The 121896-nt window shown below is 41.4% G+C and overlaps 1 protein-coding gene and 1 long non-coding RNA gene across 3 annotated transcripts; one reads left to right on the top strand and one right to left on the bottom strand.

The window, feature by feature from the left end:
- Nucleotides 1-232: 232 nt before the first annotated feature.
- On the bottom strand, nucleotides 233-53665 carry BACE2 (beta-secretase 2). Its single transcript, XM_083847764.1, is given in 11 exon segments — nucleotides 233-7344; nucleotides 13355-13523; nucleotides 14717-14866; nucleotides 18475-18576; nucleotides 22469-22603; nucleotides 23798-23926; nucleotides 25499-25715; nucleotides 32219-32307; nucleotides 52953-53300; nucleotides 53302-53349; nucleotides 53351-53665. Coding segments are annotated over 11 exon segments (1941 nt in total). The 5' UTR covers nucleotides 53651-53665; the 3' UTR covers nucleotides 233-7090.
- A 16-nt stretch (nucleotides 53666-53681) lies between these two features.
- Nucleotides 53682-63026, top strand: LOC310903824. 2 transcript variants are annotated; one of them, XR_014587844.1, is made up of 3 exons: nucleotides 53682-53814; nucleotides 60107-60201; nucleotides 60849-63026. It is a non-coding gene; the product is annotated as an uncharacterized lncRNA (long non-coding RNA). The 2 variants fall into 2 exon arrangements; XR_014587845.1 differs by having other exon boundaries at nucleotides 53790-55114.
- The last annotated feature ends 58870 nt before the right edge of the window (nucleotides 63027-121896 follow it).

The following is a 121896-nucleotide window of genomic DNA, read 5'->3' as shown; positions in this document are numbered from 1 at the left end:
TAAACATCCATTTACATGAATTGTTGAATTACATATTAGAATTACATGTCCTGAAAAATTAGACTGAGTACTTGAATTGTAAACAATTCAGCACGTACTTGTCTATATTGCACTGTGGTGATCAAAAAACCCTGTTCTTGCAATAAATTCTTACTGTCTTCTTGAAAACAAACTTAAAAGGTCTAGATGGGCCACCTTTAATGGAGAAAAAAAGCAAGAGACATGTGAATGATTGATAGTTATTAATATGTGTCAGAATAGACAGTTTTACAGTTTTGGATTCAAAAAGCCTGAAGCACAAAGGGTTCTTGTAATTTCAGACACACAGGAGAAGTTTAAGCATAAGAAAGAATTGAAAACATCTAGTGATCCTGTGAACAGAGCTGTGTAATGGTAGGTGGGCTTCACTGATGGTTACGACAGTAATAAGCAAAACCAGCTTTCCAATCTGTGAAATAAAAACACCACATTAAACAATTTGTACTAACCTGTTGTGCTTGACCAGTCCCCTTGATATATCAACATGTATATAACTTACTACCATTAAAGAAAAAAACTCAGGGCGTAAAAATAATAGGTTTCTAAAATAAGTCTTTTAGGGCGAGGGAAGACGGTTAATTCTAAATGATCAGGATGTTAAGGACCTTTTTTAGGTCGGATATTTAGGAAAAAAAAAAAAAAAGTACGTTTAATAGAATTCAACCAAAGCCAACAGAATTGCTACTCAAGGACTCGAAACTTGCATTTGAAAAACAACACTCGTGCGCCACCTCCCGGGGTACAAAACGCAGCGCACATAACTACCCTACTTGCTCTCCAAAGGTATGAAATCGACGTAGTCTAAGGCTGTCCCGTGACAGGGACATTCAGTTTGGATGCCTTCTTGTTCTGGAGCTTAGGCAGCAGTCCAAAATACTTCAATCAATTCCAGATGATCAGAAGCTTTATCTTCTCGAGTTAATTGTTGCCTATGCATGATATTTTTGTCCAAAATGGAAATGCACTGACAAACGGTTGAAGAAAGAATATATCGAGTTATCTGAGTGTAAGCAGGAAAAAATCACTTTGGAGCTAAACATGCTTGCCTCCTCCCCTCCCTTCAATGTTCAGCAGTTCTGCTTTCTTCTCAGAGCTAAAGCCAGAAGTTAGCATTGAAAGTCTCAAAGTACTAGGAAGAATTTGGATGGATATGATTTATAGGCCTTGAAGTTCATCTTAACAGGATTTAAAAGACACGCTGAATGGTTTGAAAGAATTAATCATTTATTTTAAGCAGCAGAAAATTTGATTTTTACATAGTATTTATCTGAAAATGGCAAGACCTGAAAGTACAAAATACCAACTTCTGGAAAATTCAGTAATGAGGCTTGGCAGTAATTGGGATAGACAACCTAACATCACCTGAACACTGAATTAAAAAAAAAGACTGTAGCACTTTTTTCAAAGTACTGACCCTATTTTTCTTTCATTCCATGTTACATAGCATCTATTACAAAAAACAAAACAAACAAACAAACAAAAAAAACAGATGAGGAAATGCCCCTACTGGATGGAATCATTCCTTAAAGGCGAAAACCTTTCCACACTTCCTGAAGAACCATCAAATAACAGTTGACCATAGTGTTAGTCTTAAAAGATTTCTGTATCTCCATATAAAATTTTCAATAAAAAATGTGAACTGCCTGTTTCAGATAAATCTTATTTAAACATTCCACCCTATGTAGTTTTATACACACACAGAGTATTGGCTAGTGAAGCAATTTTTTCAGGACATATTGCAGTAATCCATGCCTTGGTGCTGTCAAGAAATTGTTATTTGTCTTTTCAGTACCACTTCAACTTGACTTGCTTGAATCTGGTTTTTTTTTTTTTTTTTTTCCAGAATTTTCCAGAGGACAGCTATATTGCAAATACAGCGATTTAAACATTTAGTTACATGACTTGCCTCTAACAAAACAGGAATAAACATACCGTTTACAGGTTTGACGTATTTCTGTGAGGGAAGGTATCCTTCAAAGAAGAATGTAATGGTTACAAACTATGTAGTTTATTCAAGTATTTTGCTTAACTACAGATCACCGTAAAATAGGAGTAAGGCTGAATTGTTCAACTTGAAAAAGCAGAAGTTTCTCATTCAGAAAGAAGAACCAAAAGTCATTATAGTTGGCGGGGAGACAAAACCAGACAGGCCTTCAATGAGGGGGCCATCACCTGCTGAAAGAATGGTGCTGACTCACTGCTCCTTGTGGTTCTCCCTCCACCCCTGTATTTCGTACGGGCAGAGAACAAGGAAGAAACACAGGTACACACCAGTGGTTTCCAGGGCATATTCCCTGGAGGTCTGCCCCGTGTTATGCAGCTACAGATCTCAGTTCTGTATGCTGGAAAATAAGTCCAGGAGGGAAAGAGTGTGCCACACCAAGTGCTTTCCAGTACTGAGAAAGGGATAGCAATCTGGGGCCAAAAAGTACAGGACCAGCAAGGAAGACCAGCAGCTAAATATGTCCAAGTGAGAAGTGAAAGAGGTCTAGAAGTTGGAGTCAACAGAACTCTACCAACCATCCTCAGCCTTGATCTGGAAGTCTGGGAGAAGACTCAATAATTTAGCATCTCCTCATTTCACACAATCAGCCAGCCTCAGCTCACCTTGGTCTCTCTGTCAGTTAGTGCAAGTCTTAATGATGGCTTTTGCAGTACAGATTGACCCCATCCAGGGGTTTGGCTGCAGCCAACAACTAGATTTCAGGAAATGTTCCTGAGGAGCCATTAATAAGACTCTAGATTATTCACAAGCCTGGTCTAAAGTCTAATTAGGCTCCAAAAGACAGAAGATCTGACTGGCTTGGAAGATTGCTCTTATCCCATTACCATCTGTCTTCCCTTTTCTGAACAGCAGAAGGGATTTCAGCAGCCAGAAATGAACAATTTTTCAATCAGAGTCAAGTTTGACAGCAACTAATATCTTGCTAAATTGTACAGATGTTTCTTAAAAGGATCAATCAATTATGCTCTTAATTTTTATTAAGTGAAGCTATGAGTAACTTACTTATTCCTCTTTCTTTAATTTCCTTTACTTTTACGTCAATAGGTCATTGTACTGTCAATAGTTCACTCTATATGATGAGGCACTACTACTCGTGTATGTGAGGCTCATGTCAGAGGTCAGAATATGACAACCAACCAACCTTGCTGTTCAGAACTTCTATAGAAATCAAAGAACATTTCAACAGCACAATTGTTCGGGATTATTGGACAATTTAAGAACAACTCTCCTTGAAAAAGCACCATGTTAAGAGGCTATCAAAAAGGTTAGTATACAAATGAGTCATCCTTCCTAATTCATAGAGACAACAAGTCAGGGGGTAGAATACCCATCGTTTGATTTCAGCTGATGAAGAGTTAAGTGTTAAACAATTGATAGGTTAACAAGAGATACAAAAACAATAGGTCTGTGGTTACAACTGATTAACATGCATAACATCAAAGCTGAGAACTGGAATGGCACCCTGCCTTAATACATTGTATTTAAGTTGGTCCAACATACAAATCCTAAGTGCAAGCTCTTTCACCTTAACCAGAACAATCCCCTCCAACTCCTTTTACTGAAACTGAAAAAAAAAAAAGCTTATAAAAATTCTTCATATGTTTTCTTCAGCTCTTAAACTAAGCCAAAAAGGCTATGATAAGATTTCTAAAACCTGTGAAGGCATTGGGATATAACTAACATATTCCCATGCCTGAACTCAGGTTTAACTATTTTAACTCAAATCACGCATCTTCAAATCCCTAATGACTGAACTGATCGTACCAATTATCTAAAAGGCTGCATCCAATGAAACATGGCTTTCTGACATTTTCATGTTACATGATACTCCATTCACATTAGGAGAATGCTGGTTCTGCAACAAATATTGATATGTATACAAGGAATGATTTGGAGTGCTGTGATTTGGAGTATCCTGTCTTCCATAATAAACAGAGAATTTTTTATAGCACTATCCTTACCCAAAGTGTTGCTTTTTGGCTTTGGTGGTTTTTTGTTTTTTGTTTGCCTCTAGGTATGGTTTAATCTGATCTCTGAAGTTAGTTAGCAAGAGTATAAAACACCTCATGGAAGTCTACTTTAAAAAATATATTGGGGAAAAATATCACTGGTGAGACACACTTGGTAACACCGTAGTCTATCATTGCATTTATTCTTTCGTAGAAAAATGCTCAAGAACATTATTTTTCTTAATGTGCCGCAGGCTAAAAATGAACCCTCAAGGGCTTCTATTGCTCTTCTTGTTGCCAGAGCAACAAAGCAATACTCACCTGAATATCTGCCAGTGTAAGTATCAATTTACAAGCCGAGATGAATTTTGTGCTGAGAGCAGATGTCACTAACAGCATTTTTACTATAATCCAAATTTTAGGGGCGAGGTATGCCATAAAAACTCAAATATATATTACTGTTTCATTTATGCTACTTGATTATTGCTCATATAATTCAAGTATTTCGATTAAAATGTCTTGACCAATGATATTCGAAACAGAAGGGTAAAACTGAAAGGCCTTTATGTGAAATCCTCTACACTAAGAAGACTTTGTTAAACAACTCAGAAGATATCTAGCTTATCATCAGAAAGCACACCTGGAACCTTTCCCAATAAATTCCTTTGTAAAACTCCTTGTGTAATGAAGTAAGAGAGGGTAGGGAAAGAGAAGAACCTAATACATACAACTGGTACTACTTTATGAACTGAAAGGGCTCATTGTTTACCACTCTATCAATCCAAACATGCATGATGTGTTTCTGTTTGGAACAGGTTACAAACGCATTATTTGTATTACTGTCCTGTAAAAGAAGGAATATAACTTTGAAATGGTTTGCTATGTATTGAACCCAACGCAGGAGGATGACGTGGAACCAAATCAGAACTGGAAACATCACTCTTTTCAGAGCAAAGTCTATTGCTTTAAGAAAAACCCAAAGGAATGACTTATTTTTATAAAATGTACTACAAATCCTAATTGTAAGACATTACGAAAGAGACATATGGAAGATATGCTAGGGAGAAAACACCTAAACTCTGTTGTTTCTTACATTCCTTTTAATTAATTGCTTTTCTCCCCTTACAAACTAAGAGGAGGGGGAAGAAGGAGGCAAACTCAAAATTTCCTCCTACTTCCAACTCCTAATTCCGAAAAAAAACATTTTCAGGTGTTAGATCAAAACATGAATCATTACACTTTATGCAGCCAAGCAGTCTGAATGTGCAGGAATTAAAAAGAAAAGGAAAACACAGGCACTTCCAGTTATGAACTTCCATTAGTTTAAAAAACAGCAGTGCTTTATTTTCACACACAGTACTTGTACTTCTGTAAAAGCATCATTCCTGAAAAAAAGAAATCTTTGCTTATTCCCTGCAGAGTCAGAAACAGAGGCAGTGTGAATCAGAAAGCTGCATGAAGGGATTACAGGCAGAAAAATTTCTAGGCAAGGGATTGGGAGATTCTGAGCTAAGCTTCCTTTTTTTTTTTTTTTTCTTTTCTTTTCTTTTTTTTCTTGTTACCCACACAGATTTGTAAACTGCTGTGCAATTGAAATGCAAAGGATTTTTTTTAAGTTATTTTTCAAAGAGATAACTAGTAGTTGTCACTGGACTCCTCAACCTTGCATTGTTTATCTTTTGAACCCACTATGCAAGTGCGCTAGAAAAATGATGGAGGTGCAGTGCTCACTGACTAGATACACAAAAAGTTGTTCTGTCTGCAAAGAAAATGCCATGTTCTGACTTCTGCATTAAAATCTATGCTTGCACAATGGAGGTCTGGCAAATACGTTCGTTCCTTCTCTTTCCCTTCATATTTTCCAGTCTCACCACATGTGTTTTCAGTCAGTCAGTCAGTACATAGACTTTTCATTTGACTGACACACCACTGGAGCTAGACAAAAAGCCTCCCACCGTTGCTCATGTTTAAAGACAAGCCAGCATTAAGACTTTCACTTCACAGTCTGTCTATGAAGACACTTGAACTTGTATGTTGCTGAGCTCAGCAAAAAAATTGGTTGTCTTTCTCATTTTGTTGTTTCCTTTTCGTTACACATTCACTAGAAATAGGAAAAGAGATGACAGAACGTGGACCTTAGGATTATAATGTCTATACATTTGCAATCCAGCCTTTACTAAATATCACTCATCCTGAATTCAAACAAACAAACAAACAAACAAACAACCACCCAAACCCCCACATTAGGGGGAAAACTGAAAGGTTTTTTTGTGCAGCAAAGTGGAAAGTGATGAAGAATTAATTTCTAAAAAATCAACTACTTACAAGCACAGGAGTTATATTTGGACACCCTGTGTTTAAAGACCAGTTCTAAGTCACATGCTTACCAGTGGTAGCATCCTTGTAAAATTAAGAGAGGTAGTCTTGTTTTACACTAAGGCTGAACAAGTTTGTTTCCCAGTTTTTACCTCCTCAAGCTATTTTGCAATGACACTCAGGAATGGTGACCCTCTCAAGTGGCAGCAGTAATTCTGAGGAATGAAAACCCAAACTGCCATTTCTTCTTGACCTCATTTGCTTTACTGCTGCATATGTCTGACCTTTCTCTTTTGCCCGCACCGTAAGCACAGCTTCAAAATGAATTGATGTAAACACAAAGCAGTATTCATTTAATATGATTAGTAAGAAAAGTTATTTTTTTTTTCTCTTTTTTTTACAGTCAGGGCTTGATTAGTTAGCAAATACTAACAGCTCCTTTTTTGTGAAAGAAGGATGGACAATTTTGTTCAGATAGTGGAAGAACATTATCGTGTTTTTTTCTTTCTCTTTTTTTTAGAAAAAGAAGGTACTATTGAGAGTATAAAGGCTCTTTGTACTGCAGTAGCAAGTCCAGTACCGTAGCACTTATGAGGTGGTTAACAGTGCTTTGGTTCAGAATCAGTGTTAGAAAATAAAGCTTTAAAAGTTATGATATTTGGAGGGATTTCCACAGCAATTTGTAATGGATGTAAAAAGGACTGAGGCGTTGGCTTCTTCCTGTTGGTGAAGTACTTTATTCTTCATTCTGCTGAAGTCCCAGGTTTCACAATCGAGGTTCTCATTTCCATCGGTGGCGCACTAAGGAGGACTCATCATTGACCACGTCGTTGTCAGTGTAGCGATGCTGACAACGTGGTGGAATAAGCAGCAGGATGATCAGTGCAAGGAGGATAATCCCACACAGGCTCATGAGAGCATAGGAGGCAATCCACAACACTGGTTCATGGAAAGAAATGACAGAAACACAGTTGCTTGCAACATCTGCTGTTGTGAAGGGACCTTCAATCTCAGACACTGGAGAGCCATCGACTTCTGAGAAATTACAAAATGAGAAACATTAAGTCTGTGGGACACCATTTAAAAGCAAACAACAGCAGATCTAGCCTAAATAACTATATACCTCTCTCCTTCCATCATCATGCATCTCAGCATACTTATTTTTAATCTATTTCTTATTGCAAAAAAATGCTAGTACTCCATGTTTATAAAATGGAAATCTGAGGCATATGGAGACCATAATACTTCCACATCTACATAGGCTGTCAATGAGAGAGCAGAAATTTAACTCAGGTGTCCCACGGCCCAACTTAAAAGACCCAGCCACTGGATCACCTTTTCTTTCTGAACTAACCTTTCAGAAGCATCAACTTAATGAAGCTTAAAAATCCAACAGTATCAGTACACCGGGGTAGTTCAGGGTATGGAGAGCTTTTGTTGTTTCTGGCATTTGCAACAAGTGGAAGAGCACCTCAGAGGATTCTTAGATCTTCTGTGTTAGCTACTTCCCAAGGTCTTAGGGAGCAGCATGCAGGTTCATTAGCTTCACAGATACCTTAGAGGGCCATATCCTAAGCACAAGGCACTGGGCAGAAACCAGCAACATTAGCCTTATGAGTGGTACTGCTGAGATGAAAATTTAGAAGGAAGGGGAGGTAAAGCAGGGATGGCTCAGTGACAGATGCAGAGGAAAGGGGAATGTTGGAGGGGATGCTCAATATCAGTAGTGAGGAGCTGAGACATGAAGGAGCAGTGCTGTAAACAGGCAGGGAGAAGCTAACCAAGCAACTCAAAAATGGATGAGACAAAGTTAAATCAAGAAGCATGAAGGGGTGCCTTGGAAGCTGTTTTTGAACAGCCATCCATCTTGGTAACATCACAGGCTGTGTGACTTGTTTCATTACCATCACAAGCCAGTACTTGTTAAATCAGTATTTGCTGAAAAAGGTTATGCTGCCCATGGTTGTCACAGTAACCATGGCAAGCACAGCAAAGTTCCCCTGAGTTGTGGACAGGGCTACATGTATTGTAAAGGCAGAGCAAGGGAGTTGCCTACGGCAACAAAATATTCGGAGCATTTCATACTTGCAGGTCTGTGGCTGGGGAAGGACGCGTGTCTTTTAGCTTGCTTAGGGGGACCAGGAGCACACAGTTAGTCTGTGCATTTTAGAAAATTTTCCAAATGGTTCTATTCACTTTTCTAGTCAGATACTCCAAGACACATTTGTGTATTTCTTATAAAGTCCTCAGTTTTAAGCTTCCTGCTTCGTTTCTTGTTCATTTTACACACACGCATGCTCATGCGAAATCATAAGTGACCCTGCCTACTGTAAACAGCATCTGATATTTACACAGAGCTTCAACAAGTTTCCTGGAAGCACATTTAAAGAGATTGGCATAAAATACCCTTTGGAAGGAAATGGAGAGATTTGGTATTCAGTCCCTGCCCTCCCATGACCTCATATTATATAAAGGTTTAAGTCTCATTAGACTTAATTCAACTTAATGGTAGGGTGTTGCTGAAGGGGGCAGTCCTGCTTGCCGTCACTGCCTCTTTTGTGTTGATGTTAGTGATGGGTGGGTTGCAAGGACAGTCAGAGCAGCTCACTGATTTGATGGAAAACACACCTGTCATAACAAAGTAACGCCAAAGCCAGGAATTGTCTGTGGGATCACTCACTGAACCAACCCTTTCTCCAGCAGCAGGTGTGGAAAGTCTTCTTTAGTGGCATGGCGCTGTTAGAGTGTGCTGGGTGAAACCTAAGGTTGCACCCAGAAGCATCCTGACATTGGTGAGTACCAAACATGTATATCTCAACTCATCAGATTGAAATAAAGTGGCCTGTGTACCCTGTATCATCAACATGTCTTTGCCAAGGCACTGCTGTTGCACAGATATGGTGAGGGAACTGCACAGGAATGGATAGAGTTGCAAAAGACTGCCTAGAAGGCCTGTGGCAGAAACAAAACTGAAATCTGTTCCGTTCGTACTCCCAGTATTACATTTTGTCTGCCATGCAATTAGTTTGTCGGGACATTTCACTCCCTGTCGGCCCCCCACCGTTTCCTCTGTCTCTATTAAGTCCTTCAGGAAAACCAAACTAAGCCACATATAATACTGATATGAAATGCAAGGCATAATTATTACTATTTAGGAATTCAGTATTTTGAAGAAGAAGAAAAAAAAAAAAGGCAGCACAATTTTCCACCTTGTAGATAGCTTTCAAAATAAACAGTCCCTAATTACTCGTTATTTAGCTTGAGTACAATAACTACTGCTGTTAAAAAAGGCAATACAAACTTGTTGCTGTAGTGGCTGACATTGTAAATTACATTTTGAGAATGCTTGATAGCAGCATAGCCTTCGCTTTCTTCCCTCCAAAAAGAAAACTTTTCCTTCACCCTCTTCTACCCCCAGGGAACTTGAAAGGAAATAAAAAGGGGGAAATTTGCCTAAATTGTTCAAACAAACCCTTAATATAAACCTAGTCCCATACTTAACCTATTATACATTAGATGATAGGATATTTTGGCATTTTCTTTTTTAGAATACTTGGTTCTAGCTACTTACAGTAATTTCTTGACCTTGAAAACAATGGGATTTTCTACATTATTGATGATTACAGGACAAAAATGGAACCTCTGGAAAAATGCTATTTTATAACATCTGTGTAGAACTCAAAGTTGAAAAGGTCAAACACTCTTTCTCACTCCCTTGGATGTTTTGGAAAGGAAGCAAACCTAAAGTTAGATTGAGTATAGCATGGAACAGTAGAATGCTGCCTGGAAGGGACCTTTGGAGGTCACATCGTCCAGCCTCCTGTACAGAGCAAGACTGTTACTATCACTTGATCAAGTCAGCTGCAGCTATGACCAGCCGATTGTATAACCCCGAGGACAGAGAACCCATGATCTCTCTGGGCAATCTGTTTCCTGTTTTAGTGCTGTACTTCTGTCCTTGTGAAGAAGGATTTCCTAACGTTGAGCTCAAACCTCTGAATGTAACTGGTGGATGTTGCCCTTTGTTACATGGTTTCACTTGCATTCACCCTTGGCTTGCATTCAACTTGGTGCCCACCATAACTCCCAGGTCTCTTTCTGCAGGGCTGCTCTTCAGCTGGCCCCTTCCCACACGGTTCTCATGCAAGATGGTTCTCTTGTCACGATGCAAAACTCCACCGTTCTTTTCACTGAACCTGGTTTCAGCTGCTCAGTCCTCCATGTTACTATGACCTTTATGGCTTGAAGCTCTGTTATTCACCGTGACAGCTGTTCTTCCAAGTTTAGGGCTCAAAAAATTGCCGAGGGTGCATTCTGCCTTGTCACAGTTTAGTGTAGAAGTCACTTATGATTGCAGTGCTTGGTGCATTTCTTCCCTTCAAACACTCAAGCCTTGCTTCTGTGATTTTCTCATTTACTACAAAAATAACAAGGGGTGTAGTCCTACTCGATGCTGAAGTACCATTAGGTTGCATCACGTAACTAGGTGATCTGAACATCTGGTCTCAAGAACGGGCCTGACCTCAAACCTTTCCTAGTCACCCTCTAAATACTAGAGTATCTCTGAAATTAACAACAGACAACTTGAAATGATTCAAAATAATTAACAGGTGGAATAAATCTTACAGGGCTTCACCTAATTGAGGAAAAAGCAAATTTTCCTGCCAAAATGGATTAGTCTCCCACTGCTTTCTAACTAACTCTCTTCAACTTTTTTTTTTTTTTTTTTTGGGTGGGGGGGTACATTCTGGAGAATGAAAACAAAGGAAGGAGAACTGAAGAGTAAATAATTTCTCATCTCAAACCAAGTCTCAACAGAAACTTCGAGTTCAATGAAGTTAAGGGCTTTAGCCTTATTTTCTGTTTTTGCCATTTTAAAATTCAGCCTATACCTGTTTAATACCTTACAAAAAGATAGGCTTAACTTTATTGTTAACATACTATTGTAAACAAGAAAGTACAAGTGAATACAAAGAAGCACAGCCCCACCAAAAAAGTCCTTTATATTTCTCTAGTTTTGATGATTTATGCCGCCAGTAATTCAATTTAATTTATGCCCACTAACAGACTAAAAAGATCCAAACAAATTACATTAATATAGTTGCTATGGAGGACACGGCTGGCCTCCGCAGGAAGCCAGTTAGGCAGCTTAATCCCTCACACTGCACTGACTGCTCGCCAGTCAGCGCACAACCACTCACAGTTGTGGTTTTCTGATGAAAGTAATGTTAAATATGGAAACCACAAGCTGTGAAGAAGTGAATTCAGAATAACTGGCACATCCAGCAAAATGTCATCTGCCCCATGTGAATAAAGTCTGACAAATCGGTTTATCTTGTCTCAGTCAGTGGTTTGTATCACCTGATTCCTCAAGAAGCTAAGTTCCCATGATGTTAGGTTAGACATATGCATGAAACATGGACAAAGAAACAATAATTAAATGCAATCTAACACCAGCCAGGGAACATCATGTGTCCAAGCTCATGTGGATTCAGATTTCTAGTCAGCAAGCTCAGTTCTTCTACTCTAGAAGAGGTTGGCAGATATACATGCAGTGGCCAAACTCCATGTTTCTGTGTAGCAATATTAACATTAAGGTACTATTACGGTTTCCTGACTCTTTTTCTCAACACAGACATGCTCTCAAAGCATTTCTTATGAGCACCAGCAGGCTAAAGTGCCCTGCTGACCTGATGTCAGTCAGTATGCTGTGTCAAAATGCCCCTTCTCCTCTCCATTAATGGCTGCAGCATGACAGGAACAGGAGGCAGCTGTAGGCTTGCTAAAAATGCAGTCAGGAAGCAAACAGAAGAGTGACAGGCAGGAAAACCTGGTCTGTAGTATTTGTCTAGTTACACCCTCCTTCCAGATGCATTCAAAATGTCTTTCATCACTGCAGGATCTCTCATAGAGGTCTTCATTAAGCAACCTGCATCTATGTCTGGATTTTTTTTTTTTTTTGCTTAGCAAGCTCAAAGACAACAATTTTGAACCCATTAACAATGGATAGATTAAAAAGAAAAAAAAAAAAAGGCTTTTAGAATGCCCTAGAGCTACAACCCAAACTAGCTAGTGTCTGTCTTTTTCACCCCTCAATTACCTAGTTGCATTAAGCACTCAGGTACTTACTGCCCTTACCTTCCCTATCATAACTACTGGGGAGTAAAGTAGCACGATCAGTCACGCTCCTTTTCTCAAGCAGGTAATAGATGCTACAATGTTTTTCTGGGCATAGACCACTTCTGTTTGGGATAGGGACTTCCACATGGGTATGCAGCCTTTCCCTCCTCTGCAGTTTGTATGTTCTTGTGGTGCCAATGCAATGTCTCATCAGAAAAGGGAGGATACATCAAAACTTGTATTTGTCTTTAGCTACCCTTAGTGAGATACGATGAATCATGAAAAAGCAAGAAAGTTAACCAGCACTGTGAAATCATCTTAAAATTATCAGTGCTTTTCTTCACATTTCCTCAGCAGCTAATGAAAACATTAATGATTTTCTATTTACACCAAGAAAACTATTTGTTTAGAACTAAGACAAACATCACAAGTCTTAATTTGAGTCCCATTTTCATCTTTGCCGTGAGTATTTCTGAAGGGCTGAAAAGGCACAATTTAGAGAAAAATGTGAGTAAAGTACTTCACTGCACAATGCAAAAATTAGTTAAGAATCCATTTATCTGCAAATTAGAACAGGACTACATAAATAAAGCTGAATTAAAAATAAGGGCTCTCTTTCCCCAACTGTATTGGGGAAACTGTACACACAGACAGACTGAGAAAGAATATCCTCTCTCACTGGGAAGAATGCAGCTAAGATATCCAAAGTTGATGATAATTTACTTCACACCAAAAGAATGTTGTGTGCAATACAATCTTTTTTTTTTCTCCCCGTGAAATCTGAACACCATGGGATTGCTCAAAAATATAACCCTCACACTTCATTGGTAACCACACTGTCTCCCATCATGTAAGGGACAAAGATGTTTTTTTGAGAGTAGCAGGTGTTTCCTCACTCACCAGTCCTGAACAGTATTTCTCTTACCTGCACATGGACTCACTGCAAAGCCCACTCTCCTCTGAGCTCTGTCAAATATTACATAGAAGCCTTCCATGACTGTAGCACCAATAACCAGGGCATTCGCAGATGAAGAGATCCCAAATCGGTAGCACTGCAAGTTCTCTCCTATTCCAAGGATGGGTTGAATATAAAGCTATTAAAAAAAAAAAAGTGTAAGAAGCAACACCACACAGTACTTAGAAGATGACAGACCTTTTGATTTTTACAATCAAGCACTCAAACTCCACTGGTAATCAAGAATTAATAGGATCAAACAGACTTCTGTATATAATTTAAATTTAGTCAATGCAGGTAAGAGGTAATGCTCTTGGGAGTCTAAGCTTAAATTTGAACATAATCATTCAACACATGAAGAGCACCAGCAAATTCACAGAAACCATTTTTTATTGTATGTTCCATAAGGGGAGGATAGGTAAGAAAGAACTTGGAATGTAAACTTGAATTAGAGAAAAAAAACTATTATTAAAAAAAATTATCAGGATACAATTGACTCAGAGAGCATTCTCTTCAGTGTCATCTTGATGTCTCCAGATTCATAAATTCAAGTCACATTTTACCCCTTGTATCCTCAGGAAAGATGAAAGATTGACACGCTACATGATCAATACAGAAAAAGCTTATTGTGAAGATTTACTATATTTCAAGTTAAAATGTACTTAAAAGGCTCATTCTCCCCTTTGCTCCTGACCATCCCCTGAGGTAATAGATTGTATTAGTAATGTTAGAGGATACGAGGCTGTACTGCAATCTATATAGGGGAAAAAAAAAAGCCAGAGAACAAAATGAAAGTGGCACAACATTACATTCTAAAAGCTGGTGTGGAATATTAATAAAAGATAAACCAACCAAGTAATATGAACTGGTGAAGAGATCACACAGGCTCCTTGCCAAGAGTGTCATTTTCGGGAGAAGTGCTCCAACTCAGAATGCCACGAAAAACAAATCAATTTGCTTCCCCCAAAATGAGAAGATCAAAATGAGTAGCGACACTCTGTATCGATACCTAATGCGGCTAATGCTCAAGGAAACAAAACAAAACTTGCATATTTTTCCTGACAATTTGAAAAATTCATTTCCAGCTACATGGACTGCACTCAAGGAAACTCTGTTTTTCTTTTTTGGCTTTAGGTATTGAGTCTCTTCTAATACACAAGTTTCTTTGTAATTTTTCCTATTTAAATATTGATTTTAAAAAATCATTAAATTCCCTCACATGCAATAAATTAATTTTCTATTACTGCTAAAAATAGCTTCTACTTCTTAAGAGCATATGCGTTACAATAGTAAGAATAAACGTATAACTGAATAAACGAAGAAAGCTGAGACCTGTGGCAGGATAGAGATGCGAAATGACCTGCTGGAGTTTTCATCCCTCATGTAAATGGAGAGTTTTGGAAATAAGGACCAGGGTCTTTCCGTTTTATCCCAGCATGCAAGCTGCGTACCAGTCCAGAAACCAGAAGAGAATTCTTGTACCTATGAAAAAATGATGCATACAGATTACATACATTTTAATAGATTTTTATAGCTCTGCCCCAACACCAACAATTTAAAGAAGCAGATAGTTTTTAAAAACACAAAGCAAAATACAAACTACATGAATGTTTAATTAGTTGCTTCCATTCCTCCCACACATTGTTTTGTAGTCAACTTAACTTAAAGATATAAAGCTGTCAAAGGAGGGCTACAAAGATGGTGAAGGGTCTGGAGGGCAAGATGCATGAGGAGCGGCTGAGGCCCCTTGGTTTGTTCAGCCCAGAGCAGAGCAGGCCGAGGGGAGGCCTCATGGCGGCCTGCAGCTCCCTCCCGAGGGGAGCGGAGGGGCAGGCGCTGAGCTCTGCTCTCTGGGGACAGCGACAGGACCCGAGGGAACGGCATGGAGCTGGGACAGGGGAGGGTCAGGCTGGGGGTTAGGGACAGGTTCTGCACCCAGAGGGTGGTCGGGCACTGGGACAGGCTCCCCAGGGCAGTGGTCACAGCACCGAGCTGCTGGAGCTCAAGAAGCATTTGGACAAGGCTCTCAGACATATGGTCTGATTTTTGGGTGGTCTTTGGGGATCCAGGAGCTGGACTTAATGATCCTTGTGGGACACTTCCAACTCAGATATTCTGTGATTCTATAAACTTCAGGGTTTTGAAACCAAGGGATAAGCCAAAATCCCCTAGCATCCAAAGGAATCAAGGTCTGTTGGTCAACAAAAAGAAACACATCCCTCTGTTTCTCTTGCTGCCCTTCCACTGACTACCAGTATAACTTGACATGCTTTTGAAATAAGGTTGATTAACAGTGTTTCTTAATGTATCCATGACACTAACAAAGTGAACACATTAAACCCCTACAGAGCTTCTTCCCCTAAGACAGAAATCTTGCCTGAAGTGCACGCTCCCTAAAACACACAAAGTTGATGTGCTGCCAGATCAGAGGAAAACACTTCATTATTTGCATGCAATGCTTCGTGCTGGCTTGGCTCTGACTCCCCTGTGAAGCAACATACAAGACAGTATCTTGTTCCGACATTGTAGAGGCAAAGCAGTTCAGGTGCAGAAGAAAGACGGAATCCAGTCTTTCTAACCTCCTCATTTGTAATTACCTGTGATATTGATTGTTTTGCAAACAGCGGCTCATACATTAGTTATATGGCATTTTACAAGTGACAAGTGCTCACACACCCCCACATACTTGCCAATGAAATAAATATTTGTCAAGGCTGTATTAGAGACCTTATACTTCCAGGTGCTTCTTGGGCCAACATGTATACACTCATATAAACACAGAATGAGACTTACAGCCACAAACAGCCTGTTTTTACACTTAACTCTCAGTGCACGCTTCAGTAAGTCTCTTGGCATGGGACAGAAATGCTCTACCCATCATGGCTGAGTCCAAGGTCAGACCTGCTAAAAATGTAGTTATCCTCTCTTTCCATTTCCTATTGGAAAACAAAGCTTGTGATGCGAGAAGAGCTCCCAGGTAGCACCCAGACCAGACAGACAAAATCTATCAAGTGCTCTATTTTAAGCACCTACTTTGATTTCCCAGTAAGACTGCTTATTACAAGGCGTTTCTTTGCCTTACTTATGTATGCTGAACAAATGCATTGAGAGGGATTTGGCTTTATGATACCCAAAAGGTTATTAAAATAAAGATTTTAAGTGTACTTGAGCCTTCCCTTCTCCAGCTTAACAACTTAGCATTACTTCGACGCTGTGAGAAGACATGCTGTTCTAACTTCAGCTCAGTGAGGTGTAGTAGCTGCCACTCCTCAGTGGCTCACCTCTACCCTTCATACCTGCCATCATCAAACTGTATCTATAGCTGCCCCCTAAAAGACTTCAGTCCAATCAAGTGGGGTTTAAAAAAGCAATCTACACCATCAAAGAGCATAAAGCCCACAGACTTTTTTTTTTTTTTAATGGAGCTGAATAAAGGAACACTACATGTGCAGTTATGCCAGTATACCTGAGGGGGCAATAATGTCTTGCTGGGAAGCTTGTAAGAAGCAGCTAGCAGCAGGAACTTGTTAACCTGGTTCACCTATGGTCAGAGCAGTATGTCTGACTACAGCAGATGATTTTACGTTTCAGTGATACATAGCCTGCCAGAAGCACAGGGCACTAAGAGTGCATTTGTGATGCCATGGTATAGCTGCTGAAAGTACCCATTTTGCTACCATTGCTCTTACAATGCCAGAAACTAATCCTTACATCTTGTAATTATTTTCTTATTTAATAGACTATCTCCTTTGTTTAGAGCTGTGAAAATAACTTCTGGTGTGTGTAGAGGGAAAGGAGTACAACAAGGTCCTTGAGACTAACAAGAAACCCTAGAAGAGAATGAATTTTTAATAAGATGAATAAAAATCATGAGGTGAAGCGAGTGAGTCGTTCCCTTCTAATATTTTATTGATCAGTTGACTATTTAGTTGGCATGTGGAAGGCTCTTGGTCAAATGCCCTCCTGACCAACATTGGGGAGGAATCTAGACCACTGTGATCACTTCACAGGAGGATGCTGTACCCATATTACAAGAGCTCTGGGGTAGTCTTTCCATTCTCCACCCCTTGGCTGCAATTGTTTCAGTCAATACTGAAGTGCTTTGAAAAGAGTAGAACTTTTCAATCAGGGACATTAAGTTACATAAGATAATTCATATATTTATTTCAGATATTGGACATGTATTGGCAGTGAAGAACTCCTCAGGCCAAATCTCTGCTCTCAGTCAGGCAAAAGATCTCAGTCTTGAACTATCAGCATACAGGCAAATACGCTGCCTTTTGGTCAACTGGCCAACAGCCTGCTTACTGCATTTCCCGTGATTTGCCCATCCTACCACTGTCCATTCCTGAAGCCAGGATAAAAATATGAAACTTGCTGACATTGAAATATCTGGGATTTATTCTTCAGCTTTAACCTTCTCAATGCTGCTAATCGTATTCAAACAAAATTTATGAATAGCTTGCTTTTGTTAACCAGAAAACACTGTTCCAGTTATTCTATGCTGAAAGAAATCCACCATGCCCCTGCCCTACTTCTAAAGCTCACTCTATTTCCAAAGAAAGATACTTTTAAACATAAATAATGAAGTTCAAAAGCAGCTTTTTTGATATGAACAATCCTTATGAATGGCATCCATTCTATACAACTATAAGCTTTATATTTGGAAAATAACTGCTTGCAGTAGCAGGTTCTTTTACTTTATAAACACTGTGTTTTGAATGAAAGGACTGATTTTTGTACTCTTAATACTCTGAATTGGAAAGACAAGAATTACATCCATATTTCTGAAACGCTTAGAGCAAAATACTCAGTCTCCACACTATTTCTGATGCATTTTTGTACATGCATGCACCTCTTGCCTATATTTGGACTTCTTCTCACCTCCCTTTCCCTCTTCTGCCTCCATCAAAGACCACCCATCATTTTTTATTTAATAATAGGAGTACACCAGGAAAGGTTCTGCTCCTCTCAAGTCAGAGACCTCCTGACTTACCTGGCAGATAGCAAAGATGACACTCCTTTCAAAGATCATGTGATCACTTAATAGGAAATTAACATTTCAAGCAGTGTTAATGACACTAGCTTACCAGGGATGTGCGAGCTATTGCTTGCACAACAGCGCTGAAGACTTTCTGGGGCAGACGGAGGAGGGTGGTCCCACTGTCTACTATTGCTTTATCAGCATTATACTAGGAAAGGGGAAAAAGGAGATAAATTACACACTGTAGTTAATGTAATGCAGATTAAACTGTTTCATAGCAATTACAAAGCTGTTCCTTTTTGGTAGCTGTCTTCACAAAACTGTACGTCATACTTTTCAGCAGCTCTCTTGAGTTGATAGCTTGGATTTAAATGAAGTTTGAGAGCAAAAACAACATAAGGACAGCCTAGACACAAGACTGAGTTTATCTGCATTGCTCAAGAAATTACTGCATGTCACCACAGCTGTTGCAAGTGGCCAAAGTGTTCTAGAAAGAAGTATAGCACAGCCTCTCTCAGAGGTGTACACTAATCCACTTTACCTCTCATATGCCTTGGGCACAAAGCACTCTCATGGTTAGTTCAGGCACAGGGTAAGCACACTGATGTGGCTTACATACATGTCTATGCCCTGAATCGTGGTTTCAGCTATAATGAAAACAACTCACTCTAATTTAAACATAATACATCAGCTTGTTTTTAATAACTAGTGTTTCTACCTTGAGAATAGTCAGGGAACATAAGTCCTCATTACATGTCAGGTTTGGTTCTAGCTCAAGAGTACATCTTGTCTCTTTGGAAAACCATGAAAACACAGGCAAAAGCAACTACAAAGAAACTGGAAAATTTCAATCCTGCTGCTCCAAAGTCTGCACAAAAAACACGCCTCAGTATAAAAGTCTCTTCATTATTAAAACCCGAATCCTCAGACTGAGATACTTCATCAAACCTCAGATACACTAAAAACAAAGAATAAATATTTTAAGAGGTACATATTGTTTTATGGACCCTTAAAAAACTTAATTAATTAATTGTAAAAAGAAAAGGAAAGGAGCAGTGGCAGCTATTTGTATTAACTACTTTTGTTACCAGGTTAGGCTGCAGGATCAATATAACCAAACAATTACATGTTTATGGCATAATCAAAATACAAAAGCAAACAGACAGCATAAACTTTTTAGGAAGAGGTCAAAGAGAAAGTGAATTCAAAATACATTGGTTTAGATATTATCAAGTCACATGCACTATCTTCAGTGCAGTGATAAAAAAAAAACACAAAAACTGGCTGACTTTCTTTTTGAAAGAAGAGGTGTTATAGGCTGCCAAGCAGCACTGAAAGAAAAGCAAACAGGAAAAGCACTGATATGCACCACCTGCCGTTTATCCCACACTCAGAAACATTTCTGACGAGGGGAGAGAAATATTATGGCATTGTGGAATCCATTTTAACATATTTACAATACAAATATGCAATCACCAAGATCACCACCTCAGGAAAAAAGCACAGCCAAAAAGAGCCAACCACTAACATAAAAAAAACAAAAAACCATGCAGAACTCCTGCCTTATAGATTTCCATGCTGTGTACAGTGTACTTTCAGTGTGCAGTAACTTCTCGCCTTCTCAGTTTTGCTGGTTAATATTTAACAGAGCACCCTAGGCAGTGTGCACCAGTGGCAGCTTTGTGCTTCCTCGGCCCTGCTCTGCCAGGGTCCTGGCCAAAGCTGCAGTGTTATTCTGGCCCTATCCCCAGATCTGAAGTGCAGGGGACTGTTTTTTCCTTGCCAGGAAAGGAGTAGTCTCTGGTGACTGTTACAAAAATGTTCCATTTCCTAGAAAACAATTAGGAGAAGACAGGGCACATAGTTCATCACCCCACAAAAAGAATTATGCATCCATGGCAAGCCCTTAACTAGCTAACTTTTCATCATACTAGCCTTAATTTACTACTCTTCCCCTAAACTTCTGCTGGGAAATATCCTTAAATCAAGAAAGGAATGATGCTTTTTGTACCAGTGATGTGCATACTATGTTAATACATCCAAGGTGAAAGCAAACCATAGCTTAGAAAGAGTGACAATAACAGGAAATTTTCATAACCCTGATACATTTTTAAGTGAGTTGTTTTTTGGAAACAGCATGTATTAAACCATCAGCACAAGGACTCCTCTTCAAAATATGTTGATTGTTTTTTAAAGTAGGAAAGAAAAGCAAACATATTTATGTTAGAAACCCAGCAGTTCTGCATTCCTAACAATATAATAGAGAGGCATTTAAATAGACCTTGGTCTGCTTATTAAGTTGGAGGTGATATGATCAATTTAAAATATTTTATATGGAAATATGAATTCCATATTTTGTATGTAATTATATTTATGCATGTGTAAGTTTTTTATCATTAATTTCACTTAATTTGTAAGAACTATTAAAACTTTAGAATGATCATATTCCACTTATTTCCAACTAAGAGAACCAGCACAAGATAAAATTAAGATGTCTAATGAAAACAGGGCATGAAAATTATAGAACACAAATAGCAACAAGCAACAGCAAGAAACAAATGAAACACACGCATATACATATCCAGAAAAACAAAACAACTTTGGAGCAAAAATTCCACCAACACAGTCTTATTAAAATGATTCAGTGACAGCAAAACATTATTCCTAATATGAACAGGAAACATATACATGAGGAAAAATAACTGGTAAGGCTGAAGTGAGCAAAATATGGGTTTGGGGTTCTATGACCATGGGACCTTGTTTGAGGATCAGTGTCTGCTTGGGAGGGACAGGATACACTCTAGTGGAGAAAAGACATTTTTGCTAGTAGGATGGCTAGCCTTGTTAGGACGGCTTTAAGCTAAGAAGGTGGGAGAGGGTAACCAGTAGCCCCATGAAGGAGTAAGTGATGCACAGGGCTGCTGAACAACGGGCATGGAGTGATATAATCGGGAGGGATCACAAAATCGATGATAGGGGGCTTGAGAGGGGTCACCTCCAGCACTTGCAGGCTAACAAGTAAATGCCTACAAGGCAGCATTATGGAGAAACCCCAAAATACTTTCTAGGAACTAAACATGCTGCAGTGCCCCTTGTAAGTGCCTATACATCAATGCACGCAGTATGGGCAATAAACAAAACGAGTAAGGGAGGTGCATGTGTCTGCAGGGCAATGAATATATGGCATCACTGAGACATGGTGGGATGGCTCCCATGACTGGAGCGTAATGGAAGGATACAGGCTCTTTAGGAAGGACAGGCAGGGGAGATGAGGAGGGGGCATCAGTCGCCCTCCATGCCAATGAGCAGCTGGAGTGCATGGAGCTCTGCCTGGGGATGGGCGAGGAGCTGACAGAGGGCTTGGGGGTCAGGATTAAAGGGAGGGCAGGGACAGGGGACATTATAGTGGGGGTCTACTACAGGGCACCTGACCAGGAAGAACAAGTGGATGAGGCCCTCTACAGACAGATAGGAGCAGTCTCACATTCATAAGCCCTGGTTTTCATGGGGGACTTCAACCATCCCGATATCTGTTGGGGGGTACAAAGATAAAAAGGAAGCATGGGACGAGATGTTTTGGGAAGCTTCCATGGGAAGCCAACCACCATAATGAATTATGTGCTTAGATACCTCCACAGGGCTCATTCCAAAATCTTCCCTTTTCTTTGTTTGACCAGAACTGTTTTTAAATGCTTTGATTTGATTTTACTGCATAACAGGAAGCCTGTAGTTGTTTAAAGACTGTTGTCTCCTTGAATCAATGCACAACCTTCAGTGTTTAGATACAACTGAAACTAGTCAAGGGGCTGAGCAAACTGCAGCAGCTATATTTTCAGTGGATTGTTCACTTAATGATCATAGATTGGTCCCTAGTTTACTGAAAATACTATTCACAGCTCTGAAGTCCTCTGAAGCAATTTTAGCATGTATACATTATATTTCACATGGCTTGTTCATTTCTTTTCAAAGTTACTACACAGACTTTATTCTAAGAGGAGACTGAAATATACATCTGCCTGCAAGGACAAAAATGATCAATTAGGTGCTTTTCTTAAATAAACCTGTGTTTTATATGGACAGAAACAATCTATTGCAAATACCTCTCTGCAGTCCAGTTCCAGATTCTGTCCTCCAACCTCCAGCTTGAGAATTTCAACCTGATAATACCACTCCTCTTTGATAGGTGTGTACCATATATCACCCCTGTAGAGACTTGGTTCAATGCCACCTAGAACCTGAGGGAAAAGAGAAAAGAATTCACATGTTTTAAAATCTTGGATGTTTAGTTCTGGGGCAAGTACAGGTAAAAATGGGAACATTTCATTGTGATAGCACATCAAAATCTTAATTTAGCACAATTTCTGTGGATTTTGCTAACAAATTCTTTACCAATCATAGAACAGTTTGAAACAACTAGAAATTAAGAAGATGTTGCTTCAGTAAACCACTGTTCCAATGCTGGGCCAAATTTCCAGCATCTTCTACAAACTCACACAGATTTTCTCATGAAAGCTCTAGTGTTTCAAATCAAAACCATATCTTTGGTGGTTTGAGTTAGGCAATGTATGAAACCAGGACAGAATTGAAAACTTGCACATCATAAATTCACTTTATCAGGTCAAAACAGCCTTAATGCTGCTTATCAACATTCCATTTTTCATATGCACAGGCAAAATGAAATGTGACCATCATGTTGTGGCTATCACAATTAGCTTCTATCAGGACTTTCATTGAAGCTCTCTGGGAGCATACCAGACCATCAAACTTTGAACTGAACTAACATAAGAAAGTTCTCTCTTGGGCTTCATCTATCTCAAATGTATTAACATTTACAACAGTATGTGAATTTACAGCAAAATAACTATTAGTGATTAATTCCTTTGCTGATATGTTTATTTCAGCATAAGTCATGAAGAGTTATTCCAAATAATGATCTCACATAAATAATAGCCAATTCCTGGAACCACTAAAATGGGTGGAAAGACTTCCCTGATTAATAACAAGAGAAAGATCTTGTCCTCAGTTTTTTCCTTTCCTGTGTTGTCTACAAAAAAAGACAAAGAGCCTTGATTCCTCTCCCCCTTTTCACATCACATGAAAAAGTACTATGCATTTTGATAAATTTGAACAAGCTTAGTAGCTGGGTAAGGGAAACACAATAGGTAAGGAGGTGCACCATGAAATTTATTTTTTCTTTATTGAAACAAAACTCCAAATGCCGAAGTTTACTCAAACTTGAGAGAGAAAAAAAGAATGGGGAATGAAAACAGACACTTTAAATTTTGCCTAAATGCTTAACTTTGCCTTAAAAAAATGTAAGACATTTCATATATTTAACTACTAAATTTGGAAGAAATAAGATAGTCATAGAAAAGAGGGAGAGAGTTTAACAAAGATACATCTTCCCTCTCAGATTGACAGATACCCACAAGACTACCTCCGTTGGTACCACTTCCAGAAACAGGCAGTCCAGCACCACACATCTGCAAGGAGAAAATGTTGGGGATTTTTGCCTGCCTCACAAGGGAATCAAAGAACGTCTCCACAGAACTTGAAGGCTTGAAGGTGAAGAGAAAAACAAAAAAATTAAAAAAATTGCAGAAGTATTCATTATAAAGTTTCCTTGCAGAAATGAGCAAGTCATTCAAATAAGACTACTTTTAGCAAGTAAATTGAATTTCTGACAACCAAATGATGAAAATCCTATATAATAAGTCATTAGAAAAACAACACCTGTCATTTCTCTTCTGTTATTCTTTAAGGCATTTTTACTCTTGACCATTGTCATAGAAATCCCTAAAGCATGAGAGTATTTTTGAACTGCAGTTTTCAAATTCAAATACTAGTTTTAGTTTTCAGGCAGAAACTCTCAACGATACTTTCTGCTTGGAAGACGCTTTGGATTATCAGAAGAGTCAAATATGACATGCCCTTCCCACCTCCCATGCTTGGTTTTTAAACACAGTTTAATTCTAATGAACCTTGAATCCAATGCTCTTATTTCCTCTTCTTTTTTTTAAAGAACTTTCTGTCTAAGTTCAACTGGTTACTGGCTAACAGGTTATTTCCTACACTGTATACCATGCCTACCTTTGCATTTATTGGAGTATTGCAATTTCACTGTAATTCAGATTTCTGTGTGGGTACATCTGATGAGAGGCCGGGCCACTGGTTAGTTTGCAAGGTGCCAAGTGCTCTTACTACACAGAGAATAGAGCAGCCTCAGAAGCTAACATTTAAGTATTTGGAAGAAGGGAAAAATAAATACCCTGAATGCACTATTTGCCCAAAGCAGAGTCTGAGAAGCAGTTCCTCCCTGTCTGTCTGTTGACAGCGCATGACAGCAACTAAGGCAGAAGTCAATACAATGATCACACAGCTCTTGAATAAAGCTTTTTAATTCCAGAGTTGGCAGACAGTATTGAATCATTTGTTCTAAATGGATACATCTCGTTTTGTGAATTTCTCAGACAGTTCTGTGTAGGTTGGAAGCTATGACTATGTAGCATTACAATCACGTTTTCAGTTTTAGATTATAAGCTTACAAATTTTAGTCTATAATTTTTAGGTTCTAATTTAAATTTCTACCTGAATTTCTTACGTCCATAAGAACAGAATGTGTTTGGTTTTATGTTCATAAAAACAAGGTAGCTAATATTTGTTCTGAAATTACTCACATATGCCCTCCGTCTCAAACTTTACTTGATGAATGGAGAATGTCTTAGAACAAGCTGCCAAGAGCTTTGCCAAGAAAGTTCATCAGTCCATTGACAAGTCTTGAAGGACATAATTAGAGCCCTAATAAATGCTTTCCACACACATACCAGAAGCCTTATAACCTTTACTCCCATCCTTTGGTACTACAAGCTCTGTAAAAGCTTATTCATTCCAGATGAGCTAAAATTGAAGCCTTTATCACCAGAAAAGACTAAATCCTCATATGGGACTGTGGTACCATCACAACCCAATTTGTTCTCTCTGGAATTTAACAAATGCAAAAGATCCTTAAGAATGAGTGGTTGGAAGGGAGGAACTTTGTGCTGACAGATCACCTACCCTCTTTACTTTAATATTTAGATTTCTATTCATCATCATTGCGAAAGATAAAAGCAGGAGAAAGGATAATTTACCTTGGCTAAGGTGTCATAGGCAAGACCAAGAATCCCATGCCATTGAACCCCTGGTAAGAAGAAATTCTCCGATTCAAGAATGGTTGCAATATTGATGGTGTAGCTGCCATCAATTCCTTTAGGGATAGTAATGACATCTGTACCCAGCACTCCAGTCCAGCTTCCTTGACTGTACTTAACTGTGACATCGATCCCTTGAGATTTGTATGTACTTGACCTTTAAAAGGATAAGATATACTTATGCATGAGCTGTTTATTTACAATGCAAGACAACAAAATACCATCCAATATTATTTTTTCCCAGAGAGGAAAAATAGTGAAGTCTGCAAAGTTGATCGCATATCCTTACAGAACAGGGTCATATTGTAAAAGCAGTACCATGTGATAATAATAATAATAAAAAACCTTGAGCTCCTGTTTTTATCCTGAAGCCATCAATGACTCAGTTTTTCACAATGTGTTTTTTTGTTTTTGTTTTTAATCTAAGATATTATGCCATCCAGTGCAATGTGTCCCTGACTCAGACTGGTCCATCAGAATAGGAGCAATACTCTTTAACTAGGGATGGAACGTATTAAGTGGTGCTAGGAAATAAAAGGCTTCTGAATTCAAACCCAATATTGAAATGCCAAGCTAACTGAATAGCTGTAGACTACTACCTCATTAATAGTATTAAAATTCCATTTTGGGTAAAATAGAATATTACGGTGAGCAACAGCAGCAAGACACAGGTTGTCTAAATCTGCAGTCTGACCTGCCTATAAGGAAGTAAGTGGATTTGGATATAACTACCAAATGATTCACTAACTTATAGGAGGAAAGGAAGGAGTTCCTTCTAGACAAAGATAGCAAAAGCAAAGGAGCAAAGAAAAAGAATCCTGTTTAGAAGGCTTAACAAAAGCATTATAGAAAACACCATGAGATTTTTCATTTTAAAATTCTATAGTATAAACACAGCCGTCACCTTCCATCTGCATCACTACCACAGAGTTACAGAAGTCCTAGATCCCTTACAATCTATTTTGGTCCCATTCTTTGGCATGCAGTTTCTCCTTCTAGAGAGACAAATGACCATGCTTGCTTCATCTGAACAGACTTTTAGCTTGACAGACTTTTTAAAAGTAAATTTTAAAAAAGTACATGTGTGTAACACAATAGAAAGTGCAGGTGATTTATCAAGTGCAGACAGCTTTATCCACCCAGCTTTAATCTAGCAGTTGCTCTGACAGAAGCAGCCGTGAAGCTGTGAAGTCTGTGGCTGGAGCGCAGGAGACGGGAGCTTGCTGACAAGAGCCGGCTCGGAGCCAGCTCATCCACAGATAGCTTCACAGCCACCCCTACCTGAGCTAGCCAGAAGAAAGCTGGTTTGATTTTGCCTGCTATGGGGAACACTCTTCAGATGGCTACATGGACGACTCCTAACCTGTTTGAGCACACATCTCATCTTGCGGAGCGATTTGACCATATGGACCATGCAAGTGATTCTCTTCCTATCTAAGGGAGAGGGGAGAAGGAATAAGAGGCCAGGCTCTAAACCCAACTAGTTCTTGATACTCCCAATGCCTAGCCCTTCAAGGATCTTCAGGACCCAGTGGCTTGTAACATCCAAGTTAGCAGAAATAAATCAGGCAATAGGCCATGCTGATTGCACATCAAAATGCACAAATGTGCCTGAGATTCCGGTACTTACTGCCTGTATCCGGTCACTGTTACTGCTGTTTTAACTTTATATGTAATTTTGCATTTCTGCAACATTTAGACAAAGGGACATCTCTGCTCAGTCATGGTCTTCAGAGCACCACTGTGATACCAGAAGTACATTTTATAAATCAAAAAAAGAGTCCAAACAACTAGTGACATAAAAGAAACCAAAGGAATAGAAAAAGGAAGGGAAAATACAGGGCTGTTCATGTAGAAAAGTGTATGGCTGTGCAACTGAAGAGGAATCATCTAAAACTGGAGAGAAAGGTGAGTACCAGGAGAACATCTGCAAATACAGACTGTACATATGACCAGCAACAGTAGGAGCACATAAGTATTCTTCCCTCAGGTAGGAGGCAAGAAGAATCCCTCATGATTGCACTCTGGAACAGGATACAGAAAGACTGGGATCATGTATTGCTGGTGAACGTTTCTGTGGAAAGGCAGGACAAGTCACTTCCTCTGTGCCTCCCTACCTGTAGAAATGGGTATGAGGATGCTCATCTCACTTGTAAAGCACACAAATGTCATATTGGAGAGGAGGCCTTATTATGTACTTCAAGGAGCAAAATCCCTACTGTCCTAGGGAGGGATCTCATGCAGTCCTTGTGGCAGTAATTATATTCTGTTCTGCAAAAACATTTCCTGCTCCATCTTATTGACTGTAATCAGCCCATGTTTTTCCATCTCACTGCTCCAAAAGAAGGGAACATCTTCAGAGGTCAAAACGAGAGAGTTGTTTTAATTTACAGGCAGAGTGTTTTGAGACAAACACACGACATAAGAAATTCCAAACAAACCATTTTGGCTATGATACAAATATAAAAAATTCAGCTCTTCCAGTAGGACAGAGTGTACCTTTGCCAGAGGAAAGGAAAAAGGTCTATTAGATGATAGTGCTGTGGTACCACCACTTCCTTCTCCCTCTCCTTAGCAGTTATCGTCTTCTTTCCAAAGCAGCAAACAGAAAAATGGTTCTCAGACCTTGAATAGCTCTCCAGCCTTATCTGAGAAAACTAGCAAGGAGTTGATTTCCTCGTGCAGAGTTGCTCGTCATTTCCAGCTTATATCACTGGATGAAACATAGCCAAAATATTATTTCTCATGTCATTCTATATTTGAAGGATGCTCAACAAGGCAACAGCAAAACCACTAGGCAGAAAGCCCTGCTTAACACTGACCTCACCAGACATGCAACTCCTTCTTCATTCCATGCTCTCCCATTGCCAGTCTGCAATAAACCAGGACTTCAGGTTTTCTTGTTTACCCATTCACTTTTTCCTAAGCACCCATCAACATCTCTACAGACAGCAATGGAAAAGAATGGATGGAAAGAAGCAAAGGACCGAAAAATCTGAACAGAAATTTTGATCCCCTCTCTAGCGATACATGGCACAAAACAAGTGATTTAGGGCCAATGACTTTAAGGCAAAGCAAGTGAAAACCCAACAACCAACCTAGTTGTCTAAAGAATATTTAACAACCTAAATTACTGTTTTTTAACCAACAAGTCCCATCTAATTTGTAGGGGTTCTGGAACAAGTTTATAATTTACCCCAAACCATAAAACTTACAGCGTACACAACCAAACGTACAGGATCATGCTACAAAGCAGAAGCTTTGTTTTGTTAAATGGTATGTACTTTATTGTATTATCTCAATTTATTGCTCATGATTTTCTTACCCCCCCTACCTCATCAAATGATCATCTCTCGAGTAGTTTGCTCTTGAAACTTCATACCGTGAGGCAGCAATACTCACACTGAAATAAGACTGGATACTATTACTAGATACTACTGCTGAATACTGACAGCCTGAGTATGTCACTCTTTCACATACCACGCCAACACTGATTTAGTTTCAAGTGTGAAAATCCCTTTATAAATTTAAGTAGCTCTTCTATCATAAGTAGCATATTCAACAAAACCTACTTATTATTTTGAACAGCATGAGAAATAAATACTGTGACTGCTTTTTCCAGTTTAGGAGGACAAATCAGGCTGTTGCCCAAAAACTTACATAACTTGGTGACTTATAAAACATGATCATCACAGCAGACTCAGAACTTTTCACAGCAGAATTTTGTAAGAGCCACTCAAAAACCAGTCATGAAAGAGTTCATGAGAATAGCTCTATTTATTTTGTACATAAAACACCAGATAATTGAATAATGCAATTATATAATATCAAAATGTGACATATAACATGATTTAACAAATTAGTTCCAAAACTGCTCAAGGAGGGTTGTCCTGAAAAACACACATGCCATGTTCTTAGAGACTCTAAAACAAAGACAACAACATTTCTACATACCCTCCCAATTTCAGCCCAAAAATAATCACACATTTAACTTTATATTTTGATAATTTGAATAAAATTAAACTAAGATCTTGGCAATCAGGAAATTCAAACCCATCACTGTGTTTCTCCAACACAATATTAATATTCTAATAAGCACACATCTAACTCAGTCCCAGTAGTTTTATTAACTTAACAAATTACTAACCCTTCACTCCCCTTGTCTTCAATTTGCAGTTTATGACTTTGATATGGAAGCACTTCTTAATGATAAAGGGAAAAGCTGCAGGAATAATTACCAGATGAGAGGTGACGTCTTTATTTAATTTTAAAGTGACCGAGATATCATGGAACAAAAGTGCACATAGACTATTTGTTTCACTTACACACAGGTAAAGGTCACTCCTAGGTCATTTTTCAGATCTGGCTGATGTGATAGCAAGGCCCCCACCTACCATCTGTGCAAAATTGTGACTACAGGGAAAAGACTATCATAAGGCCAGTCTCAAGAAGAGAAAGCAGCAGGGCCCAAGGCACTATGGGCCCATTGGCTTCACCTCAGCTCAGGAAGAGCCACAGAAACCACCTCCTGAAATCCATTCCTAAGCACATGAAGGGCAAAAAAGTACAAAGGGACACTCAGCAAGCAATTTCACAGACATATCATGGCACTCTCAGGCACTGCATTAAGGAGCATAGCTGGCATTCCACACCTGGAATACTGTGGCTAGCTGTAGGAACCCAGTTCAACTGGGACAGAGAGAAACAGAAGAGGGACTGGCAGAGGGCTACCAAATAGGTCAGGGACCTCAAACACAGGAGCTGTGAGGAGAGGTTGCAGGGACCTGGGCCTGTTTTGTAAATGAGGCTAAAAGGAGAATTCATAGCAGCTTACACTGACTTGAAAGACAGCTACTAAAATGACACAGACAACCTTCTTTGTCAAACAATCATGCAAGGGATATCACCCTTTGAGTAACATTTTTTGAGGTTCAGTTTGGATATTAGGTAGTAATTTCCTCCCCTGGAGAGCGTGGCCCACCACTGAAACACACTGCCCAGAGTTCATGGATTCTCCACCCTCAGAGGCTTACAAGACTTGGCTGGACTCAGCCATGGCTGATCCAATCTAATGACAGCCCAGCACCAGTACTAGGTGACCTACAGAATTTTCTTCCAAACAGCATTTAAATGTCTCACTGATTTCAATAGGGCCAAGATGCCCCCCAGATGATATTTATGCTTAAACTATTTGAAATGAAAAAAGCATGATGTAGCCAGGTTCAAGCATGCTAATACCTGCACTTTATTCTGAACATATTCCCGTTCTCCATCAATCCAAACCAAACCAGGAACTGCTATTGCAATTGCTCTCTTCTATTATTACTTGAGTTTGAATCATTTGATAAAGCACCCTTAACTCTGCAGGGACTAATTTTCAAGGTTTCATTATTAATTTTGTACCAAAGTTCTGAAAACACAATGTACACAGAGAACACTGATAAGAGGCTGTAACCTTCAAGTGATTTCACAGCCTTTCTCAACACAGAGCGCCTGTTGCTGTTACTTTTTGTAACAGTGTGTGGTTCTTATGAGAGGCCTTGCCCTTCCAAAGTAACATCACTGAAGAGAAAAGGGAGAAGGAAATACTTGTGCTTTTAATTCTTGACTTATAAGTTTCCTTATAATTGTAGCCACTACCTATGGAAGGGGACAGCTGGCAAGCAAAATTCTGCACTAGTGCAGAAATAGCTCTCAGGTGCAAATTCTGGACTTTTCAGACCAATGTGAAGTATCTCCATTAACAGCTGAATATGTGACAGGAGGTAAGGCTATTGTACTAGTCAGCATGGAAATACTGACTTTGCCTCCATTACCAGTGCATCTTATTGGAAGAAAACAATACCCCATGTTAAAATACAAGAAGAGGTGATGTTCTCCTGCCTCCCTGTCCTCTAAGCAACTTGAACCATATTCTTCAGCTAAAGATAGACACTGTTTTGTAGAAATTTACCTAAATAATTTAAACTAGAGACGGGCAGAAGGGAAGGAAGAAAGGAGGAAAAGTGATTCAGACAAAGCTGTGCTTGGCTGTGACTAATGTCAGCTCTTGCTAAACAGCAAATTTTGTGCATAACGGGCACCAAAATCTCCAAGTTGTATCTTATAAACAACCCAGTTCAGCAGAGGGTCTGTCCCAACCACTGACTGACTGAGGTCCTTGCCCAAACTAAATAACAAATTAGTTTTTGACTAATCAAGTTTTGTGTTGGATGAAATGTTAAGTAGCAGATACAATTACCATTTTTTTGTTTGTTTGGTTGGTTGTTTTGTTTTGTTTTGTTTTAAGAAAAGGAAAATTTCTAATTCCTATTTCTAATTCCCATTTCTAATTCCTTCCAAGACTATTCGGATAAGAAATTGGCTGAAGTTGGTGTGATTTTAGAAACGATTTTTACCCTGTGATCTTCTTCTTTTTTCCCCAGCTCTAATCAGTATTGGGCTCAGATCTCAGTCTTGCTGTTATCAGTGAGACCGTTTGTAGTGTCAGTCTGGCCTCTGCATCAGGAAGAGCCAACCTTCTGGTTCAGGCAGCAAACACCCCACTGTCATGGGATGTCAGAGAAGCCCCATGAACTGCCTGATCATCCTCTATGGCATGGAGGAGTCAGAATCTCAAAGATATCCTATCCCACCGAGGCGTGCAGAACAGGTACTTACAGCTCTGTATTGAAGTAGGAGGTGACATCAGGATCAGGCACACCTGCTACAGCAAAATTACTGCTTCCAGTGTCAACCAGAATATTTAACTGCCGAAACAGAAGAAAGGAGAGGTGTTTTTCATATTCAACTAAACAAACAAAAAAAATCATTAAAGTTTTTTTGTCTAAGCTACCTTTAGTTTAAAAATGAAGATGACAGTTGTCCTGAAAAATAAATGCACAATGTCACTTTTGGGAAAGACATGCTGCTGTGGCCCCTCTAGCCCCAGCTGATTATAATGAAATGCTTTAAAATAGCCATGGTCACGGAAGGGGAATATCCGCCAAACCCATATTTATTCAGCAGATGAATTCGTGACCATCTCAAATTCCTTTTTGGCCCAGTCCTTGTGTATCAGCAACCTGCCTTGTCTGGGACACATGCTGGTTTTTGCCCTCTTTAAAGCACTGCTTGCCTTAGGGCTGATGAGGTTTCTAGGTAGAGGGCTGAGTGCCAGTCCGAGCAGAAAGAAGCAGAAACACGAAGCAGAAACATGAAGCTTAGAAAGCACTGGGAGAAGGTGCAACTCCTTCTGAGCGGTGGCAACCTACCACAGTCTTCACTGCCTGGGAACAGGAAGATGGCAGACTTATAGACACAGTGAAAAGCACTGATTGGAAGGCAGCCTAAGAGGGGGACCACTTGTTCAATTAATTGGGAGGATGACTGAGGCCAAAAATTGCCTAACAAAACCACACAGAAAAAAATGGGTCCTTCCCTTTCCCCATTTGGCTCAGGTGACCAGTCAGGTTCACCACAGTTGTATGAACGCTTGTGCTAGCACGAAGCAGGTCACAGCATGGGAATGAGCTGAGATGCAGGATCACCTCTTTCAGCGACGTTGAAACTACAGCTTGGGAGTGTCATTAAATGATAATTTAAGTCAGTCACTACCAAAAGTGGTGGTCACGCTTTTTTCCTGCTCTTGGCTGGATGTTTCCCATGGTTTCTTGGCACAAGTACTAGTACCCATGTGGCTGTACTGCAAATCAGATCAGGTTCCTTACCTACAGTTGCAAAAAACATAGTAATCTGTCTTATCAGACAGCTACTTGAAAAGAGATGGGAGGAGCAGATACTAGAAAAGGGTGATTGCCCTTTTCAATTTGCTGGATTGTAAGAGAGAAAGATGGGGGAAATGAGCTTAAGTTGACAAAGGAAATGGAGAAACAGAATCGAGTTCAGAAAGGAGTGTAAAGACAAAGGAGGATAAAGCACTTGGAGAAGATACGCTGAATTCTTTTTAATAGATATAGACTGAGCACAAGCAAAAAAAAAAGCGTGAGCTGATGTTTAAAAACATTTTTGGTTTGCTCATGGAGGGGGAGGAAGAAGGTTGCCCCTATTTTACCTAGTAAATATAATATGGGACTGAGGACCTCTAAAAAAACAACAAAAAACAAACAGAAAAAGCCACAAAAGCAACTAGTAATCTGTGGGACTCTCTTTTGAACTGCACGAACTCTGTCATTGGTATTCCCAGTCCTAATCATGAAAAAATTTTAAGACTAAACATAAACAAAACCACAACTTCAGTCAAGTTATTTACTTGCCTCAATGCATCTCAGATTTTAGATTAAGTGAAAACAATACATTAAAATTTATTTTGCAAACAGACAAGCTAGACAGACTTTTAAAAAGAAAAGGACATATCCAAGTTCACCTGGCTCTAGGAGCTGAGGCTTTAAAAGAAAGTAAGAACCTCTGAGACATGACTTGCAATAAAATCCAAAGTTTGCTTCCTACTTTGTTTCACCGAGATTAAAATCTAACATTCTGTCAAACACCTAACAAAGTAAGAACTGTTCTTTTTTTTTTTTCTTTTTTTTTCTTTTTTCCCTCTCTTTTTTTCCCTCTCTCGGAAAGAAATCGTATTAAAAATAAATAACAAAGAGCAGCTACAATGTGTGCATCTATCAGGACCAACAAAAGTTGCCTCCAAGGAGTGCTGCAGGGCTTAAATTAATTAGCATTTCCAAGGCAGTCTGTGATGTTTGAGTAATGGGCACTATACATCAACTGGATAAATAGATGTAGGTGTTACCCTAACTTCAGTAGTATGTATGATACTTTACATGGAGGAGGACTGGGGAAATAAAATAATAATAATAATAATAAAAAAAAGCCCAACCACTATGACATATATAAAAGATATTTTACCCCCACACCTTGAATAAAATGTTACTATCACAGAATTCAGAAATCGCTGAAGAAAAGGGCAAGTTTACTGCCCACAGGATGGAGCAAATCAACATTTCCAAAAGAAAACTGGTATCTCCCCCCTCCAAAAAAAGGGGAAAACACAAAGGCAGCTAACCACGCAGGTCCCAGCCCACTCGGCCGCGGCCACGCTCACACGACAGATCGCTATTGAGGCTGACATTCCCGATCTGCATGTTTGCGCATAATGAGATGCAGGCGGCCAGGGTAGACACAGATTTATTGTGGCCCTCACAATAGCGCCAGTGATTAGCAGATCATTTTGGGGTGGGTATAACTGACTGGGCGCTCTTTCTCTGCCTGCCGCCCTTTGGGTCTGAATTTTCTTTAGTGCCTCCACGTCTCATTAAGATCCACTTTCATGTTGTCACTGCCGGAGCCTACTTTATTCTGTGCCAATTCTCTGCCAGTTTAACTGGGCTGCTGGGCAGCTTCCAGACCAGCTCTGGTAAGTCACGGGGCGGCAGCTGGAGGCCTCGTGGTTCAGGGCTGCCTGCCCTGCCCCGTCTCCAGAGGTCAGCCCTGCCCAGTCCCCAGGAGATGGAGGTGAACGCGCAACACGCTCGTTCCCCAGCCGCCGCACTTCACCACCCGCTCAACGCCACCTCAACGCGTTGAGCTGGAGAGGGGTCATACTTCTCTGTACCTTCACCTTTCTGTAGCAGGAAGTTACTGATGTTGAGAGAGAGCCAGCAGTGGTGGTAGCATCCTCTTCAACAGCCTCCTGGCAAAGCACCAGAGACCATGAACCATTGCTCTCCTCACTGGCAAAGCAGGTCCACTGGATTTATGACAGCCACCTCCAAAGAATCACTTAGTCCTGTCACTTAGAGCTGATTATTTAGCGATCGACGTGTTTTGTCAGAAAAGTCAGGTTTGGCAAAAGCCAAGATCAGAGAGGCACATCTGAATGAGACCATGAAGGAGAAATTGCCCAAAGGCTGCTGACTGATCATGTGCTAGTCGAAAGACTCCTTTCCTTTCACACTGTGAGGCCCAAAAGGAAAGCCTACATGTTTGTTTTTTTGTTTGTTTTTTTTTTTTTGGTCATTTCCAAGTTCAATTTCAGATCTATACAGCAGATATAAAAGCCCTTTCCCCCCCCCAAAGGTCACTTTTACCACAGCTGTAGCATGTGAAACCTGCATCTCATACCATACTGGGAGATTATTTTGCTGGATGCATTTCCTGAACAGAAATAGTATGGTTATTAATGAGAGGTTAAAAAAGATTCCTGGGTATAGAGTGACCATGACGGTAACAACCACCTCAGCCATGACAAAGTTACAGAGGAAATCTGGCACCCTATCTGTATGCCATTAAGTTGTGCTCAAATCAAAAGCTGTTTACTGAAAGTTGTGAACATTGAAATGCGTTGACAGAGAAGCAGAAGTCTCCTTGGGCCATGCATCTTATATGTTGTTTTCTACTCCAACTGGTGGAGACACTGAAAAAATAAAACAGTTGTAATGATTCATTTCATCTGGTAGTCAAATACATTGTCAATACTTCACGGATCCCTCAAGCTTTCCAGTATTTGATTTAGCATCAGCATCAAATAGCACTTACTGTATACTCTCCTGCTTCAATAATTTAACTTACTACTATGTCTTTAATTTTTTTATTCTTTCCACTGCTGAATATTGTTGTATTTTGATATCAGTAAAATTTTTCTATTGATCTATCATCTTTTTTTCACTCAACAAAGCTTCTTCTGTCTGTGGTTCAGGTACCTGCCCTCTCTCTTACCACAAGTGATGTCAATGCAACGTCATCAACACTAGGCGTTATCTATCCCTACTTTAACTGCATCAGTGAGCAGTAATGTGCAGTTTGCAAAATGCACCATGTATTCAGAAAGTGACTTCCTTGTCCTCTAGCAGGGACAAACCTTACCTCTGTTCTGACCTACACCGTACTCAGACTCGGCGAAGTTTCTCTTTCCTGTTTTAGTCTGAGGTCAGAAGTTTTTTGTAATGTTCATAAAAACATACAAAACCAATCCCACAGGCTGCAAGTGCATAATGCGTTTCTTTGAAGCAGCTCCCTGTGTGGCTTAGCACACACAGACTTTGCCAGGTGTGGAATCCTGGGGCTTGCATGCAGCCCTGTTGTGCTGTTGTTTTGATGTAATTCCCTGGGTAACCCACACTGAGACAGTGATAATCTTCATCCCCATTAAAAGAGGGGCCTGTGGAAAAATCCACTATAGTTTTTCAAGTTAATGGGCCTGATTCTTTTAGGTCAAGCAATGAAGATTCATCACTGAACAAAAGGAACCAGACTGCAAAAATGCATTTGGATCTTCATCCCTGCTTCAGCTGATGCATGGGGGAATAAAGAACAGAATAAGACCTGCAGAGTTAGACCCGTAAATAATGAATCTCATTCAGTTGTATGTTTACTCTGGGGCTCAGTCAAAATCTTGATGTTAGGCAACTGATAGCTTCCATCATGTAAGCCGGCAGGTCAAATGAAGCTGGATGCGTAAGTGATCACAATGAAAATTACAAATGAACGTGCCTTCCCTGGGATTTTAACTTGACCCAATGCCCTCCCTTTCTGTCCCCCTCTCTCCCTTCCCCAGTAAAGTGCGACTGTTCTACGCTAGTAACATTCATATGCCGTTCAAAATCTTGTCCTGCTGTGCTTTCTTGATTTCTCCCACACACACGCTTAAAATAGGGCTTATAGTCCTACTTTGCTTGATGGAGTATGCAACACAGTGAACCATCACAAAGTAAAAATGTGGTTTTTTTTTCCACATTTAGAGACTATAAATAGGAAGCATCCCATTACTGGCTCATGAGCTGCTACCACATATCATGATGTACTGGCTTAGCACAAGTCCACTCCATCTAAAAACCTCATAACTTGCAACATTTCTTAACTCCCTTTATTATTTTGTCCCATACATATTAGACCCTACAGGAAATAATTTGCTAGATGGTGCTTTCAAAAAAAGTGCAAAGAAGTGCTACGTTTCTTGTTAGGGATTAGCAGCTAGAAATCATTTGGGTAACAGCTCTTCTTTTTTAAGCTGGTTAATAGATAGGAAAATTAGTTGCCAATTTAAAAATTGCCTCATTTAACACAACGATTCCTAATTACATTATCAGCCCATCTGGCAAGAATTGCTTACAACCATCATGCAAAACAGAAAACACTCTAGCAACTATATGCAGTGTTTGCCCACAGTTATTATGTGTTATTATTGGCACAGACTGTCAGTCAGATTATTTCAGCAATTTGTTTCTACAAATTAATAATGTTATAATATAAAGCACCTTTTTAAGCAGAGTTACTGTACACTACTTTCAGTATTATCTAGAATTAGCATTTACAGTCTACTTTCTAGTAAACTAATTCAGAAGACCAACGTTTAATGCAGATTCTTCATCTCTTCTTTTTAAGATATGGAAATAAAATCTAATTAAAACATGAGTTAGGGGAACCTTTGGAAGCATGTCTAGATGTAGGGGCCTGCAAAGCTGCACGTAGACTGAAAAATCCTCAATGATGAAAACACTTCTGCTTGTAGAATGATGTATATTTTGCTGCACAGGCAAGACTGAAACAAAAAAGGGGTAAGTTTGCCCTGCTGCTGAACACTGGAGCAGGAACAGGATTCTCTGATTTTAGCAGTCTCAAGAGCAGTCCCTGGACTGGAGCAGCCCAGTCCTTGTTACTCTGCAGCACTTCACAGGATCACAGGATGTGTGAGGTGGGAAAGGACCCCTGGAGGCCACCTACCCCAATCCCTGCCCAAGCAGGGCCACCCAGAGCAGGCTGCCCAGGGCCGTGCCCAGGCGGCTTTTGGAGATCCCCAAGGAGGAGCCCCCACAGCTCTCTGGGCAGCCTGTGCCAGGGCTCCTCACCCGCACAGCACAGAAGGGCTGCCTGGGGCTCAGAGGGAGCCTCCTGGGCTCCACTTTGTGCCCACTGCCTCTGGTCCTGGTGCTGGGCACCACTGAAACCATCCTCTTTGCACCCTCCCTTCAGGTATTTATGGACATTGATGAGATCCCCCTGAGCCTTATCTTCTCCAGGCTGAACAGCCCCAGCTCTTTCATCCTCTCCTCACAGGAGAGGTGCTCCTGCCCCTTCATCATCTTGGCGACCCTCCGTTGGACTCTCTCCAGCCTGTCTCTCTCTCTGCTGCTGGGGGGCCCAGGACTGGACCCAGTACTACAGGTGTGGTCTCACCAGTGCTGAGCAGAGGAATCCAGAAAACAACTCTGCTGTCTGACTGACAGCCCGGCCACTGGTGTTGTTGGAAAAACACCGTACCCAGAGCCAAGCAACTCCCTGCAGCTTGGACCATAACACACTTCACCTTTGAGGAGGAGGAGGAAGCGGGAAGCCCACATTACACTGGATCCGGGAGGAGAATTTCCATGTGGTGCCTTGAGAGGGGTAGGGGGTGTCACTTCACAGGAGACAACAGACAAATTCTTTGATACCACCCCCCCAGAAATCCTCCTGTTTTCATAAGAAAGGTTTAACTATTCAGATGAGATATGAGAGGCAGTACAAATAAAAAAATGGAACAAAGATTAATGATTTTCTAATGCAGTTTGCTAAGCAGGTGGTGCCCGCGTTTCACTGCAACGTCATGCTTAGGACACAGGGGAAGGTGATCTATTGCAGCTCGAAATCTTGGCCAAACCAGAAAGTCAAGCAAGTTACTAAAGATTATTCCTTCTCTGGCAATTGCAGGATGTTTGTCAGAGAAAGCGTGGTATATAAAGTACGTTATGTAGTAAACTGAAGAACAAATTGTAAATGGAGGCTCTTCAGGGGTGCACTAGATTTATACCTATTTATACCCTATTTATACTACCCTTACCTTCAGTCTCCTCCACCAAGCCCCTGAAACACTCATCTGTCACTGGGCACTGTCACACCCGCATTGGGCTAACAGAAGACAGAGAGTCTTCTGCCCTCAGTCTTTTCATGGTCTGAACTGAACTGCTGGACTGGGAAAAACACCATTATTTTTTTCTCTCTGAAAAGCAATAATCTCTTTCTTTGTCAGAAGATGAAACGTACTATCAGGATTAGCCAATCTTTCCCTGCTTAAGAGCACTGTGTGTTTCTGTAGATGAGATTTGTATTAAAAACACAAATGCTAAAGATGACTGATTGCTCTGAAGTATAAACTTGCTAAACTAAATTGTGAGTTGAAATATGAGCGTCTGACTCTGGGACTGATGAATAGTCATTTTGAAGAGAAATATTACAGGAAGTGCTTTATATATATTATCATTTTGACAATAAGGGAAGGCTATTATGGTTTAAAGACCAAAAAAAAAAAAAAGTCACCCAATCAATCCTAGTAAAAAAGCAAAATATCTATTCTTCATTTCTGCACTCTCCTTTTCACCAGTTCCTTCACTTTCCTAAACATTAACATTCTAGCTGCACATGCTGTCTCATGTGGTATCTTATTTTTCAAGCTGAAATTTATTTGCTGTGTCTAGATTTATCATACAACACATCCATCCTATTCATGCTATATGAACATGCTTCGCTGTTGAACATGAGCTATTACTTGTTTATCTTAGAGCTGTGTGAATCGTAGCTATTTTGTCTTACTGCCTTTTCAGAAAAGATTAACCTTATTTTTCTCTTTTTTTTTCCTGGATATAAGTCCCCCTCCCATATCACTGACTTGGACACCCAATAGCTGACAAAGAATTTAAGTGTGTGAAGCAACCCCCTCACTCACCTTAAACATTTATGCCCCAACTGAAGGCATGCCCTGTTCTAGACATTGTGTTTTAAGGAAAATCTGGACTAGTTAGAGAAAGTTCATTAATAACAATCATCTAGCAGTCTACAAAAATCTGTAAATAGACATTGGTAGGCTCAGACTAGTTTGCAAGGTTGTGGAAAACTGTGATAATCTTTTGACAGACGTATGGTTACACATGAGCTCATTGTCTCTTCACCAGCCTTTCCCATTTTAGCCAGCAATGCATGAACTTTTAAAGTGAAGTAGGAGACAGCTAGCTCTTACTAACAGCAGTAAGACACCAATGTGCTCACAAATTTCAGTGAGGAAAAAGTATATTTTTTCTATATTTATAGTAAGCATGTTTGTGAATTCAAAGATTACTATGTGCTTACGTAAATGGAAGATTAAAAAAAACCCACAAACACACCCTGATATTTAAGAATGAAAGCAGAAAACATCAGGCATTTACACATAAGTATACACAAAACCCTGATTAAACCAAAAGCAAGTTTCCACCTGTTAGTAGATGGAAATCCATCAATTTTCCACTAATTACAGTACAGCACTGAGAGACAAGGGAGACAGGCTGAACACCACTGGGACCAACTCTCCCATCTAACTGCAAGGCTCGCAAGGAATCTCAGTGCCCACTCAGATGGACTACGTCTAATCTGTGTGCAACATCTGAATTAGAAAGCATCTCATCCAGAGCTCACTCCTCCTTCCCCAGTGACCAAAGTGGTCAAGGTGTTGGAGAGACAGCTATTAATTTATAAATCCAACAGCTAAAAAAACAAGCAAGCAAGCAAGCAAGCAAACAAACAAAAAAACAACACACATTAAAACAACACACATTAGGAGAAATGCCTGCGGCCTCTCTCTACCACCAGCCTGACTCTTGGAGATACGCTTGTGAATGCCATGACAGATTTCACAGTCACCCTCTCAACCTGAACCCTGTTCTTGCTTTGAAACCACCAAACACAGCCAAGGTAGAGGAGACCTCCTGGGCAAGATTTTGAGCTCCTTGGAGCAATGGCCACCCAAATGACTAGTTCATGGAACTGTGTGTGCTGTAGGTGGACTTGGGGAAAAGGGCAGTTTATAGCTCCCCAGTAAATAGCAGAGTGATGGAGATGGGGGAAGGAGCGCACAGCTGTGTTTCACAATACAGGAACACCCGCCAGCCATAAAGGGTTTCACTGTCCCCAGCCAGCTCCTCCTCAGTAATCCTCTACGCACTTGTACCCACGTGCTTAACCACACTTCATTCCTTAAGTAAAAGAAAACACTGTCAAATTGTTTCAGTTGACCCGAAGCTAAACTTTCTCTGTAAAACTTACAACCATCTTACTGGGAAAAAAAAAAATAATAAAATAAACAACACATCCACCTCAAGTGTCTTAGGTTAAGTGTCTGCTATGTCTGTTCTGTTTACCAGTATTTCTTAGGGCATAATTCTTCTAAAAATACAGTACTATGCCAAACAATTTCAGAAGGTATTCTTTTTCTTAAAAAACAAACAAACAAACAAAAAACAGGAGAAAGGGACTCATCATACCAATATAATACCTTTCAAAATATGATATCCAAGCAGGGCTTTGTGCTTTGTGTTTTTTTTTAAAGGAAATTAAATCAGTAAGCCTACATTAATGTATTATATGCAGTGAATTATTATAGTTAGAAGCTGCATACAGTTTAGAATTTCAATTTTCTGAGGCTTTTGCTCTCCAAAATTAGCTTCCAATTTATTTTGTCAGTTCACCCTTTTCTTTACCTCTATTGTTCATTAGAATCAGAGAAACTGCTGTGTGAAAAACACCTTGCATTTTTAGTCCTTTTTTTCCACCTAGCTTCAGAAGTCCTATCCTGTGTTAAAAAAAATAAAAAAATAAAAAAACACCCCTCCAGCTGCAGTGTCTGTAAGATTGAAAGAGTTCTGTGCATTTACGCAGAACCACACTACACCAAATAAACTGAAGAAGGCTTGACCCCACTAATTTTATGACCTTCCTCATGCTGTACAAGCTTCTACACCGTGAGTCACTACCCTTGTTTACTGTGCCAGTTGGAAATGATATAACTAATCAAAGGCCACATTTCAAGCTTCAACAAAGCTTATGAAATCCCTTCTTAACACTACAGTGAGTGAGAGGTTAGGAGGTATCTCTATCCTCACAAGTGCTGCTGTATTTTTTTTAAATCTCCCTTTTGTCAAATACACCATGGTACCCTTACATTTCAGCGGTGGGCAGTGCTGGCAGAAGCCTCTCAGGAGAGCCTCAGTCTCGGTCCTGTACTCCCTCATCCATTTAAAGGTCTCCCTCACACCAAAGATCTGAATTTCAATCTCAAATTTAAATAAAGCCCTGCCTTTCATAGCGCACCAGCGATGTGAAACTAAGCGCCAAAGCTGCTCCCACAATATTTAAGGAGTTTTTGAAGGCAAAGATGAACTTTGAAAAAGGCTACATTTTGGAGACAGGTAAGGAGAAAAAGACATTTGCAGGATAGCAGTGAAAAAAAATCAGTGTTTTAAGAATGCTGCATGCTTGGCCTGATCTCAAATGCCAGGCCCTTTTCCCTCTCCTCCCCCTGTCAGCTCACTCCAGCAGCTACACGACTGTGTTCAGGTTTTTTCCTCCCTGTCAAGATGTTAGTTGTGGAGACGGGTGTTTGTTAGTGAAGGTTTTTCAAAGCCTGGAGAGCTACAAGAAGGAAAGGTGAAGGAAGGACAATCCTGACACATCAAGCTGAGCTGCTCTCCCCAGGCAGGCTGTCCTCATCCAGGTGCCGTACCCACACTGTAGGGCTGCTGCTCATTGTAACATCCTTCCAGTTGCACGTAATGACTGGTTTCAGGAAGATCTCGCTTGTATTTTTCAGTGCTCTTCTTAAAACAAGACATTGAATGTTTATACGGTATTTTCCATCCATACTCTCAAAACATCGTAACGAAACCAAAGTAGATAAGCATAATTTTTATTGGATTTTCTCCATCTATACACCCCAATGGTGAAACAAACCTTCCTAAAACATGAAAATCAATGGAAATGACTACATAAGAATGCCCACCTCACTGCTGAAGTGGAGTTTGTGGCTGCGAGAGCAGCCTCTCCCTCCTGGAGGCCAGAAAACCACAGACTAGCCCACGGTCACACATTGGCATTCCTGGATTAGCCAGGATTGTTGGACACGGGGAGGTAAATACATCAGCACCTTCCTTGGAAAACCAACTATGCAGCTCCTCATATTTCAAGTCATGACCTCTGCTATAAAAATGCCACAACTTGTTCTTCAGGACAGGAGTTGCAGCACTGTTATATTTTGATTAACATAGGATAGCTTCTATAGTATTTTACATGGCAGTATAGGGGTGTTTCCACCTAGGGAGCAGAAGAGACTGGTCCCTGCATTTATACATCTTCAGCCTCCCTTGAACTATCTCATCCCCATGTGCCAGAGCAGCTCCAACCTCCATTCCTCCCCTTCTGCCCCAAAACAGCCACCATCACATACTTTTGCACACCTACTGGGTAGCTGCCATGTGGATAGTAAGGGACACGACTGGATCAGCTGCTGCAGGAAGGAGGAGAAAGGGAGGGAAGAGATCAGAAAAAAGACCAGGTCCAGCTATGTCAAGCACGATTGTAATTTGGCTATTCAGATTGCATTCACTGCTAGAAAAGCTGTGCCACATCTCTGGGGAAAGGTGTTGGGTCAAACAGCTGCCCGCTGCTCCGTGCTGTCTTGAGCAGCCATGGGAATGTACAGGCAGCCCCAGGTCTCCGAGCACAAACAAGGTGATGCAACTCGTGTGTTTTAACTTCCCTTGTAATTAATACAGGGAATGCAACAGACAGAAGGCTTCTGCTCCCCATTCCACCTGACCTATTTAGGGTATTACCAAAGAGTAGAATTTGATTGCCATCATTGGCATTTCTTGGAATCATACATTGGAATTCAAAGGCACACAGAGAAAGCAGCTTTCAGATCCATAACACCAGGAATAGCTATTTGATTGGGAAACAAACAAACAAACAAGCTGCTATGCTGTGTCACAATAGTGTGTTTGATTTATTAAAAATAGGTACAATCTTTTTTTATTCACATTTATCCTAACATTTTTACTTAAAAATTGGCAGGGCAATTTAAAAGGCAGATTTGATTTTCACGTGAAATAAGATATGATTTCTTATTGCAAAAACAAAACAAAACACCATGCTACTCCCCATGCTCTTGGACTCATTTATTTTTCTCTCTCTTTCTCAAACATGCACACTTTACTCTCTTTACCCTGGCTAATACTGTGGAGGCAGCAGCTCTGGGAAATGAACTAGCTTCGCCTGTGGCTCATACATCATTACAACTGTTAACTAAGTTCCACTATAAAAATCTTTATTACACAGGAGAACACAGAAGCGTGCAGGAACACAGCTTTATTTTCAGATAACAGGTTGAGTTTGTAGGGCAGGAAGTTAAAAGACTTTTTTATTCTCTTGGGTTTACAGAGGCTGCTTCATGTAGAGGAGAGGTTCCTGCTACTCTTTCCTCCAAATATCAGTCTGTATGTAGAAGTAAACTACCCTCTGCTTCAGCCAGGATCTAAAAAACACTGTCTGATGATGGTTTCTCAGGATCTACAGCAGCCCAAGGTTCTTACACTTCACATACTACCTGGAAGGGCTTTCCTAAAGTCTTGCAGCATGCAGTCACACTGCTGCCCATGCTGAAGCTCAGGCCAGTGGAGTTCTAAAAGTCTGGCTATTGGCAATGGCAAATGCTGCAGGGCACACCCGCCATTAAGAAAGTTTCCAAACGTTAATAAAAATGTGCAGATAATATCACTGGTATTTGGGCACTTGCCGAGACAACTCTAAACCAAACAATAAGCAGAAAGCCAACGAAACTTAACTTTAGCTGGAACATGTAACATGCGCCAGCATTCATGACTACAGCTGCTGAGAACTTTTAAGATTTTTTTTCATACATTATTTATCTCACCAGTCCAAATGCAAAAATCTGGCATATCGGATTGTGTGAAATGATAGTGCTATTCCCTGAAGGACTTTGCATCCGCGAAGAAATGAGAAGATTATTCTGTGACAGATAAACTGAAGCAGTGTGACTGCATCAGATGTTTTCTTGCTACAGCATGTCTCAGACTTCTTGAAAGTGTGACCACCTTTGGACTCCTCTGTCTCTTATTTGCAACCTGAGAGTCACAGAGAAGAAAAACGAACGAAATAATAAATAAAAATCTCTTTATTCACGGGAAAATATCAGCAGGATTGATGAATCAGTTTCTGACAGGCCTCACTTCCCTCTCACCTGTGGCAGACACCTACCAGCCAGCACAGTGGAGGAAAGCACAGGGTTTTCCGTATCATGTTTAGGCAGCATGATAACACTTCCCTGAAGCCCTTCCAAACCGGTACAGCATGCTCTGTCTTGAAAAGACGTTTCAACTATCAATTTCTTATGCTGCAAACACTGACAGTCAAAGTTTCTGTATTAGTTGGTTGATTACAGTGGAATTTTTGAAGTTATGTTTCTAATTATGTAGAAAACAGTAAAAGGAAAAAAAAAATTTGTCTCAAGATTTTGCAGTCAAATTTGTAATTTAGAAAAACAGATCTGCAGTTGAAACTTACACTTTCTTCCCTAATACTATTTAAAATGTCGGGGGGTGGGGGGGGGGGGGTGGGGAGCAGTACCCACCCTTCCATATAACAGCTTTGTAGGTAACCCTTCCAGTACTATAAAAGCCTCAGATGGCCAATCTTCTCCGGCCTGCAGACTCCTATGGCAGTGAAGTGAGAAACTGGAAGAGCCTGGGCCGGGGAGAAAATCCCCTCACCTGGCCCCGCTGTGAGGCCGTGCGCAGGCCTCACTGGTGCAGCAGGCCCCGAGGTGCCGGCCTCCAGGCTGCTCGCATCGGCAGATCCACAGACAAATATCAGAAGGAATCACCCGAGGGCGAGCTGCCAAAATGGTCCGATTGCTTTTTCCCTGTCAAATGGCAGGAGCTGGCTTTTAAATGAGAGAAGGCTTATGGTCTGGCCCTCGAGTGCAAAGGTTACTCTTAGCTCCCCAGTTGTCTTTTTTCCTAAAACAAACAAACAGAAAAAATAATGGGAAAAAGCCATGCTACCAAGCACTTTGAGATCCCTAGGAATTGATTCATGTCTTTAAATAGGAGCTTCCCGAGTATTCCGGCAGCATTAATACCTTTCCTCTTTTAAATTAAAACTGGACAAACATTTTCCCTAAACACATGCAGCCTAGCTTAACAGCAGTTTTTTGCTAGTAAGTACAAAAATAAACCAACCATAAAGCTAAATAAAATCAACTAATTTTAGTACACACAAGCTGAGCGAAGATGACAAAAATCCACAAATAATTTACTTTTCACAATTTAAAATTATTAGTAAGCAGTGGTGAGTGGAACAAGGATTGCAGAGTGCAATTACTGTCTTCACAGATTCTCTTCAAAAGAGCCTTTTAATTATGACACATTAATCATATCCCGTGAATTCTAATTTTTACTTGTATAAGATTTTTCCAGCTCATTTATTTTCCTCTGATTTCCTCTCCACTGTACCCCACAGACTTTACCTAGTCGAGAAGGACTCTTACAAAATAGTAACCAAGATCCAGAACATCTTTCCCCTGCCGCAGCCCTGTAAAGCAGTAGTAGTGAGAGGTCCAGCTGGCCAATTTTTTTTGACTGTGATGTAGACATATGCAGAGAAAAGAAGACAGATAGTCAGCTAACATGATATTTTAAAACTAAGGGAACTCATGTGCAAAATACTGCAAATAAAATCTATTCCAGTCCTGGGCTATTTAAGTGCTTTGAAGGGCACTGAGCCAACAGATACAAATTGAAATGTGAAACTTTTTTATTTTAACAGCAGCCTAGTATCTGTAGAACGGGTACACCATTTGCTTCAGAAGCTCAGATTTACATAGCAAAATGAGACTGAAAAGCAGCAAGATGCATGACAATCCCATCAATGGCAGGAAAAAGCATTTCCTTTTTCTGGGGCAGCTGAATGCTACCTCATTTACTTTGAAGACGATTTCAAATCCTAATCTGGTCAGAAACAGGAGCAACAAGTTCCTTTACTTATTTACATAAATTATGATTAAATCTATATTTTATCGCAAGTAAGAAATGGGAGAGTGGTACATTTGATTCACACTGGAGATGCACATGTACAGGGCTATGTAACTGTCTCAGCTTCATTTTTCAAAGGTAGTTGCACTTGACAATGACCAGATAAAATTTCAGGTCACTCATTTCACCTACAATAAGTGAGAAAATTTCAAAGATAAAAAATGTGGAGACAAACTGTAACAGTTAATGTGTCTGCACAGGCTCAAAGTCACAAGTGCACTTCACAAAAAGAAAGACCACTACAAAATGTAGTAATTTTTAAACAGGTCTTGCCAAAGACTGTCCCTAGAGCTCACTGGCCTCTGGTCAGAGCTTAAAAATAAATAAATAAATAAATACATTCCTTGATAATCCCAAACATATGGGAATTCCACGTGGGCTTTCTTTTCTTCACTGCCTTGTTTTCATCTCACTCCTACTCTAAATCCCAGCTGATTCACTCCTGCATAGTAGGCAACATTGTTATTTGCCCACTGGCTAGTTTTCCCTTTCCAATTTAACTGATGTTTTTGCCTTAGCAGGGGATGAAATCCATGGAGCAGTAAAAGCATGAACCTGCCACCTCCTGCCTCTTCCCTGATCTTCACAACAGACCTTCTGCCACGACCCACCAGGAACCACTGGCATGGTTGCTGTGACCAGTGACCACGGATAAGAGCTTCCAGCGTTGCTCTGAAGGTAAGTGAGTGCCTTAAAAGAAGCAGTCCTGGGAGAAACTAGTGGAGCTCTAATCGAACCTACTTGTGCTGGGAGAGGAGCACGTCCTGAGGAACGGCCGTGATGAGCCTCCTCCCTCCAGTGTCACTGCACATAGACATCGCAGTCCATTACAACCCTCTCAAAAACACACACAGGCAAAGCCTTGCTACAAAACACTAACCGTGCTATACTCATGGTTTGGACTTTTTTTATAGTACAGGTTCCACTGCTTCCATGCAGGCCATTTGCAAGGACTGGTTTTGTACGAAGGGGGTGCCAGAATGTTGATCTGTAAAGGCAGGGACACTTTTGTCAACCTAAACCTGGTATGTTTGTTTACTTTGTCTTTGGCCAAAAATATATTATGCCTCACCACATTACACCACAGTATTAGTCCTGTCTCCTATAACTTTCAGGTCCTTGTCCTTTTATTTTGCTGGGATCCAACAGCAATCAAAAAAACAAAACCCCAAAAACAACAAGAAAAGAAAAACCTACCCAATTTATCCATAGTACTTATCCAACAGCAGCAACAAACCCTACCCAACTACATTTCCATAGTACTTCCATTAGAGGGATCTGAAGGGATTTTGAGGCTGCCACCTCAAAATAGTCCAATATGCCCCAGTACTTGTCTTTGCTCCTCAAGCTTTCCTTTTTTCAGCTTCTATAAAAAGCTCAAAAATAAACACAAAAGGCCCATGTAACTACTAAAAACAAAACAAAACAAAAAAAAGGACAAAAAAAAATACACAGATTTGAGTTGGAGCTTGCCTTCTGGCATTTGAACCCAGGAGGATAACCTTTTCAAAATTTCTCCTTGTATCTAAAAAGAGGGTAAATTCTTTTCAACAAAATTAAGACAATGGAGCTCAGCTTCTCAGGTAATGACACAGCTCCAGAAATCAGGCCTTTACCACCTATTATAGTAAGACCAGTGAAGTGATAAAATTACAAAAGTAGCTGATTTTTTCCTCACACTGTTCATTCCTTACAACTCTCATGAAATAAGAGCTATTAACAATTAAGAAAGAATGGCTGCATATTCAGAACTTGCTAATGTGCATGTTCATCACCTTCAAAATATCAGGCTATAAATTTTAAGAGTCCATGACACACTTAAGGTGTTTAATACATATCCTTCTTTTCTCTAATAGCTGGAATAAACTGAAGGAAACGTAACCTCTCACCAATTACATGGAAATTGAAGTTCGTGTTTTGCAGCAACACTCACATTAACCTGCTAGACCCAACACTCACGTTAACCTGCAAACTTCAGAGCAAGTTTACAGGAGAGGTTTATGCTCACCCCCTGCACAGAACAAACTGCCATAAGGAAGAACAATAAACAAAACCTCCTCATGCATAGAATGAAAGATTTAAATTTCAGAAAGGACCTGTGCGTTCAGAGCATAAATCAGATCCTGTTGTGGTTTCAGTACCCACTAACCAAATCACAGCTACAGGACTCTGAGCTCTCAGGAGGTGCATGCTGAGCCTCCCTTTGCAATGATGTTGCACATACATTATTTACATGATTTCATCAAATGTGCAGTTTGGAAATACAATGAGACAGGCAGGTTTACCTCTACGTCATATAATCAAGACTAACATAAGTGGCAAGATGAGACAACAGTAGTTTCTTTGCTAAGATTTAATGCTGTCCAGATGGACTTCAAGGAAGCTGTGAAGAACACAGGGTGCCTTAAGAGTTTGACTATTCCATTCGTCAAAAGCTTGTAAGAGAAGCAAAATTAATATGAACAGAACTGTGGTGAAGAAAGTGGAAAAAACCCTAAATGATCTTTGATTCTCTTCCTCACAGGGCTTCTCAGGGCAGGCAAAACAATAAAAGATAGAGCAAAGGTATTTCATCAGATTATTTAAAGAAATAAAAAGAGCCGTGCACACAATTCATATTGGACCCTTGCCACCTCATATTTAAATCTGGCATTGGAGAAAGCGCACCTATGCAGACAGGTGTAAAGCATGTAATCCATCAGAAGTAGGACACAATACATCCCTGAAGAAAGAGACAAATATATCACACTCTTCAATACAATACAAAACTTTTTCCTTTTTCAGCTTTCACATAATTCCTAAGTAGAACTGTATGTGAATTAACGAGAATTAGCTGGGGAGATTTAGTGACAGCTGACTCCGTTACGGTAGCTAGTCTGGAGATCTATTATTAGGATACTGTATCGTAAAACTGGAAACGGTCAGAAATACTTCGGCTGCAAACACTTTGCAAAACTGGACTGACTGCACTCAAATTTCCTCCCTTGGAAAAAAAGAAAAAATCTGACTTCACACAACTACTCTATTTTTATATTGGCAGAGCAATTATTTCAGAACTGCCATTGTGAAGCTCAGCTCTGTACTGTGTTTATCTGCTGTATGACAAACCAGCACTGGAACGAAAGCCAAATTGCATGTCTTAAATGACCTGAAAAGAGAAGTTCTTTCATAGTAGCTTCCTTCCAAGAACAGAAATTAAAAAAGGGAAATTTCTACAAATGCAATTGAGCAGTAATACAAGTTCAGCAGTGCTAAAGTCCCCCATGAAACAAATGTTTATCCCCATACCGGCACAGCAGGCTTTCAGCACTAAATGCACACTTGCAAAGTTACCAGGCACCAGCAGTCTTGTAACCACAACATTAAATCTTATGCCTTTTTTCACAACCCGCTATTTGGTCTCGGTCCGCTGCTGCCTTGCCTGCATTCGCTCACCCCCTCGCCAAGACGCTGTGCGGAGCAGCAGCTCTGCTCCCCACCTTTCTGCTCCAGTTTCTCCATAACTTCCTCACTGGCAGGGTTCCTCCTCACCCGAGGCGAAGTGTCAGGGCAGCGGTGCCTTGCCCTGTACGTGGGCTCAGCGGTCCTGGGAGGGGACTGGGTGAGAAAGAGTCAGCCTGGGGGAAAAGTCCCACGCCAGAGGGCTGCAGGGGAGAAGGGAGGTGTCCAAGCATCACCATACACTGCAGTTTCTGATGGGTGGCGAAGTCAGGATGGGAGTAACATTTAATAAGAAACATCCCTTTCCTACCTGATCATGCCCCACTCTGACTCCAGTGACTGCTTGCCCAAGGAGTTTAATGCGATCCCAGCACTTAGCAGGGCCAAGATATTTGCTTTTAGTGAGAGCACTGTGAAGGACGCAAGTGGAACCTGCCTGTAGCAGCTTTGCAGCTTTACGCTATTTGTTGTAGAGCAGAAAAGCAGCAAGCGCATTTGTGGTCTTAAAGTCTTCCAGTTTCAGGCAGGGAAGAAGATAACAAATTCCTATCCAAAGCAGCTAATAAATTTTAACACCCCTCTACTGAGTTGCTACGGACTGGGGTCTGACTTTTTGGAAACCCAAGTGCATTTATACCCTTATTTGCTTACATTTACAACCTTGGTGGGCCTAGTCCTGTGAATAAAACTTTGTATATGCTAACCACCAGTAGCAATCTTTTAAATAATTAATTTTGAAAGAACTCAGTTCGATATAGTAAAAGCTTTGCAACTGGATTCAGAGCTGTTTTTCAGATGAAAAATCAGGGAGACAAGTTTAACTGAAACCTTACATCACGTGTAATCCAAGTAATCCTAGCTGTTAAGTGAAGTCTCAAGGTGCACTGAGGGCAGACATCCAGTTACATTATCAAGTGCCTGTCATATTTTTCCTTTTCCATTTCTTTCACTTTCAGAATCCCCATAGACGTGTAAGGAGATGACATCCTTTACATTCACTTTTTCTTCCTAAAATTGTTTTTTTTTTAATCTAAGACAGACTGAATTGGATTATTAGCCCAATCAAACCTGGTATCTGGATTCTGGCAGAAACCAATATTGAATGTTCCCCTGAGTAATGAAGACCACACGATGCCACGCTAACAGAGCTCACCACACACGCAGCCTGTAACACAGAGGGAAAAATTATTTCACAGCCTCTGTGGCTATCGGGCCACGCTTTGATACATCGGACGGGGGTCGGCTTCTTCTTAACTACATTTATTGACCGTACAACAACGCAACCCTTTTTAAATACAGGTGTTGAGCCTGATGGCACGGAGCAACAATCTGACCAAGCCTCTTACGTCCAGGTGTAAAAATAAATAAATAAAAAAGTAAAGATCCCACAGAATCGCAAACAGGTAACAGCCGCACGCTCCCCGTTGGCTAGGCGTTTCGGCATTCCTTTAGCTCTTCGCCAGCAGCCCGGGCAGGAGGAGGAGGAGGATCCCTGCGTGCAGGGCCGAGGCCGGGGCTCGGCCTGCGAGAAGCAGGCACCGAGGCAGGGAGGAGAAAAGCCCCGAGGGCCGGCAGGAAACGAGCTCGGCTCAGCTGAGGAGCCCGAGCAGCCGTCTCGGCCGCCCCGTGACTCGGCGGGGGAGGCTCGGGGAAACTTCTCACCCCCCCCCTCAAGGGCTGGCGCTGCCTGCCCGCTGCTCAGCTCCAGCGGAGGATTTGGAGCGATTCTCGCCGGGGGAGGGCACTGCGAGCACCACCCCCCCCGCCCCCCACCACCACCCCGGAGCGCCCAGGCGCGGCTTTAACAGAAAATAGAAACACACCCGCGCGGATGGGTTACTCTAAGCCGCGATCGCGACGCTTTTCAATGGGGGGACGGGGTCCCCGTCCTAAGGGGGGGGGGGGGTCCCCATCCTTGGGGGGGGTCCCCCGGGGTTCAGCAGCAGAAGTTGCGTCCCGCCCGGCACGGCACGGAGACAGAAAGTTGCGTTTGGGCAGGCACGGGGGAGGGCGGCAGAGCCCAGCCGCTGAGATGCGACTCCCCCCCCAAAATATCCTCCCCCCCCCCCCCCTCCAAAATATCGCCCTCCCTCCCGGCCCGCTCCTACCGCCTGCGGCGGGGTCCCGATGAGCATCTCCAGGTAGTACCCGCGGCCGGAGTCCCCCTGCAGGTTGTCCACCATGGCCAAAAAGTTGATGCTGCCCCCGGGCTCCGAGGCCAAGGCCAAGCCTCCCGGCTCTCCCGGCGCATCCCGCTGCCGGCCCCCGCCGCTCCCCGGCCGCAGCGGCACCGGGGCGGGCGGCGACCCCCGGGGGGCGGCCGGCTGGGACACGCGGAGCGGCAGCGAGAAGAAAGCCCGGCACAGCCCCGCGGCGCCGGCCAGCAGCAGCAGGAGGCTGGGGGCGGCCGGCGGCGCCCCCATCCCGGAGGCACGTCCCGGCTGCGGCGGGGCTCGGCAGGGAGGCAGCGGCCGCCTGGCTGCCGGGCTGGAGCAGCCAGCAGGAGGAGGAGGAGGAGGAGGAGGAAGGCGGGAGCGGCTTCCCCACGCCCCGGCTCCATCTCCCCCCTCCCCTCAGCGCCGAGCTCCTCCTCGCCTTTCTCCCGGCCGGGGAAGTTGTGCTGCTCGCTCAGGCCGCCCGGCCTCCGCCGGAGGGGAGGCGGAGGCTGAGAAACTTGGAGGCTCGGCCCCGGGGCGGAAAGTTTCCGACAGCCCCGAGGGGGACGGCGGGGGATCCGGGCCCCCCAGGGGATCCGCGCTGTGGGCTGGCGGTGTCCGTGTGTCCATGTGCCTGTGTGGAAATTCATCTCCTGTATTAACGGCGCGTTGCCATAAAACCCGGCACGACAGACGCCTGCTTATCAGAAAGACCGACTGCGAGGCTTTAAATGCCTTCATCATGCGCGGAATTAATAGCGGCAGGCCAGTGCGGCCTTTCGGGGGATGGGAAGGCTTGGCCATCTTTGCCCAGGTACTTTGGTGTCCTAGGCACTCCCTAGGCAACTGCTTGTTCTCTCCTTAGGTGTAAACCTGCTCCAAGTTGAGATCTCTCTCCTAATAGCGAGGGATCCCTCCCTCCCTGCGAAGGAAGAGTCCTCCTTAGGGTTTCCAAGTGTTTCAGTGAATGAATGAAGTTTCCCATTGACCTGCTGGTGCTCTCTCCCAGGAAGACTGAGCAAGCTCTTTGCTGGCAGGGCACTCTGGTGAGGCTGTTATTCGTAGCTAGTGCCAGAGGTGCTTGCAGAGGGTACTCCCTGCAAAGCAGCTGGAACCCACCCGCTCTTTCTGAAGGAAAAACGGGTGCCTTCACTTTTCTCACTGACATTTTCTATACCCATTCAATTTCTGGAACCCCTCTCCTCGCATTGTAACTCATCCCTTAGATCATTCCAGTGCTGCTGGGGTATTTCAGCACAAGGTGATGCAGTCCCCGACGTCCACCTCAGAGCTCTCCATAGGGAGGAGAAATGCTCTGTCAGGCTCTCAGCCTTACAGTGATGAAGGTGGGAAGCGAGCAGTGGGATTGCCCTGACATAGAACTTGAGTAGAGGGCATAGATAAAGGTTGCTCTGTTTTACTTGTGGGAAACAATGTGTCTTACTGAAAGGCTCAATTGTGCAAACTCCGCACCTCCCTGGCCGCAGGAAGCTTTCTGCTTGCCTGACAAGTAGGAAGGTTAAATATTGCAGTCCTGCTCTGCGTAGTCCCACCTGCTCAGGACAGAAGAGCTGGGAAGTGCTGCTCTGGAGGGATGGCAGCTGAACACCTGGGGGAGCGGCAGCTGGGCTCAGAAGAGGTTATCTCCAGGGTGCTACAGTAATGGCTTTTTCTGATGCGGCTGGGATAGCGACAGGTTATGATGCAAGGCCTGCGTGGTCAGAGCTGAGGCTGAAGGGGATTTCAAGTGGTTAGGGATCTTCGTGGGTGAGCTGAGAGGTGGAGAAATGCCCCCGCCCCTCTGAGAAAGGAAATGTGGGAAGAAACCAGGAGTATAATTGAACACCCCCTCAGAGTGGAAGGGATATATTTATAACAGTCAGCAGCTATATACATTTTGTTTGAATTCTTTTACAGTACAGTAAGCCTTCCCCCCGCCACTGTTGCTAAGATACATTACCATACTTCTGGGCAAAGCAATCCCTGTCAGAGGAAGTGTATAGTTCCCGAAGTATAGGAGATACAGCGTAGCCTTTAAGTGTTCAAGCAAAAACTTGTCTTTTTGTCGGACTGTTTGTTAAAAGTTCCCCGTGTCCTGTTTTCTGCAGACGTAGGTAAGTCTTACAGCACATGTATATCAGAGAGCTGCTGCATGAGGTGTATGCGTAACCTTTCCATCCTTCCAATCACATCATCACAGCTGGGCCCGTGTTTGTACAAAAGCGAGTTGTGCGGTTTCTGTCTGCCCTCATCTCTCCTTTATTTACCTAAGAATCTGATGAGGCTTAGACTGTACTGTGCGCAGGTGAGCAGACCTAGCACACTTATGAACAATGGCAGGAGGGGGCCTTGTAAGAGCAATGCAAACAACTGCTTTTGGAGAAGACATTATAAACTACTCCCAGAGAGCGGAACATAACTGTACACAATGTTCCATAGAGAGGAAATCATCTGTATGCAATGCAATTACGTTCAATGTGCACGTTTATTTGTTTGTGTGCCACATACACCAAATAAATGAAATGTTGGAAATAGATACAAATAAAGGAGTGTGTGGACTCCTTATTTTATAGAATTTTTGAAGAATCTATATTTTTTTCTTTCTGTATTTTTGTTATTCCAAATATGTATCTTTGAGTAAATAGCTTTTAAAAACCTTTAAATATCAGCCTGTGAGAATAGGTCTCTTTAAAAAGTCATTATTTCACATGTAAATTTGCAGGTATATCTTGACTTTGATCCAAGTTTGCATTCATTTACGGAACCACAGAATCATAGAATAATCTGGGTTGGAAGAGACCTCCAAGATCACCTAGTCCAACCTCTGAAACCATTTACTTTGCTGGTATTATGGTACTTAAAACCCTGAGCCACTTGAAAGTGAATTGACGTACATCTGTATAACATAACCTTCCACCAGTATTTACAGAGTACAGTGTGTCATAAACATGTAACTGTTGTGTGTTATGGATGAGGTATGTTAACTAAGTCTGAGGGACAGTTGCTATATGGAGATACTAAATAAGGGCTGTTGGGAAAACAGGACTGAAGAAGGCTGAAGATGCAGAGGAAGTGCTGGAGCTAATAGGAACAGAGGAACTCTGGATGACTAAAAAGAGATCCTCTCTTTCCAAAAAGGGAAGCTATTAGGGGACTGCTTAGACTGAAGTGGTTCGCAGCTGTGCGTCTGAAGAAGTCAGGCTGACCTATGCTATCATTATACAATGATAAGGCAAGATGAACACAAAGACTTCTATTCTAAAATTGCTTTGTCTACTTTCCATGTTCCTACTGTTAGTATAATCAATACTTCAGTTTTAAGAAGACTGCTCTTTACTGCTAATTGCACACCTATATGGAAAGAAACCCAGCTGGATCTGCAGTGTACAAACAGTTAATTTGAAAACTGCAATAGCATTAAGAGAGGGGAGATTTTGTTCTTCTTGCACCTCACTGGGAAATGGTCTTCTCTGTTTGCGGTCTTCTTGCATCAGCCTTTTCATACTTTGGGCCTAGTCCAGGGAAATACTGCTGGCAAGTGACAGAGCAGTAAACAATCAAGTGGCAGCAGAGACCACACGGTTTGGCTCTGTTGCACGTCTGCCAAGGCAGAACATCTTCCAAGGCATTGAACAAACCGTCTGCCTTGTGGGGTGAGATATGTGTCACTCAGGAGAGCTATTCCAGTGATGCTCCTAAGGCTCTAGTAGCATCTCCTGTGCCAAAGTGAGGGCGTGGACAGTCTGGGGTCTTGTTTAAAGACTGAGCATATGCACAGTGCATAGAACTTGTCCAAAATTTATTTTATGGCTGAAGAATACATGGTTGGGTATGTAGGTACAAATGTTTAGTGTCCTTTATCTCTTTGCTGTGGGTAGAATATCTTGGTAAGGTTGTTGTCTTTGACCACTGTCTATGCAGATAGGTTTCTGAATGATTATATATCCATTTGGCTACAGCTGAATGATACGGGATGTTGAAGATCCAACTGTCTGCTGTCAAAGCTCCATTAAAAACAAGCAAAACATAATTCTTAGTTGCTGCTGCCAGTACTGGAGACTGGCTGAATTGAACTCAGGAATTATCCAAAGGCATTGTTTTGTGGTAGAGGCTGTCACCCGGTTGGGTGCTGAGGTCCCTATTCCACATCTTCCGTGGAGCAAGGTCCTTTACCCAAGCACGATTTCTCAGGTTGTGAGCTCATCTCCATTTGGAGCATGAGGCCCTTTCTCCCATTGAAACCTCCACACCCCAAAACATTTTCTTTCTCCCCTGAGCCCTCAAGCCTTCATACACTCTTCTCTGCCCCAGCTCATCCCTTTGTCAGGGCAAAAGTGATGTGCCACTGACCAAAGGAGATGTGAAAATGAGCTTGATTTCTGCTTGTCACACCACTAGAGCAGAGGGTATGCATAGATGGCACCACCCCTCCCTTGTGGAAAGGGGCAGGAGCAAAGGAAGGGGAGGCAGAAATACAGCTGCAGGTTGAAGTGCCTCAAAGTGCAGCTGGCCCAGGCACTATAGGCTCAGATGGCAGCACAGAGCAGAGGTCAAGATTAGGGTCTTGGACCTCCTGATACAAAAATCCCATCAGTAAATTTGGTACTATGATTCGTACTTCTTGTATCACCTGTGGTTTAACTCTTGTAAACTGTGGGCCTGACGTAGCTCTTTGCTAACTGGGAGAGTGGGTGTTTGAGTTTCTGCCCCATGTCTGAGGCAGACTGCAGAATTCTGGTTGAATGCATTGACCACTCTCAGAACAGTGTTTTTTTTTTTTTTTTTCCTCAGAAAGCTCTGCAGGCATCCTCAACTCTATTCTCTAGCTGGCACCATGGAAGAAATCATTTGTGGGTTAGACCTTAAAATGATCCGATATCGACCTTCTGATTCCAGACCTTCCTACACCACAAATAGGCAATAGTTATAAATTTATAAACTATGAAAAATTAAACATGCAGTGAACTATAACGGCACTTTAAAAACACCATATTCAGAGCTGGGACATACTGCTGAGATTTCTCAGATACTTTCACAATCATGTGGGGCTGCAATCTCCTTGCCCAGAATTGATAAACTATTCATTTATTGTTAATAGTAAGAGTAGAAAGACGTGATAGTTAGTGGACGTTCAGGAAACTAGTAATCTTGGTCAAGATTTTTCAGAAGTGCTTAGACCTCGACAGTGTTTACTGGCAAATGGAGGAGATGGGATATAGAATCCTTCTGAAAGGCTGGGCATTAGTCACTTTTGGGAGGTAAATGCACGGAGTACAGTTTTGTTCCAGTCCATCTGTGTACCAGATGTTCAACAAAGGAGGTTACAGGCATGTTCCTGGCTGCACCCCTCTTAGAAGCTGCAGCCAGGATCTGTTTGTAAATAACCTTGTCATTTAATGGAGCTGTGTGTCTGTATCTATGTCCGTCCTTTGGAGACACTGAGGAATCTTATAATGAATCACATTGTCCACACGGCCAACTCAAAGCTGGGAATTTGCTGTCTGTCTTTGTTTTCTTTGTGGTATTCTGCTTAACAAATTCATGCTGAAAAGTTCAAGCACTAAATGATCTTGTGGATGGCGAAATCAGTTCCTGTAGCCTGTCTTTATAACTTGCTTTTTTTTTTTTTTTTCCTTGTCCACCGTTCCTTATCAACCTGATGTTGATCATGAAGTTGATCATGATGCATCCAGTCCCTGAAGACTGGATGCAGCAAGTATGTTTGGCCATAATCTATAAAGAGCTGCAGTTTCTTTAACTTATATTCCATAACTCAGTGGCTGCTGGTTGGACATGGAGCTTCCTTCCTTTCCCATCCTCCTGGACCAATAAATTACTGGCTTCTAGTTTAGATATACTGTGGTAGTAAATAAAATCTGAAATGCTGAAGGCTGAATGTGAACCACAGACTTCAGGCCAAGTGTCTGATTGACACTTAGATGAAAAAATTTGGAATGACGATCTAGCTGTCTCTAGTTAGAAGGATTAATTAAAGATTTTTAAAATCTTTTTTTGTTTTGTTTTGTTAAATGATTATTTGCAATCTGATAATGAGCTCTTTATTTTTTATTTTTGGCTTTCTAGTGTTGAAATGATCCTTTATTTATAAAATTTGCCCCTTTTTTGGTCCAAAATAGTAGCAGGGATATGGGTAAAGTATTCATCCCACTGGAAAAAAAAAAAACAAAAAAAACTATTACACTGCTCCCAGTGACCTGGATCTAAATAATCTATTCTGTGATCCATTTCTTTCTGATGAAAAAATAACCTAAAACTTGAGCTCTTTCTTTCCCAAAATTCTTAGAAAGATTGAATTTCTTCTGTGAAGGCACATAAAGATGAACATGTGCATGAAAAATGAATATGTTACTAGTGAAGTAGTCTACAAGCGCTGAAATATTCTTGGCATCTAAGCCAGAGGGAAAACCCAGTGCATCTGAGAGAGGTTTGCAGCTATCATCTTGGCAAAATAAGGTTTTATTGTTATCCTTCTGAGCCTCTGGAGACCCCTGAAATGCTTTACTGGGGCTAGAGAAAGGTGAAATGGAATTGTGTTTTACAGAACCAAATCCAATAGTGACTGTAATGCTAGTTCATGATGTTCCAGGGTATATTTAGCCTTTTGAGTGTTACTGCTAATGATAAGCCCCAAATGCTACTTAAAACTCACACATACTTTTGAAAACCGATAATGAACTGTTTTTAGTGGTGAGTGTTGGTCTTCCTATAGGACAGAGCTAAAAAACAGTTTAGGTACTTTAAGGTTAAACAAGTCAATCAGTAAAAGGACTGTTATCCTACAGTCACCTGGTAATGATAGTAGTTGAAATGATCCAGATAAAGTATGTCCTAAGGCAAAACACTATGATCCCACTTAAAAAAAAAAAAAAAAAGATCCATGATCTTAGAAAGTGTGATTACATTATTAATGTGTAAAATGTTACATGCCTTTGCACTTCAATTTTTCTCCGTCTTTACAAAAATTCATTATTCCTCATCAGATACAGGCTTATAGGTCTTCTCATTATTTATGTCCCCTGCCGTTTGTTTCAAGTACCCAACAATGAGAATAATTATGCTTGCCTTTTTGTATTCTTTGTTTTCAGGAAACAATGCATCAGGGAGGCTGTTTCAGAGACTCAAACTCTCACAGGCAGACAGCCAAGAGACAGAAGTCTGAAAAGAGCTGAAAAAACTTCAGGTGATTCTTCCCTCATTTATTACTTTAGAGCCCATTGAGATAAACCAGGCTGATTTGTTGCTGATAAGGGCAAGATCTGGCCATTTTACTTCAATTTTTTTTTCATCCATAATAGTTTATACTACTGCTTATGATGGATATTAAAAATGCATATTACTTGGAGCTGGTTGCATGACTTCTGGTTGATAATGCAAGGCAAGTTAGAGAAGCTTATAGCTTTGCTAATCTTAGAGGATGAACTTTTTCAGGCTGCACGTCTGCCAGAGACTTGTACTGTTTTGTGCAAGTTTGTTTCTGGCCTTCCTGAGAAATGCGCTGGAGAAAAATACTGTGCTCTGCAGCTTAAAGAAAAACAGTCCAGTGGGAGATGATGATGATTATTATTATTATTATTATTATTATTATTATTATTATTTTGTGAGGAGCAGATCTGGAATGCCTGGGTACTAGGAAAAAAAAAAGTTGCCTGTCTATGAGGTATATGTCTTCCATTGTTTACTTAAAAAAAAATCTGAACCTTGTCTAGTTATTATCCCCCCCAAACCTCATTTTACACGTGCACAGCAGCAACCTGCCTAGCAGCTTATTTCTTCCAAGGACTACTTTTACACTGAACGTGTTCCATCTCTGTTGGTCTTAATCTTCAGGCTCAGGAGCGCTGTTTGGTCCTCACCTGGGGCTCAGTAAGACTTTCTTTGGAGTTACTGCTCTTCGCACTGCTGGATGTAGGAATGGAGATTGCAGAAATGACTATACAACTCTGAGGAGAATGCAAGAGAAGACAGCTTCCACAGTGTAATGGAGCAGGGCTTGGTTTGGCAGGTGCAGGGCTGTGAAGAGGAGAGCTCTGAAAGTGCAAAGAGAAAGGGACATGTACAGTAGCATGACTTGGAGGCGAAGAAGGGGTGCATATGTGGGAGCAGCAGGAGCAGGCTATCAGCACAGAGCTAAAGAAGCCATGGTAACTTTAAAACTCTTCTTACCCAATGAGAATATGACTGCACAAATTCAACATGCCTCAGATGTATTAGTTTGTTAACTAATTAAGAATTCCCATAAGGGAATCTTTTTTTTTTCTTTTTTTTTTTCTCCTTTTTCTTTTTTCAGAACAAGTAGACCTTCTGGATTCTTACAGGCATGTCATTGCTTTTTCCTTCATAGTCTCTCTCTGCTGGATGAGTTTATTGACTGCATTTTAATGCCTTCTGAAGAACCACACATAAAAAAAAAATACTAAAAAAAACCAACACCTTCACAGTACTCTGGTCTCCATGGCAAAGGTTTGGCTGCTATTGCTTTTGAATATGAATTTCGGGATATAGTACCGATAATCCTATTAGTCTGTCTAGGAAACAAAAAAATATGAAATGAAAGTTGACTCAGTGTTGAAGGTAATCTCCTTTATTGGACTTGTATGAGAATACATGTTTCAAAGAGAAAAAAACATTGAAAAATGGCTGTCTCATCTTTCCGGGGTCTCAGAAAGGCTGAAGTTCTGTGTTTTGACTGTACGAAGGGACTGGGTGTGTTTTAGGTTACTTTATGTTCACAGTACCCTATCCATCTCTTATACCCTTTATGGGTATAACAAATGAGAGCCGTAACATGCGGTTTAGGTTCACTCTACTAACTATAAGCAGACTCTGCATTATATAGTTCATGATTACCACTTGAATTTGTAAGAAAGTTGGCAGGAATGCCTTCTGCTAGGTGACCTTTGCAAATGTGGCTGCTGCTGCTACATGTAGTACCTAGGAAGTTGGTGTTTACTGTACTGGCTCTCTCCAGGGAACCAGAAAGGAGGACACAGCAACTCTTTGAGGCTTGGCAGAAGAAAATCAGAGATGTCACTTCCTACTCCATTCCTGCCAAATACAGTTAGAACTTTTGCTGCGGAGAACATTATTTAGGGATTACAATTAAACCTTGACATGTGAAATACTTAATTTTCAGCAGCTGATGCTATAAACAGAATGCAGATACTAGGAATGGAGTATAATTTGTTTTTCTTGCAATGAATACAAGGTATAAAGTGTTTATTGACTTAAAAAGAAAAACTGAACAAACAGAATAAAGAAGAAAGCATGCATGGATGCTTTGAAGGAAAGAATGTTTTTATTTCATACTTCGAAGAAATTGTTCAACTAGTTCAGCCGTGTAAAAATGTGACCGCTCTAATGCTGCCAAGGGCAGTGAGATCAGGGATAATCTGCTGAGGAAATGCAGCTCACGCAGGCCAACAGATGTGTTTTAAACTTACAACACCATTTTTTCAAAGAGGGAAGCATGAAGGGGAGAAGAAGGGAAGTAGAAGGGGAGACCAGTACTGAAGGGTCTCCTTCAGCAGGAAAGGAAATAGAAGGGGAGACCAGTACTGTTCTTTGCTCGCTGAAGAATCCCATCACCTGTTTTGAGGAATGTTCTCTCTGCTATAGAAACATGTAGATTTGGGGGACAGTCAGACTGCTGTATATTCTCCCCCATGAGGTCCTGCAAAAAAAAACAAAAAACAAACAAACAAAAAAACCACAACTGAATGTGATTAAGATGCTAAATAATAATTACTAAGCAGGGAGAAAGCACGAGAGAAAGCTATTCTGGTCTTAATTCTCACTTTGATGTAGTGCTTGTCTTCATGTTCCTCATGTTCTTCATTTTGTTCTCTTCTTTTTCACGTTCTCTTCTTTTAAAGTAGTTCTGGTATACACATGCACATGTTTATCTGTATGCATATGCTGTCTTTGCAAACCCTGTAGTCCAAAGAATAATTCTCAAGCCTAATGGGGGAAAAAAATAAAGCTCCCTTTGTACTTAGGAACATGAAATGATTCTGTCCATTTTTTTCCCCTAGAGAGGCCTGAGTCAGTGAAAATGTGGGATTGGAGTGGAATGTCTGTTCAGTATAGTTTTGACTCTTGCAAGTGGTGCTGTACTGGAATTCAGTAATGACTAAAGAGCAACCTCTTCTGAAGTTAGCACTGGTGATTGCTGAACATTTTCCAGTAGATCTACAGGCCATTTTAAGACAGAAACAAACAATGCCTTATTTGTTTAAAACTGCAGCAAAAACAGTTGCTGCTGAAACTAATCAAGGTACATGTAATGCACGTGTTTTCCTTCACCTACAGGGATTATTCTTCTAAGATATGTACAAGTATATAACTCATGTTACTTTAACTCTTTGAGGTTCATTTGATCAGTGTTTTTGTCTTACACTTTTCTTTTTTCAGTCACACAGAATTTATCAGTGCCTTCTCTTCCTTATTATTTCTGGTTGTTCTTTCTCTATATTTCTTTGTAAACTTAAAATGGTTTCCTACTATGTAAGCTAGGATCAACTTTTTTTTTTTTTGAGATGCAAGAAGATTACTTTCTAAAGCATCTTTCTTTCTATTCTGTGGACAGCAGACTAGAAGAGTCTTTAGTCCTTGTTCTCATTCTTGCCCTGTGACTTATTTTGGCTGTGGTCATTTAACATTTTCATTTTGCTGTTTTTGAAGTCTCCCCTAGAGCTGTTTGGGCTACAGCTGAAGGTTAAACTTCTCATTTCTTGAGTGGGCAGTGACGGTATACTTATTGTAGCAGAGATGAGTGGTGGTGGTATTCTATGAACTTTAGATGTTGCTCCTTCCCTCTGCCATATGACTGCTTTGCCTGTCTGGGAAGAGATACCCCAGACACAAATCAGTGTAAGCAAGCGACCAAGCTAGGAATGTGCTAAGTTAGAAAGAAATTCCACAGGAGAAAAATGTAACCTTAACGATAGTCCTTAAGCACTAAGGGATGAGCCCTTGAAGCTCTTTAATGCTCTTGCTCTGTGTCATTCTACTACCACACATTCTTGCTTTGCACAGGAATCAACTCTCCTGAGCTGTGTTTAACACTGGGTAATTTCCTTCTTCTTCATTATCATGGTATTGGGTTTGTAGGGTTTGTAGCTCACCTTTCTTCCCACCTCACTGACTGAATTTTCTTGAGTTTTTAACTGTTTTGAGGTGCTTCTCTTAGAAGGTTGGCCAGGGTATTGTTTTCAGTCTGTATGTTATCTTTACATTTACCCTATCAGCAGCACTTTTGCACTTGGCCAGTGATATTGGAATGCTCATAGCACCTAGGTAACTTTCTTCTTTCTTGTCTGCTCACATTCTCATCAATAATTCTGTTTCTACCTCCCTTATCTTCCTCTTGGAGAGATACAACTGCTTTAAAGATAACAAAAACAGAAATTCGTTTCTTCCCCTCTGATTCTCACTATTCATCTTTCTTTTCTCAGTAGCAACATTTGTGTCATTTTGGTTGTTATTGCCAAGAAAATACCTTTTTAAAAACAAGTGGTGTTCTGCCCTAGACCCTTCTCTCCCACACTGTCAAAACAGGCATGTATATTTTTAAGCACAGTCACCAAGTTTCTTAATTTTGGTTCAGTGGATAAGCTCCTCCATGTTTCTCTCGTTTTGCACCTCAACATCAACCATATCATCTATGCCTATTTTTTCATTTCACTACATACTCTTTGCAGTCTCTTAAAGCTTATGCAGATCAGACTGATTTTTCACTCTTCACCATTCCTCATTGTTCCCATCTTTTCTGAAGACTACCTATTGTTAGCCTAATATTCTTACCTTCTTATTATGGCTGTTCTGTTTATTCTTCTCAGCTCCCTTACCACCTGCCAATTCAAATGTTTCATTTTAGCAGAGTTTTCTCATTCCTTGACATTTCTACATCATGCTTTTCTCATTTTGTCCTTTGGATTTTTTTCATTACTCCTTTCACTTCTCATTTGTTTCCACAATTTAAATCTCTTTTCAAAAGGAATTTCTATGTTCTTCTACTTAATCCCCAGCATACTGTCTCTCATATATCATCAATGCTTGTTTTCTTTAGTAACTATACAGCCCTGGAAGGTATTGAGCTTGCATGATGTTTCTGTGTTGTTGTTGTTTTTATAATCCTCCTCCACGAGTCATACTAGAAACCATTAATAAGTGTATAGGCTTTTTATTTCCAGGTTCACCGTTACCCTGATTATAAGTAGAAAAAGAATAATTTTAGGATTATATTTCCCAGAAAGACAAAAATATCAGGAGACTTCTTTTGAAAGGGACCAAAGATACAAGAACTCACAAGCATCTCCTGTAGTGCCTGAAAAAATACTGCAGTGGAAGTGCAATCCAACAGGAAGGAGAGTGAGAGGAAAACTTTGAAGGGTGTACAAGGCCGAGCTAAAAGCAACATCTTGGGCTGCAGAAATTTTCTTGTCTTTTTATATCCTATGCCTTTTCATCCCATGGGCCAAATACAAACTGTCACAGATTTCCATCTGAACCATGCAGAGCAATGAAAAGGCCACAAGTGTGCTCTAAAGCTGGAAGCCTAGAGGCAGAACCCAACTGTGAAAGTCAAAGTAAAATACATCTGGTTTAGGGATACACCATACTGTTTAGGGTCCTGATTTTATCTTGAGCCTTTTGTTATTTATTGTGTGTCTGCAGCACCCAGATCCTGCAGACGGGTTCTTTTGGTGTCTCTTCTTTCATTAAATAAATAAATAAAGAAATAAAGCTTGCTTCTATCCTTAACATTTCTAGAGGAAAGAACATGTGATGTGAATATGTCTGAAAGGTTCATAAACCAGAATGTGGTTGCTATACAAGGGCTTTTTATTTTTATTTTTATTTTTTTTTTTATTTTTTAATTATGTTAGGATTTTAAAATCCATGCTCATGATTTGGAGGACAAGTGATTTGTCATTTGCCATCATATTCAGAATTTGAAAGTACTCGGTGGAAATAGTTCTTATTCCGACCAGAGGTGAAGAGATGTAGAAGGATCACTTCTTTTGATAGGCCTTTGTAATAAGAGAAACAGTGGGGGAGAAGAGTATTTCCATACAAAAATCACTGAAGGAGCTGGGTTTACATGATATGATTATCAGAGGAGAGGCAGAGTCATGTGCAAACTGAGGAAACTGGAAAGGAGTTATGAGAAACTGTTTCATGTGCTTGCATGCCTGAGAGGATAAAGATCTCTTAAAATACGCTTAGCTGTAAATCTTGAGTGGGCTTACGCCTGTAGTTCAGAGATGTCAAGCTTGGAGACCTGCAATAGGGCATGCTAGCTCTTTAGAGACCTGAAGGAATGGCTGGCTCCACTGTGCAATTCAGTGATGCACAGCTGTGGGGATTTAGACCAAGCATTTGATCATTTGATTTGGCTTATAAGAACCAGCATAGAACAAGGGAAAATAAATGACAAAGCTTCGTGGAAAGGGACAGGATATGCTTAGGGTAAGGGGAGCCTGAAGAATCCTGCACTTTTTGCTGAGAGGAGGAAAACGCAGGTAAGGGAGTCAAGTAATGAGGATTGGTGAGGAGATTTCTCACCAGGGTATCATGATGCTCATTAGCCTTGAAGGCGAGACTAGCCTGAGGCCACTTTCAATATGTTGTTTAAACAGTGGGCCTAGTTCAGAGGCTCTGGCAGCTAATTTATTGCTGCTTCTCTGACACCTCAGGAGACTATCTAATTGCAGGAGTAGTTTAGCCCATGTAGGGGAATTCTTTAGTTTGAATGTCAAATTGTAGAACACAGCTATAGTGCTTTTGGACCTCGGCCAGTATGTGTGTGTCTTGATACGCTGAGCCAGGTGGGTTTGCTGGTCTGGAGAACATCTGTCCTGTGGTCCCTTGAAAGATGTATACATGCTGGACACAACTCTTGGGCCTTTTTCTGTCTCCTGTACTGCAGCGTCATATAGTCTACACTCCCAAAATATCTCCAGAAGGAAATGTTCTTCAGGAGAACAACCTCTTTGTAGTTTCTTTCATATCCCAAAAGAGTATTCAGGCAGACTTGCTGCTGGACTGTCTTATTAACATTATTAACATATTAACATATTATTATCATAAGAATTGGCAGCTAGTCTAGTCAGGCTAGTTTGAGATTAGGAGACAGGAGGGAAGAGATTTGCACATGCTTCCCACCTAACTGCAAAAGCAAGGCAATGTTTGCTTCAGGGTGCCTGCATACCTCTCTGGACAAAAGTCACAAAGTGGCATTCTGTGGTATAAGCAGTGGATTCGTATTTTTCCTAACAGACATACTCAAAAGCCATGAAGTCCTTATGAGGATTTTAGGCACCTGAGTCCAACCTATGATTCCAAGCACCATCTGCTCGTTATCATCTAAACTCGGAGACTGCTGGGTCCCATTGTCTTCTCTCCTCCTATCCCCTGATATTTTGCTCTGCTGAAATATATCTGAATGAGCATTCCTATGTACATAGGGACACAATCATTTCAATATCATAGAGTCATAGAAAAATCTGACTGGATGGGATCACTAGAGGTCATGGAGAACAGCTTCACACTTAAAATCAGACTATTCCTGACACTAGGTCAGGTCAACTGGGGTTCTCTCCAGCTGGTTCCTTCTGTAAACCTCCGAGGATGGAAAATCCATGGTCTCTCTGAGCAGCATGTTTTCATGGTGTGCAATGCTGTCCTATATGTTCAACCTGAACTTCACAAAATGTAATACGTAGATGTTACCTCTTTTGTTATTTCCTGACTCCATTGAGATTTTTTCTCTGTGTGTGTTACCTCTGTAACTGTTTTTCAAGTCAGTGTAAGCTGCTATGAATTCTCCTTTTAGCCTCATTTACAAAACAAGCCCAGCTCCCCGCAACCTCTCCTCACAGGACCTGTGCTTGAGGTCCCTGACCTATTTGGTAGCCCTCTGCCAGTCCCTCTCCTGATTCCCTCTGTCCCTGTTGAATTGGGTACCCACAGCTGGCCACAGTATTCCAGGTGTGCTCTCACCAGTGCTGACCAGACGAGTATAATAAACTTGCTTGGGCATGTTGTCCACAGCCCTCCAAGTGTGAGCTGTTGTAGTTTGCTGTATGCACAGTGTGAGTACACTGCTGTCTCTTCTTCAACCTGGTGTCCACCATCACCTGAAGTCCTTCGGAAGCAACTGAAGAGTCCCTTGGAAGCAACTGAGAGTTGCTTCCCAGCTTGTGGTGATACATGGGGTTTTTTCACCTGAGCGGCAAAACTTTGTCCTTCTCCTTGTTGAATAGCATGAGGTTCCTGTTGGCCCAATCTTCCCCTTCTTCAGGGTTGCCTTGGATTTAAGCTGTGCCATTCAGCATGCCAAATATGCTCCTTAATGCAGTGCCTGAGAGTGAAGTCTGTCCTTCAGGTGGGTTCTTGATGGAGATGTTAAACCATTTTCCCTCCACTGATGACCCCTGGGGCACTCTGCCTGACACTGAGTCATTGATCTCTGCTCTTTTGGGTGCAGTGGCATAGCCCAGTGGTCTGTTTGTCCAGCATGACAAAAATGGGAATCCTGTGGGTGATGGTGTCAAAAGCCTGACTGAAGTGAAGGTGTGCTACAGACCCTGCTCTCTGCCCATCCCAGTAGCCAGTCATCTTGTCATAGAGGGCAGTGAGGTTGGTCAGGCAGGGTGATAGGTCTGTGAAATTGCTCACTGGGTGTCCCTTTGTACCTTTTTTGCCCTTCATGTGCTTAGGAATGGATTTCAGGAGGTGGTTTATGTGTCTCTTCCTGAGCTGAGGTGAAGCCAATGGGCCTGTAGTGCCTCGTGCCCTGCTGCTTTCTCTTCTTGAGACTGGCCTTATGATAGTCTTTCTCCTGTAGTCAGGTCACCTTCCCTGATTATCACGATTTTGTACAGATGGTAGGCAGGGGCCTTGCTATCACATCAGCCAGAACTTGCAGCATCCTTGGGCAAATCTTGCAGATCTGGATTAGTTTTTCTGTATAGTCTTATACTGGGTTTACATGGCAAGGTTTTGGTAGTGGGGGCCTATGATGGTGGTTTCTGTGAGAAGAATCCAGAAGCTGCCCCATGTTAGATAAGGGCCCCGCTGCTGGCCAGAGCCGAGACAATAAGCAATGTTTGTGCCTCTGTGAGAGCATATTTAAGAAAGGAATAAAATAAAATAAAATAAAATAAAATAAAATAAAATAAAATAAAATAAAATAAAATAAAATAAAATAAAATAAAGATGCTGCTTAACAGCAGCTGGGAGAGAGAGGAATGAGAAACAGCCTTGCAGATGCCAAGGTCAATGTAGCAGGAGGGCAGGAGGTGCTCCAGGCAGGCAGCAGCAGTTCCCCTGTGGCCTGTGGAGAGGCCCCTGGTGGAGCAGGCTGTCCCCCTGCAGCCCATGGGTCCCACACGGAGCAGATCTCCACGCTGCAGCCCCTGGAGGAGCCCACGTGGAGCAGGTGGATGTGGCCTGGAGGAGGCTGCGGCCCATGGAGAGCCCCCGCAGGAGCAGGCCCCGGGCCGGAGCTGCAGCCCGTGGAGAGGAGCCCACGCAGGAGCAGGGGGTCTGGGGGGAGCTGCCGCCCGTGGGGGACCCGTGCTGGAGCAGTTTGCTCCTGGGGGATGGATGGACCCCGTGGTACGGAGCCGTGTGGGAGCAGTGCTGGAAGAGCTGCTGCCTGTGGGCAGCCCCCGCAGGCTCAGTTCGGGAAGGACGGCATCCCGTGGGAGGGAACCCATGGGGAGCAGGGGCAGGGAGTGAACTTGAAGGAGCAGCAGAGATGAAGTGTCAGGGACTGACCGCAGCCCCCACTTCCCTTTCCTCTGCACTGCTCAGGGGGAGGAGGTGGAAGAGGGTGGATGGATGTGAAGGTGTTAGTAATAATACGCAATAAATGTTATTATCTCCCTACTATGAGTGTGATTTGCCCATTAATTGTCGAGCAATCTCCCCGTCCTTATCTCAACCCTTGAGCGCTTTGCATCGCATTTTCTCACCCTTTCCCCTTGAGGAGGGGGAGTGAGAGAGTGGCCGACGTGGAGCTTGACTGCCCATCCAAGTAAAACCACCACAAACCTGTAATCAGTTACCCTCCCATCGCTGGCTATACTTCTCCTTCCCAGCCTCTGTGATAAGCACAGAGGAATTAGACAAGACTTTAACTTTGAAGACTAAGGTAAAAATTAAGCATTGAATACATTGCTACTTTTTGCATTGTCTGTCTCTGCGTGTGTACAGTGAAGTACACACTGTCTGTGCATGTACTGTTGGGATGTTCTCAGAGGGTTTTTAGTGTCAATTGCTGATACTGATTTAAGAAAAAAACAGTTTTGCTTTGCAGCCGATCGGGCCTGTTCTTATTACTCAAAATTATGCCTTAGCTGAGGTGCAGCACATTCTGTCTGAAAATGTCTGTCGAAAATTTCTTAGTCAAGCTTCATTTTGATGAAACAATCATGCTCTGTAATTGTAGGAAACTCAAAAGAATGTGCATCTGTTTTAAATGCTTTCCTTGAGGTTTTGTATGGTTTCAGAGCATGGTAATACTGATAGTGACCATAGCTCAGCTGATGCATGGTAATTTGTTAAACTGTGACACAATGTCGTCCTCAGAGTACTTTGGAGGGAGCTGCACAAAAGTAATGTGAGAGTGTCAGACTCCTTCATCTCCAGGACATTTGCTCTGTTAAGGGCTTTTGTGTTCCCACCAGGATGAGGGCAATATAACTGTGTGTGACTTACATCCACCTTTTTTATAGTTCTAGTAGTAGGTAGTGATCTGAACAAGAATAGACCGGGGCACTCTTCTGTCATTTTAAATAAGAGATAATCAAATTATCTGAGAGATCAGAAGAATTTAATGAAGGTGGACCACAACTGCAAGACAAAGGCATGCTTTTGCATAATGGGAACTTTAAACAGAGTGCTTATGTAACTTGGTAAAGAGTTTAGATTCAAAAAAACAAGTTTTTTTTTTTTTTTGAAACTCTTTCCCACTTCAAAGATCAAGAGGTTTCTTTATGAGAAAGGAAGGCAGTGAATTCATAACAAACAAGTCAAACCACAAGTGCTTTGTGTAACAGCAACCTGTTGCAGGCAACAGAGATGAAGGGCTCATTTCCTCTTAGTGTAGGAATGGCTGGGCTGAGGACACACTGGGGAAGCCACACCAGACCATGCACTTTCTGAGCTCAAAGCCTGGCAAGCATCCACTAAACACCTGCCATAAATCCAAGCAGTTTTGGGGAAGATATAGTTACCTGCTTTGCTTTGCATCTACCCGCCAGCATTATCTCAATGCACCCTCCTCCAGCAGGAATCAGGAGAAATGCCAACAAAAGGCCATTGTGTTAGCTTTTCCTGGTGGAAAATGAGCTTTGTATAAAGCTTCATGTTGCCTTATGCTTTTTCTGCCCTTCCACAACATCAAAAGGTAAGGTTTGTATCCAGGCTAAAAATATAGTTGGGGATATACCCAGTGTTTCAAAGCATAAGTTTAATATGCAGAATTAATCTCACAAAGACTGCTTTCAGTCACAGTACCTTCAGTCAACAGTACTAACAGTGAGGTGCACTATGGATTTCATTTTTTTCTTGGGACTATCTGAAGTGTAGTAATTTTGGTAAATGCTGGACCTTGAATCACAACTTTTTTTCTAAGTAAGGCTATTTTGTGAAGATTGCAAAACACTTCAATCTCTTTAATAATTAAAACTTTCATAACTAAATAAATCTCCAGCAGGTCCTATGTGAGGCAATTAGTGGAGTGGGGTATTTTCTCCAAGGCAATGCTGTGATGATTTGAAGCACCAAACTATCACATCTGCATGTGAGAAATGAAGCAGACTCACATTTTTATTATCATCAATACAAATGAAAAACAAAACAAAACAAAACAAAAACAAAAACACAAACAAAAAAAAAAGCAAACAAAAAAAGTCCTTAAATATCTGGTAGTTTTCATGCCTTTAAATAAAACCTAATAGGGAGTAATGCTTCAAGAGGTGAAAATACTGATTACTTTTTATTATTAAAACTCAGAAATATTAAGGAACTAACAAATCATTCAGGTGGAATGTAGTTTTTTTGCTGTTCAGGAACTGTTTATAAACTGTATCTGGATTCTGAAAATCTATTCTGTGTCTCAAATAGATGAACAATTTTCAATTTACATGTGCAATCTATTCAGTTTGACTATTTACCCTCTGTGATATATGTGTGGTTGCATGGCTACATAGATTTTCCTAGGCTGAAGCACAGATTTTTTAAGTAGAATGCTGAATAGTAAATATTTGTGCCACTGCATTGAAAAACTTGATTATGTGCAGGCATTTTGGAGAGAATATATATTTTTCAAGCATTCACATGAATCAAAAACTATTCATTGGAATGTTTATGAACTTCAAAGCAGGGGTACATGAACAGAAAAGAACATAAGAGTGCTTCAGAATTCAAAGAGGCATTCTTAAACATCACTTGGCTGTGCCAGCCTTAGGCCAAGTGTCACTGCTGTCTCTCTGCTTACTGTTTAATATTCTGGTGATATAGGCACTGAATATTTAGAAAGGCGAAGTGTTCCAAGTTTCTGTTTTTGTTAAAATATTTATGTCATCTAGAGGTTGTAATCTAGGGGACTGCTGAGATCTGCAGGCAACCAGGAAAGGGAATGACGGTATTAAAAATGACTGTCATCCTTCACAGACAAAACTTTTTATTTTAATCTCTCTTCTGTAACATTGTCTTGAAACTCTTCGACTAGATGAATGATCCTGGAGTCAGGGAGAGTTTGAAGGAATTGCCACCTGTTGACTGTTGAGGGACTCCAAAATACGGCTTTGAAGGGGTGTTTTGTGGTTTGTTTACTTGGAATTTCTCAAGTTTCACCAAACTGCAGGGGACAGACTAAAAATAAGCTGACCACTGGTCAAACTGGGTAGTTTGGACTATGAATGTCATACTTGAAGCACGATGTGTGTTGTTTGATTAATAAATTACATGCAGACTCACCACTGATCTCATGATTCTTTAGCCATGAAAGAAATACTGTAATTGGGAAGGAGTATCCCATGATTGAGTGGTTCATTCAGCACTGGAACACGTGCTATTTCTGTCCCTGAAGATTTTCAAAACTCTCCTGAATGAGGCCCGGAGCAACCCTATCTAACTGTGAAGGTGGCCATGCTCTGAGCAGGAGGTTGGATCAGAAGTCCCAAGTAATCTGAATCTTTCTATGATTCTAAGTGCTGAACAAGGTGCTCTCCAGAAAAATAAATAAATAAATAAATAAAATAAAATAAAATAAAATAAAATAAAATAAAAATAATAAAAGCAGAGGGCACAAGAAATGAGATTGATGTCTGTTTCTTACTTGGGCCATAGGACAGAATTCCAAAGAGCAAGACAGCTGGAGTCTCATCCTCTGATTTCATTGAGCTGGGAGTGGTGCGCAGTTTCTTTATTCAGCCTTATTTTTTCTCCCATGGACTTTTATCTCATGTCTAAAGTCACGGGAAGTGAAATTTTATGCTGCATTTCTTCTGAGTTTACCAGAGAAACATGGCTTTGTATTGTCTTGTCTAAAAATACTTCTAACATGTTTTTAAAAAACATAAATATTAGGCTAGGAAAAGAATTGTTGTGTAATTAGATATAACAGTATGAAATGAAGAGGAAAGTGTAGGAGAGATAATGGGGAAGCCTTTCATTGCAAGACTTCAAGGGAAATAGCAGAATTGTTTAAGTCATTTAAAACTAGTCTCAGAAGTGACTCGAGATTAGCATCATATGGAAATATTTGAGATCCCTTGGCTGAAATTACTGACCTCTTGTAAGTCCAGTTAGAGAGGACAGAGTATATAACAGACTCTAGTCTTTTTACATCCCAAGGATTTCTCCAGTAATGCATTAAAGTAACTTTATAAATAATATTTCATTCTGCATGTTGTCGTGGGTTAACCTTTGCTGTCTGCCAGGTGCCCACCATGTTGCTCTCTCACTCCCCATCCTCAGCAAGGCAGGGGAAGAAAATAAGATGAAAAAGCTTATGGGTTGAGATGAGTACAGGAAGATTTTTCACCAGTTACCTTCACAGACAAAACAGACTTGACCCTGGGAAGATTAATTTAATTTATTGCCAATTAAAAATAGAGTAGGATAGTGAGAAAAGCAAACAAACAAAAACCCCAAACAAACTAAAAACACCTTCTCCACCTCGCTCTTTCTTCCCAGGCTAAACGTCAGTCCTGACATCTTGACTCTTTTACCTCCTCCTGGCCCTGAGTAATTTAGGGGGGATGGGAAGGGGGGCTGTGCTCTGTTCATAACACGTGGTCACATTTCTCCTCACACTTTTCCCCTGCTCCAGCAAGGGATCCCTCCCACAGGATGCTGTCCTTCTCAAAAAGATCCTATGTGGGGTTCCCACAAACTGCAGTTCCTCAAGGGCTGCTCCAATATGGGTCTGTACCACAGGGTGTATCCTTCAAGAGCAAATTGCTCCAGCACAGGTCCCCCATGGGTGGCAGTTCCCACAAGAACTTCTGTTCCAGTGTGGGCTCCTCTCCATGGGATTCAGCATGGATATCTGCTCTGACATGGTCCTTCATGGGCTGCAGGGGACAGCCTGTTTCACCATGGTCTTCTCCATGTGCTGTGGGGGAATCTCTGCTCTGGTGCCTGGAGCACCTCCTCCCCCTCCTTCTTCACTGACCTTGGTGTCTGCAGGGCTGTTTCTCTCACTCACAGCTCTTGTGCAGTGTTTTTTACGCTTTCTTAAATATGTTATCACACAGGTGCCACCAGTGTTGCTGAGAAACTCAGCTGTGACCTGCAGTGGGTCCATTTTGGAGATGCCCAGAACTGGCTGTGTCCAGCATGGGGCAGCCCCATGACTCTTCTCACAGAGGCCACCCCTGCAGACCTCCCCAGACTACCAAAACCTTAGCACATGTGCCCAATACACTTGTGCTGGCCTAAACCTTAACCTTTCTTAGCAGAAAGGACTTCCGGATGTCTAAAAGCTAAAGTATGTTTAGTATATTTAAAATATATTGTTGCCTGTGCTCTTACATAAGTCAAAAAATGTACTAAGAGAAAAGTCCAAGTGGGTTACCTAAGTAATGATTGGATGGCAGTAACTATTACAGAGGAAGAAATATAGGCTGGTGGACTTTGGTTTTCTTGAAGCTCCAGGAAAGGAGTCCTGGTGTAACCTCTAACCACCTGGGGCAGTGCAGCCATCTGACCAGAGGGACTACTGGTCCAGGGAGATATTCATTTGGTTGACAGTGGTTCATGACAGCCCAGACCACATGCTTGCTTGGCCTTACAAATTATCTGCTGTGAGAAGACAGATGTCACCAGGTCTTTCTTAAAGTTGAAAGGGTAATATTTAGAGATCTGTTTGGGGCCAACACATAAAGACATAACATTACTTTGTAGAGCCATTACGACTAAAAAATAAACAAGACTTATCTCCAGCTTCAGCCTTGAACAATTTTATTAACTATTTTTAGAGAACAGCTTGGGACAGAAAGAAACATTGTTTTGCAAAATATGCAACTTCATTCTTGACCAGGAGGAGAAACTAATAAATTATTAACTACTTGCATAGCTCACAAAGCATTTCAAGTGAGGAGGGTTGGCGTTGAGAACGATCATAAATTGTATGGCTAGGGCAGCTGAAAGCTGCTGCGGACTGGGTTTGAAAGTGTTGAGGGGTAACTCTGTGATCTATGAGAGAGGGTTCCTCAGTCTGACAGTCTTTGCATGCTTGTGACAAGTATGCTGATGAAATTTCAAGGGGTTACTAGTCGTGTGTGATGCACAGTTTACAGATATTTATATTACTGAGTGAATCAGATCTGAGAACAAAGTGAAAGATAGCTGTTATAGTCAGTGAAATGACAAATGATGAAGGTTATAAAGGACTTTGCATTTTAAAGCAATCTCAGTGAAAAATGGTGTAGGAAATATAGACTCCTTGCATGCTGATGTATCAAGTCTCCCATCTCAGTGTCTCATTCAAACCATGAAACTACGCAGAGCAGTACTTTTCCTTTGATGATAATAATGTTGAGTGTATGAGGTAAGATTTCATTTTTGTACTACTTGGAATATTTACAACTAGTATTTTGTTATATGCTGTTACATGCAGAGAAATATTTTGTTTATCCCCATGAGGTGTTAATGTGTTGATACAGAACCTCATGAAAATGCAGTTGTAGCAAGAGACAAGAAGATGGACCGTTTAGATTGTCTCACTCATAGAAGTGCCAGGCCAGCAATGGTATCAGACCTAGTAGCAACCGTGTGGAATAACAGTTCATGTGCACTCTTTGTTTAGAAGAGGGACGAGCTTTCATTTTTCTTTTGAGGCTAATGAGTCCTCAGAGGTCTAGCAAAACTAGAAATGTTACTGGTGTCGGATCAACAGAAGAACCTGATGTACCTGTTGTGGTCTGCTATTGGCAATTCACTCTACCTGGTGAAATGTCTGTGATGCTGAAAGTGGACATTCTACTGTCAAATACCTTAAATACAAGAACTTTTAGTTCAAAATAGTTATTGTAATGTTGTGTATTAAGAGGATTGTATCCTGCCATTAGGACATTCCTGCACAGGAATTTGCTCCATAAATCTAAAGAGCTCTCTTCTCCCTTGGAACTTTGACTTCTCTAAGTTCTGGTCTTCCTGACCACTAATTATGTTTCACATTGAACAACATTGTCCTGAGACATGTAAATGAGATAACCAGTGCAGCTGATGAAGAGCTCAGACGCCTGCGGTATAATCTTACCCTTGTGACTTGAATGCTTTCTCTTTCAGAAGAGAACACTTAAAAGTACTGTGAATTTTTGTGGTTCTATTTTTGAATGCTATCTGAAAGAAGAACACTGTTTATCTGTACAGAAATTTAATTGTCTTTACATATATGAACAAACCAACAAGCTGTTTATTTCCAGTCTTAGATTTCGAAAAGATGGGAGCATCAACTTCTATGTGGAAAAGTGTTTGTTTTGGCATTGATTCCTTATAAAAGGAAGTAGTAACCATAATGAAAAAATTTATTTGAGTAATAACCACACATCATGTGTCACTTATATATATTCATTTTAGCTATGCCTATTTTATCAGGAAAAAAAAAAGAAACAAAAAAGAAACATACAAATAGGAAATTGATAAAGAATTTTTCACGAATTTCTCCAAATAAGCTACATTTAAAAGTCCTTTGGTTGTTAAAGAGAAGTCTAACTGAGAATAATTTTCACTTTTGAACAATTTTCACTTTCTGGTCACATTTCAGGATATATTCTTGTCTTCCATTACTCTAAAGCAGGAAGAGTCCAAGCCTCTCAAACAGGTCGATTCATGCCCATTCCCACCAGATGTCAGTATGATATAGATAAAAAGAGGCACTAGGCCAGGAACAAGTACTTCAGCTCTGCAAAGCTCTTATGCCAGAATTTATTAGTCATGGCAGTCTTGTAAGGCACATTTGTCTCTTCAGGCCCAGGATAACAAAGTCTATAAAGAATAGTCCTTACTCTGATGGTGTTGGCACTCACCCAGGAAGCCAAAATACCAGGTTGAGTCCCTGATTTTGAGCTCTTGGCAGAGTCTGGAGTGTAGGGGTGTTCAGTACTTACGGCAGCTGGCAGGAAGAAGATTGCATTTGTTTATGAGTATCTTTTTTTTTTTTTTTTTTGGTCATACTATTTTCCATCATACTTTTCTGTGGCCAAAATAAAAAACAAAACAAAACCCCACAATGCTGATTCTTCCTCTCTCCAGCACCCCCTCTTGAAGTTCATATTTCTAGACCAGTAATGACAGTTAATTGGAACATTTTGTCCTTACAGTGCTTTCCATTTTTTTTCTGTGGTATTCCAAAAGCTTTCCCCCCCGCCTCATCTCTGAAACTGGCCTTAAAATAATCTGAAAAGAAAAGCTGTGGCTATGTGAAAGCTATTCATTCTGTGTGGAAACTGTGCTGCTTTGAACACCAGGAGAAGGAAATAAGGAGTCTTCTTGTGGAATCGTTTTTTTGTTTCTCATCCACCGTGTCTCATTCTTGGCAGTGAAGGCTCCAGAATCCTGCCTGCATGGGTGACTGAAAGGCAACAAAAGGAAGGTACTATTCAAATTAACAGACCATTTTTTTCCTGCACAAGAGGATTCCTGTCCAGAGATGATTGTGCCTGGGTTTGCTAGGTGGACATTTACTGTGAGAGATAAAGGGATGTTATTGCCCCCCTTCCAATCCTCACAAGCTGTCTTGAAATATATGTCCGCTGTTCTCCAGCTTCTTTTGTTTTCCCCACAGCTTCATGCCTGCGGCTCTTCCTTGTCCTGTGACAGGGGAGTGATCATGGCTGGAGGCAGTGATTGGTCACCTCTTTCACATCAAACTCTGTTTGCCCCTGTTTTTGCAAAGTAGGGTTGGAGAGGACCAGGCAGAAACTCACCCAGGTCCCACCGTCTCAGACAATTGGCTACTAGGCGTTTAGTCCAGGAAAACCCAGGGAATATTCATTCTGCACACTACAAACCCACACACTCCCCAGCTCCTTGTAGCAAGTTGAAAAACTTTCATACAAAATATGCAAAACCTTTGTGGTGCCAGCAAAAAAGACTAAGAGAGAGAAATGCCTATCTCCTTCCTGGGGAAGAGTTCAGGACGTATCTTCCATCTAGAGTCTTCCTGACCTTAAAAGAAACATTTCCATCTACTCTCCTTTGTGGGGAAACAAAGTTCCAGAGATGGGGACGGATTCTCTTCAGATCAGCCTTGTTATTACAGAGTCTACATCTTCCATAGTCCTAACTGGAGCTTGGTCCAGCTCCCATAGACAGACTCGGTAAGGCACGAACAGCATGGCATTGCTTGTATTGTGCAAACTCTGAAATTCATTTTTCAAAATTACTGAGGACTGTTGTGCAGCAGACTTTTTTATATGCCTCATTATACTTTTTTTGGCTAGTCTATTGCAGGCTGCCATATGGCTCAATATAAAAATCTTTATGGGTATCTGCTGTCTCTCATAATACATAAAGATATGTTAATTAACACTAATTAAATCAATCTAAAACATATATGAAACATAGCCTTACAAATTAGATAATTGAAGTATGTTGGCCAAGTCCTTAGCTTTTGGCTAAATACTAACTGTGTAAAGTTGATGCCTCATGAAGCACTGATAACACTCTCCTACTCTGTGCATGGTTATGCTCTGTGGATATTCCCAGTGCTGGTAAGTTTTCTTCTTTGAAGGTACAGGAACAGGAATGTAAGTACGTGTTGTTTTGAGCACAACTCAAAACCACAACCATTTAACATAAGCCATTAATTACTGATTCAGACATTGAGAAAAAGCAGGAAAACAATTAAACAAACACTTAGAGAAACACCTTTCCTCCCTCTCCCCAGGATCATCATCACTCCAGCACCTCTCTTCCTCTCTTCTGTCTCCACCTCCCTTGTTCCTGTGTGTTACATTAAGTCCCTACCAACTCCACTGGGGAGGCAATGGGCAGCAGGAGGTGGGATCACTGTGTAATTTTCTTTTTTTTTTTCCCTTCCTTCCTTCCTTCCTTCCTTCTTTCTTATTTATTTTATTTTATTTTATTTTATTTTATTTATTTTATTTTATTTTATTTTATTTTACTTTACTTTATTTTACTTTATGATTTTATTTTACTTTATTTATTTATTTTATTTTATTTTATTTTATTTTATTCTATTTTATTTTATTTTATGATTTTATTTTATTTTACTTTTTCCCTTCTAATCTTTGCTTCCTGATCTTTTCCTCTACTGCTGCCTGCTTCTTTCTGTTCTAGGGAGGGATCTTCCATGAGCTGCATTTCTTTCAGGGATGCTCTGGCATGATTTTTGCTTCAGAGGTGTCCCTGCCTTGTGACGGGTCTCCCACAGCCATAGTTCCTTTGGGATGTCTCTGTCCCAGCACGGCTCACCCATAGACACAGTCTCTCCAGGGTGTCCCTGCCCCAGTTTGGGTTACCCATGTGCTGGCATCCCTCAGGGATAAACTTCCTCTGACATGTAGTGCATCCTTCTATCAGTGTTTCCCCAGCTGTGTCCCCAGCAACCTCTTCCATGTACCCCCCCTCTGCCATTTCTCCAAATCCGTTTTTTTACTTTTCTTTTCACAGGTCTCCTTTGGTGTGTCCTCTTGTATCTCCTGCCACTTGCCACCATTTCTTATGTCTAAGCACATGTGCCATCCGCTTCTCTGACTGGTTAAAATTTTGGGGTATAGGGTGCTTTCATCTGTTTCAGAGCTGTCTGGACCTGGCTGTGATTAGCCCTGGGCAGTTCATGGCCTCCTCCCACACAGGCCACCCTGCAGTCCCCCGCTACCCAAACCCTGCCAGTCATGCCAGTACAAGCATTCCCAGTGGGGCATCATTCAGGGGTCTGTCCATATGCAAACAGTAGCTGTGACCATGCATTCCAGGGACTGACAACACTTCTCATTCTGATGTCACCCAGGCATCTGAATTTCTACTTGGCTCATGCTTGAAGTCAGTCCTTGGGCAACTGCAACTCCTGTGTCAAAACTGTTGCACATTGCAGTCAATTACTGATGCCCAGTAACAGCCCTTGCTGTAACACCTTGTATCTACAGCTCCCTGTTGGGTTCCCATTGTCCCATCCCTTCCTCTAAGTTTGTGTGAAGGTCCTTGAAGCTCTTGGACATGAGCAAATTCCATCAACTCTTGGTCAACTAGATGGGTAACCTTGTTGTAAAAGGAAATTAAGTTCATTAAGCAGGACTTTCCCCTCCTGAATCTGTGTTGTTTATGACTGATGATGGCATTGTCCTTCAGGTGTTTTTCAGTAACTCCTAGAATAATTTTCTCCATAGTTTTACCTGGCACTGAAGTGAGATTGACTAGAGGGAATAGCCTCAAGTTGTGCCAGGGGAGGTTTAGGTTAGAAATTAGGAGACATGTCTTCTCGGAAAGAGTGCGGGCCTTGGAATGGGCTGCCCAGGGAGGTGGTGAAGTCACCGTCCCTGGGGGTGTTCAAGGAAAGGTTGGACCTGGTGCTTAGGGACATGGTTTGGTGGGTGATATTGGTGGTAGGGTGATGGTTGGACCACATGATCTTGGAGGTCTTTTCCAACCCTAATGATTCTGTGATGGGAGCATATGCCAATAAATATCCAATGTAGCAATATTTTTTTCTTTCTTTTTCTAAAAGATTTCTCCAGCTTGTGTATTTCTTTCAGATTACTTATTTATTTGAAGGAACCAAAGTGTTTGCTGACAGAGGCATAAGACCTTTTGTAGGCTAAAATAACAGCAATTTATCTCCTGCTGCAGCTCTCTGGCAGCTACTAAATCAATGACAATAAAACATCAATGGTTAACACAGTACAGTGTTTTCTGAAAACAAACAAACAAAGATAGGAGTGCTCATTATGTTTCTATAGTTAAGCACAAAAGGGTACTCAGCCTATAACTGGACATTTGGCATCTACGTTATGTAGAAAAAAATCTGGTATATTTATTCTTCTCACAACTGCAGTGTTAGAGCCAGACCCATAAAGATGTGTAGGGGCCAAATGGCAAATTTCCCAACTTTGGCAGTGATTTCCTGTTTGACCTTGAGAAGTCACTTCCAACCTTTGACGAAGTCATGGGTGCTGCTATTTTTCCTTTGGTAAAACGAGAACAGCATCAGTTTTTGATCAGTTATTTGAGCGTCCCTGAGGGAAGGCACTAAGAAAGTATTGATTATAGCAGTTGTATTATAAATGTTTGCTGGAGCAGAATTCAATTCATAGCTTTTCCACAGGAACAGGAGAGTCAGCATTGTGAGAGAACTTGCACATGATGTAAAGTAACTTGGTTTTCTAGTTCAGTTTATTTAGGTTGCTTATAGATAAATCCTTGTTTGGAATGAAATGATACTGGATTTTTTTGGTTGTGTCTTTTTCCTATTAAAATTATAGAGTATTACATTTTGATCTTTGTGGTGTTCCTTAAAAGGACTGAAAGTACTAGTAAAATATTACTTTTTTTTGAATGCATTTTAAACAGAATAAATATTTATTGTTTAAGAAAGGAGTTTGTGTACATTTTCTGAAATAACTACTTAAGCACAAGGTATAATTTTGCCAAAAATGGACGAAGTGGTATAAAAAGGCTTATAATTAAAAATAACTTTGTTGCTTACTTAGAAGAGAGAACTGTAACAAGTTACAGAATATCTTTTTATTCACAATACACATTGATAGTGAGGTGGGAAGTAATGTACACTAGCCAGTGTGACTGTAGGAGCAAAAGCACTCGTTAAGATTAAGGTTCATTTGCTGTGATCATCAAAAAATGACATAGGTGTCAGCTGAAGGGTAGCCATAGAGCTGGAAGGAACATCCGAAGGTAATCAAGTCCATTCCTCTAAAGAAGATCAGGTAGACCTATGTGATTTCTGACAGATGTTTTTCTAACATATTACTAGATCTCTAGTGATGGAGAGGCAGCCTCACCAGGAAATCTACATCTCCGCTTTGCTAGGCTTTTCAGCAAAATATGTTTCCCTACTGTTTAATCCTCCTCTTTCCTGCTGCAACTTAACCTTCTCTCCTATCTACTATTTCCATGAAGAACAGATTATTCCCTTCCTCTCTGTGACAGCCTTCTATTTATTTGAAGATAATTAACCTGTATTTCTTTACTCTTCCCGTTAAGCTGAACATCCTACTTCTTTGAGAGTTTCTTCCCCTTTGGATTCTTCTCCAGTCCACACCTCCCTGGAGAGCAGTGCCCCAGCCTAGAAGCAGCATGCTGGCTGTGTTTTTGCCAGTACTGAGCAGAACAGAGGGATCGATTCATGTCTCAAAACCCTTACTTCTGTTTCTGTATCTCAGTGTGACACTTGCTATTTTCACAACAATGTGACGCTGCTGACTCATGCTCAGCTTGTCATTGACTGTAACACCTGCATCCTTTCTTGCAGAGCTGTTACCTAACCTGTTTCTCTCCATTCTGTATTTGTACAGTCTGTTGGGTGTAGAATATTGTTGTTGTACCTGTTGAACTTTATTCTTTTTTCTCATTTTGTTAGTTTGTAAACATAATTTTGTGTTCTATTCCTCTGTGGATCCTCTAGCCTTATTCCGTAGTCATAGTTATTAATGAAAGCACTGAACAGGACTGAATCTAGGGTAAGCATATGTGGACGGTTCTTTCTAGACTAGGTTTTACAGATTGGTTATGTAAATGGTATGTCAGACCATATCAAAAATCTTATTAAAGTTACAGCAGAGGACATCTTCTGCCTATCCTATATTCATAAGACCCCTTACCCTTTTATAGATAGAAATTGTATTGGTTTGAAATGAAAAGCTTTTGGAAGCTTACAAATATGTTCTTTTATCCCAGACTATTTACAGAGCTTGTATTTACAAAGACCAGTCTGCACTTCCCTGTTTTTTCTGTTTTTCCTTTTTAATGATGTGCACAGTTATGCCCCATTACAGCCTTCTACTACCACCTCACCTGTCTTCCCTTGTCCTCAAAGATGATTGCTAAGGCTTCTGAGATTGCTTGTGAGAGTTCTGTAGAAACCCTAGGATAAAGCTCCTCAGGCCAAGACAATTACTATCTTTCTTTCATAAGGGAAGGATGCTTTGTTCTCTCTGCTCTCTCTTTTATTATGTCCTTTTGTTAATAACAGTAACAGGATACTTTACAGGGTACATGTTTGTAGGGAAGACTCAATGCAAAAAGAGCAGTAACCACTGTGGTCTTTTCAGCATCATCTGTCAGTCACTTTACCTTCCTGTTAAATAGCAGAGTAACACTTTCCATGTTTATAGTGAACAAAGCTTTTTTTTTTTTTTTTTAGCCTCTCTCTTACTATTAATGTATTTATGGAATGATTCTTGTTACCCTCTGTGTCTCCTGCTCATTGCTGTCTCCTTATGTGCTTATGCTATTCTTTTATATTTGTCCTTGGCAATATGATTAAATTTCCATCTACTCTGTTCCTCCATCTTATGTTTGACATCGGTGAGCAGCTCATGATATATCTAAATTGGTCTATTATGCACAGTAGCAAAATGAAAGATAAACAGTTTCAGCTCTTGATATTTTGCCAAAATTACTGCCATGCAATAAGTGTCAGTTTCTGAGAACTTTTAGCATTCATTATTTTGGGAAATTTGACTAGGTGAATGTTAAAGACTTGCTTTTCTCCCCTCATTTTCCCTCTCACTGCAGAACAATAACAAATGCCTTTGAAAAAGTTCTTTGATAAGTTTTGAGGTAGGGTAACCTGTGGTTTAGTCTACTCTTCTGCAGAGATAGACCTTTGCTAGTGCTCTGCATCCAAAGAGAGACCAGATGTGCCATTTATACCACATATCTTACTGTCCAGTGGTTCCTAATTAAGACAACGCAAATGACTAACAACAAATGACTAACACTAATACAATAATACAATCCAAGAGCTGACTTCAGTTTGTAGTTCAGCTTTAGATCCATATTTGAACTGCCAAGGTTCAATGTGGTAATCTGCAATAATTTTACTGTAATGACAATCATCTGCATATCCCACTGAGATGAGCAGAGAAGCTTATTTTAATTCAGTATCTCCTTGTATATGAAAATGAAAGACAAAGATTAATGCACTTGTACTGAGCATATTTGAGCACCAGTAAAGTGAAGGTACATTAACATGACAACACTCTAAACCCAGTTAGCTAGAGTAGGTCCCAAGGATGCAGTCTTATTTTGTTCGACAAATGTCACCTAACATTGTAACATGTGTTACCAGGAAACATACTGTTTGATCATGTCAAGAGCCTTCAAGGAACCAATGCTTAGATAACCTAGAGATAGTTTGCCAGAAGAATTTTGAAGGGAAATCCAAGGTAAGTTAAGAGAACTCATTTGTATAGTTTGGAATTAATGTGACTCATCACAATCATCTAGGAAAAATTCCTTTAAAATGAGAATAGAAAGAAGAATATGACCTCAGATGACTAATTTCATTAGTTTGACTAATGTTCGTTGAGGATTTTGAAGATTTAAAGCACCATATGAGGCTAAGTATTCTTTTAGACTGCTGCAGGGTTGGATAAATGATCTCACATTTCTCACCTGCCTACACTCCGTGTTCCCACCCCCTCTGCTCACAATCTGGGTTTTGCTGCTCTCCCTGGCCTAATGTCTCAGTATGTTCTGACTCCTCCTTCATAGTGCCAAGACGCACTGAGAAACTGGCTTGAAATAAAGGCAGAGACAGATTCGTGTTTACTTTGTACATATACTCAGACATTACGTAATTTCTACGGATTCTTATATATATGGAAAGACACAGTTGTGAGGAAATGGAAATATGTATCAATTTTTAAGTTCAGTGCACTTGCCATTGAGCTGGGAGCTGTGCTTGGATAGTGTCTTGGAAGATGGTTGGCTCCTAAAACAAAGACTGAGGTAGTGCTTTGTGCAGAACGAGAGGTTTGTGGCAGGGGGTTCCTGGCATTTTGTGCATTGCTTGAATGAACAGGAGTGTGCTGCTCTTAGTCAATTCTCATTCCTACAGAAAAAAAAAGAAAAAAAAAAGTCCTGCAAGGCCCCATAATTTGGCTAACTACTCAGGCCTAACATCAAATCCTTGGAGACATCATGAAGAGGCCTTCATTCTGCAGCAAACAGATTGGCACTGCAGTGATGATAATTGTAATTATCATGAGCATAATAAATAAATGGCAATGCATTTTGCTAGCTTTAGGGGCTTGAGTAATCTGGCAAACAGCTTGCTGCACTCTGTCACACAATAATGATATTCACTGCCAGCCCAGGAAGTTTACCTAGGGGCTGTGACTCATGTTTGTTTTGAAAGGCATGGCATTAAAGGCCTGTGAATTATGTCTGTTGAGAAGAACACTGATTTAAGTAATTACAAATGCAAAACTAAAACAAATCCACAAGGCAAAAAAATGCTAATTGATCACACTCTTCCACACACTTTAAGTCTTTATTTGTCTTTAAAGAAGTTTTTGCCATAGGGTTAGGTTTCTTGAGACCGTTTAATTTCTGTCCGATTACTGGTGCAGTACTGTAAGTCTGCCTGCATATGTGTGCGACCTCCTACCCTTGCCTGAGCAGGACGTGTTGCCCCATCACTGCCCTCCCTGCCAGAACACAGTGGGGTAAGCAAGTGCTCATTCAGCTCAGGCAAAATGAGACACTGGGTGAAAAGGTCCTGGTCAATGCCAGGAGCGAGTCCTTCAGATCTCTTCTCTTACTATCCTTAAAAAAAATGTTTAACAGTCCTCAGGGTTCATATTGGCTCACAAAAGAGCCATGAAAGAGCAAATGCACCAGTCCTGGGCATTTGCTAGTGACGCTCCAGGTACGGAGCCCTGCTGAAGACTCCCTCAATTCACAACTGAGTAGTGGGTCACAGGCCAGTGCAGCCACTGGGCCTGCACATGAAGCAGGAAAGAAACTTTATTTTTGCTTTGGAAATGTGTGGAACACCAATTGAGCTTCACTGGACTGTACAGAAAGAGCCACCATTGCACTTCCTTTTTATATTCATAATACTGAAATTATGCTTAGAAGCATGTGCAGCCATTTCCTACCAACACAGGGCTGCTATGGAGATAGATTTTGCCATCAGAACTACACATCTCCTCCTATAGTGTACCCTCACCCCCACCTTTCCTTCCTTTCTGAAGCCTATATTTTTATATTTCCAAAAAACCCACACCATGCCAGTTTAATTGTGACAACCTTGGTGGTTTTGGTCACAGTCACAAGCCAATTTTCAGTGCCTCCTCACCAGTGTAGTTACAGAAACAGCAGTCTTACAGCCTGGCATGAGGGACTTTCTTCAAAATCATACAAGTCTGTGGTACAAGAGAGGTTCCGTTGGCCAGGTATGATCACTTCTCAACAGCCACAGTGGAGCAAGCATCTGAGGCTCAGACCATTCACTGCTGCAGACCTTTCAAGCATGTGAATCTTCTGGGCTTACCTGTTCAGCATAAAGGATCTTCTGTACCAAACTTTAATTCTGAAGATATACAGCCTCTTATCTGTGAAGCTCTAGGGCTTTAAAATGAACAGGAAAAGGAAAATAATCAAGGCACTGGAGCACCTCTCCTGTGAGGAAAGGCTGAGAGAGCTGGGAAAGTTCAGCCTGCAGAAGAGGAGGCTCAGGAAAGGAGCTCATCAATGCCCACAAATACCTGAAGGGAGGATGCAGAGAGGACAGAGCCAGGCTCTTTTCAGTTGTGCCCAGCACAAGGACAAGAGGCACTGGGCACAAACTGGAACACAGAGGAACTCTGAATACCAGGAAACACTGTGTGGGAAACTGTGTACTGACACAGGCTGCCCAGATTGCTGTGGAGTCTCCTCCTTGGAGATCTTCAAAAGCCTCCTGGGCATGGCCCTGGGCAGCCTGCTCTGGGTGGCCCTGTTGAGCAGGGGTTGGAGCAGATGGGCTCCAGAGGTCCCTTCCCACCTCACCCCTCCTGTGATCCTGTGAATTACCTAAAGTCTTCTGCAATCGATGATTTTTCTGAGAGTGGATTTTCATGACTGACTCAGACTAATCTAAGTCCAGGCTACTAATAGTCCTGTCCTTATCCCTGTTGCTGGGTGTATGTTTCTAGCCATCTTTAAAGGCCATGGTAATTACCACTAACTCCAATGTTTTTCAGCTTTTTGGGGTCACTGTGTACTGACTTACTTTCACTGTAGCATCACAGTTCCTCTGATTCTGGGAGGGAGCCACTGCGTAACCCTGGATTTGGGGAATGTTGAGGCTTGCCTTGACTCACTACATGGGCAGATAAAATGTTATGGCAGGTAAGCTGATTTCTGGGGGTGTACTGGAAAGATGATAGGCAGACATTAAACATACATTTCTTTTTGTCCGAGAAGTTATCGATGTGCATGTTTTAATTCAAATAGGTAGTTAGTATACAGATGGCTTCTCATACTGCTTATCTCACCTGTAGGCAACTTCATCAGCTGCTAGCAAACAAAAGGTCTCCTTTGTGCTCAGAGGACTGCCAGCATTAATGTTCTACCATTTTTATGCTGTAACAGATGCATGACGAACCCCTAAAATAAGGTGCACAACCTGAAAACACATTTGTGTCACAGATGGCTAGTTAGTCAAATATTACAGATGGCACCTTAAGAGGAATGCTTTAGAATAGGCTCTGATAACCAAGAGATAAAATAATTTTTTTCCCCTTTAAAAATTTCTCCCTATAGTGTAGTTTTAGGCCACTGAAAAATTTAATTTCACTTTTGCTTCTGATCCTGCAAACAATTGGCTAGGCGCTAAGCAGCTTTGCTAAAGAGGCCAGAGTGAAGAATAAATTATAGCTTCAATCATTTCTTGTGTGCTGAACTGCAGGTTTCAGTAGCATGCTCCCTGGGGCTGCAGCGGGTGAGTTGTCATGGCAGCGTGATGCTCAGTGCATGGGCTCTCTCCAGCAGGTTCTCCTCCTTACTCTGTGCTCCTCCACTTCATGCCATGCCATCCAGCATGCCTGGGGTTCAAGTGGTGGGGCTAGTAGATACATGACTTTGCTGGTAAACTGAGAGATTTATTTTTTATCATCAAACCTCATTACCTCTGCCAGCCTACCAGTTTCTCACTTGGGTGTTGTTTAGAGTCACTGGTAACCTTTGCTATTGCCAAGCTTTTAGTCAAGATGAGTCAGGCTAAAATAGGCATAGAAGAGTAATGTGTAAGACTTGGAAAAATAAGTTAAAAATTGTTTGCATTTGCCTTCTAGCTTCTGAATTATTCACAGCACATTTGTTAGGCACTTCTCTGCAAACTTGGAGGCTAGAAATCATTTGAAAAAAAACAAGTAAGTTGAGGTACTGATATAGTCTCTTGCCTCTAGGACTTGAGACATGAAGGAAAACAACATGGCTAACCAGAAAAAGCTAAAAACTACTGCAGCTGCTGGGTGCCCCACAAGACAGTTGCAGCTCTGTATTGTAGTTCTGACATTGTCAGCAGCCTTCTAGCAAGCAAGGCAGCCCTTGGCCAGGGTCATGGCGGCCCCATTTCAGCTGTGTGACTCCTTCTTCTCCTGGATCTGTCCTATCATTTCTTGAGGCCTGGGGAGGTTTGTTTTTCAAAAATTTGCTTGCATTTTTTTGTTCATTCTCACAATATACTATAGTTAATTTTCTGCTGCTTTTAGAACAATTAACCTGGTTTCACATCTTCCGCCGGCATTAATTAGAAAATTTCCAGTATTTAGTATGCATGGCCCTTCCATTTGCAGACCTGTCAGAAAGGCTGGCATGAATATATAGGAATGTGTTAGGAAAATGATATGTTATCACTGTGTATCATTCATGTTTGATATTCTTTATGCATATTGCATTATCTATATAATGCATCCTATTCATACTGTATACATTTAAAATAACACATTTAAGAAGTTTTAAGGTTGCATATGGTAAGTGTTACAGTAGCAGTAAGCACTAAAATTTCACAAAGCAATAATGAATCGTCTTTCGTAACCAAGGGATGCTATATACTTAAAGTATGGCGAATATGAAGTAATATATACTAAAAGCAGTAGTTCAAAAATACATTTCCAGTTTATAGGATGGTAGCTCAATAATAATTCTTTCCACTATCAATGGGATATGTTTTGATTCACAGTTCCATTACAGAAACTGCCTATTTCTGTCAAAGTCTTGGCTCAGAAGATTCACTGTTGATCCCTGTGAAAAACAGGTGATTGGATTTTACTCTCATTATCCTGCCTATAGTTGTACTGAAGTGTGCTTTAAAAATATGATTCTGGAAAAGGAGAAGGGAGAAAAGATGGAGATTATAACAAAACCTAAGCATTATAAATCAGACAGAATCTCCTTGGGCAGCCAGCTAACCAATATCTGCCTCTGACACAGTTGATGTTAACCAGTGTCAGAGCAAAGAGGCCAAACCAGGAGGGTTTAGTTGTCATTAAATATAGCATTTTCTTCTTGTAAAATGGTTATCAGAGGGAAAAAAAGAAAAAACAACTACAACAAAAACCAACAACAACAAAACACAACAACCCATATGGCATTTGGGTAAATAGAACTAAGAGTGGAAAGGGTACAGACTGGAGAAGTGGGCAGAGAAGGAAATAAAGATTGGTTTGGGGCAGGGATTTAAGGAGGACAGCTTTTCATAACCTACTTGTGTGAAGAAAAATGCCAATGTTCATAAAGAGAGAAGGAAGGCAGATGAAAAATACGATGTTTTTTTGCTTTGTTGGTGTTGCTTGTTTTTAGCCTTTCTGTATAAGGAAATGGTTGGGTAAGTAAAGCATGGAGGGAAAGACTTTCGTGTAGTGTTTTACAAGATCACAGATACCTGAGACACCAAATCAGCAAGAGATTTTATGTAAGTGCTGTAGATATCAGCTAGAATCTATTGTGAGATGCAGATCAAGTGCTTGGTAGTTTCATACGCTATGGAAAAGTTGTATGGGGAGTGTAAGGGCATGTTCCTTTTGGAACAAGTGTTGGTCCCTTGAAAGAGTTAAAGGACAATCAGTGCATTTCAATTTTTGAAAGAGCTTGAGAAGTAGGGAATTCTTTTTCCCACTACCCCTTTTCTCACCCAGTAGGCAAGAATGAGAGAGTTCTCATCCTAATTTAAAAAATGGCAAAAGCATTAAAAAAAAACCTGTGTGTATTTAGAAAGATGCAGTGATTCGCTTACATTCTAACAGCTTGCTTTCCCCCCAGGAATTAAACAGCAGCTACTAAGGAATAACATTTTAAGTTCTTCAGGATTGGATGACACTCATTCAAAGGTGTTACAAGAAATGGCTGAGGCTTTGGATGAAAATTTCCTCTTGACTTTTAACAAGAAAGTTGCAAACTACTTGAAGAAGATAGTGATATGCTAATTTTTAGAAATTATAATTGGTATAAGCCCAGAAAGTTTAAACAGGTTCATTTGACATTGTTTCTAAGAAAACTCCCAGAAAACCTTTTGTCCTCACTGGGGTGGGGCAAAAATTAAACTACGGTTGTATGACGAAATCGGTCAACATTAATTCCAGGTAGATTAATCATTCTCCAGCTTCATAGTTTTTAATGAAGCAAGGAGTTATTGTTGGCAGGATTTGCTCTGATTTCTCAGAGGTTTCTGAATGGCTCCGGCCTGCCCCTTTGATAGAAGAAAAATTAAGTAAGTTACAAAGGGAGCAGTAAGGTGGGTTAAAATCAGCCTTGCTAATGGACCATGAGAGCAATGCGGGTAATGAGGGTGTTAATATAAGGTTTCTCCAGGAATCTGTTCTTGGTTCAGTGCTATTTAGTATCTTCGGAGCTAATCACAATAAACCCCAGGTGATGACAGAAATAAATAAACAGGAAGGGGAAGTTAGCCTGTTAGTGGTACAGGCTCGCCTCGATCTCTTGAGGAGGTGGGTTCATCTGAACAACATGCATTTTACTAATGTGACATGCCAGGGCATCCATCCAGGGACAAAGAAAGGAGGGCTCACTTATCAGACGAAGCAGTGTGTTTCGGAAGCAGCAGATCTGCACAGGAGGCGGAGGCAGTAGCAGGTAATCAATCAAGCATGAGCTCCAGTGCAGCAGCATAGCTAAATAGCAATGAAAAAGGAGGCAGGGGGCAGTACTTCTGATTATTAGTGAGATCACTCTGGGAATACCATCTGTTCGGGTGTCAACACTTTAACAAAAGAGTGGTGACAAGTTAGAGTCGATGAACCATGTGAGGTCTGCAGAATTTACCTTATCAGAGAGCAAGTTGAGGATCTCAAATATTAGTCAAGATAGCAAAAATTGCATTAAAGTATTAGACAGTTTAATCTGTCAAAAGGTGGCTACATAAAATTTCAAAGATACCAAATATTTGCAGCTGTTGTTGACATAAATAACTTTTGCAGGTACTCAGCACCTCCCAGAGCATTTCTGCTTAGGAGCTTAGCCCTGAAATCAGGAACATGAATTCTATGGACTGATTCTGAATTTCTCTTTTAGAATCAGGGAACATGGATGGCAATGTTTTTTATTTTTATTTTTTTTATTTTTTTTGTCTTACACCTTGAAGCCACTTCCCTCTCCCAACCCAGAATTTCCCTCTGTGGCTCAGCTAAAGGGCAGGCATCTATCTCCCCAGGCATGTGTCATCCTACAAGCTGTCCTGGCCTTAGCTGTGTGCACCTCTACACTCATTAGACAGAAGAACTTTGTTTTCTTATAAAGCCAAGCCTCAGTTCCAGTTGAGCAATCTGCTATCTATGCCAATCTTCCACCCTGATCTGACTGACTGTATTGCAGACTTTTCTCCTTACTCTGCCTAGGCTTTCAGTTTTAGTCTGAATATTCCCCTTTTTGGAAAATAATTTTTATAGCTAGGCATCACAAGCTAGCTTCTCTGATATAACCTTTGTCAGGGTATTAAGGTATTTTTCTTAATGGTTATATAACAAATACATGTATTTTCTCCTAGCACTAGGCAAACCAGGCAAGAAAAGATACCAAGTTCTTGTGTGCATTAACACAGGAGTTCAGTGCAGCTTTACAATCTTTCCTTCAGATACATTTACCAGTATCTATTCAGGGAGCTGTACGAAAATACTGTGGGTACATTGACATGTTCTCTTGAAATCCTCACACTGTTCTTTGAAGAAAATGCATCACAGAAATATTTCAGGTGTCGTGCTGCCCATGAGTCATGTATAAAGCTCCCGCTCCAGTAACGTTTTTCTTCTGAACAGTGTTTTTTTCCTGCAATCTGGGACCCTAAGTGTTTTTCAGAGTTCCTGGTAACAGAGCTTCTGCTCACACAGCGCTGTGTCTGGCAGCAGAAGCACGCACCGAGCTCTCCCATGCCGCTGGCACACAGGTGAGCAGCTGCTCCTGCCCCCAACCTTGGGAAGCCATCTGGGCCGCAAAGCAGGACCATAGGCAGGCGGGAGAAGGCAGTGGTGGAGCTGAGACCATGCCCTGCAGCAAAACATACATCCCCTGCTCTGTGGAGGAGGAAAAATAAGAAAGACAAGCGCAAAAGTAGACAGAAGTCTCTTAGTTGCTTTTTCAGTTGGGTCAGGGGTTGCCATACAGGAGGGAATTAAGCCACATGATGGAGAAGAGGCTGTGGGATATGCCACCCACTGGGGCTGCTGTCACTACAGTGCCAGATATGATGCCTGAAGGTCCTCCCTGTTGAGACACACTGAGGAAAACCAACAGAAAGGGAGATTTCTAATGAACTGCTTGAAGGGAATGAAGGGAATTGGTAATGAAAGAGAAGAAATACATAGTGACAGGGGAAAAGAAGACTTCGCATATCAAAAATAAAATGTGATCACAGTTTAGGTAGTAATTTTGGGGGGTTTTAATATTTTTCTTCATAAATGACTTTTGGGAGAAAACTGCTTGCTTTCATACAGTTTTTCATTTCCTTCAAGAGGTTGTAGGTTTTCCCTAGAACTACACAAGAAAGGAGACTCTTCTTCGCAAAGCCTTTTTTTCGAAACTGAAAGCTTTTCTTGCTTAGCAAAGAGGGAGGGAGAACATGGAATGTAAAAAAACCAACTCTCCTAAAAGTTTTCAGGTGTCAGATTGTGTCCACAGCACCCACAAAACAACCCTTTTTCCCACCCCCAGCAATTAAAACAGAAAATCCTGTTCTCTCTTGCCCTCTCCCAGTTTCCAGTTGTAAACCGCTGTGACTATGGGATGGATATGATGGGCAGCACGAATATGATGAAGGAAGCAATATTGAAGGGGCACTACCCAGAGAAAGGGGCAGAGAGAGCAATGAGGGCAGAGGAAGGCTTATCTTCAGCAACAACCACTACTGGGGAGAGAGGAATAGAGCTGTGAAGGAAGGCAGGCAGCAGGGTGGGGGCTGTAGTATGTGAGGAGTAGAGTAGAGCTTAAACCAAACCAGAAGTCAAAAGGAGGAGGGGTGAGGGCTTGAGGGCTGAGGTTGTATCACAGTGAGAGTAAATGCTTCAGTTCTAGGAGATAGGTTTTTTTTTTTTTTTGAGAGATTAACTAGTAAAATTCAAATGTTGTTTTGGGTTAGCTGAGCTTCAGAGTGAGATGCTTTTTAATCCTTTTGTTCTTGTTTGTTTGTGAATAAATATACTTTTCAGAATTGGTGTTTTTAAATCTCATTCAGATATAGCTGTTGCTCTGTAACCCCTCCAGGTAATCCTGCATGCATACTTATGTCTGGCTGTCTGCTAGCAGCCACCTAACTGTGCTGAACACATTTTGCAGGTGAGGAGAGATCACCAGGAGAGTACCAGGTAAAGGTGTGTAGTTCAGGCAGTCACTGTGAAGACTTGAGAAACTACTGATTCAGCACTGTAATGTTTAGGTAAATGCTACAACAGCTATTTAAAAGAGAAAAGAGAGACACTTTCTTCTGTATGACTCACTAATCACTGTCTGTGCTGTAGAGCCTGGAGTACAAATTCCTTTTGTCATGAAAATGCTTGCTCCTTTGATCCCCACAACATTATTAAACAGTTCTAAAGAGTAAGTAAATCTTTTGGCACACTCTTTGCAAAATAAGCATTTCAGGATTCAGACGCATGTGGGTGTGTTTGTGATGCTGAGGAGATTGATACTGATACAATTTTTTAGCAGTGGGTGCAGACTGTATGTTGCGTTGGAAAGAGAGAGAGGTTTTCCATCTCCTTTTCCAAAGCATTTATGTAGAAAATTGAAATGCACAGGGTAGCCATGCAGGATGGCTACACAGAAGCTGCCACTGCAAACTGAACACTATTCTGTCCATCAACATTATGGCTATGCATGTAAACCTGCCTACCGACACAGTATGTGTCCATCAGCATGCTACCCAAAGTATTTTTGAAGAATGCCCTCTGCGTTCTCATAATTCAGGCAAAACACATAGGTCGTGTTTCTGGAGTGTCTGATGCTGTTGAGGACATCGCCAGCTCTTTCCCATGACGAACCAAGGCTGCAGACCGGTGGGGCATGAACTTCAAATTGTGCCCTGTCTTCGTGGGGACCTGCTGCAGGCACAGTGGGTTTTTGCAGGGGTTTCTTCCTTTATCAGAACACATGTGCATTTGAGTTTGCGAATCACTTTCTCAGCTGCTTTAACACCTGGCAAAGGTGGTCTCTTCTGGCTCTGTGGACATGAGCTGAATGCCTGGGTCGGCCAATCTGCAACTGGTAAATTTAGGGCGGGGGGAAATAGTTATCGCTAATAATTTCACCAAAGGTGCTGTGGTATTTATGTAGCAACTTCACAAAGCTTTAGCTAAAATGGGAAAAGCTTATGAGCTTACTGGAAGACTAACGTAAAGCTAAACCATTCAAAGAAGAACGACTGTTTAGAAGTGTAAGAACAGCGTTCTCATGCCACATAGCGCTCTGTGTTAAATAAGTTTATACCCTTCCAACATACCATCTGGCAGCAAATAGTAGATTGGTTTGCATCCCAGCCTGTGATCTTGCAAGAAAAATTAAATCATATATAATAAAATGCACTTTAAAAGACAACATTTTCAGTAATGTTCAGTGGAACTAATGGACTTGAAAGTGTTTCCAGTTATCTGTCAGAAAATGTTTGGGTAAACAAGTATCTGCTCTCAGTTGTGGTGTGCATAGGAGTAAAGGAATTTATGTCATACTCAGAAACACTGTTGTTTGTGCACATATGCACCCTCCAAGTGTTCAGAACATCCAAATCTGCATTTGTGTCTGAGCCACTACAGTGGGAGGAATTGGATTATGGGTTTTAAACTGGTACAGGCTACCCAAAGTGTGTGCGCAAATGGTTGTGTGTTTGGGAGAAAATGGAGCAAGTGTGCTGTTTTAGGAAGTCAGAGAGGCCCATGCTGGTTGTAGCGTGATACAGTCTGTGGAAGTTCATGTGCCCAAGGCACCTTAGAATTGCCTTTCCTCTCTGAGCTGAATGCCCCAATATTTTAGGGGAGATTTATTTATGTCTATGTTGGGTAAGGCAATTACTCCAATTTAAAGCATCTTCTTTCTTAGTAATGTGGTAATTCAAGGAACACTTTGGGCTAAATTCAAATCCATTTAGAGGATGTAGTAACTATTTGTTTAAATTTTTTCAGCAAATCAGGCAAAAATCTTTTATGTCATTAGATCATGTATCTCAAGGAAAATAAACAAGATAAAATACATACTGATGTATCTGCTCTTATTAGGTTTAATACAGGGAAATTAGACTGCCCACTGGATGTATAATGAAATGATTAGGTAGAACCTTCTATCTAGCTGTATACACAGGGCTGCAGAGATTTGATTAGGTTATGTAAAAAATAACAATGGAGACTCAGCTTTATAAGGAGGATGGGTTAAAATAATTCACGAAGAAATTGCTGTAATTAAAAACACTCTAACTGGTATCCAGAGTCTGTTTGTCTCCTTCCATTAAGGGTACATTTTCAGGTTTACATTAATATTCTCTGTGCCTCACCTGTGTCTAGGAACTCTTTCATTTGTCACTCCATGTAAATTTAAATTCAAGCCTCCCAATCAGTTTTTTGAATTGCTAGGTTATTGAGTAAGTATATAATTCTTAGCTTAGACACTGAACATCTGTTGCCATTTGTGTCCAATATGTAATTACAGCAGGGGGAGCTGGACAATCGGAGATTAAAAAGATGCTGCTTAATCTTACACCACATGTTTCCACTTAAAAAGAATAATACGCTAGAGAAATCTCATTGTAACTCACGGTATATCTGCTTCTCTCCCTGTTCCTGCTCTGTACATAAGATTTCATTTAATTTCTTTCTGAAATCACTGAAGTCCTTGTGTTTGGACCTGGGAGTGCATTTACTTAGGCCTTGTGTGGCCTGTGTGTTACGGCATGATCAGAAGGTCTCCATTCCTTTTTTTTTTCCCAAATGAAAAATTGTACCTTGTGGTCTTCCTTTCCTCTGTGTAATTCTATGTGTATTTCTGTGGAGTAGAAATGGAGATGAATTTTTACCGAGAGAACCAAGCATTTGGGGAAAATGGGCTCTAGCATCAGTAAGCTGGGCAGAAAGCTTGGATGTGGCTGCCTCTGGAGGCTGCTAATGCAATCTGCCCTCAAGTTTTGTGGTTAAGGCATCAAATGTACCTGTGAAGGAGACCATGATGTGTCTTTCCCTTTTCACAAGATTGGACTGTAGAATTTCCAGCAGGACTGTTCAGATGTATGTGCATTTACAGGAGAGCAAGAAGTAGCAGCTGTGGTATGGTGAAGGCAAGTGCTAGGGAAGGGGCAGAAGGCCAGTGGTTGAACAGTCATCAAGATGGCACAGTATGCTTTGTCTTACTGCAAAGCAGTGTTATCAACGTCCTTTGTAATTACATCTATGCAAATGGGTACATAAGAGCTGATACAACACAGTGAGCTTTAAGAAGGGACTGGAAGAGAAGAATTGGATGTTGTATGGAGCAAGAAATGATACTGCAGAGGCAAGCAACATGGCAGTAAAGAGTCACAGTGGTGCTTGCCTCAGAAGCTTCCTCTGCAAGTGACTTTTCACCAAAGTGTGAAAATGTGTGTTGGGCACAACTGCAGAACATTCATGGACTTTGCCCCATGTATATCCCATTGGAGATGCTGCTGAGAGAGTACTGTACTTGCTCAGCAAGGCAATATTCTGGGTATTTTCTGGGTACTTGGGCGTGAACCAAAATACTCCAACAGCTCATGCAGAAGAGGGAGCTCTGATAGCAGTTCTGTTGGGATATTCAGCTTCTGCTAAGGAAGAAGAGGCTTGCTTAATCCATGTGTTGTAAAGGCTTTCTTGTGATCCTTAAAGGCTTTCTTGTGATCCTTTTTCTTCCTGAATGTTCACTGTGGCAATGTGCTTCTGCCTGTTCAGACCACTGAACTATTTTCCTGCCCATCCCTCTTTCTCCAGGTGTGAACATAGTCTTCACTTCTCTACAGAAGACCTGCACAACCACTTGCATCTCAACATTTGACAGTCCACCTAGGGAGTTTCATGGGGCTGAAACCGAAAAAAGACAGTATACAGGGAGCTCAGATTTGTGCCTTACTGCTTTAGTGAGGGGCATATCAGGAAAGCTACTCCACCTTAGCTAAATGTCCTACATCCTCCATTCAAGGTAAATATCAGACCCTTCAAAAACAGGAACTCAAAGCCCTGGCCAGACAGGCATATGCATGTTGAGTAACTTGCTTGAATTGTTTGCTGGTTCCGTTGAGAAGGTATGTGGAATAGAGAAATGAAGGCATTGAACTTGAAGATGACAGTTAATTTACTTAACGTGTGTGGGTGTGTGGATGTGTCTGTCTGCAGCTTTTGTGCTGCCTAAATGCCAGTGGTCCTTTAGTATCATTTTACTACATTTATAAACCTTGTAGCACTTTTGAACCATCCACAGGAAGAGGTAGGAAGGCAAGAGACAGCACTTGCATTACCCACACAGGTCTCCATGCAGCTGGCAAAGCTCATTCTCAGAAGATGTTAAATTTGCATCCACATTTAATACTGAAAAACTTACTTATTTTGCTGTAACTATTGTTTTCTTGTTTTCCTGGTTATTCACCAATGGACTCCTCTTGTCTCTGTAGGTCTATTTTTCCCCAAATCTTCAACCAACCTAAATTCCACCAAATTTTGATTCCCTCAAAAATATTTCAGGAGTTTTTCTGTAAGTTGACATTTTTCAAGTATGCTGTATAATACGTTTTTCCACGTTCTATTGTGTCCTTGTAAAATCATGTCAGAAGAAACATTGACACTTAGCACACTGAAATTTGATTATGTGTTAAAGTTATTCAGGAACCTTGTTAGTCTGTGGACCAAAATAATGGTACAGGCATCTTTGCAAAGTTTTGCTGGGCTTTGTCAAGATCTTTAAGGTCCCCTCCAACCCAAACCATTCTATGATTCTATGAAGATGTGTTTTTTGGACTGGCATGTTCCACTGCTTTATTTTAGTTATGCTTGAAATCCTCACTGATGAGATTTCTTGACTCACATGAACTCTCCCTTTATGTAAACACACAATAGCATCCAAAGGATATGATTTGATGCAGTTTCCTTGAACCATTGAAGAAAAAGTGGTGATTAAAATGCATACATGTATTTAAAGAGTAAATGGTGTTATTGTAGCTGGATTGCATTTTTGTCTTCCCTTTACTTTAAAGGTCTGCTTCTTTTAGTGATCTGTGATTTTTAAATTTTTTTTAATATATTTTATTTTAATGATATTAGTGATTTGCATTACAGAATCACATTATTTTGGTAATTCTAACTTAAAGAATTCTATTCAGTGGAAGATCATAAGGAAAAATCAAGTTTGTCCTACTCTACCAACTCATTAAAAATGAAGTTCCAGGTTTCCATCAATATGTCTGCCTTCACTAGGTGCTAACCTGATCTTGATTTATTTTGTGTTGTGTAGAGACTTTGTGGCTAAAGCCAGGCTGTGACACAGACCCTTGCTTTTTTGTGCTGCCCACAACCTTGAGATTGTCCCATGAGGGGTCTGAACATCACATAGGTGTGCTATTTCTCCAATGGTGCAGGCTGTTTCAGCAAGGAAGTATGCTTTATTTTTCTGATAGCATGGACCTGGTTTCTTAAAGACAGAATGTGTTGTCTGCCCCTTCTAAAGACACCTTTAGAAAATGATTGCAAATTCTTGCAGAACGCTTACAGTAACAACACTGAGAAGACTCCAGCTCTGCAAGAAATTATTGATGGCCAACGGTAAGCACCCGCATATTGCGTCCCTGTTGAAACGCATTCATTTGATCTCAGGGGCATTCATTTAATCTAAACTGCGTTTTGCAAACTGGAGTACCCTGCTCATGTTATAGTGAAGTAGGTTTTTTTGACAGTACCCATTTGTGGGGAATAGTATATAATATGGAGTGTGTATTACTGAACCTGTCTTAAAGTAGAAAGATCTGGGAGTTTGCTGAAGATGAGATATACTTCCAAAGTCTTGTTCCCTAAAATGCAGGTAAAAATAGCCAAGCTCTTCCCTTTCAGATATCACTTAATTTGTTCTCCCTCAGCAAAAGCACTTCAGGGGCTGCAGAGACTGCAACTTGGTTCTCTTTAGAGAGAATTTTATCTCCTGTCTCATTAGCTTGCTTCAAAGTTCATATTTTTTCCCTGTGCCAGTCAATGTTTGCAAAGCTTCCAGTCTCAGAAACTCCTTAAAACTTGTTTTACTGAACCATAGCCATTTTAGTGTGCTTTTCCATTGACTCCAACAGGCTCAGCATCAGGCCAATAAAGACTATTTGTCAGTGTATCCATGAATTATATTGACCTGTATCATGCCAAATTTCATCAGTGTGTTTGCAGTTCCTAAGCTCTTTGGCACAACAAGAATGTTATAGAGTTGGCACTGCTTGGAAATTGTACAGCTTTATAGTGCTAGGCAAATAATAATACTATTTTCTAACTGCTAATGGAAGACATGAAGTTCTTTTAACAAATCTATGTGCTGCTGTTCTGCTGGGGGCATTTTTCTCCCCCCCTCCCACCCAACAAAATGGATTTTCTGACATTTCTGTGACCTCTTAGAGAAAGAATTAGGTGCACCAGTTACCAAGCAACAGAAAGTCAGGCAACACACTTTCAAAGCGCTCTAATTGCCCATAATGGTAAGAGCAGCATCCACATTCACAAAAGCTTTGTAGACTTGATACTTATTCTGCTGCAGGAACTCATTTACCTTTTATCATCAGTATGGTGTTAAGCTGTAATCACCAGAAGGAGGAGATGCAAGTCTGAAGGGTCTGTGAGACTTGGACCTGCTCTGCATATAGAAGGCCATAAGGAACAATTGTGCTTTTCACGATTCATTTTGTTTGTCTAGGATGTTTTAAGTGCTTAACTCACAAGAGGGAAGGCACATTCATCTCAACAATATTAAAATCAGAGTGAATGTGAAAAAATAACTCACAAAGCATTTCAAAGATTTAAATGAGGAACCAAAGGAAGTCTTTGAAGGACAATGCATGTTGACAATTTATCCTCTAAGGTTTTAAAATGACATATTTCTTGAGTCACACAATGAAATCTTAATGGAGGGAGGAGAAATATATGGTTGAGTATTTGAAAGATTTAGTCTTTTCCCACAGCTTCTACCTGACTGCATGTGAGGAATCAAGCTGTATGACACCTCCTCATATGGCACATCTAGGTCACTGCATGCCACTCCTTGAAGCTTTTCCATTGTCCTCAAAGGCTGGAATAGTCTCCATCTACTCTTCACTGCCACTTTCCTCAGGGGGCTTTAAGAAATATTTTGCTTCAAGCACCACATGGCTTCTCATGGAAACCACCATTATGAAGGGGCAATCCTAGTCTTTGCCACTGGGCCTTTCACCTTTACCTTGTCATTTCCTGCAAAAGATGGTGTTGGCCATGGGCTGGGGCAAGCGACACTCACTAACTTCACGATCCCACTGCTGTGCCTTGGTGAAGCCCTTTCAGTCCTGAATGAGAGAGGTTGTGTGTCTGTGCTCTGGATATCAATAACCCTCTTTTCTCCACTCCGGCAAAAGCAAGTTTTAGTGTTCAAAAAGGGCTTGCCAGCATTTCTGTATATACTTTCATTTATTTTCAAGCATACAGATGTGTTTCTTTAGAAAAAAGTAAAGCTCTAGGGCTTCATTCTCATGTCTTTTTTGCCAGGGTTAACTGCAGTGAAGATAATAGACATTATGTTGGCATAAGTAAAGGCAGGGACTAGAAGCCAAGTATTTTGGCTTAAGACCCAAAGCAAAGCATACTCTAAACTTAGCATGGCATTCTGAGTAAGAAAACACCTCACACATGAGATATTTCTGTATTTTTTTTTTTCTTTTTCTCTTTTCCCTTTTGGCTGTGCTTCTGTCCTCTCACCAGAAATGAAGTTTAATGGAGTGGTATCATACAGTGGAGGTGAAATGGCCAGGGGCTTAGTCATGCACTTTGTCAAATGCCATAGCTCCAGTCCAGTAAAGCCCTTAGGCATATGACTGCTTTCAGAGAGTCTCACAAAATGATACAATACTTCAAATTGAGCCATGAATTGCCAAGAAACATGCATACAGGATAGGTAGCTACTTACTATTTTGAACTGTTATGAGGGAAAAAGTGAAGCAGAGGTTAAAGTATCTACACGCACATAGACATTTGAGCTCTGTTTTTCTATTTTGGACCTTTTTACTTCAATGACTATGTAATTACCATCATTTCCAGCGGAGTTACTTTGAAATTACTATGTAGTTTACTGTATCTGTCTAATTAACTTGTCTCACAACTGTAAGTGGAATGTACCATCATTTCCAATCTGGAAAGCACTTCTTTGGAACCACATTCTGATAATTCAAGAATATTTCTGCTATGTTTTCAGCTCTTAGAGTAGCTATTGTTTAGAAACTTACAGTCTTGAGGCTTGAGAGTAAATAGAGAATTATTGTGTTTGCCTGGTGCTTAAAATGAAGCTATTTTTCCTGGGTTTGGTTAACCCACTTTTAATAGGAATTGATCATACTGTGAATTAGAACTTCCATTAGGAACTACATGTCAGAAAAGCACAAGTGGTTCTGGTTGAATTTAGATTTTCACTGCTGGAGGGTGCCTGGGAGCATATTTATGCTGACTCTTGCTGTTAATGTGGAAATATAAGTGGCATCCTCCTGGAGTTATACTAACCCCTTAAATCTTACCCACCCTCTTTTTATTATAAATTCAAATATTAACCTTGTAATCAGCATTACTGTTGGTAGATAAGTCAAGAAATAAATATCAAGACTTCTCTGTATGAGCAAGGTTTACAACTGAGAGTAAGATGGGGAGAGCAAAGTTGGAGTGGAAGACTGCAGAAAGGTTCTCGTCCTAATATATGTTTTATTTTACCTCATTATTTCAATCATTGTGGAAACAAACTTCACGTCTAGCACATCATTACTGTTCTTTGTATGATATCCTGATATCAACAACAGTTGACTCAGCCTTGTGATAGCAGAAAAGTATACAGATGTTGTTATCCAGTTATGAGAAGCCTTTGTAGACAGCTTGATTAAAACAAAACAAAACAAAACAAAACAACAACAACAACAACAACAACAACAACAGTTCACGTCCTCTTGCATTTCTGGCAACACACTAATGAAGGTTTATGCAAGTTCCTGATGATAAATTTGCTATCACTGCAATGAGGGCAGTGAGAGAGTGAAAGAAAATTATGATATATACATACCCTCATGATATATGTGCTCTCTGGAGAAAGAGATGCTCTGTCTCTCAGCATAATTTTGCATAGTTCTGTTTTCTTGTTTTTGGAAAGATTACAGACCAGAAAATAAGGGTTTTCTATTGCTGGTGAAAGGGAAGATCGAGAATGTGATTTTCATTGCTCATTCTCCCCACCCCAAAGCACACAGACACATTCGTAAGTGTGTTCTCCAAACTGTTAATACATGTAAAGGCTTTCTAAGTCTTAAACACTGTTTTCTGTCTTTCTCTGAGATTGCTGCAGGGAATGACTTTAATATATGTTTAGTTTTGATTTACTTTTTCTCAGTGGTTAACATTATATTACATGGCAAAATATTAACCATCTGCCATTAATTTTCTTTACTGTTATTCCAACTTTCTGAAATTGATAAAGTCTCTGAAAGGTTTTCATTTGAACTTTAATCACCCTCAACTCATGCCCCTGAACATTCCCTATGTAGGTTTCTTATGCCTGACACTAAAATGAGCAGCACTGCAACCAGGTCTTATGAACAGTTGTACCTGTTACTTCACTTACGTACAACAAATGGCTTTGGCACCCATCAGTCAACTATCTTAGTAACATGCCAGGGGATCTGGCATCTCTAGGGAGAAGTTCCTTTCTCTGGTGTATATGAGGGAAATGAGAAGGAGCAAGTTCCTCCATACTGAAATGTTTCACAAAGCAGGGAGCCATGTGCTCTGGGAGCACATGGCAAATTAGCTAGGTCTGTATGCAAAACCGTCCAGGTACTGAAAATGAATTGAGGGAAACTGAGAGCCCTTTTACATCCTTAACATAAAAACATACGTTCACTTTCTGAAAGTTCAAAAAAAATAAATCCTTAAGAGGATAGGAAAATAAAAGTAAAGAGGGTGGGGAAACCTAACTTCTAGCTCCTTCCTTCATTTTCTTCATCTACTTAACTGTTTTTGAGTGACAAAAGTGATTCATATTTTCTTCACACTATTTTCAAAGACAGTTCCACATGTCCTTTGCAGCAGAAGCCCACCTGTGAAGCTTTTTAGCTCTGCTTCTTACCTCCAGTACCTTCAGCTATTGCCCTGACCTGGAGATCCCATTTCTTTTGTGTTCAGGATGAAATCCAGTGCTGTATGAAAAGGATGATATGAATGTATCTGTCATTTGCAAATTCACATTTCCTGCTCTAGCTATTGGCAGCATTTCCAGGTTCTGGACTAGCAGCTCTCAGCGTCTCACTGGCTGCAGATTTCTCTAGCTCTCAAAAATGGAAAATTGCTCTGGATTTGTTCCTGAAAGGCACTATGAGTTTGCAAAAAATGATTGCCGCAGAAGACCTTATCTGTAATAGCAACCCTTGTGGGCATGCTCAAGAAAAATAAGTTTAGAACTGTTGTGGTATGCACCTATAACTGTATTTCATTCATTTCATAAATACCATGCAATATTACAGGCATAGATCAGTCAGTAAAGTTAGTTGTGGGTGCTGGCTGGGGCTGCTGGCACTTGTTTATCACGCAGATAGCGAGTAGCAGTAGTAACTCACTCCTACCAGGAATGGCAACATGTATCTGCCACCTTGTTTTGTGTGCTGTCTCCTCCTAGTCACCTGGAGGGTAATGTCAATGGAAGATAAACCGGTTCCATTCATGCATATGAAATATTAAAAAGTCAGTAAGCCGTAGAGATGGCATCTCTGTCTTCACTGTCAGAGCCTCCTCCTGAATACAGTAAGTACTGTGTTACAGCAAGAGAACGACTTGTTATCTAGCTCAAAAAGTGGCAGTCTGATGCAGATGTAACCAATCAATGTCTGATTTTCATCTGTTTGACTCAGAAATTGTTCACACTTTTGGCCCTCTGAAGCATGGGTTCTACCACATAGCATCCTGTACCTAATTCCTGAGAGCATTTCACACGAATAACTTCTGTACCTGGCTCATACAGAGCCACTCTTGGAGATGTGCTCTTGGGTGAAGGTTTCTTTCACACTGGTTCAGAGAGAAGAAGACTGCAGGAGACTGGCTGTGGTCCTAGAAACTATTTCAGTGACCACTCAGGTGCATGGATCTGAGGTTGCTCAGGGCCTGGTCATTGTTACAGTCTTGTTGGGCTGGGATAGCTCTGTAGAGCTGGGATGTGTGCTGAGCACTGTGCTGGGCTCTGGGGGCTTTGTAGAGATGTGCAGCCCATTTCTCTTTGGGAGGAGGACCTTTTATGTGAACTGCTCTTGCTTCTTTTGGTTTTGATCACCCCAGGTATCGCCATTGCTTGCAGTGATAATAAGTACTGCAGGGAAGGAAAAACTGGCTTTTAAAAGCCTACTGATCCTATTTCATGAAAATATTTTTCTTTTAAAAATAAAATTGTCTCCTCAGCCAGGGTAAGGATGAATGAATATGGAGGGGAAGATTTTTGTCTTGGTGAGCATCTTTCTACAAAGTCCTCATGCCCAAATTATTCAGAATTTTGGCAGCCAAGAGGCCAGATCTTCAGAGTCCAGCCCTCTGAAACAGATAAAATGGGTAAAAAATCTCAAATTCAAAAGCCTTTCCTTTCCCTTCTGATCTTCTCCTTATCCAGGCACATTTAAGTCTGTTTGGCCTTTTCTGTTTTGCTGAAAAAGTCTACATGAAAGGAGATAAGGAACCAGCTTTTTGACTTTGACCTGATTTGTCCTCACTGTCAGGAAGCCTTTGCATTCTCACCTCAGACCCTTACCATTCGTCCATGTGTCTTCCCTGAATGGGGTCAGTATCCTGTTCTGTGAAACGGATTTGCAGAGCATTAACCACAGGACAGGCTCCAGCCTTGCAGGTCAGTTCCTCACAAATTTTCTATACTTACCTGGGAAGCAGTGTGGCCAGCCCCATGCGTAGGGCAGGTAGATTCTTTTTCACTGTATTATTATATATTTTTTCCAAGGAGAGCTACTCCTTGCCTTCACAGGTAGCAACAACCTGCTGTTCTGCAGACATGACCTTCAGTGCTGGGTAGGCTCAGGGAGGCTGTTTATGCGCACAAACTCTTGGAGAGTGCAAGCTGTCACAGGGTGACCAGGTTGCAAAATCCTGGGTGCTACAAATTAGTTTTTAGCACTTCATACAAACTCTTCAGGTGTTTTGCGCGGCTGTTATCTCCATCTCTGAGGTTTGTCTGGAATGCTTTGGCAACAGAAGGCAGGATTCTCAAAATAACATGTTCACTGTCTTCTAGAAGTTCATCTAAATGCAATGTTGTCAGTGAAAGTATCTTATTCTGTGTAAACAGGTTCACTTCCTGGATGTTCTTTTTCAAATCCTCAGTGGGAAAGGGAATGGAGGCCCATGACCTCAGATGAACATCCTGATAATGTCCACTGTCCTGTCTGAAGTAACAGTTTTCTCGTGAAAAAATGCAAAAGGTGTTACCTCCTCGCCTATGTCTGACTCTTTCCATTTTTATATCAGTCCTCACTCTTCTTTCTCACGTGTGGTACAACTGTTCCACATTATTTGACTCCCCATCATGCAAAGGTGTCGTCTGGTCAGAAGTACTATGTTGTCTTTGGTAAAGCACTAACTAGGTAGTTTGATACAGCTTTCAATGAGACATTTCATGCTACCCAAGGAAGATATGCAATGCTTACCCATAAAGATCAAAATATATGATTGCATGATAGAAGTTATGCATGAGTAAGGAGCTAGACAGAATTAAAGTTTCATGGGTCTCTTTTGTTCCTTTTTTTTTTTTTAAGGGTTTAGTTGAGCAATGCAACATTTTGAATGTAATTCTTTAAAAAAAATAAAAGAAGATTGAAATCAAATCATATGAAGCTTTACTGAATCCTTTATATCAGTATTCATTCAGATTCCCAGTTCAGATCTGAACTAAATGTCAGGGAACTGAAACTCTTTTATCTTTAATCCGTGAGAAAAGAGTGCAACATAGACATTGCTAGTGGGTCATATGCTATTTGCTAGCTACAATTGCTTGAAGGATATGTCTTAAACTTTATTTCTGACTTTGGGGAGTGTGGTCACTTAGAGCTGTCACTGACAAGCACATTAACTTAGTACATTTGTGTGGAAAGACAGTATGAATCACCAGTGGAGATGTGAGTGGGCCACCTTACAGCTGAAGTCATAATTTCATATTTGCAGGAAGTGAAATATAAAACTAGTAAAAGTTCCTATTTCTAAGATAGGCACAAGATTATATTTGTCTAATCCTCCCATGAAGAATGAAGCTTGACCAGTGGTACAAGCGAGGAGGTGTTACAGAAACATTAACCAGTCTGTGAAAACAGCCATTCTCTTAGATCCTAGAGACACAGTCTTTGTTGTTCGGAAATTATACACAGGCAAATAACAAGGAATTTCTAACTTTGTCTTGAATTTCCAGTTAGCAGTGCCCTCTTCTTCAAAGAGGGGTCAATACATCTGCACATGTTCTGTATACTGGTATGGTATGTTGAGCCTTTCAATAGAGGCTATCATACCTTCAGATAGCTATGAAAGCCCAATATGACTGTGTAATCTATACACTTCATTGGGACTTTTGGAGAGCATTGACATGTCTTTTTTTTCATTCTAGGCATGCACACGAACTGATGTTTTCCAGAAGGCTAGGTACATGTCATGGCCTATATCATGCATGTACACTCTGTGTATGCAGGATATTCCAGATTAATATAGGGGTAGCTAGCTCATGTACTGCCAGACCTCCATTTTTGCATTGACTGTATAGAAAGATCTGTGGAACAAATTCATGAAAGATGATGTTTGCAAGACTTTTAGAAGTAAAAGTCCAAGGAACGTAGCCATGCACATGCCAATGAAGTTGTGGATGCTTCTAGGATTAGCTGAAAGCATTAGCTGATATCAGCGGTAGGCGGCCTTGCAGAGTTGGCCCTGTATCCAAAGCAGTTCTAGTCCGGGCATGAGATACCTCCTCTTTGACAAGAGCAAATAACTACTTCCTGTGTCATACTACAGATATGATAACTATCTAACAATGCAGTAGTCCTTTGTTACTGTTCTACAGAAATGGATTCTTATTTTGGTCTCTGTACTAACTTCTTGGATGAGCATGCACAAACAATGAGTGAATCAATGAGAACAGGAGCAGTAATTCAAGGCAATGCAAAGGAATTCAAGGTAATGCAATTCTAAGGTATATGCATGGGAAAGAAACCAGTCTCTGAGATCTGTGGGCCAAATGGGGTGCCTGTGCTGCACAGACTCCTTCTTTACCCACTAGCACAACTTGGGATGTGTGGAATTTGGTCCAGTACAATCCAGGTCTAATGAAATCCCCTGCTGTACCACATAATAAACAAGAGAGGTGTTGACTGACTGTGTACTGATTGCAGTTTATGAAATGAACAGCAGGTGGGAGAGAAGCAATATGCATCCTCTGGTAGACCTCCAGATAACAATGTTACATCTGAAAATATGAAGCATGATAGTCCTGAAATGAAACCTTTTATACTGTGCTACTTGAAAATGGGAAGTGGGAGGGAGCAGAGTGGTGGCGTAGAGGAAAGGGGAATGTGAAATAATGGGATTTGTTTATAAAATTATTTTTCTTTTCAGTCTCTTTGGACCTTTTCCTATTTCATTCTCATATTTCTCTGTTTCCTGACAGTTTTGTCATCTGTCAGCCCTTCCCAAGCAGTATGCCTCCAGATGATATCTGCCTACCTTGGTGGCAGGCACCTCCCTGACTATTCATCTGTCTCTTGCTTCCTGTCTTTATGTTCTGTCAACCTGTTTATTTCATATCAGGTTCTCTGTGCCCCATCTTGCTGCTGCCCTTAAGCCTATCCATCCATCTCCATTAAAATCTAAATATTAGAATCATAGAATATCCTGAGTTGGAAGGGACCCATAAGGATCATTGAGTCCAACCCCTGGCTCCACACAGGTCTATCCAAAAATTCAGATCATATGACTAAGAGCACAGTCCAAACGTTTCTTAAACTCCAACAGGTTTGGTACCGTGACTACGTCCCTGGGGAGCCTGTTCCAGCGCGTGACTAGCAATGCCATGCTTGATGCACCCCAGGATATGGTTGGCCCTCCTGGCTGCCAGGGCACACTGCTGGCTCACATTCAACTTGCTGTCAACCACAACCCCCAGATCCCTCTCTGCGGGGCTGCTCTCCAGCATCTCGTCTCCCAGTCTGTACGTATAGCCAGGGTTGCTCCATCCCAGGTGCAGGACCTGGCACCTGCTCTTGTTAAACTTCATGTGGTTGGTGATTGCCCAGCTCTCCAATCTGTCCAGATCTCTCTGCAAGGTCTTTCCACCCTCAGAGTCAGCAACTCCTCCAAGTTTAATATCATCAGTAAATTTGCTCAAAACACCTTCTAGTTCTACATCCAAATCATTTATAAAAACATTGAAGAGAACTGGCCCTAAGTTTGATACCAAATTGCACAGGTAGGCATCCAGATGAGTCTTGAATATCTCCAGAGGAGGAGACTCCACAACCTCCCTGGGCAGCCTGTTCCAGTGCTCTGTTACCCTCACCATGAAGTTCTTTCGCATATTGGTGCGGAACTTCCTGTGATCCATTTTGTGGCCATTGCCCCTTGTCCTATCCCCACAAACCACTGAAAACAGGTTGGCCATATCCCTTTGTCTCCCACACTTCAGCTATTTATAAATATTGATAAGATCTCCCCTCAGTCTTCTTTTCTCAAGGCTGAACAGACCCAGGTCTCTCAGCCTTTCCTCATAGGAAAGATGCTCCAGGCCCCGTATCATCTTTGTGGCCCTCCGCTGGACTCTTCCCAGGAGATCCCTGTCTTTTCTGTACCGGGGAGCTCAGGACTGAACACAATACTCCAGGTGAGGCCTGACCAATGCAGAGTAGAAGGGGAGGATCACCTCCCTTGACCTGCTGGCCATGCTCCTTTTTATACATGCCAGGATGCCATTGGCCTTCTTGGCCACCAGGGCACACTGCTGGCTCATGGTCAACCTGTCGTCCACCAGGACCCCCAGGTCCTTCTCCAGAGAGCTCCTCTCCAGCAGGTCATCCCCCAGCCTGTACTGATACGTGCAGTTGTTCCTTCCCAGGTGCAAGACTTGCTCTTGTTAAACCTCATTTGGTTTCTTCCTGCCCAGGTCTCCAGCCTGTCCAGGTCTCGCTGAATGGCAGCACAGCTTTCTGGCATGTCAGCCACTCCTCCCAGCTTCGTATCATCAGTATACTTGCTGAGGGTGGACACCGTTCCTTCATCAAGATCGTCGATGAAGATGTTGAACAAGACCGGACCCAGCACTGACCCCTGGGGAACACCGCTTGTCAAAGGTCTCCAACCGGACTCTGCGCTGCTGATCACCACTCTCTGAGCTCGGCCAGTCAGCCAGTTCTCAACCCACCTTACTGTCCATTCGTCTATCCCACACTTTCTCAGCTTTGTTAGTAGGATGTTGTGGGAGACAGTATCAAAAGCTTTGCTAAAGTCAAGATAGACAACATCCACTGTTCTCCCCCCATCTACCCAGCTGGTGATGTCATCATAGAAGGCAATGAGGCTGGCTGAGCATGATTTCCCCTTGGTGAATCTATGCTGACTACTCCTCATAACCTTCTTCTCTTCCAATTGCTTGGAGATGACATCCAGAATAAGCTGTTCCAACACCTTTTCAGGGACAGAGGTGAGACTGACTGGCCTGTGGTTTCCCGGATCCTCCTTCTTGCCCTTTTTGAAGACCGGAGTGACATTGGCTATTCTCCATTCTTCAGGCACTTATCCTGTTCTCCAAGACCTGTTAAAGATGATAGAGAGCTGTTCAGCAATCACCTCTGCTAGCTTGCTCAGCACACGTAGATGCATCCCATCAGGACCTATGGATTTGTGTGCGTTGATCCCACTCAGACGCTCCTGAACCACTCCCTCCTCAACCAGACGAGAGCTCTCCATTTCCCAAACTCTTTCTCCTCCCTCCAGAGACCAGGAGTCCCGGGGGGGAGACTTTGAAGCAAAGACTGAAGCAAAGAAGGCATTCAGTATCTCTGCCTTCTGAGTGTCCCCTGTTACCAGGATACCTGCCTTGTTCAGCAGGGGACCCACATTATCCTTAGTCTTCCTTTTACTGTTTACATACTTAAAAACAAGCAAACAAACAAACAAACAAATAAAACCACTTATTATCCTTTATCTACTTTGCCAGCTTCATCCCCAGGTGGGCTTTAGCCTTCCTCGTCGCATCCCTGCAGGCCCTGGCAACACTTGTATACTCCTCCCAAGGGGACAGGCCCTTTTTCCACATTTCCTAGACCTTCCTCTTCCTTTTGATCTTGTTGATGAGCTCCTTGCTCATCCACGCAGGTCTCCTGCCCTCCTTCCCCAATTTCCTACTCTTTGGGGTGCACCGATCCTGCGCTTGGAAGAAATGCTGTTTAAATGTTGCCCAGCTCTCACAAGCACCCTTGCCTTCTAGCAAACTAGCCCATAAGAAATTCCCAAGTAGGTCCCAGAAGAGGTCGAGGTTGGCTCTCTGAAAGTCCAGGGTAGCAATGCTGCTTTTTGCCTTACTTCTTCCACCAAGTTCCATCTTGAACTCCACCATCTCATGATTGCTACATCCCAAGCTGCCCCCAACCTTTACATCCCTAACAAGCCCATCCCTGTTGATAAGAACAAGGTAAAGAAGAAGCAGCACCCCTGACCTCGTTGTCTCCTTCACCACTTGTGTCAGAAAATTATCTTCAACACATTATAGGAGCCGTTTGGACTGTGCGTGCCTGGCTGACTTGCTTACTCAACAGATGTCCGGATGATTGAAGTCCCCCATGAGAACCAGCATTCCAGATCACGAGGCTACTTCCAGCTACTTGTAGAAGGCCTCATCAACCTCCTCCACTTGATCTGGTAACCTGTATCACACCCCCACAACAGTGTCACCCATACCAGCTTGCCTCTTAATTCTCACCCACAAGCTCTCCAATCGTTCTTCAGCCTCCCCCAGGTGGAACTGAGTACATTTTAATTGCTCTCTCACATAAAGGGCAATTCTGCCTCCTTGAGCAGAGGGGCCTTTGATGGCTTCCTTGGGCAGAGCTTGAGGAGCATCCATTTCTAAGGCCTAAAGTGTATTCCGGGGGGGGAATGTTAATCTTGAGTATGTTATTCACTGGAGAAGAATGTTTAGGAGGGGAATGATTCGGCAGGCAGCTATGTAAGAATGGTAAAGAACATAATAACAATCCACAACACAGAAATCATGTGAGAGACTTGGGGTCAGAATGAGAAAGTACTCAGGGATGAATCCTGAGGACCCAGTAGCCCAAGGGCTCTTGAAAGTTCATTTTGTGATTAAAGGCTGGCCAGATGCACAGAAAAAGTTCCAGAAGGTGGGAGAATGGAGTGAACAATGTAGGTAGCATGAAGGTGTATGCGAGGAGAGGATATGAGAAGAAAAAGCAGAGATTGAAACTAATGGTATTCACAGTGTACTGGGTAATGAGGCAGAGGATTGGAGATAGAGGGACTTTCAGGAGGAGTCGGGCCCAGGCTGGAAAGGAGAGGAAGAGAGACGAAGGAATAGCAGGCAGGGAAAGCTACCTGTATAGTAACCTTAATCCTAGCAGGGGCAGGCTTTGAGAAGATGTTTTTTAAGTGTGGCCAGGCCGGCCATTTCAAATAGGAGTATCCGGAGTGGAAGGAGGAGAGGTTGCTGTTATAAATTCAGAATAGGGGAGTTGGGGCTTCTCAGAAAGCCAGCTCTCTGATAAGTGAAAAAGTGTACCTCAGTGGTTGAGATAAGGATATGGGGATCACTCTACAATTATTGTTGTGGGCAAAACAGACAGCATAGGAAGATTAATAAAATTTATTACCTATTGCCTACGGGCTGGAGTGGTGAGAAATAAAGAAACAACCTGGGGGTTCCTTCCCCCATCCACTCTCTTCCACATCTTCGCTGTCTTGAGTGGCGATGGGGGACCGGGAGTTGGGGCCGTGGTCAATCTGTGGTGCTTAGTTTCCGCTGCTCCTTCACAGTTGCCCTCTCCCCTGCTCTGGTGTGGGGTCCCTCCCACGGGGTGCTGACCTTCCTGGGCTGGTCCTGTGTGGGTTTTTCCACAGGCAGTGGCTCTTTGGGAGCTGCTCCAGGTGTGGGTCTGTGCTGCGGGGTCTATTCATCAGGAACAGGTTGGTCTGGCTTGGGACACCCAGGGGACCTCCCCCCTCCGATCACCTGCTCCCGCATGGGCTCCTCTCCATGGGCTGCAGCATGGAGATGTGCTCTGCTGTGGTACACCATGGGCTGTGTGGGGGGAGTCAGCCTGCTCCACCACAGGCTTCTCTGTGGGCTGCGGGGGTGTTTTAGCTCTGGCACCTGGAGTGCCTTCTCCCCCTCCTTCTGCACTGACCTTAGTGTCTGCAGGGAGGTTTCTCACTCCTCACTCTTCCAGCTGCTGTTCTGCAGCAGATTTTTTTTTTTTTCCTTTTCTTGGATGTGCTCTCACAGAGGCACAAACTGCATTGCTCATGGCTTGGCTCTGGGCAGTGGTGGGCCCCTTTGGAGCCGGCTGAAACTGGCCCTTATCTGCCACAGAGCAGCTGCTGGATTCTTCTCACAGGGGCTACCACTGCAGCCCCCCTGCTACCAGAACCTTGCCACGTAAACCCAATACACTAGGGCAAGTAGGTCATTGCTGGCCTGTAAAGTATCAGAGCTTAAATTAACTAATGAAACCCTAAATGTGATGGGGGTAGAAGAGACTGGGATAACAGTGTTACTTTTTGGGGATACCAAGCTGAGACTAAGGATAGGATTATCATTGGGCAATTATTGTATGTACCCAAGGCCTGGACTAACTTGGTAGGAAAGGATTTGATAATGAAATTGGGCATTCAAATAGTAAATTGTTAGACTGGAATAGCAGTGTTATTAATGGGGTGCTCTCAGACCCTGAGAGCAAAGATATATTTGCTTTTGAGTGGAAAGACCTTGAAATGGGGCAGAAGCAAAAATACAGATGAACAATTCTACCTCAGGGATTTACAGGGCCACCAAATTTATTTGGGCAAGTTCTAGAACAAATTTCTGAGCAATTCCAACCTTTGGAGGAGGTGTTACTGTTACAATATTTGGATGAACTTTTATTGTCAGGACGAGAGAAAACAGTTGTGAAGGAAGCCACTAAAAAGCTATTCAACTTTCTGGGAAAACAGGGCTTAAAAGTATTGGAAAATAACTTAAAATTCATAGAAAGAGAAGTCAAGTATTTAGGGGATGTATTGTCTGAGGGGGAACGAAGGATAAATCCAGAGAGGATTCAGGGAATTGTTGAGCTACCCCTACCCAAAACTAAAAAGAGCAAAAAGTTTTAAGAGAAAGAGGTTTTTAAGGAATTAGGAGTCACGAAGTCCAAAGGAAAATAGATACTCCCTGATGGGAGAGAAATGCTGAATAAAGTAATAATGAGGCAAATATTAACTGTTTTACACCAAGAGAGTCATTGGGGAATTCAAGCAATGTGTGATGCTGTGCTATGGAAATATGTATGTGTAGAAATATATATACTCTGGCTGACCAAGCAAGCAAGAATTGTGTAGTATGTCAAAAGGTAAATAGGAAAATTATCTGCAGTCAGCCCAAAATGGGTTGAGAACCAGGAATTCAACACTTACAAAATGTACAGGTAGATTTTACAGAATTCCTTAGAGTAGGTAGATTTAAATACTTATTAGTCTTGGTCAATCATTTGTCAGGGTGGGTGGAAGCTTTCCCTTCAGTATCTGCTACGTCAAACATAGTAACTAAAGTAATTCTAGAACAAATAATATGTGGTAATAGAACCACATGTGGTTCCATATGTGGTAATAAAACCACAAATAATTGTGGTAAATGGGACCACATCTGGCTGGTGGATGGTCACTAGTGGGGTCCCTCAAGGCTCCATTTTAGGGCCAGTCCTCTTCAATATTTTTATAAATGATTTGGATGTAGGACTAGAAGGTGTTTCGAGCAAATTTGCCGACAAAACCAAACTTGTAGGAGTTGTGGACTCAGATGAGGGTGGAAAGGCCTTGCAGAGAGATCTGGACAGATTGGAGAGCTGGGCAATCACCAACTGCATGAAGTTCAACAAGAGCAAGTGCCAGGTCCTGCACCTGGGACGGAGCAACCCTGGCTATACGTACAGACTGGGAGACGAGATGTTGGAGAGCAGCCCCGCAGAGAGGGATCAGGGCATTGTGGTTGATAGCAAGCTGAATATGAGCCAGCAGTGTGCCCTGGCAGCCAGGAGGGCCAACCGTATCCTGGGGTGCATCAAGCACGGCATTGCTAGTCATTCAAGGGAAGTGACTGTCCCGCTCTACTCTGCGCTGGTGCGGCCTCACCTCAAGTACTGTGTGCAGTTCTGGGCACCACAGTACAAAAAGGACATTAAACTGTTGGAGAGTGTCCAGAGGAGGGCAACGAAGATGGTGAAGGGCCTAGAGGGGAAGACATATGAGGAGTGGCTGAGGTCACTGAGCCTGTTCAGCCTGAAGAAGAGGAGGCTGAGGGGGGACATCATCGCGCTCTACAACTTCCTTGCAAGGGCGAGTGGAGAGGCAGGTGACCTATTCTCCGTTATCACCAGTGATAGGACCTGCTGGAACGGTGTTAAGCTGAGGCAGGGGAAGTTTAGGCTGGACATCAGGAAGAGGTTCTTCACCGAGAGGGTGGTCACACACTGGAACAGGCTCCCCAGTGAAGGAGTCACTGCACCAAGCCTGTCTGAATTTAAGAAGCGATTGGACTGCGCACTTAGTCACATGGTCTAAACTTTTGGGTAGACCTGTGTGGTGCCAGGAGTTGGACTTGATGATCCTTATGGGTCCCTTCCAACTCGGGATATTCTATGATTCTATGAAATAATTCCCAGGTATGGATTTGTTGAAAATATTGTCTCTGATCAAGGAAATCACTTTATGTCAGAAATACTGCAAGGGCTAATGTGGACTCTAGGAATTAAGTGGAAATTTCACACTCCTTGGCATCCTTCCTCTTCTGGAAGGGTGGAGCAGATCAGACAGTAAAGAAGCAATTGACTAAGTTCTGGAAACTCGGCGTCCCTAAACAGAGTGCTTACCTTTGGTACTTCTACAAATTCAAACTGTACCAAGAAAAGATGTGGGATTTTCACCATATAAAATATTATTTAGATTGCTGTATCTGGACAAAGGGAATAAATTACCTCAATTTGAGACAAAAGATGCTCTTCTTAAGAACTATATACTCGGGCTGTCGTCCGCTTTGTCATCTCTCAGGACCTGTGGATCATTAGCTCAAACCCCACCATTGGAAGCCCTGATCCATCCATTTCGAGCAGGAGATGGGGTTCTGATGCGAACATGAAGAGAATCGAAACTGCAAACTGAGTGGGACAGACTGTTCCAAGGGCTTCTGACTATTGAGATGACAGTAAGAGCGGCCAAGAAAGGGTGGGCTCATTATGCCCAGGTAAAAGGATCAGTTAACCTTGATACAAGAGAGACTGCATTAACAAAGACTTTTAAAGTTAAAATTGTTAAAACTTAATATTGTAAACCTTTAACTTCTCCTTAGAAAAATTCTTAATGAATTAATGAGTAACAGGAACTGAATTACACAGAATTAGAGTGTTTACAGGGAACACTCCCTGGAAGTGGGAGAAAAAGGAGTGTGGGGGTGGGGATTATTTAATCCCCACCACAAGAACCCTTATTAGTTTGTGATTTTTATTTTCTTTCTTAATTATTATTTCTTAATTATTGTAGGGGTATATATATATATATAAATGATGTATTTTAAGATTATCTTAGAAATATCTGTTCTCAGTGGATTAATGATAGAATGGAGGGAAAAATCAGCATTTCCAATTAATCCAGAACATCTATCGAGTTCTATCTCAAAATAATTTTTGAATTTGCACCCAGGTGCCTAGAAAGACTGAACAGGCCTTGGCTCTGATTGCTATTCCAGCAGCAACTGTGTCTGGATTCTCTAGATTTCTAAAAACATCGGTTCGTACTCGGTCCCAGGAAGTAATAGATTTTGAAGTTGAGCTCTCTACACATAATCCTGGCTACAATATAGCGTGTTATCAAAGATGCCTTTTAAACAACACTGATAGAAACTCAGGGGGCAATAGTACTGACCCTGGGTATGGAAATATTATCCACAAAGTAAGCAATAACCCATACTGTATCGAATACGGTGGCTACGGGAGTGCTAATATACATAACACACACCAGATACAACATGAGAATCCTGTAACCGGATGGTCTGTCCCAAATGGCAAGGGGTGGTACTGGTTATGTGGCCATCAAGCCAGGAAGGTGTTGCCCCTAGGATGGAAGGGAGCTTGCACCCTGGGGGCAATAATTTCAAATGTAACTATTATTGAAGACCCACAAAGCCAAAGCCCCTTTGAGACCACACACAGAATTAAGCAGACTCCAGATAATCCTTTAGTAAAAAGAAACAGGCCATTTCACAGTTTTGCAAGGTGTTTTTTACCTTGGTTAGGGATGAATGAATTAGAAAAAGCTATTGTAAATATCTCAGCTATAACTGAAGAACTAGAAAATAACACTCTGGATGCAGTCCAGACACTATAAAAGGAGGTAACAAGTTTGCAAAATTAGTACTCCAGAATCGAATGGTATTAGACTATTACTAACCTCACAAGGAGGAGTGTGCACTGTAATTAATGCTAGTTGCTGTATATATGTAGATCAAATGGGATGAATTTGACTGATCTCAAAAATATTTGGGGGAAAAAAAAATCCTACATAGAGTGTCTCAAGATGACAGTTCCTGGGGATTTAGAAACATTTGTGAGAAACTAACTTCATGGTTACCTGAATGGAACTGGCTCAGACAACTATTTGTTGATATTATAATAATAATGGCATTGTATATGTCATCCCCTGTGACATCCAAAGCATAATATTGTGCCTTAATGCTGGCAAAACTCAAGAGTGGGGTATGTGGAGAGGTGCAAAAACATTAGGAGTAAGAAAAGAAGGGGGGGGGGAGAATTGGGAGAAACAAAGTTGTGTTTTTGCAATAGAAGGTGTTTTTGCAGTAGAAAATTCCACTAACTGCATGTTCAAAAGTGATTGTGCAGCATAGCAGTGGGGAGTATGTTAAGCAGATAAGGGGAAGGTCCCACTGTGACGAAATAAGAAGGATAGCTAAGAAAAACAGGATGAGCAGTACAAAATCAGTAAAAAAAAAAAAAAAAAAAATCATGGGCCCTCTAGTCATGAGAGAAGAAGGAAAAAAACAAGGAAAAGGAGAAATTAATGGTTGGTCAAATAAAATTGTACTTATATGGTATAGAAGTGCGTTGAGTAGGTTGTGAACCTGTAGTACTCAGCCAATGAGGAAACGGAAGAAATCAGGTGTCGGGTAATAGGGAATATAAGGTTATGATAAACTTTCACTGTGCGCTCCTGCTTGCAGGACACCCGCCATTGCAATCGCGAATAAAATAGCTTCACAGAAGATCCTGTCTGAAGAAAATTATTGAGATTTTTCTCACATTTCTAACAGGCCTTTGAAGGCTTCTAAAACAGGCCTTCTAAAACGGCTCCTAACAGAGGCTTTCGTAGGCTCCTAACAGAGGCCTTCGAAGGTTCCTGAAACAGGCCTTCGAAGGCCTTCTAAGAGGTCTTCTAAAATGCCTTCTAAAAATGCAATTTATTGATATTGAGTATGAATGAAAATAATACAGCCTTATTGGGGAGGAGGTCATTTGCTTGATGCTTTATGACTGTCTGTTGATTTGTGGTCAAATGGAATGGTCATAAAAGGGCTGTGAATCAGGCAAATGACATAAAATGCACACGTCAGCAATTAAAATCAGCTGTATTATGTGGGCACCCAGCAGGGCTGCCTAGTTAAGGCCCTGCCAATGTTTTGATTATTACAACTCTTTACAAGCATTCATGCTGTTCCTCTCCCCTCACACCCACATCTAATATTTGACCCTTTCTCTCTTTCTGTGTGGCTTAACTGCTTATCCTGTGCTTTGATTCTCCCCTGCAAGATGCAGTTTCGCAGATCTTTCCCTCCCTCCGAGTCAGGCTGACCACAGCAATACAAAATTGTCTTATTCTTTTCCCTAAACTTGGGCTACATTTCTCCAGTACCGGAATTCTGCCAGCAGTGCTTTTCTACCTGCTGTATCTATTGCAAACACCTTGTCTTACTGAAACCTCACCTGTCTCTGTCTCTGTCTTTGCATTTCTCACCCCTCCCTCGCTCTTGCTTTGCAGAGGCAGGCATTCTCATCACCTGCAGGCTGCCTGGGGAGGAAGGTACCCTAGGATTTATGCTGAGCTTATTGACTGCAGTGGCACTTTGCAGCATCACCAGGTCTGCCTGCCTGCAGCTGCTTACAGAGAGGTTGCGTGGAGACGGTGTCTTTCTCTATCACCTTCACGCTCACTGCACGTGCTTGAATTCCTCCTTTCAGTGTGCCTCATGCTTCTCTCTGCTGTGTTTGACTCCCTCCCACAGATTCTTCTCCCATACCTTTATAATCACGCTGACTATTGAGCTCTACCAGGGGAAGGTTCCCTGGAGCACAAGTACAGACTGTTGTGGGGCTGTATTCTCCATGCTACAGTGTGTATTTGGAGATGGTGTGCCTTCTACCATACATCTACCACCTGCACATGTATTGAAAAGACTGTATGATGCACAAACATTGAAAAGACTTTATAACGATTTTTGAGTACTCACCTGTCTTTATGTCACTATAATATTCCTTCATTGTAAACACTTAAGCTGCTTAATAAAATGACTTAAGAGTGTAAAATTATCTATGGTGGTTCTTATTTTATTTATTTATTTATTTATTTTTGGGGTGTAGACAGCCTTCGAAGAAATCCCGTGCTTCTCATTTTGTGATGTAGATTTCCTTTTGGTTGAGAAATTACCAAAAGGACCTAGAAGAAAGATTTCTTTTGTGGCCATCTCCAATCAAGGATTGAATCAGAGATTGTGATTGTGTCACATAAGCACAGGCAGGTAATGACATTTGAGACTCTCTAGGGTATTCAAAACAGCAGCCAAGAGCTGGTAGATGTGATGAAGGCCCTAGAGGAGGCATGCATTTTCCTGGTGAGGTAGTGAGGAGCATAGTGGCTAAATGATCTCCACTCTCTCTTGCAGCTGAATCCTTCAGTGAATGTCAAAACTGGACTGTACTGAGAACATACCCGCATTTCATGTTGCCACCTTCCCACCTGGTAAGAGACTTGGAAGGTGCAGGTATACTCTGCTTTAGGTTTTTCAACTGCTTTGTTTCCCCATGCTAATTAGAGGCTGCAGTTACTATCCATGTAGCCTTAGAAGAGCAACAGCTGGTCTAGAAGTTCAGGGTATGAGGAGGGAACTTTTGAGATGTTTTGTGAAGCTCTGGATGAATCAGAGGAGTTCTGGAGAAAAGCCACCTGCCTCACGAGAAAAGTTTTGCATTCTGTGAGATTTGAGCCTACACTAATGGTTTAGTAACACCCACATTCTTTGTTACATGCAGGCCATACCAGCTGGCAGATCAGCACAAGGGAGCAATGCACCTGCTTGTGCTGCCTGCATGATGCATAGTGAAGAGATTTTGTTCTGTTTTGCATGAAATGCAGTTGTTTTTTTTTTTTGCACAACAAGGTACAAAGTAATATTCTTTAAGTAGTGAGTTCCAAACTTTCAACTTTTGTTCTCGCTTGCTGAAGCATATATTTTAAATAACATAACAATTTTCTGGTAGGAGTTTTGGCATTATATAAAGTAATCAGTGAGGAACACTGAGTTTAAAGATCGCTTTTTTGTTCTCCCTCCCCGCCCCTACTACCTAGCACATGTAGAAATAAAATTACCTAGCCAGCTGCGCACCCCTAACCTCACGAGTACTGGGAGTGAGCTCTTCCGCCTCTTTAGTGCTGTGCTTCCACTTCCAAGCTCTTGTGGCTGCATGTGATTCCTGACCTCATTGAAATCAGCAGCAAAATGCTAGCTAGCTTCATTGCTGCAGGATCTAATATTCATGGCAAATACTTAGATTCCAGATGGCTAGGAAGATTTCCATATTCCATGTGCATTATTTCCATATTTTGTAGAATCACAAACATATTTTGCTTTATCTGTGGTATTTGTTTTGTTGTGGTGGTGGACAGTGAATTATGCCTTGACACCGATGTTTCCAGTGCCCTGAGACCAACTTCAGAAATGTTTCAGAAAGTTCTCTGTATACTCATTTAGCTTTAAAAGTACTTACATGCACACAGTGCTGTGTGAGGACAAGCCAGAGAGGTTAAGCTGCTTGCTGAGTCACTACTAAAAATACATTAATTTATACCTTGTCAAACCATATTTTGGTAATTTATTTTGGTGTCCTCTTCTCCAGTCCTTTGGTAAATGAATAGACTCTGTTGATGCAGTAGGCCGAATTAAGTGTATTTTTCTTGAAGGAAAGAGTTTGGTTGTTCTGTGGATGCAGTACAAACCTGAACAAGAATTTGTCCATATGCTATTTGGAAAAGCTAACTTAATGTTTGACTATTAAGGGCACATGTTAAGCAGTGCTAGGTGATATAGCAAAGCTGGTAAAGCAAGGCCTACCTGGTCAAAAGCCTCTTTACTC

This window comes from Anser anser, assembly GCF_964211835.1.
Source record: "Anser anser genome assembly, chromosome: 1".
NCBI classification, from domain to species: Eukaryota; Metazoa; Chordata; class Aves; order Anseriformes; family Anatidae; genus Anser; species Anser anser.
This window is presented reverse-complemented; position numbering and strand designations above follow the sequence as displayed.